We start from the raw sequence: 144,179 nt of genomic DNA, 5'->3' as shown, positions 1-144,179 counted from the left end.
ACACCAAAAGCGCGAAACGAGAATTTAAATTTGATTGTTGTATATAAATGTAAAAGAGAACTGGTATATCAATGTTTTTAAAGAATACTGTAAACAAACTTTAGAAATAAATAGTTCAACTGTAGTTTCACACTCAGCTTCACTATTGAGGGGGCAGTGTAATAGATCTGTTAAGCAAAAAGAAGAATTCTGTTTGGAATAAATATGCAAAATAGCACAAACTATTGATATGTATACATGTGATGGGTGTAAGAGATTATCTCTCACATCATTTTTATTTCTAATACAAAAACTATCAACTATTTTTCTTCTGTTCTGTCTGTTAGAGTTTCGAGAGCAGCATCTTAGCGTAATCTATCAGATGCTGTATTATTTGGTTGATTAACTAAGCCACACAAAAGTATGGCAATATACTGAACCTAATTGTTTCTGTCATAAACAATTTGTAATTGCTTAGTAACATTTTACAGCAATCAGCACAAGGATAACTGACAAAGGATAATGGCTGTTAACTAACATTTTATTGGCGATCCTGTATTATAAGTTGTGTCCTTTCAGATCAGAAATATGTATCTTTTAAATACCGAAGTCTGATGTTTCCTTGTCCAGCGGCTGTAAGTTACAAAATAACATTTTCTTTGTTTAAATACTAGAGCCATTAGTCCTTCGAGACTTTGCAAAAATCTCTAAAAAGAAAGTTAACAGAAAAGTCAAGCAAAGTTACATTAGTATTGAAACCGAAATTCTATTTGAGAGACTGCATCTCAAACCTGTAATCGAATATTTATCTCATTTCACGAATAAGCCAACACTTGGGTCGTATGTTCTGGTGCACTCATTCAGTCTGTATCATCTGCTGTGTTTGTAGTATAGTCTGGTCACCATATCCTGCACACTTTCTTAGAAATGTCAGTCTTCCTGTTCCCTTCAAGACAGTAATGGAATAAAGGATGTACAAGTGCACTTTCGATATCAAAGTGATGTCAATTTAATTATGCCAATTGGGTAATTGTTTAATCAACTGAGCCCCAAACCCTGTTGACATCATGGGTTTTCCCCACCCCCTTCTCCCACCACCAAATCCCTAAACAGTTTTTCCCTCCCCCTCAATTCCCCCTCCCCCACCACTCAGAAAAAAGCCAGGAATTAAAAATTTTAGTGCAAAAATAGAGCAGTTGGACTACCTCCACTAACCTCACTACCCTCAACTCCTTTAATGTCAGATGTCCCCATCGAACGCCCACACTAGAAATGGCGGACAAAATAGCACAGTCAGTGTTGGACTGCTGGACTGAGAGGATCTCGCAACAGTATGCTAACATATCGTCAATCGCATTGTATTAAACAATTTAAGGCATTGGAAACTGTTTAGACAATTTTTGGGTGTATTATTTACTTAAGCAATTTGAAGAAGCCATTATTTATTTAGACAATTTGACACAATACATCTCGAAATTGAATTTTCTTAGTCCAACAGCTGCGGCTGTGCTCATCACCTTTCTGAAAAGCTGGATGTCCGTAGTTTATATTTTCTGCTGGAATCAGTGATGTTAAGGCACTTTTTACTTTCTTCACTCTTTGAAGCACACTAGTGTCGAAGCACAGACATGAAAATCAGAACGATTACGTATCTAAAAGTACATGACATATTTCCAAACCCACAACAAATAGTGAAGAAACACAGATATACAGCAGATCGGATGTCTAAAAGATTCTCTCAGAATTCGAGGCATTGTACTACAGACGAGAAAAAAGGCTGGGATTGTTGGTAAAGTTTCGATGTCCTACAGCTGCTGTTATGGAGATGCTCTAAAGCCACAATGGCGGTTGGAGGACAGCATCCCATCTTCTGAGCCAGAGGAGACTGGTCTGCCTGGAATTGTCTCTGAACATTCGAACAAAGAAGACATCACGTGAATCTCTGATGTTATGTGACCTTCTATAGATATCTTGTTCTGTCCCTGTCTTGTTTGAACCAGTATATGGAGACTCCTATGTCCCCCACAAAGGATGTATTTACACCTTTCCAGACGTATACATTTACAAAGAATGTATTTTCAAATTGTTCATCAAAAAAATCATACTATTTACTTTTCTCGAGATCACCCACATAACAGTATGCTGCCAATCGCTTGCACAGTATAATTCCGAATATACACAGAGGAAATTATATCTCTAGAAAGCCAAAACATTAGCAAGGCCATTATGTGGGGCGTGCTGCAAACCAGCTAATCTAGTCAGTGAAGATTTGTAAGTGAAAACTCAACAATAGAGGAAACTGGTAATTCCACTTGTATTTTTTAACGAATACCGATGTCAGTGATATAACGGATTCCAGACCATCCTTGTACTTTATAAAGTCAACTACTATCTTAATACTCATAATAGTATGTTTTTGTCAAGTTTAGAGAACCAGAAAATGTCTCTTCCACCTGTGTTTCACTATCTCAAAGCAAATAACACATCATAGTCGATGTTCTCTCAGCGAAATAAAGACGGGAAATGTGTAGAATGGCAGTAAAAGCAGTCAACCAGTCAGTTTACATGGGTGTGGTGTGACCAGCGCAAACACTCGCCATATTGAATCTTCTCAAATTTCCACATAAAAATCGGAAAATAGCCGTAACATAAGCGATCACGAAGGCTATCCAGCACATACTGAGTATTAGTTTGCTATTCACCCACACAGAGGGAGACAGGTTTAGATCAACTGCATTCCCCGTTCCATGGCTGATATGTTCGAGAGGCTCGCGCCATAAGCTGGATATGTCTATTTGTTTCGTCATAGCAAACTGGCCACACATTTATCAGTTTAATTACAATTAAATATTAGGATTGCAGCACCAATCTGGTAACATTCGCCAATAAGCGAAGTACTCTTAATACCCGCTCCACCTCCATAGCGCATCGGTAGCGTTACCGCCTACCACGTGAGGGGACCCGGGTTCGATACCCAGCAGCGGACTGCGTGTTGAGTGTCCTTCATCATCACTGACACGCAAGTCACCAAAGTGGTCAACTAGAAGAACTTGCAATATGGTGGCCGACCCCTGGAGGAAATATCCTGGCCAATAAATCCCATACGATCATTTCCTTTTCACCCCCTCCTGACGACTTTGGCTCTGGACATAATAATTTCCCACGTAAATCTATATACTCTTTATGACTGGGCATAATTTTCCACATAAACTCTTTCATACCCTTTACGACTATCGATGCACAGAAATCGCAGTTTTCCACTTTAGATCTACACCTCGCTTACGACCGAACAGTCACACCCCTGTCATTTTCTTTTAGAACACTGACAACAGTAATGTTACATTCCAACAGCATAACATTTCCGATTATCGCTATATGTGCATGTAGCGTCCGAGAAATTATGGAGTGCTTCACTCACACCCACTGGGTATCGTTTCGCATTGCCCAGTGGCAAAACCCTCCTGTCACATCGTCATTCTCACATATTTGTGGAGGAATAAAGGGTGTAATTACAATTAAAATGTCTTCATGTCTTTTATTTATGTTAAATATGTAGTTGCACAATTGCAACCTAGATATCAACGAAATTTATGCTTGATTTTTTAAAAATGAAATAAACTCTCTGTGTCAGTTGGAAGAAAGCTCTGGTATAGAGAGAGACTTGATGGTAGACAGGATTACATGAGTTTTTCCTGTTTTGCCACAATCAACTACATTAAAGTTGCACAGTTTATCCTATCTCGTGCACCAACAACGAAACTGTGCTGAGACTTAATGACACCTTAGTCATCTGTCGAAGTCTGAGACATCAGACAGCTCAATGGTTCTCTTACTGAAATCGATTTCTGCCTCCTTATCATACAAGTAATTCATTCCAATAATCATAAATGCGTTTAAGTTTGGCACAATGAAAAGAGATAGTTATGAATGAAACACACACAACACTCGTATAATTTTCTGCAATATTTACTCTTTGTTACACAAACCAGTTTTAGCCTATTACACCATCATTAGGTACAAATATAAGTGTGTCATGCAGTGAAATTTCGTCGAATCAAAGATTTTAAACTTAGTGCATGTGTACAATATCTCCAGTTCCACAGATGAAAAATGTTAATGTTGGAATTAGGAATAAAATGAGGGGGTTTCTTTCAGTGTAAATGAGATGCAAGATTATTTGAGTAGAGTAAAATATATGACACATTAACTAATGAACCATAGACAAATTACACTATCTGTACATAGAGTAAAATAACTGAACAATAAAGTTTGGTGAAATATTTTAAAGCTGCGGCTGAACACAATACTATTGTCTTTAATAGTTCCTAAATTACAAATAGATGAGATAGAAAAGCAATTTTACTTTGTATAGTCACAGCTGCTTCACTCATATGCTGAATATCAATAATATGTCTTACCTATTTGTAATTTAGGAATTATTAAAGACAAGAGTATTTTGTTCAGATACAGCATTAAAATATGTCATCAAAGTTTATTGTTCAATTATTTTCTTCCATGTGCAACTATTGTAATTTTTCTATAGTTCATTAGTCAATGTGTCACATATTTTATCTTAGTTAAATAATCTTACATCACATTTATGCTGAAATAATTCCTCTTGTTTTATTCCTAATCATAACATTAACATTTTTTATTTCTGGAAATCGAGATACACTCTAGACATGCACTAGTTTAAAATCTTTCTTCCAACAAAATTTCACTGCACACCATTCTTAGCTTTGTACCTGATGATGGCATAACAGGCTAAAAATATTGTAGAATATTACACCAGTCTTGTGTGTGTTTCATGCATGGTTTGTAAAATATTCTACCAAAAACCAGTGGAACAGTCAATAAATGCAAAAGACATAGTTCTATAAAGTGACCTTGACATTCTACTGCTATAAATGTTTGCTGTTTAATGCAGCACTTTTATTCGAAATTGCATCTTTTGTCTTGGCATTACTAAGAAGATATAGTGCACAGTAACTCGCTTCTTTACATATACTGATTTTTTTGTTCCAGAATGACTAAATCCATAGGCACTATGTCTATGATACCTTAACTGCAAACATTGTTTACATTCATTGTTATCATTCATTGCTATCCCATCACATCCACCAGACAATGAAATGCCACCTCCAACTGTGTTAGCTCTAAGAATAATAATACTGAAATGTTCTTGTTCTTCTTTTAACAGTATTGGTACTGAATTTCCAGTCTTACTACAGCTAACAACCTTTAAGGTCGTGTTGCTTTTGCTCAACACAGTTTTGATTACATCTCTGTCTCCACACTCCACAAAGCTATCTTACGGAGTGTGGCAGAGGGTACTTCGTGTTCCAGTGTCACTTCCCCCTTTTCCTGTTCCAGTCACATATGGTTCACAGGAAGATCGATTACTGGTAAGCCTTTGTGTGAGCTCAAATTCCTCTTAGTTTATCAAAATTGTCTTTTTTTGTCTTCATAGTCTTTTCACAATATATATGTAGGAGGAAGCAATATACATGGTGTAACAAAAATGTACAGCACAAATTGCAGGACACATTCTTCACACATAGACGAAGAAATTATATTATAAGAACATGGGTCTGGAACCACTTGTTTCCACGTTACAATTCATGTTAGCTGCCCAGTGTGGAAGTGCGGTTCTAGGCGCTTCAGTCTGGAACCACGTGACCGCTACGGTCGCAGGTTCGAATCCTGGCTCGGGCATGGATGTGTGTGATGTCCTTAGGTTAGTTAGGTTTAAGTAGTTCTAAGTTCTAGGGGACTGATGACCACAGATGTTAAGTCCCATAGTGCTCAGAGCCATTTTGAAAAATTCTTGTTATTCAGTTCATTACTCACAGGAAACACATGTGAACACAACGCACCAGAATATCACATGCAACTTTTCCTCAGAGTAGATGTTCAATATGCCTTCCTTGGGTATTGATACATGTATCAACTCGCCATTGTAGTGAATCTCAGATGCGCTGACATACTCCTTGGAGTACTGCATATGGTTTTACAGCCTTCCATAATAAGGGCATGGAGCTCTGAACATATAGCACTGGGGTTCCATACACGAGAGCTTTCAAATTCCGCTACAAATAAAGGTCCAATGGGTTTAGATCAGGAAACAGTAGCCCTACTGGAAGAGTATTAAATGCTCTTCGAAAGAAACCCCTTCAGCGAAGAAAGCCTCACCAAAGGAAGAGTTATTACCTCCCGGATATCAGCTGTGAGAAGGGAGCAACTGACCAAACTGACGGAGGAAACTATTTTGGCAGAGATAGGCCTGGAAACTCATAAAACGCCTAGCCAATGACCCCACCAAGCCAAATCTACACGCGAACGTCACAGCAGACCAAATTTCACACCAGCTTCTCACACATGGGAATCCACCAAGACACGACAACCTAAAGACAAAAAAGAGGGGCATAGAACGAAGAACTATGCAAGCCATTTACCTTGGCGGAACTGGAGAAGGCGATCAGGAAGCGTAAAACGCGGAGAGCAGCCGGCCTTGATGATATATGCGTCGAGCAAATAAAGCATTTTGGACCTGTAACAAGGAAATGGATAGTCGATATGATGAACAACTGCATGACATCCTGCAAAATTCCAAGAATCTGTAGAAAATCGCGAGTCATTGCCATCCTAAAACCAGGTAAAGAACGTGACAATCCCAAAAACTACTGGCCGATCTCTCTGCCATGCAATATGTACAAGGTTTTGGAAAGGATGATACTCCACAGAATCACGGACACCATCGAGCCCCTCCTGATCCCACAACAAGCAGGCTTCAGACAGGCCAAATGCTGCATGTCACAGGTGCTAAAATTAACGCAACACATAGAGGATGGCTTCGAGAACTGGAAGATCACCGGGGCTGTCTTCCTAGACCTATCAGCAGCCTATGACACAGTCAACCACCGACTGCTCCTGGGGAAAATATACGCAATGAGTAGGGACTACAGACTAACCTTACCGATGGGAAACCTACTCCAGAATCGAAGATTCTTCGTGGATTTCCAGGGACAGAGAAGCCGGTGGAGGATACAGAAAAATGCCTCCCCCAAGGAAACGTACTGGCCCCAACACTTTTTAATACACTCCTGGAAATTGAAATAAGAACACCGTGAATTCATTGTCCCAGGAAGGGGAAATTTTATTGACACATTCCTGGGGTCAGATACATCACATGATCACACTGACAGAACCACAGGCACATAGACACAGGCAACAGAGCATGCACAATGTCGGCACTAGTACAGTGTATATCCACCTTTCGCAGCAATGCAGGGTGCTATTCTCCCATGGAGACGATCGTAGAGATGCTGGATGTAGTCCTGTGGAACGGCTTGCCATGCCATTTCCACCTGGCGCCTCAGTTGGACCAGCGTTCGTGCTGGACGTGCAGACCGCGTGAGACGACGCTTCATCCAGTCCCAAACATGCTCAATGGGGGACAGATCCGGAGATCTTGCTGGCCAGGGTAGTTGACTTACACCTTCTAGAGCACGTTGGGTGGCACGGGATACATGCGGACGTGCATTGTCCTGTTGGAACAGCAAGTTCCCTTGCCGGTCTAGGAATGGTAGAACGATGGGTTCGATGACGGTTTGGATGTACCGTACACTATTCAGTGTCCCCTCGACGATCACCAGTGGTGTACGGCCAGTGTAGGAGATCGCTCCCCACACCATGATGCCGGGTGTTGGCCCTGTGTGCCTCGGTCGTATGCAGTCCTGATTGTGGCGCTCACCTGCACGGCGCCAAACACGCATACGACCATCATTGGCACCAAGGCAGAAGCGACTCTCATCGCTGAAGACGACACGTCTCCATTCGTCCCTCCATTCACGCCTGTCGCGACACCACTGGAGGCGGGCTGCACGATGTTGGGGCGTGAGCGGAAGACGGCCTAACGGTGTGCGGGACCGTAGCCCAGCTTCATGGAGACAGTTGCGAATGGTCCTCGCCGATACCCCAGGAGCAACAGTGTCCCTAATTTGCTGGGAAGTGGCGGTGCGGTCCCCTACGGCACTGCGTAGGATCCTACGGTCTTGGCGTGCATCCGTGCGTCGCTGCGGTCCGGTCCCAGGTCGACGGGCACGTGCACCTTCCGCCGACCACTGGCGACAACATCGATGTACTGTGGAGACCTCACGCCCCACGTGTTGAGCAATTCGGCAGTACGTCCACCCGGCCTCCCGCATTCCCACTATACGCCCTCGCTCAAAGTCCGTCAACTGCACATACGGTTCACGTCCATGCTGTCGCGGCATGCTACCAGTGTTAAAGACTGCGATGGAGCTCCGTATGCCACGGCAAACTGGCTGACACTGACGGCGGCGGTGCACAAATGCTGCGCAGCTAGCGCCATTCGACGGCCAACACCGCGGTTCCTGGTGTGTCCGCTGTGCCGTGCGTGTGATCATTGCTTGTACAGCCCTCTCGCAGTGTCCGGAGCAAGTATGGTGGGTCTGACACACCGGTGTCAATGTGTTCTTTTTTCCATTTCCAGGAGCGTATATGTACTAACGACCAACCCTTCCCCCAAGGCACCGAAAGCTTCACATATGCAGATGGTTGGGCCACTACCGTTCAAGCAGACAGCTTTGAAACTGTTGAACAGAATCTGTCAGAAGCCCTCAAACAGCTTGCCACCTACTATAAGGGGAACCATGTCAAACCCAACCCAGGCAAACCCAAACCTGCGCCTTCCACCTAAAGAACAGACAATCTGCAAGAAGACTACAACTTAACTGGGAAGGAGTGACCCTGGATCATTGCAAAACACCAAAATACTTAGGCGTCACCTTGGATAGAGCACTCACCTATAAAAAGCGCTGCATGAAGACTAAACACAAAGTAGCCGCGAGAAACAACATTGTGCACACACTAACGGGCACTACATGGGGGGCACAGCCTGGAATAGTGAGAACCACAGCTCTTTCTTTGTGCTATTCAACAGTGGAATATGCGTGCCCAGTGTGGTACAATTCTAGCCACGCCAAGCAAGTGGACATACCGCTTAATGAATCCTGCTGCATCATCACAGGCTGTCTGAGACCAACACCGATTGATAAATTGTACTGCCTGGCAGGTGTGGCCCCACCAGATATTAGAAGCAAAGTATCGGCCAGGAAGGAAAAGACAAAGGCGTTGACCTCACCTGTACACCCACTGTGCAAACACCAGCCGGCCTGCCGTCGACCAAAATCTAGAAAAAGCTTCCTGCACACAGCAGAAAACATCGTCGGGACACCACAGCAAGTGAGGCTGGCAATGTGGCGAGAAGAAAACGCGCACCTTGGGGAATGGTAAGTCCCAAACGAAGAACTTCCTCCTGGACATATGGAAGGATGGACGACATGGAAATCTCTTAATAGGCTGTGCTCTGGTGTCACACGATCCAAAGAGAAAATGCGAAATGGGGCCTCTCAAATGAACTGGCGCTGTGTGACTGTGGACACCCTCAAACCACCATCCACCTCAGGCAGTGTGTGCTGTGCCCAAGCACCTGCACCATGAAGGATGCCACCCCGGAAGCGCTGGACGTGGCCAGGTTCTGGTCCAAGACTTCATTGTTATATATGTGTTAATCATTCTGATTTTATGTACGATGCTTCTGACACGATTAAATAAATAAAGGAGAGTGTGGAGGCTGGCAACTGGTCCATCTCTATCTACCCATCTATCACCAAATGTGTTATTTAGGAGACGACAGGCATTAACACTAAAATGAGGCAGTGCTTCATCGTGCACGATGTATGTATTTTATTGCACAGCTTGTGGTACACCTGCTAACGGATCAGACAGAACATTCTCTAACAAATTATGATAACTTTGTCCATTCAGCCTGGGTGGAAGAAGATGAGACCCTACCAAACAATGCCGGCCCTAACATTGACAGAAAATCTTTCTTGATGACTTGCTTCAACAGTTGCGTGGATTGATGATTCAAACGTTCTGTACTTGTGTGTTTCCTCATGATCAATGAGTAGGAGAAAAAGAGTTATTACATGGAAGCAAAGATTTTCCAGATCCTTGTCATATAACATGATTTCTTCGTCTGCATGTGAAGAATGTGTCCTGCAATTTGTGCTGTACGCTCTTGTTACACCCTTTATTGGCTGACTCCTCTAGGAATATACACTCTCAGAACTTTAACAGTAGACCATAACTTGATGCAGAACGCCTCTTTTGCGGCATCTGCCACTGGCGTTGACCTTATCAGTCCTGTCTGGTATAGATCTCACGCTGATGAGCAATGTTCACATATTGGTCAAACGAGTGTTTTGTTGATGGACTACGTATCCTGAGGATTGTTCCAATGAATTTTAGTCTGTCATCTGCCTTACTCGCCATGAATTTTATGTGATCATTCCACTTCAAATCACCCCATACGCATACTTCTAGATATTTTATAGAAGTAACTGCTTCCCGTGATTGTTCTGCAATTTTGTAATCATGCAATAGAAGGTCTTTCCGTCTATGTATTCGCAATACGTTATATTTGATTATGTTCGAGGGTCAATTGTCACTCCCTGCACCAAACGTCGATCGTCTTCAGATCTTCCCGCATTTCGCTACAATATTCTAGCATCGCGACTTCTCTGCATACAGCAGTGTTATCCTCCAAAAGCCTCATGAAACCTCTGATGTTATCTACTAGGTCATTTATATATATTGTGAAAAGTAATGATCCTTTTACACTCCCCTGGAACACGCCCGAAGTAACTTTTATGTCTGAAGACTTCTCTACGTTCATAATGAAGTGCTGTGTTTAGTTTGCTAGAAACTCTTCAGTGCAGCGCACAGTTGGTCTGATATTTCATATGCTCGTATTTTCTTCATTAAGCAGTAGTGCGGAATTGTATGTAATGCCTGCGGAAGTCAAGGAACACGTTATATACCTGGGCGCCTGTATCTACTGCTTTCTGTGTATCGTGGACGAACAGAGCAAGCTGTGTTTTATACGATCGTTGTTTTCGGAACCCATGTTGGTTCCTGCAGAGGATATTTTCGGTCTCCAGAAATTTAATAATGCACGACCATAAAACATGTTCCAAAATTCTGCAACAGACTGACATCATAGATATAAACCTATAGTTGTGTGGTCTGTTCGACGAGCCTTCTTGAAAATGGGAATGGCCCATGCTTTTTTTCTAATGATTAGGAATGATTCGCTCTTGAAGAGACCTACAGTACACTGCTGCTAAAAGAAGGTCATGTTCTTTCGCATACTCTGTGTAGAACCAAACAGGTATCCCAACACGTCCAGAGGTCTTCCTTTGTTGAGCGATTTCAATTGCTTTTCTATCCCTTGGTCACTTATTTAGATTTCTGTCATTTTGTCGTTTGTGCGGCGCTTTAAACGAGGAGCTATAGTGTGATCTTCCTCTGTGAAACAGTTTTGAGAAAGATATTTAGTAGTTCGGTCATTTCTGTGTCATTCTGTCTTTCACCGCCATTATGGTTACAGAGCATCTGGACAGATGGCTTCAGTCCTTTTACTGATTTAACTTAAGATAAGAATTTATGATGATTTTCTGTTAGGTTGGTAGCTAGAGTTTTCCTTTTGTGTTCACTGAACACTTCACACACAGTCCAACTTACACTAATTTTTGCTTCGTTTAGGTTTTGTTTATATGTAGCTACATTAAAATTTACAGTGAAGCTCTCTTTGCTTTTGTAGCAGCTACCTAATACGTTTGCCAGACAACGGTGGGTCTTTTCCATCCCTCACAATTTTGCTTGGAACATACTTGTCTAAGGCATATTGTCCTGTGCTCTTGAACTTTGTCCGTTGATGCTCAGAATTGTCTGTACTGGAGATGAACTTTCACTTCCGCCACCCTTCTGTCGTCATATTGGCTGTTTATAATTTCCTTTCTTTGTCAGAACATTTGGATTTCAGGTTTATTGTTTTCATAAAGCTGTTCCACTTCTATCCACTTTGACATACACTGTAAATTATTAAGATATTAATTAGTTCCTTTACTTTCAAGATGCCTTCTGAATGACTAATCATATTGGTCTGTTTCCACTTCATCAACTTTTTCTACTTTCCTCCCAATTACCCACTACTGGCACTTGTTCTTCGACCCTCTTGGCGGGTCATCCACATGTTGCCAAAGTTCTTTCGACCACACCGCAGAAGTTTCACTGGAAAGACCTTCACATCATAAACACAGTGTGAATCTCTCCCCACGCGATTTCAACTCTTTTGGAGTTCTGAACAAAGACACATGTGGCTGTCAACTTGCTTTACATGAAGAGGTGCATGTCTGAGTACAATCATAGTTCCATAGGCAACTGCAAACGTTTTTTCCCGAAGGCATTGAGCATCTCGTCACACAGAGCCATAAATGTTTTGATAGTTGAGGTGATTACTTCTGAGGTAGTAAACGGCTTACTTACTTTATCCATCTGTCTCGTTTTCATTTGACTGCCCATTATACTATGTGCTCATTGTTGGTGCTTTGGAAGATTCAAATTCAACATTGATATTGCGATCAGAACATGTGTCTGGTTTGTGGATCAAAGCACTCGAAACACAGTAACCTAATTAGTCATTACTACAGTATTACATGAATTAATCAGCGCATTGTTTATGAGTTCGCATGTGCAATTTAGTCAGAAAGTTCTCAATGTACCGGATCCTGGCATGGAGAGCCAAGTATAATGTGTGTGCTATCTTACCAAGGCGATGGTGATGTGATGTATAATGTGACGTTTCATTATAAATGTATCCTACTATGGTAAGCCATGTATAGACTGCCTGTTTCTAACTGTCTAAAATTTAATATTTATACACAATAAATCTGATACATTTGTCCATATTTTTAAATCTGACTACATTCATTAATCTAATCTGACAGCAAGGCAAGTCATTTACAGAGTCTACAATACGCAAACAGCACTGACATTACCAAATTTTCACCTTGAAAAGATATCTTCTTTGCCTCTAGAATTATACTGATACACATGCCATTAGAATTGGTACTTCGTTACGCAATATGTGGCTAACCTGTGATGGAGTGGTTCGATCCTTTCTTGAGGTGCATTTGTAGGCAAATGATTTATTGAAATAAGAGAGACAAGCACTCAATCCTTTTGCATTATCATTTATTATTTTCACTGTCAATTTACAATAATAAATGTTAGCATATATTATTATTACTTACTGCCCCACATGTTTCCTGTATGTTGCACCTTGTCAAGAATAAACTTGTTCAAGTATTTTTACATTCAATATTCAGCACTGCTTTCCACTCTCAGCACTTAGTCTCAACACTGTTAATTATCAGCAATGCTCAATCTAATGTTCAGCACCAGTCTGTCCTCTACTCATATCTGGCCCCAACTCCTACTGCTTAGTGTCACTCTATAGGGTTATATCTTCTTTGCTGATGCCACTGGTTACTTTCTTACATCATAAGACTTCACATGATTTAATTATGAGTACAATAATTACAATAATTCAATAATTTCGTATTCTGAGTGGTACTTCATTCTAATCAAACTGCTCCATGCTACAGAATTTGAATTCAGGGTTCATTTACCTATCACTTTAAATATACAAAGTTTAATTGTTTGTCAATGAATGTAATAGAAGGTGACGCTGGAGGCTTCTGCATATATTGTCACTTTAACTGAACCAGTTCATTAGCTTTCTCCATCATCTTCCTGTTGTTTACATCAGCTCTATATAATACGACATGCACACAGATGCACATAAGCACCAGCTTGAAATCAGTATTCACATGCAAAAACGGTTTGTAGGATTACTATAAACGAAACACTTATACTTACATTGTGTTCCAGTATAAAGTTCTGAAGTCTGCAGCAACAAGTATTTTCCGAGTACTTAATCAGCACTGCTGAAACCTAACAGCTAATTTTGTCGGTCATTCCTTGAATAGGATCTTATGCAAGCTCTTTTTAATTTTATGTAATTGCCTCATTTTTTCTTTAATTTCCTTCCATAATTTAAAGTGGAAGTAATGGAAGTGGCATCAATACCGCCACATCATGGTATCTGCATGTGACATATTCCAAACCTCTTTTCCGCTTTTGAACTGGCACTACTTGGCTAAACTGTGAAATTCTCCAAGCCACCTTTTGTATTACTGATGCGGTTATTTTACGACCTGAAAGAAAAAAAATACTAATCCAACATCAACGATTCTTGAAAACGTACACTGCTTCTATTTAAGGGCACTTGCTGTATCCTAAACTAACAATGTGAAGTACCGCACTTGAGCTGCTATACAAGTTATTTAATTTTCGAACTCGTTTGGTGTGAACAAAATAGAAACACCACTGTTATCACTTCAGAGATTATATCTGAAGTGTGGTACTGAGCCTAAAATATCGAGTGCAAGTTACATATAGAGCGTAAGTTCCTCACAGTTGCACATGGTAAGACTCATTGGTGTGTCAGCACATACTCGTTCCAGAAGGGAACAGCGATTGGATGTAACTGTTTTTGGCACTCATAAGTCTCGAAGCTTTATATGGGGCCAGCCAGAGTGGCCGTGCAGTTCTAGGCGCTACAGTCTGGAACCACGCAACCGCTACATCACAGGTTCCAATCGTGCCTCGGGCATGGATGTGTGTGATGTCCTTAGGTTAGTTAGGTTTAAGTAGTGTTGGGCAATTGGATGTGAACAGTGCATAGCGTTGCGCGGTTGGAGGTTCCAGGGGACTGTTCACCTCAGAAGTTAAGTCCCATAGTGCTCAAAGTGCTCAGCAAGGTTGTGGCTGTCGCTTGTTAAGCCTGAATCAAAGAGATTACAAAGTGGTTAAGACTCCGGACTCCCATCCAGGAGGATCACAGATCAAATCCCTATTTGGTCAGCATGATTTAGCTTTACCATAATTTCCCTAAATCGTTTACTGCATAATCTGGGATGTTTCCTTTAAAGAGGACATGGTAAATGTCCTTCCATCCCAGTCCCATGTTTATGCTCTATCATCAACGAAATTGTTGTAGATGTGATGTTAATATCTAAAATTATATGGAAGGTTTGAACTTTTTATCGCCATTAGGACTGATGCAAATGTAGATGTAGATACAACTTCTGGTATAGTGGAAACATTTTTGATTATAGTCTGTGGCTGATTGGCATTGTTGGAATATTCGCCATTGTAGTGTTGGGCAATTGGATGTGAACAGTGCATAGCGTTGCGCAGTTGGAGGTGAGCCGCCAGCAATGGTGGATGTGGGGAGTGAGATGGCGCAGTTTTGAGAGCGGATGATCTGGATGTGTATCCATCAGCGAGAGTAAATTTGTAATACTGGATGTCATGAACTGATATATATATATATATATATATATATATATATATATATATATATATATATATATAATGACTTTTGAACACTATTAAGGTAAATACATTGTTTGTTCTCTATCAAAATCTTTCATTTGCTAACTATGCCTATCAGTAGTTAGTGACTTCTGTAGTTAGAATCTTTTATTTAGTTGTCAGTATTGGCGCTCGCTGTATTGCTGTAGTTCGAGTAACGAAGACTTTTGTGAGGTAAGTGATTCATGAAAGGTATAGGTTATTGTTAGTCAGGGCCATTCTTTTGTAGGGATTGTTGAAAGTCAGATTGCATTGTGCTAAAGGTAAAGACGAAATGTCTGAGTGCGTTCAGTTTTGCTCAGCTGTTTGAAAAGCAAATAACGTAAGAGGTTTTCCAGCACAGTCATTCATAAATTTTTCTAAGGGGACGTTTCAAGCTTTGGTAGAATAGCATCTCTGATGACAAGGCTGATGACTATGAAAGTAGTAGCTATTAATATTGTTGTTGTCTCTTGCTACAGTATCTATTATCGTCTGTTGTGCTGTTGCTTCTGCTATTGTTGCAATGCTTTCACCGTAAAGAGATAGTTAAACCTGATTACCTGATTAAGCAGTATGACACTTGAATCTGTAACAAAACCCATCACCTATTTTTCTGTTGGGTCCATACCAGCAATTACCAGAAGAAAACAAAATTGATTTCAGTGCTTATTTGTCTAACAATAGCGTAGCGGAAGAAACAACGAATTTATGATCGCTGACTGTCATATTGCGCAGAGCGAGCAGACAAGGAAACCAGCGTCTGACAGGTTCCAAAGCTGCACTGCCCAGTAGTGAGTATTTGGGATTATGGCTTCACGTTATGTGGTAAATAGGGTATCGTCGATAGTCTCGGCTGTCATGACTTGAATAGGCTACGACACAATGCAGAAATCGAACAAACATGTGATGTGATAATTGCTGGAGGCTAGATGCTACAGTGCTGGCACATAATGGTGATATGTTGGTCATTGAGCTTTCCTGATTTTTGTGTTCTTTGTGAATGGTATATATCCCTCCAATGAGCCATGCCATTAATTTCTTGAAGACAGAATAAGATATAAAAGCCAGGCTATAGGGCCGCTGTGTTAGGTAGGGGAATGGGGTTGGCAGGGTTCAGGAGACCAACAATCCACCACCCTTGGCAGCATAGTAGTGGAGCAAGTAGTGGATGCCTGGTAGTCATCTGATGTAGCATTATGAAAACATCATTATACAACGTTCATTCATTGCTCAGCATACTGCAGTAGTCGAATGACGCTCAAATGAGACAATGAGACAATTTCCCTCTAGAAGTAAACTGTAGGTGGTCTGCAAAGAGGTGTGGCCGTCAGCAGCATCACACAGCTGGTGGAGTGATAATGGCAGCGACATAGCAAGGATGCTGACCACAGCAGTCAGTGGCAGCACACAGTCCAGATTAGAGGCAACTTTGCGCACAAGACAGGGCACACTGAAATGTAGTGAATGACACTATGGACCGTTGTGGTTGAGATGTCTCACAGCAGCAGCAGTGTGGGCAGCCAGGAGTTTACCAGCACAAGTGATGACGACTTAGCAGCTGCATGCTCCCGGGTTTAAACCATGGACCACTAGGGCATGAAGCCAGCAGTGGCTGAGGTAGTCCGACGGCTGGGACACCAGTTAAATCGCGCGAAGTCCACCGTATTGGACTCAGCATGAACAGCAGGACTGCAGCTGGCAGCAGCAGAGTCTGGAGGTGGTGCCATGTTGGTCCGTGTAGACTCATAGACATATCGTCCATCGTAGGTCTCCCTTGGTGCTGGTTGTTGATAAATTGCAATGTCTGTGTCTAGAAATGAGGTATGGTCCATCCTTCTTTTTTACTAATGAATCAGTTCCTATCCTGCAAGCTAGGGCTCGGATATGAAGCGGTAAGGTAACCCATGCCATGGCAAGTCTGCCTTTCTGCTCTGTCAATGTTGTCATCTCTGGTACCTCCGCTTGGCCTTAGCATGTGGTAACCTCTCGACGCCTGAGAGACAATAATTGCCATATTAAAAGATAGCCCCTGATGTTCAAAAAAATTTCGGGCTTGCAGCTGGTCATCGTCAACTACATGTCATGGTATTTCGATGGACACCTGCCAGTCGTCCTCAGCTGAGCCATCAGTGACTGACAAAGACGTCCTCCATTCTGCAATATATAGCACACTGTGAGTATTTCACGCAAGCGTCAAAATCATGTTGACAGATGGACCATACAACTCAGCAGAGAGCCCTCACTGGTGGCGATGAGGAACTCAGCTGTCCACTGTGTTGCTGCTCTCCTCTTTATCCACTTCCTGACTCTTTGTTTTAACTGATAATGTCCTGTTTCCCTGAGCACTGTCTTTAGGTGGACGAGATCTTTATGCAAACTATCTGCATCTGAGACTGTGTGATCTCTCTGTACAAGTGATTTAAGCACACTCACAGTTCACGACAGGTGGTGACAACTTGAGGATTATAAATACACTTTGATATGTGTGGGCTTACAACGAAATGAATGCCCCATCATTCTTCTGTCTAACCAAAACATCCAGGAAAGACAGACAACCATATTTCTCTAATTTATTAGTAAACTGAATGTTCTTACAAATAGAGATGAACTGATGTAAAAGCTCCATTAATTTATCTCCTCCATGAGGCCACACTATGGACATATCGTCCACATACCTGCAAAATACTTTTGGTTTAAGGACTGCTAGCTCAAGTGCTCCCTCCTCAAAGTCTTCCATTGAAAGGTTGGCTACCAGGGGAGAGTGGTAGCTATCTATTGTGACACCATCAGTCTGCTCAAAATATTCATGATCGAACATAAAATAGGTTGAGGGAAGAGCATGCCATAATAAAGCGATGATGTGCACCTGAAACATTACCTATTAAAAAAGAGATACTACATCAGAGCTGACTAAACTGTCCAAACCATTTAGATGGAGATCCCCCAGTCTGTTAATAAAATCGGTCGAGTTTCGCATATGATGTAACCATTTGCCCACCAGTGGACTCAGCAAAGAAGCGAGGTGTTTGCAAAAATCGTGTTTGGGGGCACCTCTCTTGGCCTTAAAGGTTCATGAACTTTAAGAAGGCCATGGTGTTGTTACAGCAGTCTTCCCCTCGGGGTATAACTGCTCGACTTTTCACTGTCAACTTCATGGGCAAAAATTAACACCACATTCAATATGTTTAATGAGTAGCGTTAAAGAAGCTCTACGGCGCCTTCTTTTGGGTGCTGCAGGAGAAATAGCAGGGAAACCTGCCGTGCTCCCTTAAAAGCTCATCCACAATGCAGTAACTTAACCTCCAGCACTACGAAATCTTCGAAAAGATCGTGACATAGTAATAGTGAAGGCTGCTAAGGTAATTCAACAGTATTATTACATCCTATCATTACCTCCACGTGCGTATGGTGGTGGTGGTTAGTGTTTAACGTCCCTTCGACAACGAGGTCATTAGAGACGGAGCGCAAGCTCGGGTTAGGGAAGGATTGGGAAGGAAATCGGCCGCGCCCTTTCAAAGGAACCATCCCGGCATTTGCCTGAAACGATTTAGGGAAATCATGGAAAACCTAAAGCAGGTTGGTTGGAGACGAGATTGAACCATCGTCCTCCCGAATGCGAGTCCAGTGTGTTAACCACTGCGCCACCTCGCTCGGTCACGTTTGTATGTTGAGAAAATGTTTGGTCTACTAAGCGATTCTACATATAGGAAGATTGACTATGTTTCTACAGGATGTGTGCAACGGATGTCTTCTGCACTCTCTAATTTTTCCTCAGTAACTCTAGGGACCATCAAGCCATTAAGAATACATGGTTACATACCACCAGGACTGCATGGCCTTCATAATCTTCATAAACAAGATCGACCTCTATGACCAACAGTAAGCAATATTGGTGCCCCCACATACGTTTCAGCCAAACATGTTGTATCTTTGCTCAGACTACTGGTGTGCAAATGCTCACATCGCATACAAAATGTGGCTGATTTTGTCAACAGATTGGGGCTTCTCCATTTAAATAGTTTGGATAGTTTAGTCAGGTTTGATGTAATATCTGTATCTAGAGAGGTCCCTGTTGCAGTTTGTTTGTCACTAATTTGTAAAACGTTTCAGGTGGACATCGCTGCTTTGTTTCAGCACACTCTTCCCTCAACCTATTTTTTGTTTAACCATAAATATTTTGAGCAGACTTTGGCTCCCTGGTACCAGCTTTTCTAATGAAGACTCAGGAAGGAGCACCTGAATCAGCAACCCTTAAGCCAAATGTATTTTAGAGGTATGTGGACGATATATTTATAGTGTGGCCTCATGAAGAAGATAAATTAATGGAGCTTTAACATGTAACGTTTCATTTATGAAGGCTAGTATTTTGACCTCTTAGAATTAGTACAAGGTGAGGTGAATTGGTTGGCGCAGCTGAATGCTAGCAAGCAGCCCCAGAACTCAGAGCATGCTGTGGTCAGATTCATCTTGAATAATAACTTCTTGGCTGCTCTTGTAAGTAATTTATTTTGCAAGCAGTTTCGTTACACCAAAGTCACATCATAAGGCTAGATTTGTTAAATTATAAAAAGCGTTCACTGCCACTGTAGTGCATTACAGTTAGAATCAACAGTCAGAAATAGAGCAAATTACTTACATGTTAAATCATGATATTAAGCTTGTAACCTACACGGGACGGCCTTGTACATGAATAAATGAAGTAATTAGTGATTCATCAGGAAAGCAGAGAGCACGAATCCATGATTCCTCAAAAGTGCTTAAGAATTTTTTAAAAACTGTAAGAATCTTCAATAAATATCAATCCAACCTAATGTGACATAAAACCAATAATGGGTTGGAACACTCTGTCAGAAATTGAAAACGCCTACCATGAATCTGGAAAGGATGACAATAAGCCACACGTAGCCAGTTACCCATTAGATCAATGGTCAAAATCCATCCAGAGTGTCCAGAAATTAATAAAAAATGTAAGAAGTATCAACATAAACCTGGTTGATAATAAAACAATATAAAACCAATAACTGAAAGGGAAATTTGTATGCTGATGAAAATCACCTACTATAAACACAGCAGACTGCAATGCGTGGAGATGCAAGAGAGAGAGAGCACCCAGCTATGGATGGAGCGAGAAGTCATGTCAGTTGTGAAAACTGGAGCTGTAAATGTTCTGTGGGGCAATATGCCACAGTAGTATTCAGGTGTCTTGAATATATTCATAAACAAAAAGTATTAGAGTCTGTCCTGAATGACAAATTAAACGTAATAGAACAACTGCAGTTGACAAAAACATTGAGCAGAAATTAATACAATTTGTCATATGTTAATTAAGCGCCCAATGAAAATAATACTGGCAAAAATAACATATAAATTATTATTTGAGGCATGTAGAGAACACTTTTTCTAATTTAACAGATCTAACATGATAATGTGGCTTCCAGTCTATGACACAGATCAGTAAATAAATTAATTACAAGAGCAGACAAGTGGTTATTACTCAGGATTTCTACTTATGACTGTAGTTGTCCCTCATACAAGATAGTGTGTTCATTATGGTTGTTCCAGTGATGGTACGCATAAGATGGAACGTTGTACCTGCTCTGTCACAGGTCATGCCATTGACTATTATTCACTATTTTGTAATTTCAACCTCATCCTTCTCTTCATCAGAATTATCGTATTCACTCTAGACGTTCTTGGAACTAGCTAAGGTGACATACATTAACAGCCAAATTAAAATTCATAATGATTGTTCTTGGTTAGTTTTGTATGGTAAGCTGTTAAGAAGTGAAACATTTCAAGACATCGACATTTACTTGCTACAAAAATATATGACTACAAACACATGAAACAATTTTTATAAGACAATAAATAGACCCTGTTTACCTTATCCATTGTGTTTTCCACCTACATAGCAGATAACGCCAGAAACAACTGTATTTTTTACATTAGAGCCGAATTTTTCAAAAATAAAGTTTATTCTATGAAAACTACTTCATCAGTATGTTTTGTTATTTATAAACAGGCTAGGCATTGGCTCTGTTCATTTATTAAGAAACCTACTTCATTTTTCGGTTTCTGATATCTCACTTCTCTTGTGGAAGAACATTCAGATATCCAAGTCATGAAACGTTTGCAAAGTGTCGTGAAAACAAAGCGAAATAATAAAATAAAAACTAACAAGATGAAAAAGCATGAAATCCGCTATTTGCCTCTACTGTCAGCATCAGTACTTCCCTCGTGAGAAACACTGACTATGATGTCCAGTTCCTTTGTGTACATTGACACCCTGTGTGAATACTGCCATTTGAAATGCGTTATGGAATGTTTTGACATTCCGCACCATCTCCTCCCATTCAATCAAGTGTGAATCGACCTTTATTTGCATTATGTGATGCTATAACAGTACTTCTTAAATGTTATCATTACAGCAGTCCCTATCATTAACCATCATACCACCCAGTCTGATTCGTCTAAGAACATGATGTACTTTCTGTCTCAAGGACCAATAAAAATACAATACAATATAGTAGCTTACACAGTATATTTAAAATAATATATTATTCACAATGATTTGCAATACATAGCGTCTTACAACACTTAATGTTACCTATTACATAATGATTTCCAATAGGAGGGTTTAAAAATTAAATTTGGTGACAGAATTACCTTTGATTGTTCAGGTGTGGTGTAAGTCCGCTCTCTCTTGATATGCTTTATAAAATTTATCATTAACAAGGGGAAAAAATCTTTAGCTCACTGTTTACTCATGTATTCTGCCATACTATAGAATTCTTTTTTCTATTAAAACGTTTTTAGGGTTACAAGAAAAATCTTGTCATGTCCGTATTGTAAAACGACCTTTGCACAAAAAATTATTGATAATGACATTTTACGAAGTTCAGCTCTCAGCCAGCTACTTTCTTTGTTTAGAGGATCAACATCAACATTTGAAAATAGTACATTTTATCATCCTGCGATGTTTCCATTTCTGTTTTTTGATATTTGGTCTCCCAAGACAGTAATTCCTGATGACATCATTAGCTTTTTTGTCATAATTACGTAGGCCACGAATTCACGTTACCGTTTCCCATTTTTGTCCAATATTTTCTTTCTAGATTTCGTTCCGACACAGATTTATTTAATCAGTGATCCAAATTTCGTACATTCAGTTCCAGTACTCAGGCAGAAACTGCAGATCGGCAGTTATTCCCACCTTTTGTAGCATGTGACTCAGCTCTGCTTTTGTTGCTGGTCACGTAACAGGGAGTGGGAGAAGTGTCGTCGCTGCCAGTGTACTGTCAAAGTATCTTTGCTGTCAATCATGGCGCCGATTGGTGAGAGTGTTGAAGTGAATGGGTTTATCGTCAAAAAGAAGGAAGAAACTGACAGTGAAGAGAACTTATGGTATATAGGTTTCATTAAGTATTTGTACATCCCTACGCTTCAGGTTTTCGCATAAACTGTTGTTGTGTGTATCGCGTGGTGGTGTTCTGCTTCAAGCTGACAATTAACCTTGTTGATTAGTATAACATACACAAATCAATTCCAAATTTCTTCCCAGCAGCACGCAGACGGTTTATACATGTATTTATTTGATGATACTTGAAAAGGAATGTTTGTTCTAAGTGTATGTTACTGTGCTTGTAGGTCTGCGATACTAGCCGAAGTTCAAACGAGAGGAAACACCAAACTCCCCTCCTGTAAATCAGTTTTGGTACTTGGTAAGTTTCATGGCAACGTTTTGGCTTTGTTTATATACTGTGTTTGGCATATACCTTGAACACGTTTGTTAGTTACATAGTGAAGCATTGTGAACCACTGTCAAGAACTACAGAGCCCAATAAGACACCTACATGTTTGACATGTTGGATTTACGGATATTCACATTAGGGATGAGACTCATGTACTGTAACTTCCTACTGTAGATAATGTTTGAAAGAAGTAAACATTGTTGTCAGTGACATGGTTGTGCAGCTCTTAATTGCGTTGGTAAATTACGATGTGTGTTCATTGATGCAATCACATTTCGTTGTAGATGACAGTATTTGATGGGAGGTCTTGATTGATTCATGTGACATGATCTTGGAGTTTGAGGGCATTATGCCAGAACAAGGAAACTTGGATTTGAACAGTTATCCATAAAACTTTATATTTTGAAATATACATTGTATAAAGTAGGGGGCTTTATATTGCCAGAAGTTAACAGGTAGTACCACTATAATATTTCCTGCAGTAGTGTTGTTGCAGGTATTAACTATCAGCTCAAGTTCAGGTAAATAATCTATTAGCTTAAGTTCTTATCTAACCATAGCTTTCAGCATGACTACTTCCAGCACTTTTATTTGTGTATTTAGTGTGTTTCTTTGTTTGTATTATGAGGTTCTATCACGTTTTTTGAATGGATCAAACTTTGATTATCGCAGATAAAAACTGCAGATCTGCTTATGAGGTGTACATAAGTAATAGCACTAAATATATTTGTAATTTGTCAAAGGGACTTGGGACACACACACACACACACACACACACACACACACACACACACACCATATTAAAATAACAAAGTTGTATGGTATCGTATTAAACTTTTAAGGTATTTTGTGTGTGACTATGCTGTTCAGCTATTGTTAATGATCATAACCTTACATAACATAGGCCTATTCATGAGTTTGTCAGTAGTCAGAAATAAGTTATACATCATAGGAATGATTGTTTCTTATGTTTATAATCAAAACGTTAAGAAAATTTAATTGTGAAATGGATGGCAAACAGTGTTATAATTTACAACAACAATGGAAATTAATGGATGGAATAATATGTAAAATAAAGGAAAGGCAAAAACTTGTCTATAGCTGACCGATCTGTGATATACAGAAACACTTGACAGAATACAATATTTACACTATCCTTTGAGCTGTCGCTCCTTCTTTAGCAAAAGTTCACACATACACATTCACCCAAATGCTCATACTGGTGGCCACAGTGAGAGTGACTGTTGATTATTGATAGCAATTGCCTGGTTTGGTGGAGGTGGAGATGGGGTAGAAAAGGATATGTGAGGGGGAGGTGGTAATGGGATGGTGTGAAGCAGGTCTTTCAATAGACGAATCAGCGGCTGCACAACAAGATGAGGAGAGTTCACAGGGCAGAGCATGGAGATTGTGGGGAAGGGGGAGGGTGGAAAGAGATGGGAGGATAGGAGAGAAAGATGGAGATAGGGAGGGAAGAGAGGAAGGGATAGGAGGAGAAATAAGGGATAGGAGGACACAGTACACAATCTGAATGTGGAAGGAGGTATAGGGACAGATTAGAGAAGGGAAAAGGTAAGGTGAAGAAACGGCAAACAGATCAGTTGAGGTTTAGGCTAGGAGGATTGCAAGAGTGCAAGACATGGCTGGAGCAACAATTCCAACCTGCTGAGTTGAGAGAGACTTTGCTTAAATGGAGTATCCAAAAGCAGCTGTTGAAGCCATTTGTGTTTGGTAAGCAACATGTTCAGCAAATAGTCAGGCTTGCATTTTGCCACAGTTTGGTGGTGACCATTCATGAGAATAGATAGTTACGTGTCACACCCACATAGCGCTGCACAGTAATTGCAGCATAGCTTGTGTGTCACATGGCTGCTTTCACATGTGACCCTGCATTTTATAGGGTATAAAATGCATGTGACTATACTGCAGTTGGTGTTGGTCAGGGGGCGTACGAGACACGTCTTGGACCTGGATCAATCATAATAGAATGATCCATGGAGTGCAGAATTGGGAGCAGGATTGGAATAGGGATGAACAAGGATATTCTATATGTTGGGTAAATGGCAGAACAGTACTTTGGGTTATGTGGGGACTTTCGGTAGGATCTCTCTTACCTCACAGCATAAGACATAATCAAAGCCTAAGTGAAGGATATGGCTGAGCTTTTCAAGGCTAGGGTGCTAGTGTGTGATTAAAGTAGTGCTGTTTGGTGGCTGCTTTACTGTTGTCAGAGGAGGAGATTGTATCGGAGACCTGTTTGAATGAGCTGGATAGGATAGTGTTTCCCAGTAAAGGCTCTTGTCAGGTTATCAGTGTATTTCTACAGCTCTTGCTGTGAAGTGATTTTGAGATTAGATATTGAGGTTATGGAGGAAAGAGCAAAGGTTGGTCCTGCCATGCGCTGAAAATGTCATCAATGAATCTGAACCAGACAAGGGTTGTTTAGGTGTTGACTAGATAGGTAGGATTCCTCCTGATGGCCCATAACTAAATTGGTATAGGATGGTGCCACACAAGTATTTGTTTATTGATTTGACATTTGAAAGTGAAATAATTTAGTCAGGATTGGTTGGCTAGGAGTAGTAGGAAAGAGGTGGTGGACTTGGTAGTAGGACACTGGGAAAGCTATTATCTCATAGCCATGTTTGCATATAAGGACATCAGATCCACAGTGGACAACAAGGAATGTGGAAGTAATGGGATAGGAACTGTGGAAAGGCATTGAAGGAAGTTCGTGTTGTCTTGAATGCAGGGTGGGAGATTACGGGCAGTAGTTAGGATATATTGGTCAACAAAGGCAGAGTTTCATTCTGTGAGAGCATTGTGTCCAGCTGCAATAGGGTGACTGGTAGGTAGACCTATGGGGTTGGGCCTGAGGAATAGGTAAAAGGTAGGATTGCATGGGGGGAATTGTTAGTGGGATGAAAGAAATGGATTCAGATCTCTGTTTTGGAATGGACATGAGGCCTTGAGCTGCTGGAGGTCCTGTTGGCTTCTGAGATGGCATGACTGGCTGTAAGGTTTTTATGCAGATGTGTTGGAAAGTTCATGGAGACTCTCAGCCACATTGTTACTACAGCTTGTAGCCATTGTGATTGAGCTTTTATCTGTGGGAACAGTAAAGTTGGGGTTGGTTTTTGGGTTGTGGATAGATCTATGTTCCATAGGACTGATGTGGGACCCAGTGGAGAGGGATTTAGGGAAAGTAAGTGAGGCCAGGTTAGAAGGTAGGAATTCCTGAAAGGTTACCATGTCAAAAATTCTATTCCTTACAGCCTCACCACCCATGGATGCCTTATCAGCAGTGGAAAGCAGGCACTGTCAAAATATACTCTATAACCTTACCAAAACCTTTATTGGGAGACAGTAGCGTATCCAGCTCATCCACAGACAGACTTCTTTTGCCATCTCCTCCTCCTGATGCCAGTAAATCAGTTAATCAGCCACTACCATTGTTTCTCTCATCGCACACTATCACCCTAGCCTTGAAGAGCCCTTTCTCCAGGGCTTTGGATACTCCCTTCCAGCACTAGTTTCTCTGAAAAGCACAGTCAGGAATTCTGCCTCTAGCATAACCTGTGCTCTCACAACAAGTCTCCTGCCCAAACCCTCTGATAGGAGGTTTTCCACTTCCTGTTAATTTTTCCTGTTGTATTCTGTCCCCACCCTCCTTCATCCAGATTGTGTCTGCTTCCCTCCCAGTCTTCCTCCCTAACCTCCCCATGTGGGCATATCTCTCTCTCTCTCTCTCTCTCTCTCTCTCTCTCTCTCTCTCTCTCTCTCTCTCTCTCTTTGTCTCTCTCTCTTTCTCTCTTTCCACTTGTCTTACCCCAGTTTTCACCCTACTCTCTTTGTCTCTTCCCATCCTTTCTTCTTCCCTCTCTCTCTCTCTCTCTCTCTCTCTCTCTCTCTCTCTCTCTCTCTCTCTCTCTCTCTCCTTTCCTCCCATCCCTTCCTTTCCATCTGCAGTAGTCTGTCTCTTATATGCTCTACTCTCTGAACTTCTTTTTTTCTTGTTGTGCAGCCACTGATTCATCTGTCAAGACCTTGCTCTCTCCTTCCTGTTCCTCCCTCCTTGCCTCATGCATCCTTCCCTACCCCTCCACCCCTTTCCTCTATCTGCCCAGGCAACTGGTATTGATGATTGATGGTCAGTCTTGCCTCAGCCAGCATTTAGGTGTTTGATTGTATGTGAATGTGTGTACTTTTGTAATTGAAAGAGAGCAAGCTCTAAAGCTAGTGAAAATACTGTATTCTGTTTAGTGTTTATATGTGCCTCAAATTTTTTAGTTTACTATTTCTGGTGCATTTGTTCACTCTTCAACATTATTGTATCAATTTAAAGAGTGCCACATTCTATCCTAGAGATATGTATACCCATCTCCAACAGCTGTCTCAACCTTAGGCTGCATCAAAATATATCCAGCTAGTCTCAACTCTTCTGTCCACTACCTTGCCCCCACAGCCTAAAGCAAGGGCTCAGAAAAATTATCCTTTTAAGAAGGGCTGGATGATCTGAAGAGGGGTCTGTTTATCAAACAATAATATCACTAAATAGTACCCACAGTGATCATTGTGGAGGTGCCACAGCCAAACTATCTTTACAGTTAATGTCAGCTAGAGGTTGCTGTTAGCTAGACCTACCTAATGCCAAGCCCATCTCCCCAGGTTCTTACCATATGTGGCGTTGAATGTAGTAGTAGACTCTTGTTCATGGGTACCTGATTAAACAGTGCCTTATTACTGGGTGACTAAACCTAGGTGTACGAGATGGCCGGATCCATCTCTCTGAAACTTGAGTCTCTGTGTCTGGTTTTCATGAGTTCAACCCTGCTAGGCCAAAGGATGTATATTAAGAGCTCAGGTGGCAAGCCAGTACTTAGCAAAACATGGAAGATTGATTCGTGGAAGGAATGTATAAAAGGTCTATACAAGGGAAATAAACAAAAAGTCAAGGGAAGAGGAAATAGATGAAGATGAAATGGTAGATATGATACTGTGAGAAGAATTTGAAAGATCCAAAGTAAAGATCCTTGTAATAAACGAAATTCACTTAGATTTATTGAGCTTGTTGGGAGAGCCAGCCATGAGTAAATTATTCCACCTAATGTGAGATATACTAGACTGGTGAAATACTCTTAGAATTTAAGAACAATGTAATAATCACAATTCCATGGTGGGCATGTAAATATTACTGAATCATAAGTGTAAGTAATTGTTACAATGTTCTTTATATACAGAACAGTGGCAAAGGTTGTATAGATTTCCTGGAGTAAAGTCAGTTTGGGTTCCAGAGAAATGTAGGTAAACTTAAGATCAATATTGACCTTACGACTTCTCTTAGAAGGTAGGTGGAAGAAAGATAAAATTATGTATATAAAGCATTTCCAGACTTAGAGAAAGCTTTTGGTGGTGTTGACTAGAATATACCCTTTAAAATTCTGAATGTAGCAGGGATAAAATAAAAGTAATGAAAGGTTATCTAAAACTTCTCAGAACCGAATTGCTGTTACAAGAGGCAAAGGACATGAAAGGGAGCAGTAGGTTAGAAGGGAGTGAGACAAGATTTGTAGTATCCCCTCATGATATTCAAACTGTACACTGAGCAACCAGTAAAGGAAGCAAAGGAAAATTTGGAGAAGGAATTAAAATTCGGAGAGAAGCAAAAATATAAAACTTTGTTTGCCGATGGCATTGTAATTCTGAGAGATGGCAAAGGTGTAGAAAGATAAGTTGACTGGAATAGTTAGTCTTCCCTTTGCAGTAGTATCATCCTCCAATCCTTAAGTCAGGCCAAAATGCAATCTATGCTGGCAGCCATCAACCGATCAGCTTCACCAGTGTGTTCTATGAACTGCTTGAAGGGATAGTTGCCTGCAGATTATGCTTGGCTCTCAAATATTGGGGTCTTGTGTCGCTCTGTCTGTGTAGTTTTTGGGAGCAACAAACCATAATTGACTGTGTGGTTAGGTTGGAAACTGCAATCCAACAGGTTTTTTCTAAGTACCAACACTCATTGCAGTCTTTTTGACCTACATAAGGAGTATAACACTGCTAGGCACTATCACATTTTACTGATCCTCCAGTACTGATGGTTTCAATGCTCTCTACTGACTTTTATTCAGCAGTTTTCATCCTTCCAGTTTTCCAGGTTAGAGTTGGTACTTCATTCAGCTCCCCATGGGTCCAAGAGAACAGTGTACCACAGAGCTATCCTCGCTGAGTGACACACACTCTCTCATCGCCATCAATGGACTAATGACCTTCGTGGGGCGACTGCTCACTGCTGTATATTGATGTTCTTTACATATGATACAGTTCTCACTCAGAAGCCGTGACCAAATGCCAGTTACAAGTGGCAGTCCGAAGGGACATTGTTTGGACCATCTCCCGTGGTTTCCAGTTCTCTCCTGCCACAATGTGGTCGTGCATTTGTCATCTTGTCACACTCCATACTGACTCAGAACTCTACTTGGGCACATAGCACTTGGATGTTGTCACATTCCAATGTTTTTGACCTCCTCTTTTGCTTACTTTGCTGCCCCATATTCATAAGTAAAGGCTAGATGCCTGTGGATGCTTAATGCTCTCTGCTTCCTTGTCTACACTTCTTCAGGGTGTAGATCGTGCTACCCTCCTGTTTTTATGGCATCCTAATTTTGTCCTGACTGGACAATGGTTGCCAAATTTATGGCTCTGTGACCCAGTCAATCATCATAGTGCTTAACCTATCTCTGGCACCTTCTGGACTAGTCCCATAGACAAGTCACCTTGCTGAAGTGGAAATCTTCCCTCTTCAGCTCCAGCAGTACCAGCTGTTGCTCATTTATGCAGTCACCATCCAACAATTCCATCATCATGCAGCTTATTACGTTCTTTTTGCTTTCAAGGGATATTGTTCCCTGACTCCTGCTCTCGGATGGAATTACCATTTGGAAAGCACCTGTCAGCTCTCTGCCAGGACATCCACCTAACCTTAGCATGTACTTCTCTTGTTTTCCTGCACCCCTTGCAGAGAATGAAATGGCTGATCATTTGGCTAAAGAATTGATTATTTGCATCAAATCCGCTTTGACAAACGCAGGTGCCGATTTGCGGGTGCAAATAAGGACTTTGTTCACTTGGAGATGCAGCAACATGTGACAGTCTAAGACTTACTGCATGATGCTCCTCCTTCCTTTCCTCCTGGAAAGAATGTACCCTCCTAGTTGCTTTCACATTGCCCGTTCTAGATTAACTTATAATTTTATTTTATGTTACAAGGCACCCCTGCATTGTGGTTGTCAAGCTGTACATAGTTTGCGCCTGCATCCGGAGACTTATATTTGAGGTCATTTTGGTTTTTCACGTATTCTGGTGTCTTCCTTCCTTTGGTTCCTTTCTTTGTCCTTCTCTTTCTCACTGGCTTCATTGCTTTTTATCTTGCCTCCTTCTCCTCCTCCTTGCCTCCTTCTCCTCCTCCTTGCCTCCTTCTCCTCCTCCTTGCCTCCTTCTCCTCCTCCTTGCCTCCTTCTCCTCCTCCTTGCCTCCTTCTCCTCCTCCTTGCCTCCTTCTCCTCCTCCTTGCCTCCTTCTCCTCCTCCTTGCCTCCTTCTCCTCCTCCTTGCCTCCTTCTCCTCCTCCTTGCCTCCTTCTCCTCCTCCTTGCCTCCTTCTCCTCCTCCTTGCCTCCTTCTCCTCCTCCTTGCCTCCTTCTCCTCCTCCTTGCCTCCTTCTCCTCCTCCTTGCCTCCTTCTCCTCCTCCTTGCCTCCTTCTCCTCCTCCTTGCCTCCTTCTCCTCCTCCTTGCCTCCTTCTCCTCCTCCTTGCCTCCTTCTCCTCCTCCTTGCCTCCTTCTCCTCCTCCTTGCCTCCTTCTCCTCCTCCTTGCCTCCTTCTCCTCCTCCTTGCCTCCTTCTCCTCCTCCTTGCCTCCTTCTCCTCCTCCTTGCCTCCTTCTCCTCCTCCTTGCCTCCTTCTCCTCCTCCTTGCCTCCTTCTCCTCCTCCTTGCCTCCTTCTCCTCCTCCTTGCCTCCTTCTCCTCCTCCTTGCCTCCTTCTCCTCCTCCTTGCCTCCTTCTCCTCCTCCTTGCCTCCTTCTCCTCCTCCTTGCCTCCTTCTCCTCCTCCTTGCCTCCTTCTCCTCCTCCTCGCCTCCTTCTCCTCCTCCTCGCCTCCTTCTCCTCCTCCTCGCCTCCTTCTCCTCCTCCTCGCCTCCTTCTCCTTCTCCTCCTCCTCGCCTCCTTCTCCTCCTCCTCGCCTCCTTCTCCTCCTCCTCGCCTCCTTCTCCTCCTCCTCGCCTCCTTCTCCTCCTCCTCGCCTCCTTCTCCTCCTCCTCGCCTCCTTCTCCTCCTCCTCGCCTCCTTCTCCTCCTCCTCGCCTCCTTCTCCTCCTCCTCGCCTCCTCCTCGCCTCCTCCTCCTCCTCGCCTCCTCGCCTCCTCCTCCTCCCCTCCTCCTTGCCTCCTCCTTGCCTCCTCCTCCTCCACCCTCTGGTCTCTGCCTCAGCGTTTGAGACAGTCTGTCCTTTCTCTCCCCCTCTCCCTTTTTTTTCCCTCTTCTTCTTTCCTCCCTGGGTGTGCCTGAGGGCCGACCCACGCGTTCGCACGCGTAGCCAGTGATGGGGTAACGCGTAATTCCCCACCCTGGGTAGACAAGTAAGGCACGCGCGTACCCCCTGGTAAAGGCCAGGCCCAGGGAGGGTTGATTGCCTGAGCTCACACCTTCTGACCATGCTGCTTGGTCCCTCCGTCCGTTCCTTGGGAGGTGTGACCTAAGGGTGTAAACAATCACCTAAGGCGGGTGCGCCCTCTGAGAGGGTCCCCACAAGGAAGTAGCGAGCCAGACTTGACCAGCCACCAGTGACAAAAGTACTACCGCCTGCCACAAAGTTCTTCGTAGTTTCTAGATCTGAGGACGGAAAGGACTATTCATCTGTCAACCCTTTCATTATCCAGAAGGGCGTAGATGCCATAGCCGGATCTGTCAAGTCTTGCACCAGGATGCGTAACGGTACCTTGTTGTTGGAAACTGAGAGCGCCTTTCAGGCACAAAAACTCCTTCGGTCCACACTCCTGTACACATTCCCTGTCTGGGTGGAGGCTCACCGCACTTTGAATTCGTCGTGTGGTGTGGTATCTACTAGATCACTCATGGATTGACTGACGAGGAGATTCAGTCTTTCCTCGCTGAGCAGGGCATGACGGCTGTCCATAGGGTCGTGAATAAGGTCAACAATGACCTTGTACCGACCCGGACACTTTTCTTGACCTTTGATAGTGTTCAGCTGCCATTGCGCATCTAAGCGGGCTGTGAGGTTATTTCTGTTCGCCCCTATGTCTCGACACCTGCGCGCTGCTACCAGTGTCAGCGTTTTAATCACACTCACCAGTCTTGTTCTAATGCGGCTAAATGTGTCACTTGTGGCAGGGACACCCATGAGGGTGACTGTCTACCTCAGTCTCCTCGTTGCGTGAACTGTCAGGGTGACCATGCAGCGTCCTCTCGCGACTGTCCTATCTACAATGATGAACGCTGTATACAGGAAATTCGGGTCAAAGAGAAAGTGTCCACCTCAGCTGCTCGCAAGCTATTTGCTAATAGGAAGCCCACACCGCTCCGAGCGGGGAAATACAGTACTGTTCTTGCCTCTCCTCGGACTACCGGGGAGGTGGCGACGCAGACATGCGATCTGACCTTCAGCACTATGGTCGTCCGTTCGGCCAGTGCTAAGATCACCTGGTCAATGTCTCCTCTTCCTCCCGTCGCCCCTAAGACACAAGCACCTTCATCAGCTTCTGCAAAAACTAAGACCCAGAAGTCAGATCCAAGGGCCTTCAGGAATGAACCGTCCCTTGCAGACTTCCTACATACCTCGAACTCCCAACCATCAACCAGTACTTCCACTAAACGACCTTCCAAGAAGGCTCATAGGAAGCAAAGTTCTCCTTCTCCACCACGACGCGTTTCTTCTCCTGCGCTACCCAGCGGTTGCAGCCGCAGGCCGTTATCCGTTTCGCCTGGCCGCAGTGCTGTTAGCCGAACATCTGGCCGTTCACTGGCGGAGGAAGCTCCCCGTCCTGACCATCTTAACACGGTGGCCGACGAACCTATTGAACCAATGGACGATGACTCTCCACCTATTGATAGCGGCGGCAGTGCTCGCTCCAAGCCAGGCCCTCAGCGGCCTTCGAGGTGACCCCTTCTTGCTTCTCCTTTTCTTTTTCTTCTCACTATGGCACTTCTTCATTTGAATATTAGCGGCATTCGCTCCAACCGAGAGGACTTAAAGTTGCTACACTTGCACTGTCCGCTTGTAGTAGCTCTCCAGGAAATGAAGCTACACCCATGCGATTGTATTGACTTGGCACACTATACCTCTGTTCGTTTTGACGTACCCCCTGTGGCAGGTATTCTGGCTCATGGAGAGGTTATGTTGCTGGTCCGGGATGATATCTACTACGATCCCATCACATTACGCACCGGCCTGCAGGCAGTTGCCGTCCGCCTTACTCTCCCCGTTTTTACATTTTCCATTTGTACCGTTTACACTCCATCGTCATCTGCCATTACCAGGGCAGACATGATGCAAATTATTGCTCAGCTACCTGCACCATTTTTGTTAACTGGAGACTTCAATGCCCACCATCCCCCCTTTGGGGCTCTCCAGCATCCTGCTCGAGAGGCTCCCTGTTAGCAGACCATTTCAACCACCTCAATCTTGTCTGCCTCAATACTGGTGCCCCTACTTTTCTTTCGGACACAACTCACACCTATTCCCATTTAGATCTCTCTATACGTACTACCCAACTTGCACGTCGGTTTGAGTGGTACGCACTTTCTGATACGTATTCGAGCGACCACTTCCCTTGTGTTATCCATCTCCTGCATCATACCTCCTCTCTGTGCTAAACTAGTTTGAACATCTCCAACTCTACTCTTCTCTTCCAGGGCGACCTTTAAGGATCGAGTCTTCGCAGGCTGCGATAGGCAGGTCGCACACCTCACGGAAGTCATTCTCACTGCTGCTGAATATTCCATCCCTCACACTACTTCTTCTCCATGTCGTGTACCGGTCCCCTGGTGGACCGCAGCATGTAGAGACCCTTTACGTGCTCGTCGATGTGCTTTACACACCTTTACACGCCACCGTCTGATGGCGAATTGTATCAATTATAAACGATTACGTGCGCAGTGTCGTCGTGTTATTGAAGAAAGCAAGAAAGCCAGCTGGGCTGCTTTCACAAGCACCTTCAACAGTTTTACTCATTCTTCTGTTGTCTGGGGTAGCCTGCGCCAGCTATCTGGCACTAAGGTCCACTCACCAGTTTCTGGCTTTACAGTCGCGAATGACATCCTTGTGGCCCCTGAGGATGTCTCCAATGCCTTCGGCCGCTTTTTCGCAGAGGTTTCGAGCTCTGCTCATTACCACCCCGCCTTCCTTCCCCGAAAACAGGCAGAGGAGGCAAGGCCACCTAACTTCCGTTCCTCGAATCGTGAAAGTTATAATGCCCCATTCACCATGCGGGAACTCGAAAATGCACTTACCCGGTCACGGTCTTCCGCTCCAGGGCCTGATTCTATTCATATTCAGATGCTGAAGAACCTTTCTCCTGCGGGTAAACGTTTTCTTCTTCGTACTTATAATCGCATCTGGATTGAGGGTCATGTTCCCACATGCTGACGCGAGTCTATTGTTGTCCCAATTCCTAAGCCGGGGAAGGATAAGCACTTGCCTTCCAGTTATCAACCCATTTCCCTTACCAGCTGTGTCTGTAAGGTGATGGAACGAATGGTTAACTTTTGTTTGGTTTGGCTGCTCGAATCTCGACGCCTACTTACCAATGTACAATGTGGATTTCATTGGCGCCGTTCTGCTGTTGACCATCTGGTTACCTTGTCGACCTTCATTATGAATAACTTCTTGCGGAAGCACCCGACCGCGGCTGTGTTCTTTGATTTGGAGAAGGCTTAAGACACATGTTGGAGGGTGGGCATTCTCCGCACCATGCATACATGGGGCCTTCACGGTCGCCTCCCTCTTTTTATTTGTGCCTTTTTAATGGATCGACTCTTCAGGGTACGTGTGGGTTCTGCCCTGTCCGACGCCTTTCGCCAGGAAATGGGGTGCCACAGGGCTCAGTCTTGAGCGTCGCTCTCTTCGCCATAGGGATCAATCCAATAATGGATTGCCTCCCAGCTGATGTATCAGGCTCCCTTTTTGTGGACGATTTTACCATCTATTGCAGCGCACAGCGTACATGTTTCCTGGAATGCTGTCTTCAGCGTTGTCTTGACCTTCTTTACTCCTGGAGTGTCTCCCATTCGTGGAGACAACAAAATTTTTAGGTCTTACATTTGACAGGAAACTTAGCTGATCTCCACATGTGTCATATTTGGCTGCCGGTTGTACCCGTTCTCTAAATGTCCTTCGTGTTCTCAGCAGTATGTCGTGGGGAGCAGATCGAACCGTCCTACTTCGCCTATATCGGTCGATCGTCCGCTCAAAGCTGGATTATGGGAGCTTCGTATACTCCTCTGCATGGCCAGCCATCTTACGCCGCCTCAACTCTGTACAACATCGGGGTTTATGTCTTGCGATCGGAGCGTTCTATACTAGTCCCGTTGAGAGTCTTCATGCTGAAGCCGGTGAATTGCCACTAACCTATCGGTGCAATGTACTGCTTTGTCGGTATGCCTGTCGGCTATTGTCAATGCCCGACCACCTGTCTTATCGTTCCGTTTTTGACGACTCTCTCGACCGTCAATATGGGTTGTATGTCTCTGCCCTGCTACCCCCTGGAGTTCGCTTTCATCGCTTCCTTCAGCACCTTGATTTTTCACTCCCTGCAACCTTTCGAGTGGGCGAGAGCCAAATGCCACCTTGGCTCCAGGCTCAGGTTCGTGTTCACCTTGACCTCAGCTCGCTCCCAAAGGAGGTTCCCCCTGCTTCGGTATACCGCTCCCGTTTTGTTGATCTTCGTTCGAAGTTCATTAATATGATCTTCATTTATGCAGATGGCTCTAAGACCATTGACGGTGTCGGGTGTTCTTTTATTGTCAGGGCACACAGTTTCAAATACCAGCTCCATGGCCATTGTTCGGTCTTCACAGCTGAGCTATTTGCCCTTTACCAGGCTGTTCTTTACATCTGCCGCCACCGACATTCTGCTTGTGTCATCTGCTCCGATTCCCTGAGCGCTATCCAGAGCCTCAGTGATCCATATCCGGTTCACCCTTTCGTCCCCCCTGCGGGTCCGGGGATTAGAATAGGCCCGAGGTATTCCTGCCTGTCGTAAGAGGCGACTAAAAGGAGTCCATCCCCCTCACGGGGATAGTTAGCGCCTGCGTCCGGAGACGGACGGTTTCACGACCTATAATCGTGGTCTTTTTGGTTTTTCACTTCTCGTTTCTTCCTTCCTTTTGTTGGTTCCTTTCTTTGCTCTTCTCCACTTCACTGTCTTCCTTACTCTTTCCCTTGACTTCTCCTTGCCTTCTCATTGCCTTTTTCTCCTTGCCTTCTCATTGCCTTCTTCTCCTTGCCTTCTCATTGCCTCCTTCTCCTTGCTTTCTCATTGCCTTCTTCTCCTTGCCTTCTCTGGTCTCCGCCTCGGCGTTTGAGACAGTCTGTCCTCTTTCTCCCTCTCTCTTCTTTTTCCTCTTCTTCCTTCCTCCCTGTGCGTGTCTGAAGGCCGACCCACGCGTTCGCACGCGTAGCCGGTGACGGGGTAACGCGTAAGTCCCCGCCCTGGGTAGACATGTAAGGCACGCGCGTACCCCCTGGTAAAGGCCAGGCCCGGGGAGGGGTGATTGCCTGAGCTGATACCTTCTGACCATGCCGATTGGTCCCTCCATCTGTTTCTCGGGAGGTGTGACCTGAGGTGTAAACATTCACCTAAGGCGGGAGTGCCCTCTGAGAGGGTCCCCACAAGGAAGGAGCGCGCCATCGGAGACGCTGGCAATCATGGGGGATTCCTCCGCAATGGATTCTACTCCATCGCTTTCGACTTCGACCCACAAACGGAAACGTGACCAGCCAACGGTGACAAAAGTACTACCGCCTGCCCCACAGTTCCTCGTAGTGTCTCGATCTGAGGACGGAAAGGATTTTTCCTCTGTCAACCCTTTCGTTATTCAGAAGGGCGTAGATGCCATAGCCGGATCTGTCAAATCTTGTACCAGGTTGCGTAACGGTACCTTATTACTAGAAACTGAGAGTGCCTTTCAGGCACAAAAACTGCTTCGGGCCACACTCTTGTACACGTTCCCTGTCCGGGTGGAGGCCCACCGCACTTTGAATTCGTCTCGTGTTGTAGTCTATAGTAGCTCTCTCGACGGATTGACTGACGAGGAGCTTCAATCTTTCCTCGCTGAGCAGGGCGTGACGGCTGTCCATCGGGTCATGAAAAAGGTCAACAATGACCTTGTACCGACCCGGACACTTTTCTTAACCTTCGATAGTGTTAAGCTGCCATCGCGCATCAAGGCGGGCTACGAGGTTATTTCTGTTCGCCCCTATGTCCCGACGCCTACGCGCTGCTACCAGTGTCAGCGTTTCAATCACACTCGACAGTCTTGCTCCAATGCGGCTAAATGTGTCACTTGTGGCAGGGATGCCCATGAGGGTGACTGTCCACCTCCGTCTCCTCGTTGTGTGAACTGTCAGGGTGACCATGCCGCATCCTCCCGCGACTGTCCTGTCTATAAGGAAGAACGCTGTATCCAGGAAATTCGAGTCAAAGAGAAAGTGTCCATCTCGGCTGCTCGCAAGCTATTGGCTAGTAGGAAGCCCACGCTGCTCCCAGCGGGGAAATACAGCACTGTCCTCGCCTCTCCTCGGACTACCCGGGAGGTAGCAACCCAGACATGCGATCTGACCTTCAGCACCACGGTCGTCCGTTCGGCCAGTGCTAAGATCGCGCGGTCGACGTCTCCTCTTCCTCCCATCACCCCACAGACACCAGCCACTTCCTCAGCTTCTGCTCAGTCGAAGACCCCGAAGTCAGATGCACGGGCCTTCAAGAAGGAACCATCCCGTGCAGACTTCCTCCGTCCCTCGACCTCCCAGCCTTCGACCGGTACTTCCACCAAACGTCCTTCTAAAAAGGCGCATAGGAAGCACAGTTCTCCTTCTCCGCCGCGGCGCCTTTCTTCTCCTGCGCCACCCAGCGGTTGCCGCCCCAGGCCGTCATCCGTTTCGCCTGGCCGCACCGCTGGTAGCCGAACATCTGGCCGTTCACCGGCGGAGGAAGCTCCCCCTCCCGGCCATCCTCCTGAGATGGCCGATGACCCTATCGACCCCATGGACGATGACTGTCCGCCTCCTGCTAGCGGCGGCAGTGCTCGCTCGAAGCCAGGCCCTAAGCGGCCTTCGAGGTGACCCCTTCTCTCATCTTCCTTTTCTTACGATGGCACTTATTAACTGGAATATTCGCAGTATTCGCTCCAACCGAGAGGACTTGAAGTTGCTGCTCCGCTTGCATCGTCCGCTCGTCGTAGCCCTCCAGGAAACGAAGCTACGCCCATGCGATCAAATTGCCTTGGCACACTACACCTCTGTGCGTTTTGACCTACCCCCTGTGGTAGGTATCCCAGCTCATGGAGGGGTTATGTTGCTGGTCCGGGATGATGTTTACTACGATCCCATCACGTTGCACACCGGCCTGCAGGCAGTTGCCATCCGCATTACTCTCCCCACTTTTACGTTGTCCTTTTGTACCGTTTACGCTCCATCGTCATCTGCCGTTACCAGGGCAGACATGACGCAACTTATTGCTCAGCTACCTGCACCATTTTTGTTAACTGGAGACTTCAATGCCCACCATCCTCTTTGGGGCTCTCCAGCATCCTGCCCGAGGGGCTCCTTGTTAGCAGACCTTTTCAACCAGCTCAATCTTGTCTGCCTCAATACTGGCGCCCCTACTTTTCTTTCGGACACATCTCATACCTATTCCCATTTAGACCTCTCTATATGTACTCCCCAACTTGCACGCCGGTTTGAGTGGTATGCACTTGCTGATACATATTCGAGCGACCACTTCCCGTGTGTTATCCATCTCCTGCAGCATACTCCCTCTCCGTGCTCCTCTCGTTGGACCATCTCCAAGGCCGACTGGGGGCTCTTCTCTTCCAGGGCGACCTTTCAGGATCAAACCTTCACAAGCTGCGATCGTCAGGTCGCACACCTCACGGAAGTCATTCTCGCAGCTGCTGAATATTCCATCCCTCACCCTACTTCTTCTCCACGTCGCGTACCGGTCCCCTGGTGGACCGCAGCATGTAGAGACGCTTTACGTGCTCGTCGACGTGCTTTACGCACCTTTAAACGCCACCCTACAGTGGCGAATTGTATTAATTATAAACGATTACGTGCTCAGTGTCGTCGTATTATTAAAGAAAGCAAGAAAGCCAGCTGGGCTGCTTTCACAAGCACCTTCAACAGTTCTACTCCTTCTTCTGTTGTCTGGGGTAGCCTGCGCCGGCTATCTGGCACTAAGGTCCACTCACCAGTTTCTGGCTTGAAGGTCGCGAATGAAGTCCTTGTGGCCCCTGAGGCTGTCTCCAATGCCTTCGGCCGCTTTTTTGCCGAGGTTTCGAGCTCCGCTCATTACCACCCTGCCTTCCTCCCCCGCAAACAGGCAGAGGAGGCTAGGCCACCTGACTTCCGCTCCTCGAATTGTGAAAGTTATAATGCCCCATTCACCATGCGGGAACTCGAAACCGCACTTGGCCGGTCACGGTCCTCCGCTCCAGGGCCTGATTCTATTCATATTCAGATGCTGAAGAACCTTTCTCCTGCGGGTAAAGGTTTTCTTCTTCGTACATACAATCGCATCTGGATTGAGGGACATGTTCCCGCATGCTGGCGCGAGTCTATTGTTGTCCCGATTCCTAAGCCGGGGAAGGACAAGCACTTGCCTTCCAGTTATCGACCTATCTCGCTTACCAGCTGTGTCTGTAAAGTTATGGAGCGAATGGTTAACTCTCGATTGGTTTGGCTGCTCGAGTCTCGACGCCTACTTACCAATGTACAATGTGGATTTCGAAGGCGCCGCTCTGCTGTTGACCATCTGGTTACCTTGTCGACCTTCATTATGAATAACTTCTTGCGGAAGCGCCCGACCGCGGCTGTGTTCTTTGATTTGGAGAAGGCTTACGACACCTGTTGGAGGGCGGGCATTCTCCGCACCATGCATACATGGGGCTTTCGCGGTCGCCTCCCTCTTTTTATTCGTTCCTTTTTAATGGATCGACAGTTTCGGGTACGTGTGGGTTCTGTCCTGTCCGACACCTTTCGCCAGGAGAATGGGGTGCCACAGGGCTCAGTTTTGAGCGTCGCTCTCTTCGCCATCGCGATCAATCCAATAATGGATTGCCTCCCAGCTGATGTATCAGGCTCCCTTTTCGTGGACGATTTTACCATCTATTGCAGTGCGCAGTGTACACGTGTCTTGGAGCGCTGTCTTCAGCGTTCTCTTGACCGTCTTTACTCCTGGAGTGTCGCCAATGGCTTCCGTTTTTCTGCCGAGAAGACGGTCTGTATTAACTTCTGGCGCTACAAAGAGTTTCTCCCACCGTCCTTACGACTCGGTCCCGTTGCTCTCCCACTCGTGGAGACAATCAAATTTTTAGGCCTTACCTTTGACAGGAAACTTAGCTGGTCTCCACATGTGTCATATTTGGCCGCCCGTTGTACCCGTTCTTTAAATGTCCTCCGTGTTCTCAGTGGTATGTCGTGGGGAGCGGATCGAACCGTCCTACTTCGTCTATATCGGTCGATCGTCCGCTCCAAGCTGGATTATGGGAGCTTCGTATACTCCTCTGCACGGCCATCCATCTTACGCCGCCTCAACTCCATACAACATCGGGGTTTACAACTTGCGATCGGAGCATTTTATACCAGTTCCGTAGAGAGTCTTCATGCTGACGCTGGCGAATTGCCACTCACCTACCGGCGCGATATACTGCTTTGTCGGTATGCCTGTCGGCTACTGTCGATGCCCGACCATCCGTCTTATCGTTCCTTTTTTGACGACTCTCTTGACCTTCAATACGGGTTGTATGTCTCTGCCTTGCTACCCCCTGGAGTTCGCTTTCGTCGCCTCCTTCAACACCTTCATTTTTCACTCCCTGCAACCTTTCGAGTGGGCGAGAGCCGCACGCCACCTTGGCTCCAGGCTCCGGTCCGCGTTCACCTCGACCTCAGCTCGCTCCCAAAAGAGGTCACCCCCGGTTCGGTCTACCACTCCCGTTTTTTGGAACTTCGTTCGAAGTTCAACAACATGACTTTCATTTATACAGATGGCTCTAAGACCAATGACGGGGTCGGGTGTTCCTTTATTGTCGGGGCACAAAGTTTCCAATACCGGCTCCATGGCCATTGTTCGGTCTTCACAGCTGAGCTCTTTGCCCTCTACCAGGCTGTTCTTTACATCTGCCGCCACCGACATTCTGCTTATGTCATCTGCTCAGATTCCCTGAGCGCCATCCAGAGCCTCAGTGATCCGTACCCGGTTCACCCTTTCGTACACCGGATCCAACGCTCTCTTCAGCAGCTGGTGGACGTCGGTACGCCGGTTAGCTTTATGTGGGTTCCTGGCCATGTCGGTATCCCTGGGAACGAAGCTGCAGATGCCGCGGCCAAGGCTGCGGTCCTCCAGCCTCGGACAGCTTCTTGTTGTGTCCCTTCGTCCGATTTTAGCAGGGTCATTTGTCGGCGCGTTGTGTCGCTGTGGCATGCCGATTGGGCTGCACTTACCGACAACAAGCTTCGGGCCTTAAAACCTCTTCCTGTGGCTTGGACGTCCTCCTCACGCCCTTCTCGGCGGGAGGAGGTCGTTTTAGCAAGGTTAAGAATTGGGCACTGCCGGTTCAGCCATCGCCATCTGCTGACGGCTGCGCCGGCGCCGTTCTGCCCATGTGGGCACTTGCTGACGGTTAGACACATTTTAATGTCCTGTCCAGATCTTAACACACTGCGCCTCGATCTTAACCTGCCTAATACTTTAGATGCCATTTTAGCGGATGACCCACGAGCAGCTGCTCGTGTTCTTTGTTTTATCAATTTGACAAACCTCGCTAAGGACATTTGATGATGTTTTTTAATCCTATGCCTGTCAGTCTGTCTTTTATTGTGTTTTCCCTTTTAGTTGTTGTTGTCAACTTGTGCCTCGCGGTGCATTCTTAGAGTAGTCAGGGCGCTAATGACCATTGAAGTTGTGCGCCCGAAAACCACAAAAAAAAAAAAAAAAAAAAAAAAAAATCACCCTTTCGTGCACCGGATCCAACGCTCTCTTCAGCAGCTGGCGGACGACGGTTCTCCGGTTACCCTTATGTGGGTTCCTGGATATGTCGATATCCCTGGGAATGAAGCTTCAGATGCTGCGGCCAAGGCTGCAGTCCTCCAGCCTCGGACAGCTTCTTGTTGTGTCCCTTCATCAGATTGTAGCAGGGTCATTTGTCAGCACATTTTATCGCTGTGGCATGCCGATTGGGCTACACTTACGGACAACAAGCTTCGGGCCTTGAAATCTCTTCCCACGTCTTGGACGACCTCTTCACACCCTTCTTGGTGGGAGGAGGTCATTTTGGCCCTGTTACGAATTGGACACTGCCGGTTCAGCCATCTGCTGACGGCTGTGCCGGCGCCGTTCTGCCCATGTGGGCTATTGCTGATGGTACGCCACATTTTAACGTCCTGTCCGAATTTTAATACACTGCGCGTCGCTCTTGGCCTCCCATGTACTCTGGATGCCATTTTAGCGGATGACGCAGGAGCAGCTGCTCACGTTCTTCGTTTTATCCACTTGACAAACCTGTCTAAGGACACTGGATTATGCTGTTTTTTTTTTTAATCCTATGCCTGTTAATGTCTTTTATAGTGTTGTCCCTTTTAGTTGCAGTTTTAACCTTGTGCCTCGCGGTGCATTCCTAACTTAGTCTGGGCGCTAATGACCATTGTAGTTGTGCGCCCTAAAATAAAATAAAATAAAAAAAAAAGCTGTACATGCATTAGCTCATATCTTAGTGGAATGCTGTCTCCTCCTGGATTTCCATGCTAAGCATGGCCTTCTGAAGTCCTTGCCTAATATTGGCTGACAGTTTATGGGCAATTGAACTGACTGTCCATTTTTTCTGTGAAAAGGGTGTTTATTCTCAGCTATAACGTTTTACTCTAGCTTTGGGGTTGTTTGGGTGGGGCATCTCCCACTACATGGTGTGAAGTGAGTCAGTTTCTTTCCTCAGTGCATATTTGTCCTGGTTTTGAAAAGATAGTAATTTTCTGGTTTACTAGCAGGTTAAGGAATTGCTGTTTCTAGACAAATATGCCTCAGATAAATATTTGTCTATTTCAACAATCATTACATATGACTTCCTTGGAAAAGAGAACACTCTCCAGACAACTGTTAATATTTTATGCACAACCGCAAAGGAATATAACCTGTTTAAATCTTCAAGGAAAACAGAAGTTATGTCTTTCAGTGGCCAGAAGCCAATTCCCAGCAAAATAATACTAAATTATCAGAAAATTGAAAACATAAGCTCATTCATCTCTGGGAAAGTATCGCGTCATTCATGACGGAAATGGACGTACAAAAAAAAGTAGAAAGATTTAATTACATTGACAGGAAAACGCACAGAACCTTCAGAACTAAAGAAAGAAAGAAAGAAATGTACCCAAATTCTACAAAATGAAGTCAGAATCATCTATGACATTTGGAAATAACTATGGACTGTAAAAAAAGAAAGGAAAAAAAAATGAATAAAGAATACAAGCATCTGCTCATTTAAGTTTTTCACTCCCTGTTCTTTCCTGATGACAACATTCATCTTCCTGTTAGAGAGTATGGCAAAATGCAGACTTCATCATCCAGTTGCTGAATGTGCTGCATGCCACAACCAGATACCTTCAGCAACTGTTACACTATGCGAGCCATTTGGATACTCCCTTCCAGCCCTAGCTTCTCTGAACTGCACAGCTGGGAATTCTCTCTAGGATAACCTGTGCTCTCGCAGTTCTCCAGGCCGAACCCTATGCTAACCTGTTTCTCACCTCCTGTTAATGTTTCTCTGCTGTCTTCTGTCCTCGCCACTCCTACACTCAGATTGTGTACCGCTTCTCCTGCCAGTCTTCCTCCCTCACCTCCTCATGTGGGAGGATGTAACATGCAAATGCGTAATATACGCAGATAAAAGATGATGTACATACTGGTCCACTCCATATACTTCTATGTAAATTATTTCACATCTCTGACATCAATATTAGGGTGGGGGTGCATTTGAAAGTAACTGTTGTATGTTTTTCTTGAATAATGTGAAAAATGCGGTCTTCTGTGAAAAAGTGTCCCAGTACAAAATTAAACTACATTAAATTTCCTATAAAAAAGTTTCTATTCATTTTTTCTCTAGGACTAATAGTGTGCACAGACAGAGCAAGAGAATATTGAAAATCCTGCATGACGTACACTTGGTGTAGGTTAGGTAATTTTTGTATGCCATTTGAGATTGTTTTCTGACTTGACAGATCCCAAGTGTTCTACATCAAATTCCTGCTTTTTGACTTCCTCTACACCATTATCATTTACATCAGTAGAGGGTGCCAAGTGTTTTCTGTGTTAATGCTATGTTCTGAAGAACGTATCTTTTTTTTTCATGACTAAGAAAAATTGCACACATTAGTAAGATGTGCGAATCCGTATATGCACAATCTATAGAACATTTTTTGCAGCTTTGGAGATGTTTCCTTGAGCTTGAGACTTAGGGCATAGAACCTGCCATATAATCTTCACTCTAATGCTCCATTTTTTCGAGTTATTGATAACTCACTCCTTAAAAGGATCTGGCACTCTGAAGCAGTTTAGGAGCGGATCACCTCTCTCTACTCTCAACCCTGCCTTCTTTGCCAGTTGCCTCTTTATTTCCCTCTTTTACTGTGTGTTAATCGCTTTTCAGTCTCCCTCACCTCTTTCGGCCACAAACAGTTTTCCATTGTAGCAGTAACACTGCGTTTCGTAGTGGGTACCCTTTTATGCCACAACTACAACGGATTGGGAGTGGGGTAGCTGTGGGTGGGACAGCTTCCTTAACATTCAGAGGTTGGGGGTCACCTATGTGCTGCTTTATTTATCTCTCTCTCTCTTACTGTTTTTATTATTTATAGTCCAATTGGCGTCCAATACATTTTTGGCATGTCACTTTTACAGATCTAGCAAGGTGACACAGTGGTTAGCACACTGGGCTTGTATTCAGGAGGACAACAGTTCAAATGTGGGTCCGGCCATCTGGGTTTAGGTTACCCATGATATCCCTAAATCACTCCACGCAAATGCCGGGATGGTTCCTTTGAAATGGCATGGACAATTTCCTTCTCGTCAGCTCTGACCTACATAATGGTCTGCTCCATATACTTCTCCGTAAATTATTTCTCATCTCTGACATCAATATTGCTCTCAGTTGCTCTGAATTGCCTCAATTTTACTGTTCCTACACGCTCATTACCATAACAGGTTCCTGGCAGACATCACGAACTCCACATGGTCTACCCCTGGACCGAGGGACTGATAAAGCTCTTTAATCTCCTAATTCTCAACCAACTGGCTCTTTGTGCATACGAGGGAAGATTGGAAAGCAGAGCACAATAATTTTATGCTGCCCTTGTGTTGCAGCTGGAATGTTGAAATTTCATGACGATATAGTTTGTAGTTTGCGCTACAAAGGTTATTTTGTTTTCGTATGCTCTCAATTGCTCTGAATTGCCTCAATTTTACTGTTCCTACACACTCATTATCATAACAGGTTCCTAGCAGACATCACAAACTCCACATGGTCTACAAGTCGAAACAAGGCCCCAGGAGTAGACAACATTCCATTAGAACTACTGATGGCCTCGGGAGAGCCAGTCATGACAAAAAACTACCATCTGGTGAGCACGATGTATGAGACAGGCGAAATACCCTCAGACTTCAAGAAGAATATAATAATTCCAATCCCAAAGAAAGCAGGTGTTGACAGATGTGAAAATTACCGAACTATCAGTTTAATAAGTCACAGCTGCAAAATACTAACGCGAATCCTTTACAGACGAATGGAAAAACTGGTAGAAGCCGACCTTGCGGAAGATCAGTTTGGATTCCGTAGAAATGTTGGAACTCGTGAGGCAATACTGACCTTACGACTTATCTTAGAAGAAAGATTAAGAAAAGGCAAACCTACGTTTCTAGCATTTGTAGACTTAGAGAAAGCTTTTGACAATGTTGACTGGAATACTCTCTTTCAAATTCTGAAGGTGGCAGGGGTAAAATACAGGGAGCGAAAGGCTATTTACAATTTGTACAGAAACCAGATGGCAGTTATAAGAGTCGAGGGACATGAAAGGGAAGCAGTGGTTGGGAAAGGAGTGAGGCAGGGTTGTAGCCTCTCCCCGATGTTATTCAATCTGCATATTGAGCAAGCAGTAAAGGAAACAAAAGAAAAATTTGGAGTAGGTATTAAAATTCATGGAGAAGAAGTAAAAACTTTGAGGTTCGCCGATGACATTGTAATTCTGTCAGAGACAGCAAAGGACTTGGAAGAGCAGTTGAACGGAATGGACAGTGTCTTGAAAGGAGGATATAAGATGAACATCAACAAAAGCAAAACGAGGATAATGGAATGTAGTCAAATTAAATCTGGTGATGCTGAGGGAATTAGATTAGGAAATGAGACACTTAAAGTAGTAAAGGAGTTTTGCTATTTAGGGAGTAAAATAACTGATGATGGTCAAAGTAGAGAGGATATAAAATGTAGGCTGGCAATGAGAAGGAAAGCGTTTCTGAAGAAGAGAAATTTGTTAACATCGAGTATAGATTTAAGTGTCAGGAAGTCGTTTCTGAAAGTATTTGTATGGAGTGTAGCCATGTATGGAAGTGAAACATGGACGATAACTAGTTTGGACAAGAAGAGAATAGAAGCTTTTGAAATGTGGTGCTACAGAAGAATGCTGAAGATAAGGTGGGTAGATCACGTAACGTATTGAATAGGATTGGGGAGAAGAGAAGTTTGTGGCACAACTTGACTAGAAGAAGGGATCGGTTGGTAGGACATGTTTTGAGGCATCAAGGGATCACAAATTTAGCATTGGAGGGCAGTGTGGAGGGTAAAAATCGTAGAGGGAGACCAAGAGATGAATACACTAAGCAGATTCAGAAGGATGTAGGTTGCAGTAGGTACTGGGAGATGAAGAAGCTTGCACAGGATAGAGTAGCATGGAGAGCTGCATCAAACCAGTCTCAGGACTGAAGACCACAACAACAACAACATGCATATCTAGTGAGAGAAGCGTGAACTATGAAACAAAAATGGTGCATATGCTACTGTCTCGTCAACTTGTGAAGAGCAGCAAAGTGTAATTAGATATTTGCGGGCCAAATGGCATAAAAAGAGTGAAATTCACAAGGACATACGTGGCATGTACGAGGGTGGCTGTATGACCATAGCAATGTTTCCAGATGGTGTGCATTCGTCAAAGAGGACATGTGAGCCTTAGTGATTTTGTTGTGACTTGGCAAGACAGCCAAGCCACTATGAGAGGAAGCCGAAAGGCACGCGTTAAGCTCACGCAGGCTGGCGTGAGGTCTGGAACAGTTAAAGAAATAGAGACTAGCAAAAAAGGTACGTAGCTTCTGGAATACTTAACTTTAATCCATAATTGGTGAACATCGGTCTGACGGTTCATGCATCACAAGATAAATAGCAAATGATAATGGCGCTTTGCTAGGTTGTAGCAAATGACGTAGCTGAAGGCTATGCTAACTATCGCCTCGGCAAATGAGAGCGTAATTTGTCAGTGAACCATCGCTAGCAAAGTCGGCTGTACAACTGGGGCGAGTGCTAGGAAGTCTCTCTAGACCTGCCGTGTGGCGGCGCTCGGTCTGCAATCACTGATAGTGGCGACACGCGGGTACGACGTATACTAACGGACCGCGGCTGATTTAAAGGCTACCACCTAGCAAGTGTGGTGTCTGGCGGTGACACCACAGATTTGCCACACTCCAGGTGGCTATAGCAGCTGCAAGCCCACAGAACATTGGAGCCATTGTGGCAACAATTTTGAACAGCCAGCATGTGCAACTGTGAATCTTGTCTCAGCAGTTCAGTATTTCCGATGGTGCAGTGTAAGATATTGTTCATGACATTTTGAAATTTTGTAAAGTTAATGCTCATTGGGTGCCTAAGAACCTGACAGAGAACCACAAGGGCCAGCAAATGATGACAGGCTTGGCTCACTTAATGCATTACACATTAGAAGGGCGTGACTTTCTGAAAGGAATTGTCCTCAGTGATGAGTCGGGGGTATACCAATACACGCCAGTAATGAGCAGGCCTCTATGAATTGGAAGATGCTGGTTCCCCAGTAAAAAAAAAAAAAAAAAAAAAAAAAAAAGCAAAGCGACTCGGTCTGCTTTTGACAGTAGTCTGGACATGCATGGTGTGTTGTTAGTGACAAACACAACAACAGTAATGCTTATGGTGCCAAACTTTATCGTGACAAAGCTCATCCTCATGTTGCTGCTCCTGTTAGTGAGAAAATGGGCAAATTTGAATGGGAGATGCCCAAGCATCCACCATACATCCGGGCTTTGCACTTCAGACTTTCATGTGTTTGGTCCCAAGAAGAAATTTGTGGCCTACAAATGCTTTGCAACAGATGTTGAAGTAAAATCAGCAGTCTGCATATGGATGTACTCCAGCCAAACAGACCTCTACAAACAGGGCATATCGAAACTGGTACCATGGTGGGAGAAATGTGTTGAGAATATTGATGACTATGTAGAAAAGTAGGTGAAAGATGTAAGTTCATTTGTTATTTTTTTGTATTGTCACCTATTAAACTTTATTGGCGTTACTTACCAATATTCCCTTTTTTACTCCCTGTTGTCTTATGGAATTACTCCTGGGGCAGTGCATCAAAAGTAAATAGCATTTGTTAAGCAGAAGCAAGCAGAAAAAATCTTTAATAAAGTAGATAAGTGTACCTCTTTCAGAGGCCTTTTTAAAGGCCTTGGAATTTTCACTCACTTCCCAGTATATACACTGTCGTATCAAAAGTACACAAACGACTCCCCTACGCAGTGAGGAACTGACCGCTGGATGTTGTGAGTGCCGGACCTGCCAGTTTAAAAGGAGGGGGAGTATTGTGTTGTCAGTGGAGAAGCACTAACAGCTGGCTAGCTTGGTGAAGAGAACTGAGTGACTTCGAATGTGGACTACTCATTGGATGTCACCCGAGTAACGAGTCCATTGGGGACTTTTCAATCATTCAGGAACTGCCCGCTCGACTGTCTGTGATACAGTTGTGAAGTGGAAACATTATGGATTAACCACAGCTAAACGAAGACCAGGCAGACCTCATGAACTGATGGACAGACACTGTCAAGCATTGTGGCTGTAAAAAAAATAGCATGAAAGCAGCACAAGGAATCGCTCTTGAGTTCGAAAGTACTACCAGCAGTCCACCTAGCACAGTGGGTGAGTGTAAGGAGTTAAAAGGAATTGGATACAGTTGTCTAACAGCTCATACATTTCTGTAGCGAGTGTTAGTGACATTCGAGGTGGTGTACTGGTGTACAGAGTAATGCCCCGCCCCGGGGTCCACAACTCTTTTGTGGATACTCCCTCTTCTTGGGAGTAATGTATTGAGCCTTCATCTCGAGAAGGGCGTTTATAAACTCCAGGATCCTGTTTCCTTTGTTTTTCTCCATCGTCACGCTTTCTTCCTCTATTGGTCTTTCCCTACGTTCACTCTTCTTGCTTTCATGCCCTTACTTCTATCTCTGCCTCATTCTCCTTGCCCTATTCTCCTTGTCTTCTTTTCCGTGTCCTGCGCTTCGGCGTTTGAGATTCTTTCTTCTATCCATCCTCTCTTTCCTCTCTTCTTTCCTCCCTGTGCGTGTCTGAAGGCCGACCCAAGGGTTTGCACGCGTAGCCGGTGATGGGGTAACACGTAATTCCTCGCCCTGGGTAGACAAGTAAGGCACGTACGTACCCCCTGGTAAAGGCCAGGCCCAGGGAGCTAGGGAGGGGTGATTGCCTGAGCTGTTACCTTCCGAACGTGCCAATTGGTCCCTTCGTCCGTTTCTCGGGAGGTGAGACCTGAGGTGTGAACAATCACCTAAGGTGGGAGTGCCCTCTGAGAGGTCCCCCACAAGGAAGACGCTGGCAATCTTGGGGGATTCATCCGCAATGGATTTCTCTTCTTCCCTGTCTTCTGCCTAAAAAAGAAAGCTAGATGAAACTCCTGTTCCGAAAAGTCTACCACCAGCACCGAAGTTTCTTGTTGTCGCAAGATCTGACGGTCACGATTTCTCAACAGTCTACCCTTTTGTCATTCAGAAGGGTGTAGATGTGGTTGCAGGACCTGTGAAATCTTGTACTCGGTTGTGCAACGGTACCTTGCTGTTGGAGACAGGGAGCGCCTTCCAGGCCCAAAAATTAGTTCGAACCACTCTCTTACACACATTTCCTGTACGGGTGGAGGCCCACCGCACCTTGAATTCATCACATGGCATGGTGTATACCAGGTCACTCAACGGACTAACTGATGAGGAGATTCTGTCTTTCCTCTCTGATCAGGGAGTGACGGCCGTCCATCGCGTCATGAAAAGGGTCGACAAGGACCTCATACCGACCCGAACCATATTCCTGACATTCGACACTGCAATTGCCTTCACGAATTAAAGCAGGCTATGAGATCATTTCTGTTCGGCCGTATGTACCCAGCCCTACAAGGTGTTACCAATGTCAGCGGTTTAACCATACGCGGCAGTCTTGTTCAGCGTTACCTGTGGCAGGGACGCCCATGAGGGTGACTGTCTGCCTCTCAATAGCAGAAAGCCCACTGTGCTTTCAGCAGGTAAATCCAGTACCGTTCTCGCCTCTCCTCGGCCTACCCGGCAGGTAGCTACATAAACATGCATACCCCTGCAGGTCTGGGGTAAGAATAGGCCCGAGGTATTCCTGCCTGTCGTAAGAGGCGACTAAATGGAGGCCCTCCCCCTCAAGGGGGTAGTTTGTGCCTGCATCCGGAGACGGACAGTTCAACGACTTACATTTGTGGTCATTTTGGTTTTTCGCTTATTCTGGTTTCTTCCTTCCTTTGTTTGTTTCCTTTCTTTGTCCTTCTACCTCTCGCTGTCTTCCTTACTTCTTACCTTGCCTCCTTCTCCTTGCGTTCTTGTCCACCCTATGGTCTCCACCTCGACATTTGAGACAGTCTGTCCTTTCTCTCCATCTCTCCCTCTTTTTCCTATTCTTCTTTCCTCCCTGTGCGTGCCTGAAGGCCGACCCACGCGTTCGCACGCGTAGCCAGTGACGGGGTAAAGCGTAATTCCCCCCTGGGTAGACAAGTAGGGCCCATGCGTACCCCCTGATAAAGGTCACGCCCGGGGAGGGGTGATTGCCCGAGCTGACACCTTCTGAGCATGCCGATTGGTTCCTCCGTCCGTTTCTCGGGAGGTGTGACCTGAGGTGTAAACAAACACCTAAGGTGGGAGCGCCCTCTGAGAGGGTCCCCACAAGGAGGGAGCGCACCAGCGGAGAAGCTGGCAATCATGGGGGATTCATCCCCAATGGATTTCTCTTCTTCTCTCTAGACTTCTGCCCAAAAACGAAGACTTGACCAGCAACCAGTGACAAAAGTACTACCGCCTGCCCCAAAGTTCCTCGTAGCTTCTAGATCTGAGGACGGAAAGGATTTTTCATCTGTCAACCCTTTCGTTATTCAGAAGGGCGTAGATGACATAGCCGGACCTGTCAAGTCTTGTACCAGGATGCGTAACGGTACCTTGTTGTTGGAAACTGAGAGCGCCTTTCAGGCGCAAAAACTCCTTCGGTCCACACTCCTGTACACATTCCCTGTCTAGGTGGAGGCTCACCGCACTTTGAATTCGTCGTGTGGTGTGGTATCTACTAGATCACTCACGGATTGACTGACGAGGAGATTCAGTCTTTCCTCATTGAGCAGGGCGTGATGGCTGTCCATAGGGTCATGAAAAAGGTCAACAATGACCTTGTACCAACCTGGACACTTCTCTTGACCTTGAATAGTGTTTAGCTGCCATTGCACATCAAAGTGGGCTATGAGGTTATTTCTGTTCGCCCCTATGTCCCGACACCTGCGCGCTGCTACCAGTGTCAGCGTTTTAATCACACTGGCCAGTCTTGTTCTAATGCGGCTAAATGTCACTTGTGGCAGGGACACCCATGAGGGTGACTGTCACCCTCCGTCTCCTCGTTGCGTGAACTGTCAGGGTGACCATGCAGCGTCCTCTTGAGACTGTCCCATCTACAAGGATGAACGCTGCATACAGGAAATCTGGGTCAAAGAGAAATTGTCCACCTCGGCAGCTCGCAAGCTTTTTGCTAGTAAGATGCCCACGCTGCTCCCAGCAGGGAAATACAGTACCGTCCTCGCCTCTCCTTGGCCTGCCAGGGAGGTATCGATGCAGACATGCGATCTGACCTTTAGCACTACGGTCGTCCGTTCGGCCAGTGCTAAGATCACCTGGTCAACGTCTCCTCTTCCTCCCCTCACCCCTAAGACACAAGCACCTTCATCAGCTTCTGCCAAGACTAAGAGCCAGAAGTCAGATGCATGAGCCTTCAAGAAAGAACCGTCTGTGAAGACATCTTAAGTACCCCGAACTCCCAGCCATCGACCAGTACTTCCACTAAACGACCTTCCAAGAAGGCTCATAGGAGGAAAAGTTCTCCTTCTCTGCCACGGCGCGTTTCTTCTCATGCGCCACCCAGCAGTTGCAGGCGCAGGCCGTTATCCGTTTCGCCTGGCCGCAGTGCTGTTAGCCGAACATCTGGCCGTTCACTGGCGGAGGAAGCTCCCCCTCCCGACCATCTTAACATGGTGGCCGACAAACCTATTGAAAAAATGGACGATGACACTCTGCCTGTTGATAGGGGCAGCAGTGCTCGCTCCAAGCCAGGCCCTCAGCGGCCTTCGAGATGACCCCTTCTTGCTTCTCCTTTTCTTTTTCTTCTCAAGGTGGCACTTCTTCATTTGAATATTAGCGGCATTCGCTCCAACCGAGAGGACTTAAAGTTGCTACACTTGCACTGTCCGCTTGTAATAGCTCTCCAGGAAATGAAGCTACACCCATGCGATCGTATTGACTTGGCACACTATACCTCTGTTCGTTTTGACGTACCCCCTGTGGCAGGTATTCTGGCTCATGGAGAGGTTATGTTGCTGGTCCGGGGTGATATCTACTACGATCCCATCACATTGCACACCGATCTGCAAGCAGTTGCCATCCGAATTACTCTCCCCACTTTCACATTTTCCATTTGTACTGCTTACACTCCATCGTCGTCTGTCGTTACTAGGGCAGACATGATGCAAATTATTGCTCAGCTACCTGCACCATTTTTGTTGACTGGAGACTTCAATGCCCACCATCCCCTTTGGGGCTCTCCAGAATCCTGCCCGAGAGGCTCCCTTTTAGCAGACTTTTTCAACCACCTCAATCTTGTCTGCCTCAATACTGGCGCCCCTACTTTTCTTTCAGACACAACTCACACCTATTCTCATTTAGACATCTCTATATGTACTACCCAACTTGCACGTTGGTTTGAGCGGTACGATCTTTCTGATACGTATTCGAGCGACCACTTCCCTTGTGTTATCCATCTCCTGCGTCATACCCCATTTCCATGTTCAACTAGTTGGAACATCTCCAACACAGAGGGAGCGATCTTCTCTTCCAGGGCAACATTTCAGGAGCAAAACTTCGCAAGCTGCGATAGGAAGGTCGCACACCTCATTAAAGTCATTCTCACTGCTGCTGAATATTCCATCCATCATACTACTACTACTTCTCCACATCCCATATCGGACCCCTGGTGGACCGCAGCATGTAGAGACGCTCTACGTGCTCGTTGATGTGCTTCACGCACCTTTACACGCCACCCTACGATGGCGAATTGTATTAATTATAAAAGTTTTAAGTGCGCAGTCTTGTCGTGTTATTAAAGAAAGCGTGAAAGCCGGCTGGGCTACTTTCACAAGCTCCTTCAACTGTTTTACTACTCCTTCTGTTGTCTGGGGCAGCCTGCGCCGGCTATCTGGCACTAAGGTCCACTCACCAGTTTCTGGCTTGACGGTCGCGAATGACATCCTTGTGGCCCCTGAGGATGTCTCCAATGCCTTCGGCTGATTTTTCGCAGAGGTTTCGAGCTCTGCTCATTACCACCCCGCCTTCCTTCCACGAAAACAGGCAGAGGTGGCGACGCCACCTAACTTCTGCTCCTCAAATCATGAAAGTTATAATGCCCCATTCACCATGCAGGAACTCGAAAATGCGCTTGCCCGGTCACGGTCCTCGGCTCCGGGGCCTGCTTCTATTCATATTCAGATGCCGAAGAACCTTTCTCCTGCGGGTAAAGGTTTTCTTCTTCGTACTTATGATCACATCTGGATTGAGGGTCATGTTCCTACGTGCTGGCGCGAATCTATTGTTGTCCCGATTCCTAAGCCGGGGAAGGTCAAGCACTTGCCTTCCAGTTATCAACCCATTTCCCTTACCAGCTGTGTCTGTAAGGTGATGGAACGAATGGTTAACTCTCGTTTGGTTTGGCTGCTCGAATCTCGGCGACTACTTACCAATGTACAATGTGGATTTCGTAGGTGCCGCTCTGCTGTTGACCATCTGGTTCAATTTGGAGAGGGCTTAAGACACCTGTTGGAGACGTGTGGAGACCAGCAAAGTTTCGTGTCAAATGTAAGAACTAAAAAATTTGTTGTCTCCACGAATGGGAGAGCAACGGGACCGAGATGTGAGGATGGTGGAAGAAACTGTTTGTAATGCCAGAAGTTCATAGAGTCCATTTTCTCACCAGAAAAATGGAAACCGTTAGCCACACTCCAGGAATAAAGACAGTCTAGACAACACTGAAGACAGCACTCGAGGGGTGCCCCAGGGCTCCGTATTGAGTGTGGCCCATTTTGCCATAGCTATCAATCCCATAATGGATTGCCTTTCAGCTGACATTTCAGGCTCCCTTTTTGTGGACGACTTTATGATCTACTGCAGCGCTCTGTTACCTCCTGGAGTTCGCTTTCGTCGCCTGCTGCAGCAACTTGATTTTACCCTCCCTACGACTTTTCGAGTGGGTGAGAGCCCGAAGCCACCTTGGCTCCAGGCTCAGGTTCGTGTTCACCTTGAACTCGGCTTGCTCCCAAAGGAGATGACCGCGATTTTGATATACCGCTCGAGGTTTGTCGAACTTCGTTTGAGGCTCGCTAACAACGTCTTTATTTACACAGATGACTCCAAGACTACTGCTGGCGTCGAATGTGCCTTTGTCGTTGGGGATTATACCTTTCAATACCGGTTCCTTGACCAGTGTTCAAGCTTTACAGCTGAGCTTTTTGCTATCTATCAGGCTGTTCAGTATATCCGCCGCCATCGTCATTTCCCTATGTCATCTGCTCTGATTCTTTGAGCGCCATTCAGAGTCTGTGACCCATATTCGGACCACCCTCTCGTGCAACGAATTTAACGGTCCCTTCAGTCGCTAGCTGCTACCGGCGCTCATGTCTATTTTTTGTTGATTCCTGGCCACATTGGTGTGCCTGGGAATGAAGCTGCTGATGCTGAGGCCAAGGCTGCTGTCCTCCTGCCTCGGACAGCTTCCTTTTGTGTCCCATCCACTGATGTTAGTGGGGTTCTTTGTCGGCGTGTTTCATCATTTTGGCATGAGGCTTGATCCTCTCTCCATGAAAATAAGCTTAGGGCTATCAAACCGATCCCGACTGCTTGGACGAGCTCCTCACACCCTTCCCGGTGAGATGTCATTTTGGCCGGGTTGCAGATTGGGCATTGCCAATTTAGCCACCGCTACCTGTTGTCCGGTGACCCCACCCCGCAGTGCCCCTGTGGTCATCCATTGACGGTGTGTCATATTTTATTGTCCTGTCCCTTTATTCACTCTGGTGTTGTCCTGTGTCTGCCGTCTATCTTACAGGAACTTTTAGCTGATGACACTCGAGCAACTGCTCGTATCCTTTGTTTCATTACATTGACGGACTAGTCCAAAAGGATCTAGGCCCTAACTCTTTTATTTTGTTTATCTGCGTCTTTGTAAGTACTTCCTGGTGTTGCCCCCTTGCGTTTAGAGAGAGTGGCGACTGCCTGGAAAACATGAACTACCATCATGTGTCGTGCCAGCAATGAGGGTTGGTGGAGGTGGTGTTAAAGTATGCTGTGTTTGGGGTGTGGTTAAGAAAATTCTAAATTTGGGAGGATATAAACATATTTTACAGCAGTGTGAACTGCTTGCAGTAGAGCAACATTTTGTAGACAATGATAGTTTGTAAAGAGTTTCTATCTGATTTCTGATGATGCGCCTTAGATTCTCGAGCTTGTAGAAGTTTTTTGTGGATAACACCCAACTTGAAGGACCAGGATTTGATATCAGGTTTATTCCCCTAGGAGGGTTGGTTTCACCGCACCTATAGATACCCTCCTTCCCTTCTCTAGAGGTAATAGGGACTGAATTAAGAGTCCAGGTAAATGAGATCCTCCATGGATGTCTGATGACCTGAAGATGTTGATTAGGGAAAAGAAAAATCCTTACAAAAAATGGTTATCAACTAAATCACTACAGGACAGGCAAAACTACCAGACAACAAATTATGAATTAAGAAACAGAATTAAATTAGAAAAGAACAAGATGTGGAATCAACAATGTATTGAAATGGAGAGTCTAATAGGTGGATCAGAAACAACAGAAATGTGGAGGACAATTACCAATATGAAGAAAACACAAGTAAACAAAGCAGTAGACAACCTAATTCCCTTAAAGGGATGGAAAAAGCACTATGCAGACATTTTAAATGAAGATAGGCCACGTGCATTAATTAAAATGAAGAATGGCTGATCACCTGGTCTAGGAAACATTCCTGTTGAATTATTGAAGGCTGGAGGAAGATATCTGAAGAAACGAATAACGTGCCCGATGAAAAACAGTTGTTAAAGGATTGAAGTTCCCACAGAATGGAAGAAGTCATATATGGTTTCTGGTTTCAAGAAGTGGAATAGAGAAGACACAAACTGCTATAGAGGCATTAGTGTCAACTGTACAATGAGCCACTTATTTGGCAAGATAATGTTTGAAAAAATTAGACAAAATGTTGGCCACCGTATTGTGGAAGACCAGAGCGGGTTTAGGGAGAACAGATCATGTACAGATAACCTATTTGTTGTTGTTGTTGTGGTCTTCAGTCCTGAGACTGGTTTGATGCAGCTCTCCATGCTACTCTATCCTGTGCAAGCTTCTTCATCTCCCAGTACCTACTGCAACCTGCATCCTTCTGAATCTGTTTAGTGTATTCATCTCTTGGTCTCCTTCTATGATTTTTACCCTCCACGCTGCCGTCCAATACTAAATTGGTGATCCCTTGATGCCTCAGAGCATGTCCTACCAACTGATCCCTTCTTCTAGTCAAGTTGTGCCACAAACTTCTCTTCTCCCCAGTCCTATTCAGTACCTCCTCATTAGTTATATAATCTACCCATCTAATCTTCAGCATTCTTCTGTAGCACTAGCAAAACTCCTTTACTACTTTAAGTGTCTCATTTCCTAATCTAATTCCCTCAGCATCACCCGACTTAATTCGACTACATTCCATTATCCTCGTTTTGCTTTTGTTGATGTTCATCTTATACCCTCCTTTCATGACACTGTCCATTCCGTTCAATTGCTCTTCCAAATCCTTTGCTGTGTCTGACAGAATTAAAATTATTTCTTCTCCATAGATTTTAATACCTAGTCCAAATTTTTCTTTTGTTTCCTTTACTGCTTGCTCAATATACAGATTGAATAACGTCAGGGAGAGGCTACTACCCTGTCTCACTCCCTTCCCAACCACTGCTTCCCTTTCATGCCCTTCGACTCATAACTGCCATCTGGTTTCTGTACAAATTGTAAATAGCCTTTCGCTCCCTGTATTTTACCCCTGCCACCTTCAGAATTTGAAAGAGAGTATTCCAGTCAACATTGTCAAAAGCTTTCTCTAAATCTACAAATGCTAGAAACGTAGGTTTGCCTTTCCTTAATCTAGCTTCTAAGATAAGTCTTAAGGTCAGTATTGCCTCACGTGTTCCAATATTTCTACGGAATCCAAACTTATCTTCCCCGAGGTCGGCTTCTACCAGTTTTTCCATTCGTCTGTAAAGAATGCGCGTTAGTATTTTGCATTCGTGACTTATTAAACTGATTGTTCCGTAATTTTCACATCTGTGAGCACCTGCCTTCTTTGGGATTGGAATTATTATATTCTTCTTGAAGTCTGAGGGTATTTCACCTGTCTCATACATCTTGCTCACCAGATGGTAGAGTTTTGTCAGGACTGGCTCTCCCAAGGCCGTCAGTAGTTCTAATGGAATATTGTCCACTCCCGGGGCCTTGTTTCGACTCAGGTCTTTCAGTGCTCTATCAAACTCTTCACGCAGTATCATATCTCGCATTTCATCTTCATCCTCTTCCATTTCCATAACATTGTCCTCAAGTACATCGCCCTTGTATAGACCCTCTATATACTCCTTCTACCTTTCTGCTTTCCCTTCTTTGTTTAGAACTGGGTTTCCATCTGAGCTCTTGATATTCATACAAGTGGTTCTCTTATCTCCAAAGGTCTCTTTAATTTTCCTGTAGGCAGTATCTATCGTACCCCTAGTGAGATAAGCCTCTACATCCTTACATTTGTCCTCTAGCCATCCCTGCTTAGCCATTATGCACTTCCTGTTGATCTCATTTTTGAGATGTTTGTATTCCTTTTTGCCTGCTTCATTTACTGCATTTTTATATTTTCTCCTTTCATCAATTAAATTCAATATTTCTTCAGTTACCCAAGGATTCCTACTAGCCCTAATCTTTTTACCTACTAGATCCTCTGCTGCCTTCACTACTTCATCTCTCAAAGCCACCCGTTCTTCTTCTACTGTATTTCTTTCCCCCATTCCTGTCAATTGTTCCCTTATGCTCTCCCTGAAACTCTGTACAACCTCTGGTTTAGTCAGTTTATTCAGGTCTCATCTCCTTAGAGTCCCACCTTTTTGCAGTTTCTTCAGTTTTAATCTACAGTTCATAACCAATAGATTGTGGTCAGAGCCCACATCTGCCCCTGGAAATGTCTTACAATTTAAAACCTGGTTCCTAAATCTCTGTCTTACCATTATATAATCTATCTGAAACCTGTCAGTATCTCCAGGCTTCTTCCATGTATACAACCTTCTTGTATGATTCTTGAACCAAGTGCTAGCTATGATTAAGTTGTGCTCTGTGCAAAATTCTATCAGGCGGGTTCCTCTTTCATTTCTTAGCCCCCATCCATATTCACCTACTACGTTTCATTCACTTCCTTTTCCTACTGTCGAATTCCAGTCACCCATGACAATTAAATTTTCGTCTCCCTTCACTATCTGAATAATTTTTTTTATTTTATCATACATTTCTCCATTTCTTCGTCACCTGCAGAGCTAGTTGGCATATAAACTTGTACTACTGTAGTAGGCGTGGGCTTCGTTTATCTTGGCCACAATAATGCATTCACTATGCTGTTTGTAGTAGCTTACCCGCACTCCTATTTTTTTTATTCATTATTAATCCTACTCCTGCATTACCCCTATTTGATTTTGTATTTATGACCCTGTATTCACCTGACCAAAAGTCTTATTCCTCCTGCCACCGAACTTCACTAATTTCCACTATATCTAACTTTAACCTATCCATTTCCCGTTTTAAATTTTCTAACCTACCTGCTCGATTAAGGGATCTGACATTCCACGCTCCGATCCGTAAAATGCCAGTTTTCTTTCTCCTGATAACAACGTCCTCTTGAGTAGTCCCCACCCGGAGATCCGAATGAGGGACTATTTTACCTCCAGAATATTTTACCCAAGAGCACGCCATCATCTTTTAACCATACAGTAAAGCTGCATGCCCTCGGGAAACATTACAGGTGTAGTTTCCCCTTGCTTTCAGCTGTTCGCAGTACCAGCACAGCAAGGCTGTTTTGGTTAGTGTTACAAGGCCAGATCAGTCAATCATTCAGACTGTTGCCCCTGCAACTACTGTAAAGGTGGCTGCCGCCCCTCTTCAGGAACCACACGTTGGTCTGGCCTCTCAACAGATACCCCTCCTTTGTGGTTGCACCTACGGTACGGCTATCTGTATCGCTGAGGCACGCAAGCCTCCCCACCAACAGCAAGGGCCATGGTTCTTGGGGGGAAGATAACCTATTTATTTTACACCAACTAATGGAGAAATTTGTAGCATTAGTGAAGGAGCTACACATTGCCTTTGTAGATTTAACAAAAGCTTACAATACAGTCCCTAGACCTAAGCTGTGGGAAGCTATGAAAGATATAGGTATGGACGATCATCTTTTTCAAATTATTATTGAAATGTACAGAGATAATGTGGTACAGATTAAACGAGGTTCCAAGTTATCAGAACTTATTAATGTCACTAAAGGTTTGCAACAAGGTTGCAGTATGTCAGTCGCCATGTTCAGTTTATATGTACGAGGGTCACTCCAAAAGAAATGCACACTATTTTTGTAAAAATACAGTTTTCATTCTGCATGTGTGTAGATACATCCTTCCCACTTGTTTTCAAACTTAGTTCAAGCTGTTCCCGTGAGTGGTGCCGTCACAGCATTTCTTCAAGATGGCTGCTACACTTGAAGTTCGTCAGAAGTAATGTGCTGTCATAGAATTCCTGTGCTGGGAAAACGAGACAGTGCGAAACATCCACAAGAGGTTGAAAAAGATGTATGGAGATGCTGTTGTCGATCGCAGTAGAGTTAGTCGGTGGGCAAGCGGGTTACGTGATGAAAGTGGGCAGGGCAATATTGAGGATTGTCCACACAGCAGCAGGCCTCGTACTGCACACACTCCAGACAATGTGCAGAGAGGTAACGAATTGGTGACTGCTGACAGACGCATCACAGTAAACGAATTGTCATGCTACGTTGGGATAGGGGAAGGAAGCGTCTGCAGGACACTGAAAGTGTTGGCATTAAAAAAGCTTTGTGCCAGGTGGATTCCCAGGATGCTAACAGTGGCTCACAAAGAAACAAGAAAAACGGTATGCAGCGAATGCTTGGAACAGTATGAGAATTGTGAAGATGAATTTCTTGGAAGAATTGTGACAGGTTATGAAACATGGCTTCATCATTTTTCACCAGAGACGAAGAGACAATCAGCGGAGTGGCATCATGCAAATTCACTCAAGGAAAAAAAATTCAAAACCACGCCTGCTGGAAAAGTTATGGCTACGGTGTTTTTTGTTTCCGAAGGACTCTTGCTTGTGGACATCATGCCAAGTGTAACCACCATAAATTCTGATGCAAATGGGACGACACTGAAGAAACTTCAAGCTCGACTGAGTCATGTTCGACCACATCGGCAAAAGCAGGATGTTTAGCTGTTGCACGACAATGCACAGCCACATGTCAGTCAAAAAACCGTGGAGGCGATCACAAAACTTGGATGGACAACACTGAAACACCTGCCTTACAGTCTTGACCTGGCTCCATGTGACTCATCTCGTTGGGAAACTGAAAGCCTCTCTTCGTGGAACAAGGTTTGAGGATGATGACTCACTTGTGCATGCTGCCAAACAGTGGCTCCAACAGGTTGGTTCAGAATTTTACTGTGCGGGTATACAGGCGCTGGTTCCAGGATGGCGTAAGGCAGTTGAGAGGGATGGAAATTATGTGGAGAAATGAAAATATTGTTCCTAAAGGGTGTATCTACACACTGGAAAACATTCATACGTGTAGAATAAAAGATGGATTTAAAAAAAAAAGTGTGCATTTCTTTTGGAGTGGCTCTCCGAAATTGGAAGAACAGCTGCAGAGGAATGGGAATCACTGTCAACGATGTACAGATATTTTCATTAAGTTTTGCTGATGATCAAGCTATTATAGCACAAGATGATTATGACCTTGAGTTCATAATGCAACAATATCAGGAACTGCAAATGAGTCTAACAAAAACAGATAATTCGGTGATGAATAGTGATGCTAAATTTGAAATACACATCAATGACAAAGCAGTTATGAGGCAGGTAGATAAATTTAAATATTTTGCGGCACGTATTGATAAAAATGGATTGGGCCATACAGAATTCCGCAAAGCAGAAAAGTGTTTGGCTGTATGAATTCTTTTTGGTGGGATAAGAATATTTCCAACAGCAATAAGAAAAGAGTAGGTAAGATAATGCAGAATATCAAGAATTGAAAGAAAAACTGATGATGAAGTCAGAGCTAGAATGATGGCAAATAATACAGTGATAGAATTGAAAGAAAATCATTAAAATGGTACTGACATATGATGAGAATTCCAGACCATCGGTGGGCAAAGAAGATTTAGGAATGGAAACCACCCGGCAGATATAATCATGGAAGACCACGACGTTCTTGGACAGACCACATAAACGGAGTAATGGAGCATCATAACATCGACAAGGAAGATGCGCTGGATAAAGAGGCTTGGTGGTGGATAACAGGAATGCAACAAGATGTTGTTATTAATTAATCTTTGTATTGATTAATCCTGTAATAATAATGATGATGATGATGATGATGATGAGTATCAACATGATACTGTACCTTGCCATAAAGCAACATCTATGAGGTGGTGGCTTGATGGCATTAACATTCCTGAAATGAGCTGGTCTAGTCGGAGTCCTGACCTGACACTAATGAACACCTGTGGGATGAGTTAGAATGTCTACTTCGCTTCAAACCCAAATTTCGAATATTACTACATTCTTTGGCTTCGGATCTTGAGGAAGAATGGACTGCATTCCTCCACAGATATTCAGACAACTGAAACTTCCTGGCAGATTAAAACTCTGTGACAGATTGGGACTCGATACTGAGACTTGTGCCTTTCATGTGGAAGTGCTCTACTAACTGAGCTACCTGAGTGCGCCTTACAAGCAGTTATCGCAGGTGTATTTCCACCCTTACCTAATCTCCTACCTTACAAACTTCACAGAAGTCCTTCCTGTGAAACTTGCAGGTCTAGAATTCCTCTCTTTCAGGAGTGCTAGTCCCACAAGTCTCTCCGTGAGAACTTCTGTGGAGTTAGGAAGGTAGGAGATGAGTTACTGGTAGAAGTAGAACTCTGACGAAATGTCATAAGTCATGCTCAGGTAGCTTAGTTGGTAGAGCTGTTGCCCACAAAACGCAAAGCACCTGGGTTCAAGTTCCAATCCGGTACACAGTTTTAATCTGTAATTTAGTTTTATATCAGTGTGCACTCCACTGCAGAGTGAACATTCATTTTGGATTCAGACACCTCTTTGAAAGTGTCTGCGGCAGAATTAAAGCCGTCATAAAGGAGATGGGTGCAACACCCCCTATTAATGTGTACCAGAATACTTCCAATCAGATAGTGTATAATCATTAATGGTTTTTGTTGATGATAACAATGTTTCAGCCGAACTGTGATGTACATAATGACAATACTAGAAACAAAATTAATATCCCTGCATACTTTGCCTTCTCCTCCAGGGTTCAGAAAGGAGTTACATACTCTGGATGGTGAGATGTTCGTTTAACAAGTTCCCATCAAACCTAATGCAAGAAATGGGAATTACAATAAATTAAGATGAAAATAAATTGAAAGCATAGCTCATTAGCAACTATTTCTACTAATAATGTGAAAGGGACGGGAACACTGTTACCTTCCTGGCAAGTAGAACTGTTTGTAATAAAGTTGTATGACAAATAATAATGTGTTATAAATAGGACATAGTATTTGTAGATGTCAAAATGTTTTCTTTGACAAATACCTTTACAATCAAGTGAATATTAAGCTAGCAAGAACAGATAAACAGTAGCTATATAATATATTAGTCAACCACAATATTATAGTACCAGGGAGATAGGACTTATTGTGAGTTTTTATCGTGATATTTCATGAAGAAATGTGAAACACTTGATAATATATGCACAACTGTCTTGATATCATTCTCAGTGTGATGTGTTTTCCTTAGTCACTGCTGAAATTGTTTACTGTAGTGTCATTGCGTGTTTCCTGTAACAGCCATGTGAGGCCAAGTGCAGTGACATGATCAAGTAATACTAGCAAAACCACCAGTGCTTTGCAATTGCTAAATATGTGTGGGAGTCGGATATACTTACTGATCTCCTCCTTAACCTCTCTTCCATCTCCTCTCCCCTCTCTTTGTGTATCATCTCCTCCTCCTCCTCCTCCTCCTCCTCCTCCCTATCATATCTTCTCCCTATCTCTCTCTCCACATAATCCTCACTCCTCTATTGTCCATTTCCTCCTCCCCTCTCTCTATGTTCAGTTCTCCCTCCTCCTTCCATTTCCTTTTCACCCCCTGTGACTGACTTTGAGCCTTGTTCATTATTATAGACAACAAAGCCTTGATTGGGAATTGACATCACTTGAAGTAAATGGGTAAATCGGTTGAAGTCATTGGTATGTGGGGTATGAGAGACCCCTCCTGCTGTCGGATCTGTGAGGATATTAGCTTCAGTGATACTGTTTCTCTTAGTTTAAATCTGCAAGAGGATAAATTACAAATTCAGACAATTCAGATTCCATAGTAGTATTGTTTTTACAAGCACATAAGACATAAATACAGTACTTGAAAGGTCTCCTGTCTCCATATGTGAGGAAATGTATTCACCACATCCGCAACTCAGAAGATTTCCTGCAACGCCTCAAGCAACTGCACATCACAGATTCGGACATCATGGTTAGTTTTGATGTGGTATCGCTGTTCACCAGGGTCCCACTGAAGGCCTCACTAGAACTGATTTCAGAGAAATTTGGCGGTGCTCTGTTGGACCTGTTCAGTCATACACTGACATCCACGTATTTCCTGTACAGAAACCAATATTACGAGCAAACTGAAGGTGTAGCTATGGGCAGCCCACTGTCCCCTGTGGTTGCCAACATGTTTATGGAGAGTTTTGAGGAGAGGGCATTGGAGACAGCCACATTTAAACCCACATGCTTCTTTAGGTATGTGGACGACACCTTCGTGATCTGGCCACATGGGATGGACAGGCTCAATGAGTTTCTTTAACATCTGAAGTCATGCCACCCTAATATCAAGTTCACCATGGAACTGGAGAAGAATGGCCAGCTGCCATTTCTGGATGTACTAGTCCAGAGGAAAGCAGATGGATCAATTGGCCACAGTGTGTACCGAAAACCAACACACACTGATTTATATCTGCAGGCCAGCAGCTGTCACCACCCTATACAGAAGAATGGGGTTCTGAAGACTTTGGTCCACAGAGCACGTGCCGTGTCAGACCAAGAGAGTCTACCTATAGAGATAGAACATCTCAAAACAGTTTTCTCCAAGAATGGATACACGGACAGACAAATTGAGAGGGCACTCCAACCAGCCACCATACCACAGGTTCCTGAAGAAGACCACGATGAAGCAAAGAAGGTGGCATATCTGCCCTATGCTGGCTCTATTTCTGCCAGAATCAGTAGGATCCTCCGTAAACACAATATCAAGTGTGTTTTCTGTCCATCCAACAAGATCGGGGGACTGCTGGGGAGTGTCAAAGACGACCTGGGGTTACGAAAACCAGGGATTTACAATATACCTTGTCAATGTGGCATGTCCTACATTGGCCAGACGACAAGAACTGTGGAGATCAGGTGCAAAGAGCATCAGAGGCACACTAGATTAAGACAGGTGACTAAGTCAGCCATTGCCGAACACTGTCTAGAACTAGATCATGCCATGAAGTATGAGGATACCACGATTCTAGCACAAACACCCAGATTTTGGGACAGTGTTATAAGAGAATCGATAGAAATTAAAATGGCTGACGATCTTATGAACCGTGACACAGGGTACCAGCTAAGCAGAGCCTGGGATCCGGCTCTGGAATTGTTAAATGAGCAACAGGGCCAGCTGCAACACTACACAAACAGAAGAACCCGAGACATGGAGATGGAAAACGAGCCCCTGACGGACTGCCAGGCGCGCCAGACCGAAGACGGAACACCCAGAAGTGGGACTGGTGGGCGCAGACCGCAGAGGGAACATCCAGGGCCCCAGCAGACGAAAAACGGAGCGGCAACGGTCCAACAGGTCGTGGTGAGCGGGCGCAGACCGCAGGGGGAACGCTTGGTACCCCAGACCATAGATGAAACCCCCAGGAGCAGGTTTGGTGGGCGCGGACCGCAGAGGGAACACCTAGAACCGCAGCGGACAGAAAACAGAGCAGCAACGCTCCAGCAGGTCGCAGGGAATGGGCACGGACCACAGAGGAAGCGCCTGCAGCCGTTGGTGGAGGGGGAAGGCCATAGGCATAAATACTGGACCAGGTCCACTCGAGGAGCAGTCTCAGGTCGCACCTGATGAAGGTTACGAGCTACGTGACCGAAATATCGTGCAAGTACGACGCTGATATCCGGCAGAACACCCGACAACCCAAGATGTCAATTTGTCGTGGTTTAGACCCTCTACTACCTGTATCATAGTTACAACTGACTGAGAAAAGTATGCAAAACCCCACATTTTCACATTAAGTTTTGAAATATGGATAATTATATTCCACGATAATTATTATCTATAAAATGACTGTGTAAAAGTAGTCCTTTTTTCACTGAAACTACAAAAGTGAATAAAAACAGCATAAAACAACGTAATACATAATTGAACAGACACAAGTTACAATTTAGGTGTTTGATTTGCTACTCTGGGACCTCTGGGACCTGTTTTTTCAACTGACAGGAGAAATTTTAGAAACCACTTAAACGGTGTGGAAATGTTTTTTGTTTTTCATGCAGTGAAAAAATATGTTCATTCTTGACTGACACTTATTTCTGTCTGGCTAGTGTTCTCAGTGTAAGATTATCCCCAGCCATATAAGTGGCTGCCTATCATAGCTCTTGCCTTAGGCAACCTAAAAGATGTTACAGAGATGCAAAGGCACCCTTAGTTGCACTTCCTTATTGCGACCCCCACCTCTCTCTCTCTCTCTCTCTCTCTCTCTCTCTCACACACACACACACACACACACACACACACACAGAGGCTTAGCACCCCACTGCTTCGCTCATATGACCTGCAGAAATGTTGTTCTTTTTACTTAATTGAATTTTTGTGTTCACAAATTGCAACACCTGCAAAGCTTTTCATGCTAATTACTGCCATGTAAGCATGGTCTTTTCCAAATGTACTTCAGACCAAAAAGCGATTTTGGAAACAGAAGTCCAAAGTTTTGTTAACCATGCCTTTTGTGTTCTTGTGGAGATACTTCCATAGCAACTTTCATCCCTTAACAAATATTTCTTAACATCTAACGGAGAAGTGAAACACCAGTTTTCATAAATTTAGCTTTAACATTTTTTTAGGTAACAAAATATTTTCTTAAAAATTTTCATCCCCTATTGCACTCCCTTAGGGGTTGAATTTCCAGAAACACTGAAATACACATTTTTTATAAAAAAAAATTTTAACTGGGAAGTCAAATACCATTTGTCATAGATGTAGCCTTAAAAATCCTTTAGTAGTTTTTCAGTAATTATTTATTTTCAGAAAAACTTTCACCCCCTTTTTTTTACCCACCTTACTGGTTGAGTTTCTAAAAAATGCTTAAACACTTATTTATTTTCTGATTTAGAAACGGAATTCCAGTAGTTGTAGTTCTAGCTTCAAAATTTCCTTAATAGAGACATTGTATGTATTGTATTGTATGTTAACCGGGGACCTAGAAACCATGGAGAGGCTCCGTCCCCGCCGCAGCCGCAGTGGTCCACAACTCCATGGCGAGTATCGCAGTCCACTTCACCCCTCCACCGCCCCACACCAAACCCAGGGTTATTGTGTGGTTCGGCCCCCGTTGGACTCCCAGGGGAATGTCTCACACCAGACGAGTGTAACCCCCATGTTTGCGTGGTAGAGTAATGGTGGTGTATGTGTAGGTGGAGAACTTGTTTGCGCAGGAATCGCTGACATAGTGTAACTGAGGCAGAATAAGGGGAACCATCCTGCATTCTCCGAGGCAGATGGAAAACCACCTAAAAACCATCCACAGACTGGCCGGTTCACCGGACCTCGACACAAACCCGCTGGGCAGATTCGTGCCAGGGACCAGGCGCTCCTTCCTGCCCGGAAAGTCATGCGTGAGACTGCACGGCCAACCAGGCGGGCTAATAGAGACATACTGTCAAAATGCCTTTCATCCCCTATTTCAGAGCCTTAGGAGTGGAATTTCAAACAATCCCTTCTTAAACAGTGCCTACAGTATAAGATCCACACCCTCTCCAGACTTACAGTTTCTGTCCTTGGCAATTTGGGTTGGGCAGTAATGGGTCAGTGAATTAGTCTGACCCTATTTCAGCCCCATAGGTGTTGAATTTCCAAAAACAGTGAAACGTATTTTTTCATCTCGAGCAGATGCCGAACACCAATTTACAAAGATTTATCTCCCTAGTTCACCTCATTAGGGATCCGATTTCCCAAAACACTGAAACTCATATTTTTAAATTTGTAACTGCAAAGTCAACTGCTAGTGTTCATAGATGTAGAATTAAAAATATTTTAGTAGTTCTTTAATAATGATAAATTTTCAGAAAAAGGTTTCACCTCCTTAGGGTTAAATTTCAAGAAGTACTGAAACATGTATTGCTTTATTTCTGACCGAGAAACCAAATACTAATTTTTGTATGTCTGGCTTTAAAATTGCCTTATAGTACGTATTAAAAAAAAAAAAACTCTTCATCCCGTATTTCACCCCCTTAGGGTTGGAATTTTGAAAAATCTCTTCTTAAACAATGCCTACAGTATAAGATCTATACCTCACCAAATTTTAAGTTTCTATCCATAGCGGTTTGGGCTTGGTGATTGGTCAGCCAGGACATTGCCCTTTTATACATAGATGTATATGTGCATAAGATGTTAATATTGTTGATTCCCTTCAACAAATTAATTTTTGTCACACAAATACTTGAACAATTCAGAGATTTTCGCATTGTCACTTATATGTGACCATCTCTTGTAAGTATGACATAATGCTTGTGTAATTAACTGACAGTAATTATATGTCGGGCCAAGACTTGTACCCAGAATCTTCCCTTTTGCTGGCTATCAAGCATGAATTGAAACCATCCTCATGGCCTCAGTCCTGCCAGTACCTCCCTCCTACTTCTCATACTTTCCAGAAGTTCTCCTGCATATCTTATGACACTAGCACTTCTGAAAGAGAGAATGTCTTACGCAGTGGCTTTGACACAACCTATGGGATTGTTTCCAGAATGAATCTTGTGTTCTTTTATGGAGGATGTGCTGTTTTGAAATTTCCTAGAACCTTACCTTTTGCTGGCAGTTCTCATAGTGACTGAGCTTGCCATCTTTTTCAGCTAGTCTTTTTAACGTTAACTCATTTATCTACATTAGTGGGCACCAGTTAGTTTATATGGTGATGTAAATACTGACCTGTATTTAGTCTGTTGTCTAACAATATACATTTATAATCAAATTGCTTAAACCCCTCTGTATTAATGTTGGAACTGATTTTATGTCACCCCACATTCTATTCAGTTTTTCTTCCACAATGGATTTGCACAAAAATCTAGTCTCCAGTAATCTTGTTAGTGGTCAGGTACTGATATTGAGTGCAGAACTCAGCTGCAAGCCAGCAAAAATATATGCTGAGTTTTGTGTTTTCCTAGTGACACACTATTAATTAATTAATTATTTTTTTCCAGGTGACAATGAATCTGGTAAGACAACACTGATAGCAAAACTTCAAGGAGTTGAGGATCCAAAGAAGGGCTCTGGTTTAGAATATGCTTATATTGATGTGAGAGATGAATACAGAGATGGTAATTATAAAAGTTTATGTATATGCACGAGTTTACCTTTATAACTATATCATGCTAAATTTGGTCAAGATTCAGAATGCAAATGTCCCATCCTTAAGAGGCTCGTACTTCTCCAGTAATTTGCACAAAGCTTCTTATGGGTAGCATGTGTAATGGAGACATGTTGGACAACTCAAGTAAACAAACATGTTCACTGACTGGCTGAGACACATTGTTTCACTTATATCAATAAGACTGCACTGTTTTGATAATGATTCTTAGGGACGATGTTTTTGTAACATTATGGTTATTTTGCACAGCAGAACAAAATGAATTGTTTCAAGCTTTAAATGATTGCAATAACATTAGTTTTATTTGTGTTACAGTTAATATAAGCAAATTTTTATTGATAGCATATTATGTGGAATTCAGGTGGTTGGATTGAAGTAATTCCCCCATTAAAAATACCTTCACAAGCCAATAGTCTTAAGCTGTTGAACGTGTTAAGCATGTAGAGTTCAGTGTGCTGCTGAACGCTATGAAACTGAGACTCGTGCACCTGCTGAACGCTCAGAAACAATGAGACTCGTGCACACAGTACATGGGCCCCAATGTGGTATATGCAATCACAGTGCACGCCAGTTGCAGTTATCAGCTGTACCTGGCTCACAAATCACACTATTTATGAAAGGGGGTAACTTAAAAGTCCTATATGAGCTCTATTAAAATGTACTTTCCTGGCTTGTCGATACTCTCGTCAGCTTACTCTGTCTGTAAATAAAAACAATGTCCATAAAAATGTTATAAGGCGAAAAGGAAAGTACCATGTCTGCTTAATGAGGACATTGGCTTATTCCATTACAAATAGTGCGATGAGAGTTTCAATAATTATCCACGCAGGGTAAACATTATTTCATGATTCTCATTTTTTAATGAAATCCTAAGGTCATTCTTACTTGATCTCTGTTCCTACTCAGTAGAAGAATCTCTACGTGTGAATTACAGAACTTAAAAAAAGGGCAAACTATCTTATTGCAAGTAGTGCAAGGCGTCCTGTCGATCAAGCCAATCGAACAAATTCGCCCCTCAAACATAGCGTCCTAATATTTACTCTTAACATCGAATATTATAATATATACTTAAATAACTAATGAGAAAGTATCAAAACCTAGAAAAAAGTGAAGCTTTGAAGAAAAAAATTTTTGTGTGCAGTGGGACTTGACCCATTAACTTTCCTCCATCTTGCTTCAAAACTGTGATGCTATTCGTTGTGCTACCGTGACATTGGTCAATGTTCAGCTGCACGTTGAGAATATCTGACATGCTAGATATTGCTCTGCATGTTCAGCAAGTCTTCCCAACATGCTATTCCACGCTACGACGTCAGAAACTCGGCACACTCAATGCTCAGCATTCAATAGCATGGTCCATGTGCCGACGGCTTGAGATCAGCTGTGACAGTGTACTGATCTGTAATGGCGATATGGGTCACACTATAAACACATGCATTCTGGACTGTGAGCTGTCCTTGGTCAGCATACTAAATTTATGTTGACAAAATAGGATCAGTTTGACGGATCCATATAATTTAAAAAAGCCTTGGTTGTGAGTTATGACAGGTTGGCAGTCTGCTTGTGGAACAACTGCACCTTGCATTGTAAGCATGAAGCTGGAGGCAACTGAAACCCTGGCTGATAAAGCATCACAGTAACGATGGTGTCTTCCACCAGATTCATCTATGACAACAGTGAAAATTAACATATTCCTAGCAATAAGCATTTGACATACCTCCCCTTTTGATCCTGTCATTCAGTAAACAAACAGTATGTCTAGAGGCCCAGTCCTTTCCAACAGGAGGGATAGGGTCCCAGTGGTATAATATATGAAGCAGCAACCATAAATTACAAGTAGTTAAGCTGAAAAAGGCTGCCTGCAGTAATAGCTGTTTGGCCATCCAGATTTAGGTTTATTATGCTTTTGCTGTGGGATGGTTCCTTTCAAAGGGGCACAGCCAAATTTCATCTCCCTTCTTTACTTCTCAGTGTGTGCAGTGTCTGCTTACTGTTCACACCACCACCTCTACCTCGACACTCTTAACTATATTAAATTTGCCTTATTTTAAAGCATGGCTGTAAACAGCAGCTGTAAAACGATAATCTTGGAAAGGATGAAAAAATCAGCCAGCCATTTGCGCAACACAGGTATATTGGAACCCTTGATGTAGGTTTCAATAAATAATTTTACAGTTTTCATGAGGAGGTGCAACATATTGGTTACATAAGGTTCAAGTTAAAAAATAATGAATGTAGATAAAATAATAGAAGCAAAGGGTACACACATATTTGTTACATCCTGTACTGAAAAGGTCATTAAAATGAAGCTGTTTGGCTCTTGTCAAGTAAAAATTCCCCTCAAAAACAATACAACAACAAATCATGGCCATCAGATGACATCAGTGTGAACTTCATGGATACAACTTCTCAACCGCCGAATGTACAAGGCTCTGAAATTAAGATAACTTCCGTATGGAGGGCACTGAAAATTTTGTTATCAATCTCAGAATTGGTCTAGACAGTATGAAAATGGAAGAACCTCTTAAAAGTTAGGATAGCACATGAATGCAGTAACACCATACAAAAAGAAGTCACTAATAAGGATAATATAGGTACTAAAGAGCAGAAGGTAATTAATAACATTAATTGCAAAATGAAAAACAGTAAAGTATTAATAACAGTCAGATAAAAGGAATTCAGATCCAACCTTTAATCAAAAGAGAATTGTTTAAGTAATACTAAAAAAAAATTATTGGGAAATTTCAAAAGAAATGGGTAGTGAATATTAATCTCAAGCCTTCTCTTTGGAGAAGCCAGTTTAAGATCCACAAGAACAGACATCCAATGTACCAGACTGTGAATAGTAAAGGTAGCACTTGTAACAAGTTAGCTAGGATGATGGATGATGATGATGATGTGTCGAAAGCAACTAAACTACTGCATCAGTCCAGTCCATTAGCTAGGCATTTACACACAAAAGTTAAAGAATCCTTTACTTTTTTCCTTTTTCTTTGCAAGTAGCTTAGATTTGATACACAAATTGGAAATTCTAAAATGCACCTCTCACACTCTGAAAGTAGTTTTTATCTACTAAGCAATTAACCTCGCTGTGTTTATGCTACTATCCCCTGAAAGTCTACAGAAATAAACTAACCAAAACAATTGTAATAATGGCTATGAGCCACTTTTAGACAACCAGGGCCCAGTTACTAAAAGGGCTAAAAAATTGTCAGTGCTTAGTAATAATAAAAGGAAGGAAAAAGGGGAAAACGAAAAGCTTAGCTATTTTGGGTAATATTTCATACAGGTTCAGCCTCCTCTTTAACTAAAATATATGGCTGTAAGGTTACATTTTCTACCAATAGTAGTCCGAAGAAAAAAATCTAGTGCACACGGGGGTAAAGATCCTTTTACCTACTCAAGTGTTTACAAAACGTTGTGCAACAATTGTCAGAGGATGGATAAACTGGAATGGCAGATGTTCAAAGTGAGACATCGAGAGCACTTGCTGGGCAGGGGAGGGACTATTATAAATAATTCTACCCACACAGAGCATTTGTTAAATTCTGAACATTCTCCAAGAAAACTAGAAGAAACTGTAATCTTGCATAAACAAGGGAAAGGTTATAAATTAGATTTGTTGGAGGAAATTTAGCTAAGTTTTATCGTAAATGATCAGCTGCAACTGAATAAGAATTTCCTCAGCAGTTTAAGATGTTAGTCATGGCAGCTTAGCAATTGTTTACTGGCTGCGTGTACATGTCAAGGATGTCGTTTTCCTCAAACACATTCCCTTAAGTTACTTGTCGAGCACTAGATAGTTTACGTCCAGTTGCTATACCAAAACAGAGATATCGTACATTCACAACTATTTTAAGACATCATGTAAAATAAGATGTCTCCAGAGTTTCATTTAGAATCTAAACACTACTAGCTGTACATTTGTATATGAGGTACAATAGTTTATGTTGCTAGAGAAGGAAGTTATTTCCATTGTGCCTGTAATTGTTTTAATGACATTATATTTTCACATAATACTTTCTGTTACATTGAGTTTTAAGACGTGTTATAAATAATTTTTTATCAGCATCATTTAATTTGTAAAATATTTCATGCACTGAATTGCACTGGTTAAGGAAGGCCTATAATTTATGATAATGATGCACTATTGTATTTGTCAATTATTGGCCATAAACTACTCAGCATGAGTATGCGAGCCTAATTGTGCGCTACTTTATTTGTCACACTTATTTGCGCATTTCTTGTGCACTCTATACGAAAGTTACCTTAGCTTCAGGCCTTAGTACATTAGTCAGTTGACAAGTTGCATCAGTGAATTACACACTGATGTCATCTGACAGTCATGACTTATTTTATTATATCTGAGGTGAATTTTTACTTGACAGATGCCAAATGGCTTAATTTTAAAGTACATTTTGAACACAAGATATGACAAGCAAATGTGTACTCATGGCTTCTAGTATTTTATCTGCATTTGTTATTTGGTGTACTTGAACCTTTTATAATCTATGTGTAATTTCTAGAAGTTTCATCTCCTTCTAAAGAAGATAATTTTATAATGGAAGAGATCAGAATGCTTCAGTCCTAAGCCACAACACAAGAAGTAAATTTTACAGGAGACCAAAATAAGGATTTGGACAAATTTAAAAATCAAGTAAATAAATTTTACTGATTCAAAGTATGCTTACATTGAAACTTCCTGGCAGATTAAAACTGTGTGCTGGACCAAGACTCGAACTCGGGACCTTTGCCTTTCGTGGGCAAGTGCTCTACCCAAGCACGACTCACACCCCATCCTCACAGCTTCACTTCTGCGAGGACCTCGTCTCCTACCTTCTTATGCTTACATTACTGCACCATCTTCTGAAACATCAAGAGACCACATCTGCAGTAGATGCACCTAGCTATACTCAGTTGATACATAGTGAAATCTCACTTCTCGAGACAGTGATGCATAGGCTTGTATCATTCTGACCTCTTAAATTGGCAAAACATAGGTCAATAGTTCCAACAAACCTGTCATGCAACTGGTTGACTGATTTCACTCCCCCACCCAGAGCGCCTTATTTTGGTGTTCAAAGAGAGCACTAAGTTACAGGATTAATATGTAGTATTAATCAAAATACAGCAGCTCATTTTTTAAAATTTGTTTGTAATGTCTATTATTGTAATCATCCTTATTGTAAAAATTTGTTTCAGACCACACACGTTTGAGTGTATGGGTCCTGGACGGTGACCCAGCCCACTCTCACCTCCTCCGATTTGCGCTGTCGGAAGAGAGCTTCCCACATACGTTAGTCATGTTTGTTGCTGCCATGACTACCCCTTGGGGTATTCTGGAACAGCTGCAGACATGGGCATCTGTACTGCAGGACCACATTGACAAACTGAAGCTCAAAAGGGATGAACTACAAGAGTACAGGCTTAAATGTATGCTACTGAAACAGTCACTTTTATATTTTAAACATATATTAGAATCTTTGAACAGTTTTTTATTGGAGAATTATGCTTTAATTTTGATAGTTGGTTTGAGTTGGCAATGCTGCAAGCATAAAAGTCGAAGTAAACAATAGTAATAGACTTGTTGATATCTTCATCACATTAATACTATCTTTGGTATCATCATACGGGTTCTTATTGTCTTCCAGTATTTTCTGTAGCTTTTATAGTGAGGCAGCAGGAAGAATTAGCTCTACAGTATATCTGCAGATGTGTCAAAGAGAAATGACGATTGATTATGTATGTACTCAAATTCAAATGAAAATGTTGCGAGCTGTAAAATTTGAATGTGACAGTTTCTGTTTGTACCATTACTTTCCTCTATTCAGTTACAGGTAGCTAGGAGCTACAGAAAATGTATTGGGGGGGGGGGGGGGGGGGACAGAAATATGTAAACACAAAAAACAAAATGCAAATGCATTACTGTGCCTAATGAGGTGTGAGAGAACTGTTGGCATTCAAAAGAGCTTCCAGTCATCTCAGAATGGATAAATACAGATCCTGTATGGTTTTCAAGGGAATCTTATAACATTCTTCCTGCAAAATAATGGCAAGCGCAGTTAACAATAATGGATGTGGACAGCAGTCATGTACCCTTCTGTCAAAAGTAGACCACAGAGGCTCAGTAATGTGATGTGGTGACTGTGGCTGGTGAAATGCAAAAACTCATCCTCGAGCGCTTAAAACAAGTCCTCTATGATGCATGCTGTGTGAACAGGGGCCCTGTCCTCTTGGAACACAGCATCACCATCGCGTGGACATGATTAGCCAAAATTGTCATGTAATCCTTGACAGTAATGCAGCCTGAGTAACCATGGAGCCTCTGAAATATCATGATATGGTTGCCCAATTCATCACTAAACCCCCACCATGTCTCACTTATGTGATGTAAAATTGGCCAAGAGTTGGAAACAGTGTGAAACCAGACTCGTCCAACCAAATGACATCTTCCATTGCTGCTTAGTCTGGTTGTGTGGCACATTTTCCTGTTAAGGGCATTTGCGTCACTGATGTGTGGTTTCGGAATTCCATCGTGCTCTACAATTCTCAGCTTATGGAGCTCCCTAGATGTTTTCTTGGTGCTGATAGGGTTTGCAAGTGCAACATTCAGTTCTGCAGTGACTTTTATACACATCATCATCTTATTTTTCGTCGCAATCCTCTTCAGTGACCGCCTGTCACCAGCACTCAGCAGGCACTTTCGTCCACATTGAGGCTTAGTGGATGATGTTTTTCTGTTTTCCTAGTATGTGGTATAAATTTTCAATATGGTGTCTCTTGAAAAGCAAAACACTTGGGCTGCCTTGGTTATGGAAGCACCCTCAATACGAGCATAAACAATTTGCTCATGTTCAAATTAATTTAACTCCAACATAATGGACTTGCAACCACACAGAACATTGTTCTGACCATGACGTGACACTTGCAATGTATTGAGGACAATGTACGGGTACGATTTGTTATCAAATACAACAAAAAGAGCTGCAGGCTTAGCATTTCTGTGTATGTACAACCATGCATTTCTTGCAGTGTTTCTGTATTTTTTTCACCATCCCTTGTATGTTGTGCTCTAAAGTTGTAATTAATCTAATAATAATTCCTGCTAGGATAACTGCAGAAAAGTGTTAATAAACAGTTCTTTTGCTTTTGACTAGATGCTTTTAAGAAAGAAATGTGTCCAAAGAAGTTGCTTCAGTCGTGCAAGAATTGACACTCAAGCCTTCACAGTGACACCGTATTGAATGGCAAGCACCAGGATGGAAGCCACATGACATTCATTTATTTACTGCATAACTTCCCAGTTAACTCAGCTGAATGCTTATGAATATTGATAAAGATGAATGATTAATCATATTTAGTTCTCTGCTGTACATCATTACTTTTGTAATCTACACGTGAAATTTCAAAAGGTTAAAGAATCAGTAATGTTATGAGAAGGAAATTTACTACTCACCATATAGGGGAGATGCTGAGTCATCACAGATAGCCACAATGAAAAGAGTCTCACAATCATAGCTTTCAGCCATTAAAGCTTTCGTCAACAATAGACAGACATATGCATGCGCACACCCACCCACACACACACACACACACACACACACACACACACATGCACGCATGCACGCAAATGCAAATGCAACTCCCACACACGACTGCAGTCTCAGGCAACTGAAACCACATTCCTGCCTGGATTTTCCATTGTTTAATCAGTAATGTTAATCACTTGTTGCAAGTGTAACTTGAATGGCCTCTAATGTATTGCCATTGAAAATTCTCTTTAATAAACATCAGGACTACTGATGAATATTTTGGAAGGTGTGTTTGGATGGTAAGCGTTTTCATTTCCTTAGTGATGAATCTTAATTTATTACTCAGTCTGGTGGATATTTATTAAAAATAACATTGCTGCCTGATACATGTTAAGTCTATGTTATATGTACCATCACATAATCACAAAGAAAGCTGTATTTCACAAAGTTTGAAACAAGTGTTTTCCACTTAGCATTACAAACAGCTTGAAAACTTAGATGCAGAAAATGGGAGTAGTTTTCTGTGTGAGAATTGCTAACAAAAATTGTAGGAATTGTTAGAAGAAACTTGTTTCCTTTGGAACAAAAATCTTACTAAAGACTAGAATTCTTTCCAGCTTTGCTACAAACATTTCGTCTATATCTACATCTACATTGATATTCCGCAATCCATCTTATGATGGGTGGCGGAGGGTTCCCTGTACCAATATTAGTCATTTTCTTTCCTGTTCCACTTGCAAATAGAACGAGAGAAAAAGGACTGTCTATATGCCTCCATATGAGCCCTGATTCCTTGTATTTTGTATTTGTGGTCCGTACGCGCAATGTATTTTGATGACTGTAGAATCATTCTGCAGTCAGCTTCAGATGCTGGTTGGCTAAATTTTCTCAATTGTGTTTCTTGAAAATATCATCATCTTCACTCCAGGGATTCCCATTTGAATTCCTGAAACATTTCCATAACATTTGTGTGTTGTTCAAACCTATCAGTAACAAATCTAGCACCCTGTTTATGAATTGCTTCAATGTCTTCCTTTAATTCTACCTGGTATGGATTCCAAATGCTTGAGCAGTACTCAAGAAAAGGTCGCACTACCATCCTACAAGCAGTCTCCTTTCCCAGAATTCTGCCGATACACTGAAGTCGACCATTCACCTTTCTTACTACAATCTTCACATGTCTGTTCCATCTCTTGTCACTTTGCAACATTATACTCACAAGGGGAGGCCACGACGTACTCTATGAGGACAACAAAATGTGTAAGCAGTAGGGCGTACTTCTCAAGCGTTGCTGAGAAAATCGCAAGATAATTTCGGTCGTCGAATATATATTTGTGCGTGGCCATTTTAACCATGTAGCAGCTGCAGCCATGTGGTGACGGCACGGTAGCGCACTGTGTTCGATCAGAGCATTAGCTTCCCTTTCTAGTAAAAAAAACTGAGCGAACGGGTGAATGAACAAACTGAACGGGTGTCATCGGATGTCTGCCCTGAACAAATTCATTGAGCAATATAGAACAAAATGCTTTTTTTTTTTTTTTTTTTAAAAAGTTGTTGGCGTTCGAAGCTGCTGGATCGAGTTCCGTTTGCCAGGTTGAACTTATATTAAATTTACAATGTTATTTGGCAGTCAACTAATTTTTATTATCACAAATAATATAATATTCATAACTATCGACTAAAGTGCGCGTCATATATCTTGGCGGCCGAGTTTAGGTTCGTTCTGCGCATCTGATGTCACAAAACACAGTCAGCCAATGAACAGAGAACGACGTTGCCAGATCTCGACTGCAGTGCAGAGCACGGACGAGTGACTTCAGTTTTAGAAACGTTCCGTCATAAATAAAGTAATAGAACAAAAGCAATGTCTTGATAGCAGACTTTCTTTTATAGAAAGTTTGGAAAAAGCATTCTTTATACCAATTGCTTCATATTCTACTAATTAAACCAAACAAGCAATAAGACTCCTAATTCAGGCGATAATAGCAAGGAAAGGTGTTTGTTTCAATCTCACGAACTGCTTTTTCGCAATAAAGAACAGCGGTAATTGTTTATTTCCTATTGTACTTCGACGAAGCGTGAGTAATTCATAATCATACCAATAGTGTTTATAAGTAGTTGCGTGCAGTGTTAGACTCCTTATGGACTTATACTACGCAATGAGCTGAGGTAGCGGAACGGTTAAGGTGTTGGGCTGCCAAGTGAAAGGTTATGGGTTCAAACCTCATGCAGTGCGTAAAATTTTCTTTATTTAAAAACAATATTGGAGTGCCTTACTTCACGAATTTTATTCGTTTGAATGACATTTCTAGTGCTTTGCCTCTTCATTAACTTTTTCGCTGCTGCAGACACGTGCTCCTCGCATTCCGCGCTGTGCGCGATTTTGTCATCACTGCACTTCTCGCCTGTGCAGACCCATGGTGTTCCCACTGCTTTGACACACTTATAATTTGATTTCACAAAAACTATTTGGCCAAAAAATTTGATTTTTACACGTCTTCTTGACTGATACCTTCCCCCATAAATGACTTAATTTTGTTTTGATGTGCAGCATTAAATGTAGTAAACCATTGCACGAAATTTTGAAGAGTTTGCAGAGGTAAAAGTCCATAGCGTATACTTTCCGTATGGTCGATTTTAGTTGCCACAATGTTGAGAATGAAATGTGGACAAGATACCTAAATTTCATATAATATTTACTGTATAACAATATCTTATTTAATTTAAGTACCACATAGGTGTCGTATGTAATATTGAGAAATATTCCGTCTTTCGCGACTGTAATAAAAGTTTTATTTACACACGGCGCGTTTGGCTTTATTTTAAAGCACTTCCATCGGTGAAAGGTATGGCACATACACAATGGTATTCATGTTCCATTTCTTGTTTCTGTTCCACAGTCGCAGTTTTACCAATGGTATTGAAATATATCCCTCTTCTGCAACTGTAATAAGCGACTTATTTAGACCAGACGCGTTTCTCTCTTTTGGAGCATCATAAGAGGACTGTATTTTGTGTCCTCCATTGCCAAGTCACCTTTCGTAGTTTTGTGCTGCGGTAGCACAATATTCAACGTTTGTGTTGGCTCATCAGTGTTTTAGCAAATAAATGCTGTTTGTGTGTGCCACACACAAAATTATATTTGACATAGCTCTGAGCACATCACTGACAGACGGTATATTCAAGTCCTAATGTTTTTGTAAGTCCACAGTTTTGTTTAATGTATTTTGTCTACTTCCTTTTGATTGATTGAAGTGCTTTAAAATAAAGCCAAACGTGCCCAGTGTAAGTAAAACTTTTGTTACAGTCGCGAAAGGTGGAATATTTCTCAATATTACATACAACACTTATGTCGTACTTAAATTAAATTAAATATATAGGTATCTTGTCCACATTTCATTCTCAACATTGTGGCAACTAAAATCGACCATCCGGAAAGTATACTCTATGGACTTTACCTCAGCAAACTCTTCAAAATTTCGTGCAATGGTTTACTATATTTAATGCTGCATAATATTTGCGTTGAACATCGAAACAAAATTAAGTCATTTATGGGGGGAAGGTATCAGTCAAGAAGATAGGTAAAAATCTAATTTTTGAGCCAAATAGTTTTTGTGGAATCGAATGAGTGTCAAAGCAGTCGGAACACAATGTGTCTGCACAGGCGAGCAGTGCAGTGACAAAATCGCCCACAGCGCGGAATGCAGGGAGCACGTCTTTGTAGCAGCGAAAGGGTTAATGCGGCCGTGGTGGCTTTACTTCATGAACTGCGCGCTCCCCCCTAAATGTAAGCTTGCGAACTATGCTATACTATGGCGCTGCTTCTCTTGGCGCGTGCGTCGTGTGCAACTGGCAACGCAGCAATCTCCCGCGTCTAGGCGGGCATGCGCGAGCCGCCAAGATAAAAGAATTGAACTATAGTAAACTACCAAACGCATAAAGTGATACTGAAAATGTATGCTTGTCCGTGTCTTCAAAGCTGTTTGTATTTAATTGAAAGAGAACGAGAAATTGCTTCTCAGAAGACGCTATTAAAACACATGCGATACTGCATAACCAATTATCAGTGCCAATTTTTAGGGAAATACTGCATTATACATGGTTTGCTTCCAAACTTTTGTCTGAAAGAGAGGTTTTTGAAAGTGTTAACAAGGTTTGTTTTTCCACAGAAACCGTCAAAAGACCTTGCGTATGCAGGAACATAGCATTTATCCAATGCAGCGTGTGCACCCTGTCAAATGCTTTCCGGAAATCTAGAAATATGGAATCTGCCTGTTGCCCTTCATCCATGGTTTGCAGTGTTCGTTGTGAGAGGAAGACAAGCAGAGTTTCATACTAGTGATGCTTTCAAAACCTTGCTGGTTTGTTGTCATAAGTTTCTCTGTCTCAAAAAGTTTATTATATTTGAACTGAGAATATGTTCATGAATTCTGCAGCAGTCTGATATTGGGGGCATTGGTCTGTAATTTTGTGGGTCGGCTGTTTCTGCCTCTGATAGTTCTATGACAAGAGTCTTTAAATGTATGGACTGCTCATGTATTAAAATCGAATGTTGGTGGACATAGTTTTGATGTCTTAACATCGTATCACATAACCTATGCTGGAAAGATTTAGTAGGTATTGGTAAGGTTTATTAAACATGTTATTAAACATCTTATTGTATTGCATTCTCTCATCTGTTCAGCTGATTATGTATGTTGGAGTCTAAATAATTGGTAAATTATTATAGTAGAAAAAATTGTCCTTTATGATTATGGTGATTATATGTAGCCAATCAGTTCAGTTCCACCAGTTATTATTGTCTGATTAATACACTACTGGCCATTAAAATTGCTACACCAAGAAGAAATGCAGATGATAAATGGGTATTCATTGGACAAGTATATTATACTAGGACTCACATATGATTACATTTTCACGCAATTTGGGTGCATAGATCCTGAGAAATGAGTACCCAGAACAACCACCTCTATCCATAATAACGGCTTTGATACGCCTGGGCAAACAGAGCGTGGATGACGTGTACAGGTACAGCTGCCCATGCAGCTTCAACACATTAACACAGTTCATCAAGAGTAGTGACTGGCATATTGTGACGAGCCAGTTGCTCGGCCACCATTGACCAGACGTTTTCAATTGGTGAGAGATCTGGAGAATGTGCTGGCCAGGGCAGCAGTCGAACATTTGCTGTATCCAGAAAGGCCGTACAGGACCTGCAACATGTGGTTGTGCATTATCCTGCTGAAATGTAGGGTTTCGCAGGGATCGAATGAAGGGTAGAGCCACGGATCGTAACACACATGAAATGTAACATCCACAATTCCAAGTGCCATCAGTGCGAACAAGGGGTGACCGAGACGTGTAACTAATGGCACCACATACCATCACACTGGGTGATACGTTAGTGTGGTGATGACGAATACACTCTTCCAATGTGCGTTCACCATAATGTCGCCAAACACGGATGCGACCATCGTGATGCTCTAAACAGAACCTGGATTCATCCGAAAAAATGACGTTTTGCCATTCGTGCAGCCAGGTTCGTCGTTGAGTACACCATCACAGGCGCTCCTGTCTGTGATGCAGCGTCAAGGGTAACCGAAGCCATGGTCTCCGAACTGATAGTCCATGCTGCAGCAAACGTTGTCGAACTGTTTGTGCAGATGGTTGTTGTCTTGCAAACGACCCCATCTGTTGACTCAGGGATCGAGACGTGGCTGCACGATCCGTTACAGCCATGTGGATAAGATGCCTGTCATCTTGACTGGTAGTGATATGAGGCCATTGGGATCCAGCACGGTGTTCCGTATTACCCTCCTGAATGCACCGATTCCATATTCTGCTAACAGTCATTGGATCTCGACCAATGCGAGCAGCAATGTCGTGATACGATAAACCACAGTCGCAATAGGCTACAATCCGACCTTTATCAAAGTCTGAAACGTGATGGTACACATTTCTCCTCCTCACACGAGGCATCACAACAACATTTCACCAGGCAACGCCGGTCAACTGCTGTTTGTGTATGAGAAATCGGTTGGAAACATTCCTCATGTCAGCACGTTGTAGGTGTCGCCACCGGCGCCAACCTTGTGTGAATGCTCTGAAAAGCTAATCATTTGCATATCACAGCATCTTCTTCCTGTCAGTTAAATTTTGTGTCTGTAGCACGTCATCTTCGTGGTGTAGCAATTTTAATAGCCAGTAGTGTATTACGTATTTTATGCTTCACACTTTGGACCCAATTGCTCTGATTAGATCTCTCAACATTACTCCCTGACTGTCCACAGCTTCCATTGTGACAGAATAGAGCATCATTTCACTAGCAGTATCAAGTAGGATTATGTATAATACATGAGTGCTCCGTTACTGACATTGTGTGTGATAGCCAATTTGTGTATTTCTGTTGCTCGTATTGGTGCAGTTATGTTGTATTGAAAAATGAAATTAGAAAGGCAGACCCAAAGCTCAGGGTCCAGACACAACAAAAAAGCTGAACAAGGAATTTTGCTTGAGGGTCAGTCACATTTGTGTGTAACGTGCAAGAATACTTTGACAGGTAAATGGAAAGTGGAAGGAACCCTTCTTACCATTCTCCAAAGTAATCATACCATCAACAGTGGAATGGCCATGTGTTTTATTAGCAAGGAAAATCGTGAAGGAAGGCAATGAAGCAGGGCACTTGTCGTGATGCATCAGATAAGAAATGTTTGAAAGTGCATAACAAAACTGGGACTTATCATACTAGGCATGAGTCATAGAAAGCATCTTGCTTTAATAATTTACTTGACACTTTGAATGAGTGTAAACTTTTTAAAGAGTAATGCATCATTGCAGCTTGTTCTCAAGTCTGTTTTAAATACAAAATTATTGCAGGCGATTGATGAAGCAAGCAGGTGATGGTGATGCAGATTTTGCAAGTGATGGCAGACAGTAACTCAAAACATAGTTTGAATTGGTGAAATGTGTTTATTGACAGTCATACCATTACAGAAGGTTGGATAGATGACAAAGGAGATGCGACCTTCTCTCCCCCCCCCCCCCCCCCTTTCCTTTTGCAAAGTGGTAGAGTATTCTCTGTCTGACACATCAAAGGGACATCGGAATATTGTGAGGAAATATATCATGGCACATTCTTAACCCTCCTACTACAGAGATTTTTTTCATCCCTCTGAACACCACTGGGGTATATAGACCCCAGTTAACACTGGATATGAAACCAAACAAAACATCATTGGATACAACTGACTCAGAGAGAATAAATCACATTTTGGAAAAAAAAGCTTTTAAAAAAAGGGAGCTAGGATTTTATAATGTTATGTTGACCCCTGTGGTACTAGGAAGGGTGGAACAACAGCTGATCTGAGAAACACTAACAGTGGTACAAAAATAAACAGAAAATAATGTTTTCATTGTTGCAGGTGTTACATAGAACAGCCGTTCAACAGATCATTTATCATTCTATTTTCATAAATGTTACATTCAAGAAACACACAATTTAAAGTGGGATCATATTGAACCCAGCAGTACTCAGTGCAAAAACCATGAATAAATTTTAAATTGAGGTTATAAATATAAAAATGAACAAAACATAATTGGATTCAATTGATTCAGAGTGAGAAAGTAATATTTTGAAGACAAGGAAGGTATATACACTATGTGATCAGAAGTATCTGGACAGCCCCAAAAACATACGTTTTTCATATTAGGTGCATTGTGCTGCAACCTACTGCCAGGTACTCCCTATCAGCGATCTCAGTCATTAAGCTACGTGACAGAGCAAGTGGGACACTCAGCAGAACTCCGAACGTGATCAGGTGATTGGGTGTCACTTGCGTCGTATGTCGGTATGCGAGATTTCTGCACTCCTAAACATCCATAGGTCCACTGTTTACGATGTGATAGTGAAGTGGAAATGCGAAGGGACATGTACAGCTCAAAAGCGTACAGCCCCCCATTTGTCGAATGACTGAGACCACCGACAGTTGAAGAGCTTTGTAATGTGTAATATGCAGACATCTATCCAGACCATCACCCAGGAATTGCATACTGCATCAGGATCCACTGCAAGTACTGTGACTGTTAGGTGGGAGGTAAGAAAACTTGGATTTTATGGTCGAACAGCTGCTCATAAGCCACACTTCACACCAGTGAATGCCAAATGATGTCTTGCTTGGTATCGGGAGTGTAAACATTGGATGATTGAACAGTGGAAAACATTGTGTGGAATGACTAATCACAGTACACAGTGTGGCGATCTGATGGCAGGGTGTGGGTACGGCGAATGCCCAGTGAAAGTCCTCTGCCAGCATGTGTAGTGCCAACAGTAAAATTCGGAGGTGGTGGTGTTATGATGGAGAGGCTAGCACCTTTTGTTGCTTTGCATGGCACTATCACAGCATAGGCTTACATTGATGTTTTAAGCACCTTCTTGCTTCCCACTGTTGAAGAGCAATTCGGGGATGGTGATTGCATCTTTTAACACGATCGAGCACCTGTTCATAATGCACGGCCTGTGGCGGAGTGGTTGCACAACAGTAACATCCATGTAATGGCCTGGCCTGCACGAAGTCTGGACCTGAACCCTATAGAACACCTTTGGGATGTTTTGGAATGCCGACTTTGTGCCAGACCTCACCGACCTGCATCAGTATCTCTCCTCAGTGCAACACTCTGTGAAGAGTGGGCTGCCATTTCCCAAGAAACCTTCCAGCATCTGATTGAACATATGCCTGTGAGAGTGGAAGCTGTCATCAGGGCTAAGTGTGGAGCAACACCATATTGAATTACAGCATTACTGATGGAGGGCGCCATGAACTTGTAAGTCATTTTCAGCCAAGTGTCCAGATACTTTTGAGCACATAGTGTCTATCCAGTGTGCTTATGGGGCCGTATTGACCCCAGTGGCACTTGGAGGGTTAAATTGGTTTGAAAATTCTTTGCCTCCAGGTTTAGAAAATCTTTTAGTAATTGTTCTTAATAATGCTTCATATCACCCTGTTACGAAGAATAAGGTTATAGTACTGTAGCAGTGGCTGGACATTGCTGACACCAGTTTTCTCTAATGTGCAGCACAGTTTGAGGTTCGGGTTATGTTAGGGCAAGTGTTCAAATTAATTGCTACAAAACACATTGTGTGCTGTTATTCTTTAATTGGCAATGTAAAATCAACTGCCAACCCACTGCACCTGCGTTGCCCATAGCTGCACAGCCGCTGACAGCTGATGTGTCATTGCCATAGTGCCATGTGACAAATGTCAAATAACAAGTAGATTTAATTAGAGTGTAGATAGTGATGATCAGTTCTATGGTGAAAGGAACTTTGACTGACCCTAATAACTGTCTGGGTTACTAGTAATTCGCAAACCACATTTGACTGCTACAAACTCTTCCTCTTATGGGATTGTGCATTCAGAATGATTTATCACCTGACTGCTTGTTACCAGCTTTTTTTCCCATGAAAAGGTATTAAGTACAAATGCTGTATAATTATATTCTGGTTATCGTTAACTTCGTGTCTAACAGAAGGCACACAGCATGCAATTCCTGAATATGAGCATGAAAATGTCTGAATAATTAAAAATGTATTAAGATACGAAATTTGCTGTATTGTTTCAGACAGATCTGTGGTTCATTGTAACTCTGTCCTTCAATATGTAATTTCAGATGTGAAGAAGTGGCAGGATTATGTGGAACCTGGTGATGAACTCGAACAAGGGTCCCCAATGAAACGAACTTCTCGAAATCTGGAGGAAGACGCAAATGATATATTACCCTTGGGTGAAGGAGTCCTCACCCGGAATCTTGGTTTAGATGTTGTAGTTGTTATTACAAAGGTAAAAGAATGCATTTCTTCCTGCTTAATATTTTTAATTGAAGCCTGTATTTTTATAGCAATTGGAACTTTCCATTTTCCTGCAGACGGATTATATGACTACACTAGAAAAAGATTTTGATTACCGGGATGAGCACTTTGATTTTATGCAGCAGTGGATCCGACGATTTTGTCTACAGCATGGTGCAGCTCTATTTTACACATCAGCTAAAGAAGATAAAAATTGTGATTTGCTTTATAAATATCTCACACACAGAATATATGGATTTCCATTTCGCACTCCAGCTCTTGTTGTGGAGAAAGATGCAGTATTAATGTAAGTACCAATGAAACCATTTATATGAGGGTGTGTTGAAAAGTAATGCCTCCAAATTTTTTATGTGAAAACTCTTAAGGCTTTTCAAATAAAACAATGTTGTTAACGTTTTACATCTTTGTTCTTCATATCTACATATTTATTTCTCAACATAGCTACCCTGGCGACAGATGCATTTCTCCCATTGAGAGACCAGTTTGTTGATACTGTCACTGTAGAATGTTTGACTTTGTTGATGGAGCCACTACTTCACCTCTGCTTTCAGCACATCATCACTATCAAAGTGAAGTCCTTGAAGGTGGTCTTATAAGTTTTGGAAACCGATGTAAATCAGATGGGGGCCAAGTTGGGGCTTTAAGGATGATCAGTGACAATGAACTTGGGCACCACATTATTGACGATGTCACAGTACTTGTATGCGGTTTTACATTCTCACGCTGAAGGTGGTGGTGTTCCATGTGTGTTTGGACAAACTCTTTGAATCTGTGTGATCATTTTTCTCACCCACTGACATACACCATCATGTTACATATTGCAACTTGGAGCCCTCCAGTAGCAGAGGGTTGCGCTTTGTGTCAACGAAGCAGGAAATTAACCAAGTAATATGCACGACATGTAATACCTCAACCATTATTGAAAACAAAATAAAATATGTGGAAGCATTACTTTTAATCACGCCCTCCTATGTTATTGTCAGTCCTTATTGAAGCTGAATGCCATGTTTTCATTCTGAATTATATATAGGCACAAAACAAATACTGCTGTTTATATTGTTACTTTGAAAACATTTATGTGCAGCATTTGTGGAATATTATTAGATTTTAATGCGTGCATGTACAGAATAATTGTGGACATCTACTCAAAGATATAATACACCTCAAATACGTTTTGATTAGTAATATTAGGCAGGGATTGAAAAGAACGTAAAAGTTTCGAGCAAGCAGTAATAGTAGAGAATGTTGAACTAAGTAAAACTATTCGTAAATATCTTTGAGTGTGTGTGAGAACTTACAATGAAAATTATATAAGAGAAACAATGGAAAAGAAGAAAAAGCAGCAATTAGTATAGGGTAGACATAACATTTCATTGTGCAAGGATAATTACAGTCATTGAAAGCTTCAGGGAGATCCTCGGTATATTTCCAGAGGGACTGCTCGTCACTGCAGATGCAATGACCACAGTTGGCTAGGCTGTACAGAAGGGTCTTCTTGGTATGGAATAGGTGGCAGCTGTCAAAGTGGAGGTATTGCTGGTGGTTAGTAGGTTTGGTATGGACAGAGGTACTGATGTAGCCATTTCGACTTGGAGATCAACATCTAAGAAGGTGGCTTCTTGGGTTGAGTAGGACCAGGTGAAGCAAATGGGGGAGAAGTTGTTCAGGTTCTGGAGGAATGTGAATAGGGTGTCCTCACCTTCAATCCAGATCGCAAAGATGTAATCAATGAATCTGAGCCAGGTGAGGGGTTTAGGATTCTAGGTTTTTAGGAAAGATTCCTCTATATGGCCCATTAATAGGTTGGCACAGGATGGTACCATGTGGGTACCCATAGCCGTACCCAGATCTGTTCATAGGTGATGCCTTCAAAGGAGAAGTAATTGTCAGTGAGGATATAGTTGGTCATGGCGACTAGGAAGGAGGGTATTGGTTTCGAATCCATCGGCCGTTGGGAAAGGTGGTGGTCAATAGCAGTAAGGCCATGGGCATTAGGAATATTAGGGTACAGGGACGTGGCATGAATAGTGACGAGCAGGGCACCGTGTGGTAAAGTGACAGGAAAAGTGGAGTGTCAATGGAGGAAACGGTTGGTATCTTTTATTTAGGAGAGGAGGGTAGGTTCCTAACCACCCAGGACACTACTTGTGGTTGTTGCATCTGCAGTGACAAGCAGTCCCTCTAGAAACATACCGAGGGTCTCACTGAAGCTTTCATTGACCTTAATTATCTTCCCAACCTTGTACAAAAACAAATTTCGTGTGCCTTATCTTTCCAGTCTACCACAACCTTCCGAAGTTCCACATCTGGCCTCAGAGGAGCATTCCCCTCGTAACTCAGTACCACCCAGGACTGGAGCAACTGAATTACATTCTCCGCCAGGGTTTCGATTACCTCTCGCTATACCCTAAAGTGAGAAATGACCTGCTTACTATCCTTGTCACCCCTCCCACAGTAATATTCTGCCGTCGACAGAACCTACACAATATACTCATCCATTCTTACAGTCCCCTGCTCCCAATCCCCTACCTCGTGTCTCATGACACTGTAATAGACCTAGATGCAAGACCTGTCCCACACATCCTCCCACCACCATCTACTCCAGTCCAGTCACTAACATCGCCTATCTCATCAAAGGCAGGGCTACCTGTGAAACCAGTCATGTGGTCTACAAGCTAAGCTGCAACGACTGTGCTTTTCACGTACAACTCTCTCGCGGATTGTAAAATTGTTGCTCTTTGGTTTATTTATTCTCTTTGTAACAACACATTTACGAAAAGAGTTACGTGAAATACTTTTAGCAATGCTGTGCTTTGCTTTTCTTTATCATCATTACCTTTTAGCGGAATAAAATGTATATATGGAAGTCTTATTGTTCTGTATCTGGCCTACAATTTAAGGAACGATTTTTCGTAACTGCAACTCATGCTAAGAATCAATATATCTTCCCTACTTCATAGTGATTAAAAGTTGAAATTACTTTGTTATGAACACTGATGTTACAGTTCGTGTGATCGTTCAAAAACACAAATTCGCAGTGGATTTTATTTCTCGTTAAAATGCTATTTCATACCACGACTAGCCCAAGAACATGAGACTCTCATTAAAAAATACGTTGTCACTATAAAGTTTGCCAGATCAGAACGGAGCACAGCAAAATTCCTATCAGATTCTGAAGGTACATTAAATTATTTGCACTGTAAATTATATCCTATCAGCAGCCCGCGTCAATCTGCAACACATCATAAAATCTGCTGATCTTCACTGCCAGTCTGGGAGCTAAAAGAAATAATTTTATTTTACTATTATTTTACCGCTTCCTTGCGGTATGCTCGACTATATTGTAAGTCGTTTAAATACGCCGCGGCAGCGGCTCTTCGTTCTCCACGCAGCTCAGCACCACAGATAATATTTATATAACTGAGAAATGTCTCAACAGGATGGGATAATATGCAAGCAAGCTTAACAATAAATAATACAAGTTTTCATTTAAACAACTCTATTAAAACCTTTAAATATCTCAGTGATTACAGACCTTTGTGAATTCACACGTAATGGCGTACATTGCTTAGTCTCGACAAATGAATGCTACATTGACGTTCTCTACGACAACAACAGGAGATCTTACTCGCACAACTTCCAAATTAAGACGACAAAGACATTCATATTCAACACGTATTATATACTAGTTCCTTTTTTAATCTCTGTTTAACATTTATCTTCTGTGTCGGTTTTATTACTCGCCGACGCAGACGTTTTCAGAAATAAATAATAAAAAAAAATACATAATTTTATACAATGACACAATATGATACACCTAATTCTCTAATTACTACATAATATATTGTTTTTGTTTCTCTAGACGTTACATGCTGCATTCTATGTAGGCATGACAACCAACAAGATGTCTGTCTGCATGAATGGCCACAAACAGACTGTTGCCAAGAAACAAGTGGACCATCCTGTTGTTGAACACACTGCCAAACATGATATCCTTCATTTCAATGACTGCTTCACAGCTTGTGCCATATAGATCCTTACCACCAACACCAGCTTTTCTGAATTGCTCAGGTGGGAACTTTCCCAGCAATACATCCTGTTCCTGTAACACTCCTGGCCTCCAACTTAGTCACTGTCCTCACTCATCCAGCCCCTGCCCTGTTCTCATTATACTACTACACAGCCATCATTCCACCACCACACCTAGTCTTTTTATTTCTCTCCGTTTCCGATATCCCCCATGCCTCCCCTGTCCCTTTTCTAACCTGCAGCACTTCACTGTCTGCCACCTCCACCATACTATCCCTCCCCCTTTCTGCCTGGCCGCCTCCTTACCCCCACCCAGTCGCCACTCCCATCATGCTCTGATGCTGCTGCTGGCAGTGTGGTTTCAGTTGCTGAGACTGCAGTTGTGTGTGTGTGTGTGTGTGTGTGTGTGTGTGTGTGTGTCACTTACTTACCCTGTCATCGGTGGCATCGCTATTTTAATCCTCATCCTAATAACACAGCTGTGAAATTTATATCTTTGTTGTCATAAATATTTGTTCCTTCTGAATATGTCATGACTTCTGAGGTTGTTTTCTTGTGGGACCTGAGAACACAGCTGTTTTTATCTGAATACATATTGGATTTCGCTTCTATACTGACTTGAAGTAGATTAAAACTGAAGAAACTGCAAAAAGGTGGGAATTTAAGGAGATGGGACCTGGATAAACTGAAAGAACCAGAGGTTGTAGAGAGTTTCAGGGAGAGAATAAGGGAATAATTGACAAGAATGGGGGAAAGAAAGAATGGGGGAAAGAAATACAGTAGAAGAAGAATGGGTAGCTTTGAGAGATGAAATAGTGAAGGCAGCAGAGGATCAAGTAGGAGAAAGACGAGGGCTAGTAGAAATCCTTGTGTAACAGAAGAAATATTGAATTTAATTGATGAAAGGAGAAAATATAAAAATGCAGTAAATGAAGCAGGCAGAAAGGAATACAAACGTCTCAAAAATGAGATCGACAGGAAGTGAAAAATGGCTAAGCCGGGATGGCTAGAGGACAAATGTAAGGATGTCGAGGCTTAACTCACTAGGGGTCAGATAGATACTGCCTACAGGAAAATTAAAGAAACCTTTGGAGAAAAGAGAACCACTTGTATGAATATCAAGAGCTCAGATGGAAACCCAGTTCTAAGCAAAGAAGGGAAAGCAGAAAGGTGGAAGGAGTATATAGAGGGTCTATACAAGGGCGATGTACTTGAGGACAATATTATGGAAATGGAAGAGAATATAGATGAAGATGAAATGGGAGATGCGATACTGCGTGAAGAGTTTGACAGAGCACTGAAAGACCTGAGTCGAAACAAGGCCCCGGGAGTGGACAACATTCCGTTAGAACTACTGACGGCCTTGGGAGAGCCAGTCCTGACAAAACTCTACCATCTGGTGAGCAAGATGTATGAGACAAGCGAAATACCCTCAGACTTAAGAGGAATATAATAATTCCAATCCCAAAGAAAGCAGGTGTTGACAGGTGTGAAAATTACCGAACTATCAGTTTAATAAGTCACAGCTGCAAAATACTAACGCGAATTCTTTACAGATGAATGGAAAAATTAGTAGAAGCCAACCTCGGGGAAGATCAGTTTGGATTCCGTAGAAATATCGGAACACGTGAGGCAATACTGACCTTACGACTTATCTTAGAAGCTAGATTAAGGAAAGGCAAACCTATGTTTCTAGCATTTGTAGATTTAGAGAAAGCTTTTGACAATGTTGACTGGAATACTCTCAAATTCTGAAGGTGGCAGGGGTAAAACACACGGAGCGAAAGGCTATTTACAATTTGTACAGAAACCAGATGGCAGTTATAAGAGTCGAGGGGCATGAAAGGGAAGCAGTGGTTGGGAAGGGAGTGAGACAGGGTTGTAGCCTCTCCCTGATGTTATTCAATCTGTATATTGAGCAAGCAGTAAAGGAAACAAAAGAAAAAATTGGACTAGGTATTAAAATCCATGGAGAAGAAATAAAAACATTGAGGTTCGCCGATGACTTTGTAATTCTGTCAGAGACAGCAAAGGACTTGGAAGAGCAGTTGAACGCAATGGACAGTGCCTTGAAAGGTGGATATAAGACGAACATCAACAAAAGCAAAATGAGGATAATGGAATGTAGTTGAGTTAACTCTGGTGATGCTGATGGAATTAGAATAGGAAATGAGACCCTTCAAGTAGTAAAGGAGTTTTGCTATTTGGGGAGCAAAATAACTGATGATGGTCAAAGTAGAGAGGATATAAAATGTAGACTGGCAATGCCAAGAAAAGCATTTCTGAAGAAGAGAAATTTGTTAACATCGACCATAGATTTAAGTGCCAGGAAGTCGTTTCTGAAAGTATTTGTATGGAGAGTAGCCATGTATGGAAGTGAAACATGGATGATAAATATTTTGGACAAGAAGAGAATAGAATCTTTCGAAATGTGGTGCTACAGAAGAACGCTGAAGATTAGATGGGTAGATCACATAACTAATGAGGAAGTGTTGAATAGGATTGGGGAGAAGAGAAGTTTGTGGCACAACTTGACTAGAAGAAGGGATTGGTTGATAGGACATGTTCTGAGGCATTAAGGGATCACCAGTTTAGTATTGGAGGGCAGTGTGGAGGGTAAAAATCGTAGAGGGAGACCAAGAGATGAATACACTAATAGATTCAGAAGGATGTAGGTTGCAGTAGGTACTGGGAGATGAAGCAGCTTGCACAGGATAGAGTAGCATGGAGAGCTGCATCAAACCAGTCTCAGGACTGAAGACCACAACAACACTGACTTGAAAATGTTAAGTCTCTAGCTTCGAAGCACATCATCTGCCTGCCGCTCTCATTGGCTGCATAGAATCAGCAGCCGACACACTCCATCGTACATCACGGTGAATATTGACAACATTGCAGACACAGAAGTACGCCATTGGCCCCTATCTAAAAACAGAGATGATGTGACTTACCAAATGAAAGTGCTGGCAGGTCGACAGACACACAAACAAACACAAACATACACACAAAATTCAAGCTTTCGCAACAAACTGTTACCTCATCAGGAAAGAGATCTCTGCCCAAACTCTTTGTCTTCAAATATGTCTGCTTGTGTCTGTATATGTGTGGATGGATATGTGTGTGTGTGTGTGTGTGTGTGTGTGTGTGTGTGCGTGCGCGAGTGTATACCCGTCCTTTTTTCCCCCTAAGGTAAGTCTTTCCGCTCCCGGGATTGGAATGACTCCTTACCCTCCCCCTTAAAACCCACATCCTTTCGTCTTTCCCTCTCCTTTTCCCTTTCCCTCTCCTTCCCTCTTTCCTGTTGAGGCAACAGTTTGTTGCGAAAGCTTGAATTTTGTGTGTATGTTTGTGTTTGTTTGTTTGTGTGTCTGTCGACCTGCCAGCACTTTCATTTGGTAAGTCACATCATCTCTGTTTTTAGATATACTTTTATTGTCTCCTGTAGAAATGCATACTGTTGCTCAGTATTTATCCAATTTTAAAGTCAGTTCAATTCAAACTACAAATGGATTCAGGCGAACTTCAGTTTATACATGGTAGATGTTCCTAAAATGCCAAAGTACCTGGAATAGATTCCCAGGGTTGGCAACGTGAATTAGTTTGCTACCCATGAACTACTTCTCTCCCTGCAGTCAACTTGTTCTCAGCCAAGCTATCACTGTAACGCCTTCAACCTTTCCGTAGTATTGTGAAAAATCTTCTAGTGTGCAAGTTGTATGTAACAACAGCAACTAATACATAAATAAAAGATCAGTCACTATTCAGTCCATTTCTCAACCTCGCTCATTGTACCATTTACTGATCCCTATTCATACTATCTCCCCCATGAACCATGGACCTTGCCGTTGGTGGGGAGGCTTGCGTGCCTCAGCGATACAGATAGCCGTACCGTAGGTGCAACCACAACGGAGGGGTATCTGTTGAGAGGCCAGACAAACGTGTGGTTCCTGAAGAGGGGCAGCAGCCTTTTCAGTAGTTGCAAGGGCAACAGTCTGGATGATTGACTGATCTGGCCTTGTAACAATAACCAAAACGGCCTTGCTGTGCTGGTACTGCGAACGGCTGAAAGCAAGGGGAAACTACAGCCGTAATTTTTCCCGAGGGCATGCAGCTTTACTGTATGATTACATGATGATGGCGTCCTCTTGGGTAAAATATTCCGGAGGTAAAATAGTCCCCCATTCGGATCTCCGGGCGGGGACTACTCAAGAGGATGTCGTTATCAGGAGAAAGAAAACTGGCGTTCTACGGATCGGAGCGTGGAATGCCTGATCCCTTAATCGGGCAGGTAGGTTAGAAAATTTAAAAAGGGAAATGCATAGGTTGAAGTTAGATATAGTGGGAATTAGTGAAGTTCGGTGGCAGGAGGAACAAGACTTCTGGTCAGGTGACTACAGGGTTATAAACACAAAATCAAATAGGGGTAATGCAGGAGTAGGTTTAATAATGAATAGGAAAATAGAAATGCGGGTAAGCTACTACAAACAGCATAGTGAACGCATTATTGTGGCCAAGATAGATACGAAGCCCACGCCTACTACAGTAGTACAAGTTTATATGCCAACTAGCTCTGCAGATGACGAAGAAATTGAAGAAATGTATGATGAAATAAAAGAAATTATTCAGATAGTGAAGGGAGACGAAAATTTAATAGTCATGGGTGACTGGAATTCGAGTGTAGGAAAAGGGAGAGAAGGAAACATAGTAGGTGAATATGGATTGGGGGACAGAAATGAAAGAGGAAGCCACCTGGTAGAATTTTGCACAGAGCACAACATAATCATAACTAACACTTGGTTTAAGAATCATGAAAGAAGGTTGTATACATGGAAAAACCCTGGAGATACTAAAAGGTTTCAGATAGATTATATAATGGTAAGACAGAGATTTAGGAACCAGGTTTTAAATTGTAAGACATTTCCAGGGGCAGATGTGGACTCTGACCACAATCTATTGGTTATGACCTGTAGATTAAAACTGAAGAAACTGCAAAAAGGTGAGAATTTAAGGAGATGGGACCTGGATAAACTAAAAGAACCAGAGGTTGTACAGAGATTCAGGGAGAGCATAAGGGAGCAATTGACAGGAATGGGGGAAATAAATACAGTAGAAGAAGAATGGGTAGCTTTGAGGGATGAAGTAGTGAAGGCAGCAGAGGATCAAGTAGGTAAAAAGACGAGGGCTAGTAGAAATCCTTGGGTAACAGAAGAAATATTGAATTTAATTGATGAAAGGAGAAAATATAAAAATGCAGTAAGTGAAACAGGCAAAAAGGAATACAAACGTCTCAAAAATGAGATCGACAGGAAGTGCAAAATGGCTAAGCAGGGATGGCTAGAGGACAAATGTAAGGATGTAGAGGCCTATCTCACTAGGGGTAAGATAGATACCGCCTACAGGAAAATTAAAGAGACCTTTGGAGAAAAGAGAGCCACTTGTATGAATATTAAGAGCTCAGATGGAAACCCAGTTTTAAGCAAAGAAGGGAAAGCAGAAAGGTGGAAGGAGTATATAGAGGGTCTATACAAGGGCGATGTACTTGAGGACAATATTATGGAAATGGAAGAGGATGTAGATGAAGATGAAATGGGAGATATGATACTGCGTGAAGAGTTTGACAGAGCACTGAAAGACCTGAGTCGAAACAAGGCCCCCGGAGTAGACAATATTCCATTGGAACTACTGACGGCCGTGGGAGAGCCAGTCCTGACAAAACTCTACCATCTGGTGAGCAAGATGTATGAGACAGGCGAAATACCCTCAGACTTCAAGAAGAATATAATAATTCCAATCCCAAAGAAAGCAGGTGTTGACAGATGTGAAAATTACCGAACTATCAGTTTAATAAGTCACAGCTGCAAAATACTAACACGAATTCTTTACAGACGAATGGAAAAACTAGTAGAAGCCAACCTCGGGGAAGATCAGTTTGGATTCCGTAGAAACACTGGAACACGTGAGGCAATACTGACCTTACGACTTATCTTAGAAGAAAGATTAAGGAAAGGCAAACCTACGTTTCTAGTATTTGTAGACTTAGAGAAAGCTTTTGACAATGTTGACTGGAATACTCTCTTTCACATTCTAAAGGTGGCAGGGGTAAAATACAGGGAGCGAAAGGCTATTTACAATTTGTACAGAAACCAGATGGCAGTTATAAGAGTCGAGGGACATGAAAGGGAAGCAGTGGTTGGGAAGGGAGTGAGACAGGGTTGTAGCCTCTCCCCGATATTGTTCAATCTGTATATTGAGCAAGCAGTAAAGGAAACAAAAGAAAAATTCGGAGTAGATATTAAAATTCATGGAGAAGAAATAAAAACTTTGAGGTTCGCCGATGACATTGTAATTCTGTCAGAGACAGCAAAGGACTTGCAAGAGCAGTTGAATGGAATGGACAGTGTCTTGAAAGGAGGATATAAGATGAACATCAACAAAAGCAAAACAAGGATAATGGAATGTAGTCTAATTAAGTCGGGTGATGCTGAGGGAATTAGATTAGGAAATGAGGCACTTAAAGTAGTAAAGGAGTTTTGCTATTTGGGGAGCAAAATAACTGATGATGGTCGAAGTAGAGAGGATATAAAATGTAGGCTGGCAATGGCAAGGAAAGCGTTTCTGAAGAAGAGAAATTTGTTAACATCAAGTATTGATTTAAGTGTGAGGAAGTCATTTCTGAAAGTATTCGTATGGAGTGTAGCCATGTATGGAAGTGAAACATGGACGATAAATAGTTTGGACAAGAAGAGAATAGAAGCTTTCGAAATGTGGTGCTACAGAAGAATGCTGAAGATTAGATGGGTAGATCACATAACTAATGAGGAAGTTTTGAATAGGATTGGAGAGAAGAGAAGTTTGTGGCACAACTTGACCAGAAGAAGGGATCGGTTGGTAGGACATGTTCTGAGGCATCAAGGGATCACCAATTTAGTATTGGAGGGCAGGTGGAGGGTAAAAATCGTAGGGGGAGACCAAGAGATGAATACACTAAGCAGATTCAGAAGGATGTAGGTTGCAGTAGATACTGGGAGATGAAAAAGCTTGCACAGGATAGAGTAGCATGGAGAGCTGCATCAAACCAGTCTCAGGACTGAAGACCACAACAACAACAACAATTCATACTATTTCCATGACTGGTTGTGCCGCTGTAATTTATTCTTGTAGCAGCTATATTTTAATGATTTATTTCATTTGTCAGTATTTCATTCTGGATTAATTTTCCTTCTTGTTCCATCTGAATGTCACCACCATGTTCTAAAGTTTATTAAAAGCTGGTAATGTTTTTGCCGGTATTCTAATATGCAAGCAGTGACTGAATTTCACATTTGCAACCCTTTTCGTCAAATCATTGCAATCTCTCATAATCATATGAAATATTTATTTTAATTCAGAATCAAGTAATGTTTTTTGAGGGACAACATTCTGCTTTTGAATATTACCTTCATTTAAAAAGCAACATTATTGTGTAAATGGTTTCCACACATGTATGAGAACTTTTATTGCAAACCTGTTCAAATACAACAAGAGTTTGTAAGATGACAGAATTTAGTGATTTCCTCCTGTATGAGGGTGTGGGTTGGTATTCCATATGCAGATGATATGGTGTTATTGGCAGAGAGTGAAAAAACTATAAATTGAATATTAAAAGAATTAAATAAGACCTGTGAGGAATTCGGAATGAAAATTCATAAGAAAAAGATGAAATGTATAGTGATAAGTGCAATAAATGTAAGAATGGCTATAAAGTTAGGACAGGAAGATATAGAACAAGTGCCTTCAAATATCTGGGAAGCATAATTACTTAAGGCATGAAGTGTTATAAAGCGGTGGAAACATGGACAGCCATTTGCAAGAAGGCATTTAATAAGAGGAGGTAATTCTATGTGGGTGCGTGGACAAGGATCTGAGGAGGAGATTGGTGAAGTTCTTTATACACTGGTCAGCCAGAATATTACCAACAACTATCTAACAGGCACTTTGTTCACCTTTGGCATGAATGACAGCGGCGATGTGTCATGGCATAGAAGCAATCGAGCTTTGGTAGGTCGCTGGATGGAGCTGAATACACAAGTCACCTAATTCTTGTAAATTCTGGAGAGGGGGCGATGAGCTCTGATGCCATGTTCAGTCACATCCCAGGTGTGTTAGATTGGGTTCAAATCTGGCAAGTTGGGGGGCCAGCACATCACTTGGAACTTGTCACTGTGTCCCTTGAACCACTTCCATGTTACACTCCTGGCCTTGTGACATGGCACATTATCTTGCTGAAAAATGCTACTGCCATCAGGAAGCGTGATCGTCATAAAAGGATGTTCGTGGTCTTCAATCAGTGTAAGATACTCCATGGCCAACATGGTGCCTTGCATGAGCTCCACTGGACCTATGGATGCCCACATGAATACTCCCCAGAGCATGTTGGAGTCATCAGCTTGTTCCCGTCCCTGGTGTCAAGGAGCTATTCCCCTAGAAGGTGACAGATTTGCACCCTCCCTTCAGCATGATGGAGGAGGTATTGGGTTCATCAGACCATGCAATACTCTTGCCACTGTGCCAGTGTCCAGTGGCGATGGCTGTGTGCCCATTTCAGTCGTAGTCGCCAGTGTTGTTGGGTTAACATTGGCACATACATGGGTCGTCTGCTGCGGAGGCCCATCATTAGGAGTGTTCGGTGCACTGTCTATTCAGACACACATGTACTCTGCCCACCGCTGAAGTATGATGTTAATTCTGCCACAGTTTGCCACATGTCCGATTTTACCAGTCTGCCCAGACTGTGACGTCAGACGTGTGTAATGAGGAGTGGCCGCCCTACCCCACGATGTTTGGACATAGTTTCAACTTGGTTTCGCCATGTGTTGAAGACACTCACTAAAACACTCCTCAAATACATGACAAATCGTGCAGTTTTCAAAATGCTGTGCTGAGCCTCAGGGCCATCACAATCTGCCCTCAGTCAAACTCAAATAGACAGCACGGCTCCCCACTCCACACACACACACACACACACACACACACACACACACACACACACACAGAGAGAGAGCATGCTCACTGATACTATATGCCTCATGCATGTGTCTGACTGGTAGTCATTCTTCGCCATGTGATTCTGCCTGGTCCGTGTATGGTGTGTGGAATTATATGGAGCTGAGACATGGACACCGAGGAAAGAGGAAGAAAGAATAGAAGCATTTGAGATGTGGATTTGGATGTCAGAAGGGATAAAATGGGTAGAGAGGAGAAAGAGAGAGAGCAATTTTGAAGATAATCAGAAAGGGGAAACACAATTGTCTTGGGCATTAGATGAGAAGAGAGTTTTTACTGATTGGTCCTGTGGATGGACCAGTGAATGACAGAAGAAGATGCAGCAGATACCAGATGTTGTGGGAGTATAAGGTTAGGTAGCAAATGACAGGAGTACATGGAGAGTTACATATGAATTAATAAAATCAAAAACACCTTATGTCCAGTACCACAAATGTTTCAAAAGAAGCAAAAGTGTGATTATCAAAAGAACCAATAATTGAAAGTTGCTGAGAAATATCCCACATTTTCTACTGGTATGTTATTCTAGACCCAAAAGGTATATATATTTGGGGAAAATGTCCTTCCCCTTTTGGTTAGTTTATTTTGTGTTTTTTGTCTTGTTTCCATTATAATATTACAGTTACGTTTTGTGTGAATGGCTTTCCTTATATTTCTAGGTGGTTCTACATAAGTCATATTAGAAATTCCTTAGCAATGCAGAAGTAATAGTTAAACAATGTAATAATGTGATGAAAACTGAGTATAATATCAGTTGCACAACAGTCATATAACATTTATGTATATTATTGGCTGTCAGTCCATTAAGTAGACACAAAATATTTGTGTTTCAATCATAATTTGCCATTTTCATTTTGCAAAAAATGTGGACATTAGAGATTTCTGATTTTCTCAGTTCATATGAAGACCTGCCCTAGGGCATTATACTACTGATGATGATTTGTGAACTCCAGAAGGCCCTCAGATTGGTGATTAAAGGGAATTGCAGAATGAATAGAAGACTAACTTTAAAGCTTTCCAGTAGCTACCAACTATAGATAGCAAACAACACAGTTTTCATGTACCTAACATGTCAGAAATAAGGCTGTTTCCAAACTCACTCTTTATAGTTCACCAATGGACAACTCCTTGTGTCACTTCTGGTTTCATAGTTTCAAGCATTTGAAAGAATATTGTCTGCTTTAATGTTGGGGACAAACTTAAAACAATGAATAACAAGCAGAAAGTCTTCTTGGAGTGTGCAAACATAAGTTAATGAAAATGACATTCTGGAAGTAAAGCCAGGTAAGATTTTATCGAGGCATTTGTAGTATGAAGAAAGGGTTGGCAAATAATTGTCCTTCACAAGGAAGAGGAGAAAGACAGAAACTAGATACATTCAAAGGTCTCAAAGTATGAAGAACAGGTAGAAATATAACAAGTAGACAGGTTCCTGTGAAGACACTGTCCTTGGTCAGTGGGAAGATAGGAATCTGTCAGACATGAGTTCTCTGCTGCACCAAGGGGTGACTTTGATGTTTCTGGGGCTACATTTCTCATACTCACGATAAGTGATTATACTTTTTAGCTCTGATACATTTTGAAGCTACTATTGCTCTTATTAATCAAGCAGCTATATAGTAACAAGGTTAAAGATAGAATTATACTGCTCAGATCAGCTGTAGAACCACCTGCTGTTTCATTTGTTTACGTTTAAAATGGTTATCTGATTAACATTGCCTTTGCAGTGTACCACTTGTGATACATTAGGCAAATTAATACATAATGTTGATACTACATTAAATGCTACGAGCACAGGATATTTAATCTGTGGATGCTAAGATGCAGTGTGGAGCAGGTATCTTCTCACTGCATTTGTCTTAAAATCCTGCAGTTTAGCTTTCCTGTGTACACATCTGATCGTCTTGTATAAGAGAAAGAGTTTTTTGTTAATTTGTTATGAGGTAATGAGCATAATTGTATAAAAACTTGTAGGAGGTATTTGGTATTACCTCCAATAAAATGAATATTCATACACATTTAGGTTACTTCTGTTGTTTTGTGTCTTAGGGCCCGTAGCTTATTTGCAACATTGAAGCAGTAACTATGGAACTATTCAAAAGAACAGTAACAGAACTGTCGGGAGTTGGACTATTCATTGTAGCTGTGGATTGTGACATGAGAGCCAGAAATTTGAGAGTGTGGGAACAACTAGGGTTGCACACAGATAAAATGCATGTCCCAAACTCTGCAGAACATGACAGGATAGTTCGGAAATTCTGTAATGTACTAATTTTGAGAATTGCATAAGAAACCATTTACTACATGCAGGACTTATTTTGTCAAATTTCATAACTGTGACAAAGAAGTTAATAAAAGATCTGCTGGAGCATGATAAGAGTGGTCTTCCAGCTGTGTTTCTTATTGCAGAGGAACAGTTGAATATTACTAGATGCACACCCCAAAGTGTGAGAGTGACATCGCAGTTATTTTCGGATTGCAGTACACAAGCTGTGTAACATATGCTGAAGAAAATGTGAAGTTAATTTTGTGTAACCAGTAAGCAATATGCTTAACTGGAGATAGTATGAAGATGAAGATGAGAAGACTTTCCTGAGAAACCACATATGATCTGAACCTGAAAAACAAAGAGAACGTTGTAAAGTTTGTTTGGCTGTGATTGTATGAAAAAGAGCAGATCTAGCATTTTGGAAAGTATTCTTGAAGTCCGTGAACTGTCATTGTCACATCAGCAGTATAAGAAATGCAGGAGAGTCCCATAAATTGACTGCTAGATTGAACCAAGACTGTCTACAGAATAACTTACTAATATTTCTGAATTCATTATAGATTCAGTACTGATTACAGGGTCAGATTCACTTTTTTTGGAGATAATGAAAATAATTGTTATGCCATTTTTTGACACACATCTGATGTTGAAGCAATGCCCTCTTACTGTGATGATCGTAAGCATGTGCTTATGGAACCTCAGTAATATACTATTAATAATTACAAAACAGGTCACTTGTAATGTTAACAAAGCATAGTTTCATAACAAAATGAGATTTACTTAAAATCTTTGCTTATGTTTCTTTAAGACAATTAACAAATTGATTCATCCCATTATCTCCTACATTGCTAGAATTTACAACAGCATTGGGAATTTGTCTCAGTTAAATATTTTTTGTGAAGGTGCAGTGTTTGGTTTCTGTATCCAGAGGCAGACCAAACAGGTCCTTTTTCAAAGATCCCACTTGTAATTCTTAGTGAGGAAATGTGATGTACACGTCTTTTGCATTACAAACATTAATTTTATCCATTCATTTGCACTGAGATTCTGACATGTGCTTAACCATAACTTTTTCGTGAACCATGAAACGTAACATCCCAAGTGTATTGAGCAATGGCACAACTACACTTGTTCTTATTTATTTCATAAGCAAATCATTTTGACTAGAAAAATAGCAATGACAACACAAACTACAGCACTACCCACACACAAAACTAATACTACTTAGAGACTATAGCTAATGACAATGTCCAATCTGCCACTCTCTCTGCTGAGAGTTCACAGCAGACAGCCCTGGCTAATGCAGTTTCAGGGGGTGCTGGAATATATCACCCTGTGAGGTTCCTACCTTCCTTGTACAGCAAGATGCTCACAAAATTTATCAACACCACCATCAGAAAACTATATTTTAATAAGGTCAAGGAATGGGTTGGATCTGGATGTGGATACAGCACAAAAAAAAATCATGAATGAAATTGTGGAATAGAGCAAGCAGTATCAATAGTCCGTCTGAGATTCACAGAAAGCTTTTGACTCAGATTCACAAAATGTGTACAAACAGCTTTTGAAATTGGAGGTATTGATTTAACCTATTTTAATATAGTGAAGATGTCTATACCAATTCAAAAGTTTCAATTTACTTCATTCAAGATAGAGGAGGAGCCAGGTAAAGAAATGACATATTACCGAAACTATTATTTGCTTAAAAGGAATTCTCAGAACTTTAAATTGGGAAAACAAAGAAGAAAACATGTAATGGATTAAGTCTGAACCACATTTGTTTCATTGTTGACATTGTAGCGTCCACATAAACTTAAGCAAGTGGGAGAATTTAATAGGCAAAATTTGGAGCAGACCTGGAAATCAAGTATAATAAGACTAAAATAATGTACAGTGACCATATTGAATAGAAAATTGTACAAATTAATCATGAAGTGATTGAACCAGTTTAGGTTTGTATTGACAATGGTTTAAGACAGTGGCAGATTGATAACAAAATAAGTAGTTGGTAAACTAGATAGGAATTTGCACACACATTTATTCAGGTATAAATTGCAGCAAAATGCTTTACAATCTTTCAGTATGATTTATGTAGCTAGCTTCTAATCATTACAATCCCAGCGATTAGCTGCTTGTAGTCCAGAAAATTTATTCCTGTGATTGCTCACCACTTGGTGATACCCCGCAGGGGAAGGATAATGGGCTGTGTCAAAAGATTACAAAGAGACAAGTTGTAGGTTCCACCAAAGTAAAATGCTACTATGCAACAGGAGGTATTCAGTATCTAAAACATATACGGTTTTTTTGATAAATAGAAAAAATACCATTGCAAGTAAAATGGATAGCACAAGTTATGATGCAACACTTTGGAATCATGTTTCTGCAATAATAAGTAAGTTTCCTTCACACACTCAAACTGTTATAAACTAGAAGATTGTGCTAGACATAATTAGTTTCTTCCTTGCTTACAAACAGCACTATTATTTGTAGTTTGATGGCAGTTGCTGTATAATTATTAATTTCAAATTTTTGTTTTCCACATAGACCTTCAGGTTGGGACAACATGAAAAAAATAAGTATTCTTTACGAAAACATGCAGAGCATGAAACCTGATGATTATTACCGAGATGTTATTGTGCAACCAGTTATTAGAAAGGTATGTTTTATTTGAAGAAAAATAACTCTTCTTGATATCTCTTAGCCAGAAAATCGTAAGCTTGCTTTGTGTATCTCACTGAGAATTAGGCATTCAAAGCTTAAGAATACTTCTTGTCCACATTCATTTTTTATTTTATTATACAGATGGAATAATACTTAAAAATTCTCATTCTCTATACTGTTTTGGTATTTTGACTTAAGATGTTAGCTTACTGTTCCTTAAATTTTTGAAGCCTGTCCAAAGAGAATGCGAAATGCAAGCAGAAGATGAACAGTATTTCTTATCCAAGCAACTCCAGCTTCTGCAGCAAGGTGGACCTGCAAATGCAAGGCAAGAGTCTCCGCTTAGGACTGCAGTGCAGAAAACTGGAGACAGAAGAGTTACAGGATCACCTGGTATTCAGGGGCAGTTAGGTTCACCAAAGAAGGTAAATATCTATTTGTAAAATTGTTCATATAAAAAAGTGTACTCTCAAAGTGGCAGCAAGGGAACACACACACACACACACACACACACACACACACACACACACAAAATGATTAAAGTTTTACAAGCTTTTGGGGCCAATGGCTCCTTCGTCTGATGGAAGAGTTGAAGGGGAAGGAGGAGGGGGGGAAGGGGGTGAAGGAAAAGGATTGGAGACTTTTAGGGTAAGGGGTACAGTTTGATGCCATCTCCGCCTATACCAATACCCCCCCCCCCCATACATGGTCTGTCTGCTGCTGAACATTTCCTTAGTCAATGTCCATCTGTCTCCTAGCCTATGATGTCCTTCTTGCTCACCTTAATCAACTTTATACTTACCAACAATTACTTCACCTTTGAAGGTCAGACATACTAACAGATCAGGGGTATGGTCATGGGAACCAGGATGGCTCCTTCCTATGTCAGCCTTTTCACGGGTCACTTGGAGGAGGTGGGGATCCATAATTCTTCAGCCTCTGGTTTGGTTTAGATACATTGATGACATCTTTGCCGTATGGACTCATGGTGAGGCTGGCCCGCTAAAATTCCTGGAATCTCTAAATACCTTCTCCCAATTAAATTTCACATGGTCCTATTCCAAATCCCATGCCACTTTCCTTGCTTTTGATCTCGTCCACACTGAAGGCCAGCTACACATTTGTCCCCATCAAATCCATTAACAAACAACAGTACTTAAATTTTGACAGTTGCCATCATTTCCATGTCAAACAGTCTCCCATACAGCCTTGGCATTTGAGGCAAACATCTCTGTTCAGATGCAGACTCTTCACAAAATTACACCACTCTCACGTCAGCCTTCACTGGACATTGTCCCAACAGCCTAATTCAAAAACAGATTTCCTGAGCCATCACATCCAATCCTGGTACTATTGATCCCTCAAAAAAAAAAAAAAAAGCTTCGGAGCACACCACTTGTCCCTCTGTATTATCCTGGTCTTGACTGTGTCAATCAGCTACTTTGACAAGGCCATGACTTCCTAAAATCATGCTCTGAAATGAGATCCATTCTGTTTGAGATTTTGCCCATCACACCTAGAATAGCTTTTCGTTGCTGCCCAATCTCTGCAATATCAGACCTTATGTTCCTTCTGCACCCGTCTCCCTACCCTGTAGCTCCTACCCCTGTAACCATCCCCAGTGCAAGATTTGCACTATACACCCTCCTACCACCACCTATTACAGCCCTGTAAGTGGCAAAACATATACTTTCAAAGGGAGAGTAACCTGTGAAACTACACATCATATACCAGCTATTATGCAAAAGCTGTTCAGCCTTTTATATCGGTGTGACTAACAGCCAGTTATCAGTCAGGATGAACGGGCATAGGCAAAGGGTGTATACAGGCAACACACAATATCTTGTTGCAGAAAATGCTGTACAGCATGACAGTCATGATCTTGGTGCCTGTTTCACCACACACGTCATCTCCCTATGTAGGTCGGTGTCAACAAAATATTTTCGCATTCAGAGAAGAAAGTTGGTGATTGGAATTCACTCCATTTTAGGTTCCTGCATCTTTCATTTTCTAACTTGCCTATGTTTCACCATCCCCCGGCCCACTTCTATTACATACAATGCACTTAGCTTTTTACTCTTATTAACTTGTGCTCAATGTTTTACTGGTAATCTCTGTCTTACATGTTACACTGTCTTCCACCTTTAAGCTCTGGGTTTTCAGATCTCATCCTGCCAACAATCAGTCTTTCCTTCTCATCCCATCCGGCAAGACTCCCTTGGCCCGAGATACTGGGTGACTTTTCTAAACTGTACCCCTTTCCCTAAACCTATCCAGTCCTTTCCTTTCACCCCTCTTCCTTCCCCTTCAACTCTTCCAATGGCTCTGAAAGCTTGTAAAAGTTAAATCCTTTTGTGTGTGTGTTCCCCTGCTGCTGCTTGGTGAGTAGATTTTTTTAATCTATCCATTTACATTATACTATCAATAATTGGTTATTTTCATATATAAAAACAAAGATGAGGTGACTTACCGAACGAAAGTGCTGGCAGGTCGATAGACACACAAACAAACACAAACATACACACAAAATTCAAGCTTTCGCAACAAACTGTTGCCTCATCAGGAAAGAGGGAAGGAGAGGGGAAGACGAAAGGAAGTGGGTTTTAAGGGAGAGGGTAAGGAGTCATTCCAATCCCGGGAGCGGAAAGACTTACCTTAGGGGGAAAAAAGGACAGGTATACTCTCGCACACACGCACATATCCATCCACACATACAGACACAAGCAGACATATTTAAAGACCCTAAGGTAAGTCTTTCCGCTCCCGGGATTGGAATGACTCCTTACCCTCTCCCTTAAAACCCACTTCCTTTCGTCTTGCCCTCTCCTTCCCTCTTTCCTGATGAGGCAACAGTTTGTTGCGAAAGCTTGAATTTTGTGTGTATGTTTGTGTTTGTTTGTGTGTCTATCGACCTGCCAGCACTTTTGTTCGGTAAGTCACCTCATCTTTGTTTTTATATATAATTTTTCCCACGTGGAATGTTTCCTTCTATTATATTGGTTATTTTCATTGTTACATAAAATTGTTCAGATTTATTAATGTGAAGTATGAGAACTATTTATGATAAGAGTTGATGTTCTTATACCTAGGGAAATTTAATGTAGGCCTACAAATATAGGCCTACAATACATGCACTTAAAGCTGAAAATTGTATTAACATCTGGAACCACACTGTCTCTTATACTAGTAGTGTTGAACTTTGTTTTAAAAAACATTCTTTTCTCTTACATACAAGGGGGGACCTAAAAGTAACCGGAATCGTAATGCTGCACATCGTGTACTTGTAGTAGCAGGTTGCGTGACCAGCGGGTTGTAGTAGGAGCTCTGCTGAGTTATTCTGCCACACGGCATCACCCAACAGTGAGAAGTGTGGTTTATTTGGCAGTTCTTTGAGTGTGCATACAGTGCAGATGTGACCATGCTCTTAGTAAAATGCAAGTGTATGAATGGTTTTCTCGGTTTAAAAAGGGAGAAATGGTGGTTGAAAATGAGCCCTGTTCCGGTCGACCTTCAACTGCTCGAAGCGAAGACAACATCGACAAAATCCGTGATCTCATCAGTGAAGATCGACACAGGACAATCAACCAACTCGAGAACTTGTCTGGGTTGTCCTGGAGCTCAATTCAGTGCATCTTGACCATCGATTTGGGGATGTGAAAAGTGGCAGCGGAATTCGTGCTGAAGCTTCTTACCAGAGATCAAAGGGATCGTCACGGTTCAAGCCTGTCTCGAAATGAAGGACGTATTCAAAGATGATCCACATTTTTTCGAAAAAATCATTACAGGTGGATGAGTCATGGTGCTATGGGTACGATCCAGAAAGTAAGCAACAGTCATCACAATGGAAGTCATCTGGCTCATCTCGACCAAAAAAAGCTTGACAAGTGAAATTGAATGTGAAAACAATGTTGATCCTGGTTGTTTTTTTTTTTTTTTTTTCTTCTTCTTCTTCTTCTCTCTCTCTCCTTTTTTTTTTTTTTACATGAAAGGGATTGTACACTCTGAATTTGTCCCTGATAACCAGTCAGTAAACCAAAAATTCTATTTCGAGGTTATGAAACAGCTTCGCAAAAGTTTGTTGCGGAAACGTCCGGCTTTGTGGGATTCTGGCATGTGGTTCCTGCATCACGACAATGCTCTCGTGCACACGGCTCTCAGCGTTCGCCAGTTTTTGGCCTCAACGAACATGACTGCCTTGACCCACATGCTCTATTCACTGGATTTAGCACCCTTGGACTTCCTGTTCCCGAGGATGAAAAGACTCTTGAGAGGGAAGTGTTTTGTGGATGTGGAAGACGTAAAACTCAATGTCATGAAAGTGCTGGCAGGTATCAAAGAGGATGAATTTAAAAGGTGCTTCGAACACTGGAATGAGCATTTGGACAAGTGTATTAATGCTAATGGAGAGTACTTTGAAGGAGATTAAGGTTGTATTTGAAAACAATAAAGTATATGCTTTCTAGAAAGAAATTGCGGTTATTTTTGGGTCCCCCCTCGTATCTGAGCAATTCATGTAGTCACAATCATCAAAATCTATTTTTTTTTCCTACAAATTTGAATTTCAGTGTATAAAAGGCCAATTTCATGATAACTATACTGTTACCCAAACCTTCAAATCTCACTTGGCAAATTAGAGAGCTGTTGTATATTTAGCTTCTTCTTTCTGAAAGTCTGATGCGCAGTGTAATATGCTACAGAAAAAGTAATCATTTGATCACTACTTACAGTACACATGAACATCAGAATGAAAACCGTTGTAACTTGGTTTCGCTTGTGATTGAAAAGAGAAAATCAAGGAATATGTAAAGAATGAAGACGGGTAGAGTAAAGAAGAGTTTGCACACACAGATTGTGTAGGTAACGAGTCCAAAATAAATGGTTCTCAGCAGTAGAGTTTCTTTAGTGACCTTATCATTGATGGGAATGAAACCATGATCGTCCTTCCATCCTTCCTACATGACAGATACAACTGCGTAGTATTTGCAGGAGGTACAGGTGATTGTCATTTCAAAGATGTGAATTAAAAGCTGGAAGAAAGTGCAGACCCAATTACAGTGGACTAAACACCCCCACCCCCCAACCATAGGTCTCGTGCAACTTTTGGAAGTACATGTGCGATGAGCGTACGGTCCCAAGGCATTGCAGTACTCCCTCCTTTCTTGTGCTGTTATCCCACTCTTTCTTATCTGACTTGGTCTGTAGTACAGCTTCACTGCTGACATCTTCGCTTATTACTGAACACTGATTATGATTGCTTATTCTGCTTAGTCATACTTTCTGCCCCTTGTTCATTTCAGTGAATTCAGATTTGGTCTCCACTTATGGGTCTGTCTTCCATTCTCTCAAAATTTTACAGTAGTTTGGGCTGTGCAGGGAAAGGCACCCAATGTGGCACATTTTGCACTCACTGGTCAGTATTCTCTGAAGTACCTCTTGTGTGAGTGGACCAGATTAGGTGCCCAAGCATAACACAGTAGCCAGTCCATTGTGGGGATGGGAGATGTCACACCCGTACATCCGTAGCCTCTGGCGACATATGGCTGACACTCTTGGCGTCAGAGCTGAAAACTGAAAGCCTTTTACCACATACTTCACCTTGGTGATAGATGACAGTCCTTATGACAATCTTTCCTACCTCACAGCTTAATGTGTGGGAAGCACTACTTGCTCCTAAAACAGTAGAACATATTTCGGCCTCACTTTTGGTAAAATTGATGATATTGCTGGTAACATGCAATCTAAAATGCTGAACATTATTTACAGTTTATATCCTGCAGTATTTTGAGCTACATTGTTAAGTCTGTTATTCGTTTGTGTGTGTGTGTGTGTGTGTGTGTGTGTGTGTGTGTGTGTGTGGTGTTGCTGTTGTTGTTGTTAATCCATATTCAAATTTCTTATCTTCAGATTGACAGCACAAAACCAAGTGTGACAGGCAGTGGGGAAGGAGTTTTAGCTAACTTCTTCAATTCACTGCTGTACAAGAAGACAGGTGGTGGGCCACAGACACCAAAAACACCAGGTATTTATCCCATTCTCCTCCCCCCCCCCCTCTCTCTCTCTCTCTCTCTCTCTCTCTGAAAGCCCTGCTCTGCCTCCCTTATTGCTTTTGGATCTGGAAGGTCAAATTTTTTTAAGTAAACTTATCTTAATGCACGTATTGCATCATATGGCTCATGAGTGAGTGTAGTCTTGATTTGTGTCTTTGTATAATTGATAACATTCAATTAAACCTTACAGTTCGTTTGTTACATTACAGCATATGACCAACTATTTTTATAGGGACCAATTTTTAATGTCTGTGTGTTAGTTTTTTCACAAATCCTCGTTGTTAAGTTGTCTGTGTAGTTCTGTTGTTTAATTAGTTATAAGAATTTTATTTGGCAGTTAAAAAATGTAAATTTCACATTTAGCAACACATTGTTTACAGAGTAGTTGTATAATGAAAAGAATGCTGGGTTTTGGCAAGAACACACAGAAATTTGGCAAGAACACACAGAAAATGTTGTGGGGAAGGCGAACCAAAGAATGTGTTCTATTGGTGGAACACGTAGAAGATGCAACCAGTCTACTAAAACTGCCGACACTAAGCTTGTCCATCCATCCTCTTTTGAGTACTGGTGTGTAGTGTGTGAGCCTTACCAAATAAGATTAATGGAGTACATTGAGGAATTCAAAGAGCAGCAGCACATTTTGTATTATCGAGAAATAGGGGAGAGAGTGACACTGACATGATCCAGGAATTGGGGTGCACATTATTAAAACAAAGGCATTTTTCGGTGCGGCAGAATCTTCTCATGAAATTTCAGTCACCAAGTTTCTCCTCTGAATGTGAAAATATTTCGTTGGCACTGACACGTAGGAAGAAATGATCATCATAATTAAATATGGTAAATCGGAGACTGCATGGAAAGATCTAGGAGTTAGTTTTTTCTGCACATTGTTTGAGATCAGAATAATAGAGAATTATTGTGATGGTGTTTGATGGACCCTCTGCCAGGCATTTAAATGTGATTTTCAGTGTGTCCGTGTAGATGTGGATGTAGATATAGGGTGAGCACCTCTGCAAGGACAGTGGCTAGTAAATTTCTGTGATCTTTAAAGTGAAGTATAGAAAAGATGATTATACATTATACATATAGTAAATATGTAGATTCTTATGGAAAATATTGCCTTTTTTACTGTAAAGTTCTTACTGTGCCAGTTACTGTAATAGAGGCTGTTTCAGTTCATGTTCCCACTTGGGGGCAGCTGGGTGCCCACAGGTACAGGTGGGGCAGTGGTGGGGAAAAGGCCAGTGGGCACGTTTGGTGATGCGTTCAGAGCTTGTGCAGAATGTATGGCTGGTGGGTAGCCTACACTAGCTGCACCTGCCAGCAAATGAGCTGAGGTGTGCACAGCAGTGCCCACACCCTCTGGGGCAGCACTGGAACAGCCTACTCTAATACATATTACTAGAGAACTGATCATTGAATACGTAATGGTTTCTTTAGTGGTTGTTGTAATACTGGTTACCATTCTAGCTGTTTGTAAGTTTATTGGATTCTCTCTTCTTTTTTCCCCCTCTCTTCTGAATGTGGCAACTAAGATTTGTATTTTTCCTTTGTGGTAAAAGTGGGAGACATGTTGCCAAAGATTTCTTTACGGTTTCACAAACCAATTTCTAATGGATCAAATGAAGTCTGTAAGACTGTTAGATTCCTGAAGAGGGGCAGCAGCCTTTTCAGTAGTTCCAGGGGCAACGGTCTGGATGTTTGACTGATCTGACCCTGTAACATAAACCAAAATGGCCTTGCTGTGCTGGTACTGCAAAAGTCCGCAAGCCGTGGGGTACTGTGAAAGTCTGATAGCTGTGGAAAACTACAGCCATAATTTTTCTTGAGGGCATGCAACTTTACTGTATGGTTAATGATGATGGTGTCCTCTTACGTAAAATATTCTGGAGGTAAAATAGCCCACCCATTCGGATCTCCGGGCAGGGAATAGTCAGGAGGACATTGATATCAGAAGAAATAAAACTGGCATTCTACAGTTCGGAGAGTGGAATGTGAGATTCCTTAACTGGGCAGGTAGGTTAAAAAATTTAAAAAGTGAAATGGATGGGTTATAGTTTGACATAGTGGAAATTAGTGAAGTCTGGTGGTAGAAGGAACAAGACTTCTGGTGAGGTGAGTACAGGGTTATAAATACAAAATCAAATACAGGTAATGCAGGATTAGGTTTAATAATGAATGAAAAATTAGGAGCATGGGTAAGCTACTACGAACAGCATAGTGAATACATTGTTTTGCCAAGATAGATACGAAGCCCATACCTACGACAGTAGTACAAGCTTATATGGCAACTAGCTCCACAGATGATCAAGAAATTGAAGAAATTTATGATGAGATAAAAGAAATTATTCAGATAGTAAAGGGAGAAGAAAATTTAATAGTCATGGGGGACTGGAATTCGATAGTAGGAAAAGGAAGAGAAGGAAAAGTAGTAGGTAATATGGAATGAGAGTAAGAAATGAAAGAGGAAGCCACTCGGTAAAATTTTGCACAGGGCGTAACTTAATTGTAGCTAATACTGGGTTTAAAAATCGTGAAAGAAGGTTGTATACGTGGAAGAGGCCCGGAGACACTGGAAGGTAATGATAAACAGAGATTTAGGAACTAGGTTTTAAATTGTAAGACATTTCCAGGGGCAGATATGGACTCTGACCAAAGCTATTGGCTATGAATTGTAGATTAAAACTGAAGAAACTGCAAAAATGGACGAATTTAAGGAGATGGGACCTGGATAAACTGAAAGAACCTGAGGTTGTAGAAAGTTTCAGAGAGAGCACTACGGAATGATTGACAAGAATGGGGGAAAGAAATACAGTAGAAGGAGGATGGGAAAAAAAGGTAATCGGGAAGTGCAAAATCGCTAAGGGCTAGAGGACAAATGTCAGGATGTGGATGCATATATCACTAAAGGTAAGATAGATACTGCTTACAGGAAAATTAGAGAGACCTTTGGAGAAAAGAGAACCGCTTACATGAATATCAAGAGCTCAAATGGAAAACCAATTGTAAGCAAAGAAGGGAAATCAGAAAGGTGGAAGGAGTATATGGAGGGTCTGTACAAGGGTGATCAACTTGAGGACAATATTATGGAAATAGAAGAGGACGTAGATGAAGATGAAATGGGATATATGATACTGCATGACAAATTTTACAGAGTACTGAAAGACCTAAGTCGAAACAAGGCCCTGGGAGTAGACAACATTCCATTAGAACTGCTGTTAGCCTTGACAGAGCTAGCCCTAACAAAACTCTACCATCTGGTGAGCAAGATGTATGAGACAAGTGAAATACCCTCAGACTTCAAGAAGAAGATAATGATTAGAATTCCAAAGAAAGCAGGTGTTGACAGGTGTGAAAATTACCGAACTATCAGTTTGATAAGTCACGGCTGTAAAATATTAACACTAATTCCTTACAGACGAATGGAAAAACTGGTAGAAGCTGACCATGGGGAAGATCAGTTTGGATTTCGTAGAAATGTTGGAACTTGTTTGGCAATACTGACCCTACAACTTAGAAGATAGATTAAGGAAAGGCAAACCTGTGTTTCTAGCATTTGTAAACTTAGAGAAAGTTTTTGACAGTGTTGACTGGAATACTCTCTTTCAAATTCTGAAGATGGCTGGGGTCAAATACAGGGAGCAAAAGGCTATTTACAATTTGTACAGAAATCAGTAGCAGCTATAAGAGTCGAGGGGTATGAAAGGGAAGCAGTGGTCGGGAAGGGAGTGAGACAGGGTTGTAGCCTATCCCCAATGTTATTCAATCTATATATTGAGCAAGCAGTGAAGAAAACAAAAGAAAAATTTGGAGTAGGAATTAAAATCCATGAAGAAATAAAAACTTTGAGGTTTACCAGTGCCATTGTAATTCTGTCAGTCACACCAAGGACCTGGAAGAGCAGTTGTAGGGAATGGACAGTGTCTTGAAATGAGGCTATAAGACGAACATCAACAAAAGCAAAACAAGGATAATGGAATGTAGGTGAATTAAATCAGGTGATGCTGAGGGAATTAGATTAGGAAATGATACACTTAAAGTAGTAAAGGAGTTTTGCTTTTTGGGGAGCAAAATAACTGATGATGGTCAAAGTAGAGAGAATATAAAATGTAGACTGGCAATGGCAAGGAAAGCGTTTCCGAGGACGAGAAATTTGTTGACATCGAGTATAGATTTAAGTGTCAGGAAGTCTTTTCCGAAAGTATTTGTATGGAGTGTAGCCATGTATGGAAGCCTTCGAAATGTGGTGCTGCAGAATGCTGAAGATCAGATGGATGGCTAGATCACATAACTAATGAGGAGGTGCTGAATCATACTGGGGAGAAGAGGCATTTGTGGCACAACTTGACTAGAGAAAGGGATCGGTTGGTAGGACATGTTCTGAGGCATCAAGGGACAACCAATTTAGTATTGGAGGGCAGCGTGGGGGGTAAAAATTGTAGAGGGAGACCGAAAGATGAATACACTAAGAGATTCAGAAGGATGTAAGTTGCAGTAGTTACTTGGAGATGAAGAAGCTTGCACAGGCCGGCCACTGTGGCCGAGCGGTTCTAGGCGCTTCAGTCCAGAACTGTGCTGCTGCTGCTGCTGCTACAGTCGCAGGTTCGAATCCTGCCATGGGCGTGGATGTGTGTGATGTCCTTAGGTTAGTTAGGTTTAAGCAGTCTAGGGGACTGATGATCTCAGATGTTAAGTCCCATAGTGCTCAGAGCCAAGCTTGCACATGATAGAGTAGAATGGAGAGATGCGTCAAACCAGTCTCAGAACTGAAAATCACAACAGCTACTTCAAGACTGTTTACTAACTTGTCTCACTTCATGCTATCTTTTCAGGTAAATAAAGAACACTAGTGGAATGCAGTCTCACTTATTATACAGTAACTTACTAATGACCTCAGGTGGTATATTGGTTAAGACATTGGAATGATACTTAGAAACTGGTCTCGAATGTGTGAACTATTGCAATTGACCCCCTTCTCCCTTTGTGTCACTTCATGCAAATTCCAGAATGGTTCCCTTAGTAAGACCACAGTACACATACTTAGATATGTTTATCCAAATGAGAGAATGGCCTTCATTTAATGACCTTTAGGTTGGCCCAATGTTCAACTTCAAACAATCCTCCTCCTCCTCTAAAAATGTGCAGCAATCTATGCTTCTCTCCTTTTCCCTTCTGCCCCACCCACTCAGCCTCCCGTTGCTGCACTTACCATCCCACTATACACTGGAGTGACAAGTCGTGGGGTATCTCCTAATGTTATCGGACATCATTTTGCCCTGTATAGTGCAGTAATTCGACATGGCATGGACTCAACAAGTTGTTGGAAGTTCCCTGCAGAAATATTGAGCCATACTGTCTCTATAGCCATCCATAATTGCAAAAGTGATGCCGGTGACAATTTTGTGCCTGAACTGACTTCTTGATTATGTTCCATAAATGTTCGATGGGATTCATGTTGGGTGACTGTTAGCCAAATTATTCTCTCAAATTGTCCAGAATGTTCTTCAAACCAGTCGCAAACAATTGTAGTCTGGTGACTCCCGCATTGTCATCCGTAAAAATTCCATTGTTTGAGAACAAGAAGTCCACAAACAGCTGAAAATGGTCTCAAAGTAGTTTATTTGCACCAGAGGTCCCAGTCCATCCCGTGTAAACACAGCCCACACCATTATGGGGCCACCACCCACTTGCACAGTGCCTTCTTGAAAACTTGGGTCCATGGCTTCCTGGGGTCTGTGCCATACTTGAACCCTACCACCATCTCTAACTGACTGAATTGGTACTCATGTGACCAGGTCACAGTTTTCCAGTGGCCTAGGGTCCAACATGGTCAGGAGCTCAGGAGAGCCACTCATGTTGGTCACCTGCTGCCATAGTCTGTTAATGCCAGATTTTGCCACACTATCTTAAAGGATACATTCGTAAAACGCCCCACATTGATTTCTGTGGTTATTTCACGCACTGTTACTTGTCTGTTTGCTCTGACAACTCTGTGTAAAGGCTGCTGCTCTTGGTCTTTAAGTGAAGGCTGTGATGAGAGGTAATACCAGAAATTTGGAATCTCTGCCAGCTCTTGACACTGTGGATCTTGGAATATTGAATTCCTTAACGATTTCTGAAATGGAATGTCCCATGTGTCTAGCTCCAACTGCTCTTCTGTGTTCCAAGTCTGTCAAGTTCTATTGTGCAGCCATAATCTTGTCGGAAACCTTTTCACATGAACTACCTGAGCACAAATGACAGCTATGCCAATGAACTGTCCTTTTACGCCTTGTGTAGGCAATACTACCACCATCTATGTATGTGCATATTGCTATCACAACTTTTGTCACCTGAGTGTATTGTCCCTGCCACATCCCTTCACACCCCCACAGGCAGCACTACGATGTCTTCCCCCACACCTGTCCTAATATCCCTCCCCTCTCCTACACCTCTGATGTGATCACCTTGCCATTGGAACTGCTATCCTCCTTAGTATGGGCCCTTTCTGCTGCCAGCCAATGCAGTAGTGGGCCAAAGACATTACAGCAGGTATTCAGAATTGTCAAAGGGCCCTTAAACGTCTCAAGTGACATCCCTCAGAAGATGCTCGTCACTTTTAAGCAGCTATATAATTAAATGCAGTAAGGAGGAGTGCTGGAAGCACTGTATCTCCTCTTCGAGAATGCCTCTTCAACCCAAGTACGATTCAGCCTTGTCAGTCTGCCAGTCCGCTAAATATCAACAACTGTACCAAGTCTCCTCCTCCATGGTGGTATATCTGCTGATGTGTTGGTTCTTGCAGAAAGCCTCATGATCTACTTTGCGACAGAATCAGCATCCTCTTCTTACCTGGCTACTTACTGAATGCTTAAAAGACAAATTCAGGGCATGCCCCTATCGTCAAATTATGTAACAAACCTTTCACTAATGGGTAACTGCTTCAGGCTCTTGTTGTATCATGATACAGCCTCAGGCTGTGATTAAATTCATAACCACATGACTCAACACCTGAATGTTATTGAGACACTCCTTGTCAGGACCTTCAGCTGTATTTGACCTGAAAGTATTTTCCCTTTTGTGATGGTGAGGTAATATGATCATCCCACTCCTTGCTTTCTTGTTTTAATCTCTTCTACCTGTTTCTTGCGTGTCTCTATGATTTTCTTGTCCTCTTTCGTTCCTTGTAGTGTTTGTTGCCTTTCTGTCGTTTTGTGGTTTTCCGTCCTCCCCATTTTGTGTTATAAGCCTCATTAGTTTTATTCTCACCCTTGTGGCATTATTTTAATCGGAACAAGGGACCGATGACCTAGCAGTTTGGTCCCTTCTCCTCCTCTTTTAAACCAACCGCCTAACCACTCCTTAAACTAGGTAAAAACCGATCATCTATCTACAGATACTGACCAGTTAGCCTTACCAACGTGCTCTGCTAACTGCTTGAAAGGATTGCTGAGATTGTTAGGCTGTCACATGCAGCTAGTATTTAGCTGACAAATATGGGGTGGCCATGTTAGTTTTTTATCAAAGAAGAATCCTGAAAAGCTGGCAATTGTGCTGGCTTCTCAGATAACAGGGTTTATAGTTCCACTATCAGCGTGACTTTCAGGAGGAATGATAGACAACCAATTATCTGGTTATGTTGGAAACAGCGGTCCAACATGCCTTTTTCTAAATGCCAACATCTCATCCCAGACTTTTTGATCTGCATAACATGTACCACACTGTTTGGTGTCATCAAATTTTACTTACCCTGTGTGGCTGTGGCTTTGAAGGATTCCTTTATATTCTTCACTTTGTATCCAAGTGGTTGTTTTCGGTTAGAGGTGGTATGTCTCTCAGCTAACAAGAAGTCTAAGAGAATGGCATCCCACAGGGCTCAGTGATGACTGTATAACAGTCTTCCTCATCTCTGTCTGCCCAGCGACATCCCCCTCCCCCAAAAAATGACAACTTTTGCATTTTTAATTTGTTATAGTCTGTCTCTATTCTTGGTTGAGTGCCAGCTCCAAGGAGCCATTCAAGGGAATACTGCTTGAACCCTTTCCCATGGCTTCCAGTTCTTTCCCACCAAAATGAAAGTCAGACATTTCTGTCATCATGGTATGGTCCGTCATGGCCCAGGATTGTAATTGGGTATCCAGTGCTTGGACATTGTTGCACAGCCCTGATTTTTAGGATTCATTTTTGATATAAAAGCTAACATGGCTACCCCATATTTGTCAGCTAAATACTAGCTGCATGTGCTAGCCCAACACACTCAGCTTTCTTGCCTATACCTATTAGTGTATTAGTGTGTGCATCACACTATTCTACTCCAAATTTACCAGGCCCAGGTCTTGTACCAGGTGGACTATGCTTGCCGGGTTTATGGCTCAGCAGCACCTTCAGCTTTGAAATTATTGGACCCAGTCCATCTTCCTGGAGTAAGAGTGGCCACTGGTCCATTCTGGACTAGTCTTGTAGACCGTCTCCTTGCAAATGTGGGTATCTTCCCCCTTCATTTCCAACAGTGCCAACTCTTGCTCACTTACGCAACCACTATTCGACAGTTTCCTAATCATCCAATTTCTTTTTGCATACGAGAAGAACCAGTCCTCTGACATCTGCCCACAGATGGGGGTTACCAGTTGGAGTGCACCTCGCGACTCTGCCACGACCTCTGCCTTTCTGTTGTGACTCACCGATCTTTCAAAGTGCCGCCGCGCAGTTATGCGCGTCCTCACATGCGGCGCTGTCTGCCAGCCATGCAGCAGCAGTGCCACGTAAGCGGCCAGCCAGCGGCTGCTAGACTCGGACTCAGTTATGATTTGACTGTTAAAAGTGACACACGTCTTACTCTGTTTACTTGATCTGTGACTTCATGTATTGCGTCGTCCTTGAAATATATTTGTTCAACTTGAAGTTATAACAATTGGCGACGAGGTAGTGAATTTTTCTTTTTCATTGTTGACCCACGTGTTTCCATGGCTACTTTAGAGCAACTATTGCAAGGTCTCATAGAACAGCATACGCTTCTCACAAATGCTATTCGTGATTTCGTCATGGCATCCAATGCGGGGCGTATCTCGTCGTTCTCTCTACCTCCTTTACCTCCTTACGACGAGACGGCGGAAGACTGGTCTGATTACGAAAAACGTCTTCGACAGCACTTCTTGGCATTTCATGTCGCAGACGACCAAACATGTAAGTCTTTGTTCCTTTCATGGATTTCACCTCAAATGTATCAGTTGTTGTCGCAATTGGCTCCTTTGAAAGATCCTGTGTCTTTGTCCTTTGCTGAAATGTGCTCACTTCTGTCCGTTTATTTTCAAAAGCATACGCATGTGGTAGCCTCTTGTGTTGCATTTTATCGTTGTCAAAAACAACGAATCAATCCTATCGCACTTGGGCTGCTGCACTTCAAGGCCTCCGTAGAAAGTGTCAATTTGTTACTGAAGTTCACAAAGAATCCTACGCCGATTCCATGGTACGGGATGCTATTATCCGGTCGGCGCCCGACAAGAAACTTAGGCAATGTGCCCTTCAGTTGGCGAATCCGACTCTCGAAGTCCTATCCATCGCTCAGTCTTTTGAAATTTCTCGTGCCGCTGGAGCTCAAATAGAGGCATGGGGTGACGTCGGGGAAATAAAACCTCTGTGCACTGTTGACAATGCGTGTGGCGTGTCCCCACCGGCCGACGTGGCTGCAGTACGCTCCCAAGCGCAGCCTTGGCCTAACCGTTAACAAACCTCTAAGAAACTGCAGCAAAACCCACGGCAACTTCCTTCATGTCTGCGTTGTTTTACGAAACATTCACGAGAGGATTGTCCACAACGTTGGGCCGTGTGTCACAAATGCAAAAAAAAGGGTCATATGTTATCCGTTTGCAAATCCAACCGCATACATGATGTTCATGAACATTGCGCTGATTCTGATTCTGTGTTTTCTGTCAATTGTACTTCATCCCTTTCAGGGAAGTTATTCCTCACTGTCCAAACACTTGGTCGAGATGTCCTCTCTCTGTGAACTCGTATGTCAGTGGCACACCCAAGTGGAATTCATTCAGAATTTTTGATTGGTGTACCACAGATATATCAAGTGAATCTTGCAAGGTAATTTTCTCATTCCTGGAAGTAACTAAACTATCACAGTGCCACTAGGTATGTTCCACTACGTTTTCATGACCCTATCATAGTCATGGCAGTATGATTATATTTTGAGAGGCAGTGTCTTTCTTGAGCTAACAATTTAGGAGTGCATCTGGACATCAGTGATGCAGTGGTTTAATTGCTTTTCCTACGGTGTCATGCGGAGTATTCTATTATTTACAGTGAGGGAGAAGAATGGAAAGTTCCACATACCACTACAGTACTATGAAAGAAATTAACGTAATTCACTGAGCTACAGATCTATTTCATTGACAACAGCATGTAGCAGGACATGTGAACAAACAATTCGTTCCAACATTATGAAATACACCAAAATATATTGCCTGTTGACATCAAACCGGCATGGGTTTGTAGAGCATCACTCTTTTGTGACACAGCTGGAACTTTATTTGCATGATGTACTGTGTACAGGGGCTCTCAAACTGGCTCCGTATTTGTAGATTTCCAAAAAGGATTTTGATATAATTACTCATAAGCAGCTTTGCTATGGACATCCCATCAGTTTCTGCACACTATGATCTTTCATACATGAAATAGAATCCAGTCGCTCAACTGAGACAATAGTCTGCAGGATAGCAATGTGGTTGGAAACCACTTTTGAGGAATGATAATATTAGCCTCTTTGCGACCCTATAAATATGGAATCAATTTGAGAGCCCCTGTACACAGTACATTATGCAAATAAAGTAATTGCCAGCTGTGTCTTACAAGAATGATGCTTTCCAAATCCATGCTGGTTTGCTGTCAATAGGTTTGGGGGTATTTCATAACATTGGAACAAATTACTTGTACACACGTCCTGCTACGTGTCGGTCAATTAAATGGATCTGTAACTCAGTGAAAGCCAGTGCATCATTGATGCACAAGGTGCACTCCTTAATTGTTAGCTCACTCAATAAAGAGACTGCCTCTAGAAATATAATCATCCTGCTACGACTGTGATAGGGTCATGAAAACATAGTGGAACATGCCTAGTGTCACTGTGGTAAGTTTTGTTACTTTCTGGAATGACAGAATTACCTTGCAAGATTCGCTTGACATATCCGTGGTACACCAGTCAAAAGATTCTGAATAAATTCTACTTAGGTGTGTCATTGACTTATCAAATATGTGTTTACAGACAGGGCAGATTACTTTCATGCAGCAAATACAACTAATCTCGTTGTCTACATTGTGAATTATCTGTAACAGGCATCACAAGGGCAATGAGGAGGCAATGAATGTTGCAGTTCGCCACTTGCTCCATGAAACTGTAAAGAGTAAGAGGCAGTAGCTCTCAGTTCCAAACTGGCATGACAAAAACATTTTACCTCCTTTGTGAGAAAGCTACAAACAGCTATATTGAACTCAGAATGACATCTTCAGAAATTTTGTGGACTTAAGTCGTCTTGCTATGTTCAATAACCAGTAGATCTAGAGGTCAGAAACATAAAATACTGTGGAAATGCTACTAAAAATACACAAATCTGTTAATGAAATCGTATCACTGAATATTCTGTTAAACTGTTTCATTCAGCAACTACCCTCACAGTTACTGTCATATTTACATTGTAGCCTTGTAAAGCTACTTGTGTATGAAGGAAGACTTTGTTTAATTAAGATAGCCATTTGCAGTAAGGTATTATGATGAGACACCATTGCATTAGTATAGTACATATTAATAGCATTTCCCATTAGGTTGTAGAACAAAATGGACACAGATATCAGAGAAATTGTCAACAACATATTCCACCTCATTATCAAAAACCATCTGATAGTAAGCATGTAGTTTTTCGATCCCATTCATGTAGTGACTTGCTGTTTCCGAGGTAAGCCATCTTTAAAGTGCAGTTGCCAAAACAAAAGAAACAAAAACAAGAAAAAGAAAACAAAACAAAGTTTCTTGGGGGTTGATCAATTAGAGGTGAGAAAGGTAAACACATGCTGGTGCCATATTTGAAGACGTGCGGTAGGCGTGTTTGCCAATCAAGCTCCTTAGTGCTGTCTTCCAGCTGGCATTTGTTGCTCTGTGACTGCAAGGCGTCTCTTCTGTTGGCAACAAATATCAGCTGCGAAGGACACATCCTTTTGAAGCAGTTCATAATGCAAAACACTTTTGTGCCACAAGATATATCTCAATAACAATACATTTTGTGGCCATATACAGGCTATTGTTTGAGATAGTGTTTGTTATGGCTTATACAATATTTTCTCCTTATGGAGTTAGCATTGTTGTGGTCTTCAGTACTGAGACTGGTTTGATGCAGCTCTCCATGCTATTCTATCCTGTGCAAGCTTCTTCATCTCCCAGTAGTTACTGCAACCTACATCCTTCTGAATCTGCTTAGTGTATTCATCTCTTGGTCTCCCCCTATGATTTTTACCCTCCACGCTGCCCTCCAATACTAAATTGGTGATCCCTTGATGCCTCAGAACATGTCCTACCAACCGATCCCTTCTTCTGGTCAAGTTGTGCCACAAACTCCTCTTCTCCCCAATCCTATTCAATACTTCCTCATTAGTTATGTGATCTACCCATCTAATCTTCAGCATTCTTCTGTAGCACCACATTTCGAAAGCTTCTATTCTCTTCTTGTCTAAACTATTTACCGTCCATGTTTCACTTCCATACATGGCTACACTCCATACAAATACTTTCAGAAATGACTTCCTCACACTTAAATCTATACTCGAAGTTAACAAATTTCTCTTCTTCAGAAACGCTTTCCTTGCCATTGCCAGTCTACATTTTACATCCTCTCTACTTCGACCATCATCAGTTATTTTGCTCCCCAAATAGCAAAACTCCTTTACTACTTTAAGTGTCTCATTTCCTAATCTAATACCCTCAACATCACCCGACTTAATTCGACTACATTCCATTATCCTCGTTTTGCCTTTGTTGATGTTCATCTTATATCCTCCCTTCAAGACACCATCCATTCCGTTCAACTGCTCTTCCAAGTCCTTTGCTGTCTCTGACAGAATTACAATGTCATCGGCGAACCTCAAAGTTTTTATTTCTTCTCCATGGATTTTAATACCTACTCCGAATTTTTCTTTTGTTTCCTTTACTGCTTGCTCAATATACAGATTGAATAACATCGGGGAGAGGCTACAACCCTGTCTTGCTCCCTTCCCAACCACTGCTTCCCTATCATGTCCCTCGACTCTTATAACTGCCACCTGGTTTCTGTACAAATTGTAAATAGCCTTTCGCTCCCTGTATTTTACCCCTGCCACCTTCAGAATTTGAAAGAGAGTATTCCAGTCAACATTGTCAAAAGCTTTCTCTAAGTCTACAAATGCTAGAAATGTAGGTTTGCCTTTCCTTAATCTTTCTTCTAAGATAAGTCTTAAGGTCAGTATTGCCTCACGTGTTCCAGTATTTCTACGGAATCCAAACTGATCTTCCCCGAGGTTGGCTTCTACTAGTTTTTCCATTCGTCTGTAAAGAATTCGTGTTAGTATTTTGCAGCTGTGGCTTATTAAACTGATGGTTCGGTAATTCTCACATCTGTCAACACCTGCTTTCTTTGGGATTGGAATTATTATATTCTTCTTGAAGTCTGAGGGTATTTCGCCTGTTTCATACATCTTGCTCACCAGATGGTAGAGTTTTGTCAGGACTGGCTCTCCCAAGGCCGTCAGTAGTTCCAATGGAATGTTGTCTACTCCGGGGGCCTTGTTTCGACTCAGGTCTTTCAGTGCTCTGTCAAACTCTTCACGCAGTATCATATCTCCCATTTCATCTTCATCTACATCCTCTTCCATTTCCATAATATTGTCCTCAAGTACATCGCCCTTGTATAGACCCTCTATATACTCCTTCCACCTTTCTGCTTTCCCTTCTTTGCTTAGAACTGGGTTTCCATCAGAGCTCTTGATGTTCATACAAGTGGTTCTCTTATCTCCAAAGGTCTCTTTAATTTTCCTGTAGGCAGTATCTATCTTACCCTTAGTGAGATAAGCCTCTACATCCTTACATTTGTCCTCTAGCCATCCCTGCTTAGCCATTTTGCACTTCCTGTCGATCTCATTTTTGAGACGTTTGTATTCCTTTTTGCCTGCTTCATTTACTGCATTTTTATATTTTCTCCTTTCATCAATTAAATTCAATATTTCTTCTGTTACCCAAGGATTTCTACTAGCCCTCGTGTTTTTACCTACTTGATCCTCTGCTGCCTTCACTACTTCATCCCTCTTCTTCTACTGTATTTCTTTCCCCCATTCCTGTGAATTGTTCCCTTATGCTCTCCCTGAAACTCTGTACAACCTCTGGTTCTTTCAGTTTATCCAGGTCCCATCTCCTTAAATTACCACCTTTTTGCAGTTTCTTCAGTTTTAATCTACAGGTCATAACCAATAGATTGTGGTCAGAGTCCGCATCTGCCCCTGGAAATGTCTTACAATTTAAAACCTGGTTCCTAAATCTCTGTCTTACCATTATATAATCTATCTGAAACCTTTTAGTATCTCCAGGGTTCTTCCATGTATACAACCTTCTATCATGATTCTTAAACCAAGTGTTAGCTATGATTAAGTTGTGCTCTGTGCAAAATTCTACCAGGCGGCTTCCTCTTTCATTTCTTAGCCCCAATCCATATTCACCTACTACATTTCCTTCTCTCCCTTTTCCTACACTCGAATTCCAGTCACCCATGACTATTAAATTTTCATCTCCCTTCACTATCTGAATAATTTCTTTTATTTCATCATACATTTCTTCAATTTCTTCGTCATCTGCAGAGCTAGTTGGCATATAAACTTGTACTACTGTAGTAGGTGTGGGCTTCGTGTCTATCTTGGCCACAATAATGCGTTCACTATGCTGTTTGTAGTAGCTTACCCGCATTCCTATTTTCCTATTCATTATTAAACCTACTCCTGCATTACCCCTATTTGACTTTGTGTTTATAACCCTGTAGTCACCTGACCAGAAGTCTTGTTCCTCCTGCCACCGAACTTCACTAATTCCCACTATATCTAACTTTAACCTATCCATTTCCCTTTTCAAATTTTCTAACCTACCTGCCCGATTAAGGGATCGGGCATTCCACGCTCCGATCCGTAGAACGCCAGTTTTCTTCCTCCTGATAACGACATCCTCTTGAGTAGTCCCCGCCCGGAGATCCGAATGGGGGACTATTTTACCTCCGGAATATTTTACCCAAGAGGACGCCATCATCATGTAATCATACAGTAAAGCTGCATGCCCTCGGGAAAAATTACGGCCGTAGTTTCCCCTTGCTTTCAGCCGTTCGCAGTATCAGCACAGCAAGGCCGTTTTGGTTATTGTTACAAGGCCAGATCAGTCAATCATCCAGACTGTTGCCCTTGCAACTACTGAAAAGGCTGCTGCCCCTCTTCAGGAACCACACGTTTGTCTGGCCTCTCAACAGATACCCCTCCGTTGTGGTTGTACCTACGATACGGCTATCTGTATCGCTGAGGCACACAAGCCTCCCCACCAACGGCAAGGTCCATGGTTCATGGGGAGGGGAGTTAGCATGTGACTGTATGTACCACATGGAGTTAGCATGTGGTACTTAAAATTGCCATCAGGCTGCACTGATTTATGTTTACAGTGACCTCCTTAAATCATATTATAGTAAACGCCATTATATCTATCCTTCGAAAAACACAGATGACTTCCTTCCCCTTCCTTCTCAGTTCGAGATTCTGCTTTGCATCTAATCTCATTTTCAATGAGACATTGCACTGTAATCCTTCTCCGTTTCTTTCAACCTCAATATGACTACTGAAGGCAAGTAGCACGCTGCAGTTACAGGAGCAGTGGTTTCAAATGGAGCCACCACAACATTCACGGAAATAAATGCATTATTTGGGTTATTACTGCAGTACATATAGTATTAATGTAAACAGAACAGTATTCTAAATTTAATACATCCATAAAAGTTACCTAATACAGAAGAATACAGTCACAATTTGAGAACAAAGACGTTTGCGCACAGCGTACAAAAATTGCTATCCAACTCGCCTCACTTCTTGCTAATATTTACAGATTTTGAAGTAGTTCCAGTGACAGCCGCTAGAGGGCAGCACCAACTAGGCTGCTGAATGGTGTCCCCAAATGTAGCCACTGCGCTTTTGCCACAAAATGAGATAATTGTAGGTGGTTTCAAATGGAACCACTTCCCCTGAAAGGGTTAAACATGTCCGTTCACTACTGACTGGAACAGAGTTGGGATAGTTTTGGCTGTCAGAGGTGGAAGTCACTGCTTTGCAGAAAGACACTCTAGTAAGCTTGCTTACCCTAGTAATATTCTTTTAGTTCATGAACTAATTGTCATATAAGGCTATAGGACCTTCATGTGTTGCCCTCATGTGTTGTTTTAAGTTACCTTGAGATTTTGAATATATTGGCACTGGACTGAAATTAGAGCTCAAATTCCAATTTTTCTCTGGATTTGAACCATTTGAGATGATACTTTCCCATCGCTTCATTGTTTCCTCATAGTGCTAACTCCTCAAAGTGAGAATGAACAATGTGATCCTAACTACTAGTGAAAGAGAATTTGATAGTTGACACCTCTTCGTATAGGGTCAACTATTGCAATATGTGCAGGGTTGGAGTCCCAGGCAGTGCATAGCTACTCATTGTGTTACCTCTAGCTGAGCATGTGCACATCTCGATACTGGTGAAGAAACAATAAATATTTCATGTGTATATGTGGCTAATAGACAATAGTGAATGATGCTGAACTCGAATCCTTGCAAAGCAGAAATCATTTGTATCATTGTTTAAGGTTCCAGTAACACCCTAACAGTACGTTTATCACTGCACAGGGAATACCATGAAACTTTATTAACCCTGAGAAGTAACCACAAAAGGTATATGTGTCAGATATTAAGTACATTGTGAGACCTTAACTTTTCCCAGCGAATCTAATGTTCAAATAACTTACGGGTTTGCTGCCGGGTGACGTCGTTGGACACCACCGATATTTCGACAGGAGCACACCCTGCCATTCTCAAGGCACAAATGCAAGGAAGAAAATGTGCAAGCAAATTTAATACCTCGGTTCATAGAGGAGAAACAAGGAAGATACCACACACAGAACAAGTGTCAACACAACCAAAGATAACCAACGTCAGAAATATCGATGGTTACTATTAATCAACAGGTGAGGTAGCACTAATTTTGTCCCTCTGTTTTTTGAGGAGAGACAGAGCCGGATTCCAAGCAGCATTTAAACAAAATCCACCATCTCTGTTAATAAGGTTGCTTGACAGTCTGATTTCAACAGCTTCCTTAATAACACTATCCCAACAGCTTGACGTGCAAGCCAGAATCTCCGTGTTGTTGTATTCCATAGGATGACCGGTGTCAAGGCAATGTTCTGCAATAGCGGATTAGCTCGGCTGTTGTAAGCGTGTGTGACGCTCATGTTCAATACACCGGTCTTCCACAGTCCTGATTGTCTGACCAATATATGACATGCCACAACTGCAAGGAATACGATAGACCCCAGCCTTACGCAAACCAAGATCATCTTTTATGGACACCAACAGGGCCTTAATCTTGGAAGGTGGTCAAAAAACACATTTCACATCATATTTCCGTAAAATACGGCCAATCCTGTTGGAAATGCTTCCTGCGTAAGGCAAAAAGGCTGTAGACATAAGTGCCACTTCGTTGCTATCGTCACTCACCTGTTGCACAGAAGGCTGATGGCGCAACGCACGTTTGATCTGCCTCTCACTATAACCATTCTGACGAAAGGTGACTTCGAGATGTGCTAGCTCAGCCGCCAAACTTTCATGGTCTGAGATAACGTGGGCACTGTGAACCAAGGTGCGAAGTACTCTTTTACGCTGAGCTGGATGGTGACAATTATCAGCTCGCAGATACAAGTCGTCATTAGTTCTATCGAACAGGCTGTTTATAAACTACCTTCCGAGGCTGCGGAAGAGGTTAGGAAGGAAGCTTGTCGTGTGTTGACTGGGGCCCGTCCACCCAAGTGTAACATTAAAGCAGCTGAGGCAGCTGCTTTACGTTCACTTAGAATGGATCCTGGTATTGTTATTTTATCTGCGGACAAGGGTAACGCCACCGTTTTGTCGAACAAGCATGATTACATTCAAAAGATGCAGTATCTACTTTCTGATTCGGCGTATCGCAAAATCGGTGCTGACCCTACTAAGAGTGTTGAGAGAAAGACAAATAGCCTCCTGAAGAAAAGTTCTTTGTCACAGGAGACTATCAAGAGTCTTAATTCTTACTGTGCTGTACCACCTAGATTATATGGCCTCCCTATGGTCCATAAAGAGGCTGTCCCTTCGGGGCCTATTGTTTCTAATATTGGTGCTCCAACATATCGTGTAGCTAAACATCTTGCTAGTTTGTTGAGCCCACTAGTAGGTAGGTGTGAACACCACATTAAGAACTCTGCAGATTTCTTATGTCGATTGCAGGGATTGCGTTTGAATGACTCTGATATTTTAGTCAGTTTTGATGTGGTTTCACTTTTCACTCGCGTTCCTCTCTCTGATTCGTTGCGGCTAATTGAGGTTAAGTTTGGTGTCGAATTAACAAATTTGTTTCGACATGTGCTGACTTCCACTTACTTTTTATTCAGTGGTCAGTACTACGAACAGACTGATGGAGTTGCAATGGGAAGCCCGTTGTCACCTATTGTGGCCAATTTGTTTATCGAGGACTTTGAGGAACGTGTATTGGAGTCAGCGACCTTGAAACCTGTGTGTTTTTTCAGATATGTAGATGATACTTTTGTTGTGTGGCCTCATGGTAGTGAGAATTTAAACTGGTTTTTGGAACATCTGAATTCAATCCACCCGAATATTCAGTTCACTATGGAGGTGGAAAAGAATGGATGCCTTCCCTTCCATGATGTGTTGGTCAAAAGGAAGACTGATGGTACGTTGGGACATTCTGTTTATAGGAAGCCCACCCACACTAACTTGTATCTGCGAGCTGATAGTTGTCACCATCCAGCTCAGCGTGAAGGAGTACTTCGCACTTTGGTTCACAGGGCCCACGTTATCTCAGACCCTGAAAGTTTGGTGGCTGAGCTAGCACATCTCGAAGTCACCTTTCGTCAGAATGGTTATAGTGAGAGGAAGATCAAACGTGCGTTGCGCCATCAGCCTTCTGTGCAACGGGTGAGTGACGATAGCAACGAAGTGGCACTTATGTCTACAGCCTTTTTGCCTTACGCAGGAAGCATTTCCAACAGGATTGGCCGTATTTTACGGAAATATGATGTGAAATGTGTTTTTCGACCACCTTCCAAGATTAAGGCCCTGTTGGCATCCGTAAAAGATGATCTTGGTTTGCGTAAGGCTGGGGTCTATCGTATTCCTTGCAGTTGTGGCATGTCATATATTGGTCAGACAATCAGGACTGTGGAAGACCGGTGTATTGAACATGAGCATCACACAAGCTTACAACAGCCGAGCAAATCCGCTATTGCAGAACATTGCCTTGACACCGGTCATCCTATGGAATACAACAACACGGAGATTCTGGCTTGCACGTCAAGCTGTTGGGATAGTGTTATTAAGGAAGCTGTTGAAATCAGACTGTCAAGAAACCTTATTAACAGAGATGGTGGATTTTGTTTAAATGCTGCTTGGAATCCGGCTCTGTCTCTCCTCAAAAAACAGGGGGACAAAATTAGTGCTACCTCACCTGTTGATTAATAGTAACCATCGATATTTCTGACGTTGGTTATCTTTGGTTGTGTTGACACTTGTTCTGTGTGTGGTATCTTCCTTGTTTCTCCTCTATGAACCGAGGTATTAAATTTGCTTGCACATTTTCTTCCTTGCATTTGTGCCTTGAGAATGGCAGGGTGTGCTCCTGTCGAAATATCGGCAGTGTCCGACGACGTCACCCGGCAGCAAACCCGTAAGTTATTTGAACATTAGATTCGCCGGGAAAAGTTAAGGTCTCACAATGTACTTAATATCTGACACATATATCTTTTGTGGTTACTTCTCAGGGTTAATAAAGTTTCATGGTGTTCCCTGTGCAGTGATAAACGTACCGTTATTTATTTACATGTTTGGACATTTGTCCTTGTAAATTAGTACTGATGAAAACTTAAGTATTTTACATCTCTTTATGCCTAGTCGAGTGTCGATCAGACATGCAAGTTTCGTTTGGTTAACAGTGGGTTCAAATTCAGATCAGAAGAAAAGCTCATGTCATTTAATGGGTGTGATGGGACTTGTGCAGCTTCACTTATTGTAATTTAAAAGTGTTGAGGATTGTCTAATCTCTAATATCGTATTTTATGATATTTGTTGTATGACTGTATTGGTTTACATCGAGACTGTGACTGCCATAATGAGTATTGTTCCCTGGTAGACTCTTCTGGTACCCATTGTGTGTGTCGTCAAATGACTGTACTGGGGAGGGTTTAGAGGACCTGCAACAAAGCTATGCTATGTTTATTGTGTACGGTCAGGTGCAGCCTACACATTGGAATTCAGGGGTGGCCCGCTTTTTGTTCTGTTAAGTGTAAACACTCCCAAGGACTAAGTTTTCTATGAAAATGAATAGGTCTTTAGGTTTACAAAGTATAATAATTCCTAAGTGCTTACACTAAACGTAAGACACTCTCAATAATCTGGCACTTCCACTAATCCGGCACCCATATGTTCAAGGTATGGCCGGATTAGCAAGATTATCGTGTAGGCTCAATAACCAAAAAGGCAGTGAAGATAAAAATTAATGTAAACCATTTCTTTTTGTTTATTTTATTTGTCCTTGTATTATCAAAATATAGACAGACAATAAATGGCTTAAGTGTAGAATAGGTGTAATGTTAACTTTTTAAGCAAATACCTTACGTCAATAAAAGTTTGTAATTTTTATAGTCAGAATTCATTAAAAAATAAATTTTTCTCAAGGAGCCTCTTAAAGAACAATGGGGGGAGAGGGGGTTGCCTTATATTCAGGATTGACTTACACTCTGGTAAATGCGATACTCAATCCAGGGTGAATGGTGGATAGTGGTGGATTTGTGTACCTCTTGGTGGAAAAATTCCTTCGCAACCGTATGAATTTTGATGGCTTCTCTAACCTAATGTGGAGTGTCATCTGTTGAGCCTACAGCCGGTTTTCCTGCCAAGTCTGGAAAATCACGGAGGATTGGTATTTTCATCATTGGAAGTTCCTGCCTTAGGCAGATAATGAAGCATCTCGGCGAAATAGCAGGTGTATTTGCCAGGAAGACAGTAGGCAGTCTATATTTTTCTCAAGTCTTTTCGCTGTACAGGAGAAACAAACTTTGCTGATTGCTCTTGAGCATATTGAGTACGAAGAGCTACAAATCATGGCTCGTATTGGCACTTCTGATCTATACTTGAATTCCAAAGTCATTATATGTTGTTTTAAACAGGTGGTTGAATTGAAGAAGATAGAAGACAGGGTGGAGGCATGGCTAACTATTTGCAGCATTGGACCCAGAATTCACTGTGAGTGCGCAGCAGGTTTAACCCGGACAGTCTCTGGTGCAGAATCCTTGGCATTTGGTATCGAATGGGGAATTTTATGGACCTGCTCAGTAGCCCAAATGTGCCCTACATAAAGCTTGTGGCTACTGCAGTTGTCAAATACGTGTTACTCAGTTGTCCAATTTTAGGTTGGAGGCACATTAATTACAGAGTAAAACTTATGTCCTTGCAGATCAGAAAGTGAGAATTTCAGTGTCCAATTAGTAAATTGCAAATGCATCCATGGTAATATTTTATAATTAGTTTCCATTTTTATAAATAACACTGTCCATGTAGTGGCACCAAAAGAAAGTTGACTGAAACCATAAGTCAATAGCAGAAAACAATTTAGATTGCAATTTACACTGTAAGGATAAAATATTTAGTGCTGTAAAGCACTTGATAACATCTACTGGGATCATTACAAATTCCCAATGTAACCTATAACCCAGATGAAGGTAAGCATCAAAAGTGAGCGAAACATCGTAATCAGATGCCCCTATAGGTTACCTGCCTCAGAATGTGTAGTGACAGAACACTTCACATAAAACTTGTGAATATTGCAGACACGTTTCCTTATTGTGCCGTTAGATAACCAACTCATGAGGGTGACAATGTAGGTCTCATTGTAATTAACAAACCCAGACTTTTCAGAATGTTTGGCATAGGTGAGGGAGTCAGTTACTGTGTGTTTTAGTGTGACTGACAACACATTAAAAGGAATGTCAAGAAAGGTAGAGAGATCTTTTTGCTTAGCAAGTGTGACAATAAAGAAATTGCAAGAATATTTGAGCAGTCAACATGATCACATTTGACTTTGGGAATACATTTGTCTTTGGGAATACATTTGTCTTTGGGAATGCATTTGTCTTTGGGAATGCATTTGTCTTTGGGAATGCATTTGTCTTTGGGAATGCATTTGTCTTTGGGAATGCATTTGTCTTTGGGAATGCATTTGTCTTTGGGAATGCATTTGTCTTTGGGAATGCATTTGTCTTTGGGAATACATTTGTCTTTGGGAATACATTTGTCTTTGGGAATACATTTGTCTTTGGGAATACATTTGTCTTTGGGAATACATTTGTCTTTGGATATGGATGGAAAAAATGAAAAAGCATTGTACAATGTTCCTTTGTAAGTGCCAAGCAGGGTTGTGAGGGATGAGAGATAAACACTATCGTTCAATAACTTACTCCCTTTGTGTTGTTGGTCGCTGGTGTAGCTAAAGGTACCAAGCTACTTGATAAGTGCAAGGCATTCCTGTCTCCACGAATGCTCACTGGCCAATGTTACATGATTATAGGCTTTTATCACAGACATCAGTTGCTTGTAGAAGTATGAAACATGCTTTATTCTTAAATATTATGTTCAGTTTGGAGAACAAAAATCTAATCTGTAGCAATCAAGATGGATTCTGCAGAGGCATGATGAAACCCAGCTTGCTGATTTCATCCATGCAAACAGGTATACCATAGAAAGTGGCACCAAGAATTTTGTATGTTCCTTGTCTTCCGCTAGCAGGTGCAGTTTAAGGCCCAAGTGACGCAAGCTGCCACTTAGGTTGCCAAACTGAGAGGGGAACCCCAAATGTGAGGTTTCTATACAGGACATAACACAATTAGTGGTGTCTGTCTGGGGAACCAAGCTGAGAGGGGCACCAGGGGTGACCAAGTGCAAGATTTGTACATAGTGTGTATCACAGTTAGTAACAAAAACTAACACGAGTGAAAGTGTATGTGAGGAGATGGGGCAGGTGCAAAAGTGGAAGAATGTTCTCAAACTGGCCCTGTCCACAAGGCATCTGATAGTTTCCCATGGTTCCTAGTGAGAAACATAGTAATGTGTGGTAAGTATCAGACCAGAATTATGTTTGGGTTGAGAACTTTTCCAATAGGCAGAACTTATTGGGGTAAATTAGATATAAAAGTAACTTTGTGAGTACTTTTAGTGGGTGTATCAGGGTCTGTTAATGTTCACATTGCATATAAATGACCTGTGGGAAAATGCCAGAGGCAATGCGGGCTGTTTGTGAATATGGTTTTGTGTATAGGAAAGTTGCCATGGAATGTGAAAATTCGGGAAGACCTACAGAGAACAACATTGGGTGCAGCAACTAGCAGTTTACCCTTAAAATCTATTAATGTAACATGGTTGTTAAAGAAACAGCACCTCATAACTACTATATAAATGCAATAGTGCACTCAGCCACATCACATAGTTGTTGCTTGTTAAATATTTATATATTGGAAGGTAGTCAGTCACGGATTCTGTTGTTGGAAACGGACAGCACATGGTCCCCACTCATCTTTACAGGACTGCTTTAATGTGATAGTCCAATGCAACTCCAATGGACATTACTGCTGTGTACCAGAACTGCAGCAGTTAATGTCCTCTTGTTCTCTGGTCTGTGTTGCTCTCTGAGATAGTTACTGAATGAAGCCATTCAACATACGGTTGCCAAATGTAGAATGACTTCAGTCAGTCATTACACTAATGCTGGAGGCAAAGTCCTTATCAGCATTCTTTGTGATAACAATTATATGCTGGTGATAATGTCACTTTGTTTCTTCCATCCAACAGATCACTTGTCACATTCGGCTTTCTGATGGGTGAGCCAGAATTTGTATATCTCTGCCACCACCTTTGTCCCCCTCTCCGTCAGATTGTAATGACGAGGTTGTCAGAGATGTCTGATGTCCTACTCCTTGAGAACATATGCCAGGTGAGAGCAAGCTCCATAGTCTACTAGGGTGCCAAAGATAAAAAACTATTACAGTTCTCCTTACTGGTGATATATCTAATGATACCTCAACTCTTGCTGAGCATCTCATGACATATGTTGTGACAGTGTTTTATACTCTTCTTACTCGGCTATGTTTCTGGGAATAAAAGAAGAGTTGAAAACCTCCTCCTTTCCTGTACCCCCTGTAACATGAAATTATATAATGGACCTTTTATTGACAGGGAACTGCTTCAGGTTCACAATTCATCACATAGTAAGTCCCCAGGCTCTTTTGATTCATTATCAGAAGAGCCATCATCTGAATCTGACTCACTCATGCACTCATATTTGGCTAGAAAGTGCTTTCCCTTTTGCAATGGAGGGAGTATTATGTACCACTCCTTAAACCAGGCGGATGTCTAGCAGCTACTCAGTGACTGTCATCAATGTGCTTTGCATACCACTTGAAATGTTGGTAGCCCAAAAATTGTGCTTTGTTCTTGAATTAGGAGATCTCTTGTCTACCTCTGTGTGGTTTCCAGCAGGATTTTCCTAAACACCACATTTCATTACATCATTTGACGCCATCATGTTTCACATACTCTTTGTGACTGATGCTTTTGAGGATCCCTACCAATTTTTACTTGTCACTGTCAGTTTTTATCCCTCAGATTGTTTCAGATCACAATGTGGTACATTGCACAGCTGCCCCTGAGTCCAAGAGTGTCAAGGGACCGAGTTGCACCCACTCTCCTACTAACCTGGTGGCTATTTATGTCACCTTATTTTATTGTTACAGATTTCATATACTCCTGACCAGAAGGAATTGCTTATACTGTTATGGCCAAGTGAGGCCCCCCCCCCCCCCCCCCCCCCTCCCAGCTGCTCTGTGGCCTGTGGGCCGAACTGACCATTATACTTTTATCTCCCATGCAGTTTTTTTTTCATTGCTGTCGTCACTATTGCATTCCGTCTCACAGTTTTACCTCTTACGTGTACTATATCAATTTGATAAAATTTCTGGCTGATGTCATTAACTTCAGGCGAGCTATCCTCTCTGCTAAGCAATTTAGTGCGAATTGCGTAGTAGTCATGTAGATGGCCCATACTGGTCAGTCCTATAACCCTCACCTAACCAATCCTGACTGTTGTTGAGTACTATTCTTCAGTGTGAGACCCTAACAGAAGAGAGAGTAAATAAAAAGAAGTGTGGCATATTTCATCACAGGTTCATTTGGTGTGCTTGAATGTATTAGAGATCCTCTTCAGATTCCAGTGGCAGATGTTATAGTATGCACCAAGGAGAGGCTTACCTTTTGAATTCAGTGTACATTCAAGGAAGTGTCGGGCAACCTATTGCTTCCTTCCTCATGAATCTTGCGAAATGACTGATAGGAAAAATAATATCTAGATCCCATGCACCACTGTCGAATGGATCACGAAAAGGGAGAAATGATGATGGTTGAGCAAAACCTCCACTACATCTGTAAGGTTCCTTGTAGAAGTAGATGCAGATTTAGGTAGATAATGTGAACAGTTCCTTTCAACTGACCTCATTTGGCAGTGCCCTGGCCAAAAGAGTGATATGAAATTTCCCAAAAGCATTATTTGACAAACTTACTTCAGGCAATGGTCAGTATCACAGTAGGCACTACAAAGAATAATAAAAATGAATAAAACAAAAGTATTCTGCAACTACAAGAAGTTAAAACCAGTGTAGTTACAGCATACAATAAATCTTCCAACAGCAGTATATGTAATCCAGAATTGCGGTGGTGGTGGTGGTTAAGGTTTGACAACAGAGGGTGACTGCTATGGCCTGGAGGCCCAAGAGATTTGCTGAAAGCATAGTGAGCTTACTGTACCATCTTACCCCACTACTTTTTTCAGAGTTATTAGTCCTAAAGTAATTTGGTACAGGATAGAGTTTGCATGATCAGTCTTGATTGTATCAGATGAAACTTCCATGTTTCAAATTAATGATAAAGAATTTCACTATAAATGAGATGTATTACTAAAATTCCTTAATGTAAATTTGTAGTTATGCAGAGTTATTCCTCAAATGTACTATATTGAAATGAAGTGGCAGAATTAATTAGAATTTTATCAAATTTTGACATCATTTCATTCATATTTCGAACAGTTTTTGTGAATTGCTTTGAATAATTTCAGCCAAAAATAACAAAGTTACGTTATGATGTCTGCTGAAGGTTGTGAGTATAGTTCTCCAGTTGTGTGCAGTGTAGCCATTCTGATTTTCCAGAATGAGATTTTCACTCTGCAGTTCCTTGTCTCCCACCTTCCAGATGTCACAGAAGCCCTCCTGTGAACCTTGCAGAACTAGCATTCCTGGAAGAAAGGATATTACGGAGATATGGCTTAGCCACAGCCTGGGGGATGTTTCCAGAATGAGATTTTCACTCTGTGTGCCGGACCGAGACTCGAACTCGGGACCTAGGCTATGGCTAAGCCATGTCTCCGCAATATCCTTTCTTCCAGGAGTGCTAGTTCTGCAAAGTTTGCAGGAGAGCTGTAAAGTTTGGAAGGTAGGAGATGAGGTACTGACGGAATTAAAGCTCAAAGTTTGCAGGAGAGCTTCTGTGAAGTTGGGAAGATAGGAGATGAGGTACTGACGGAATTAAAGCTGTGAGGACGGGGCGGGAGTCATGCTTGGGTAACTCAGTTGGTAGAGCACTCGCCCGCGAAAGGCAAAGGTCCCAAGTTAGTCTTGGTCCGGCACACAGTTTTAATCTGCCAGGAAGTTTCATATTTAAGAGCTAATTGCCAAATAGTGGAATTAAAACTTTCATCCGCGATTTGTGTATGGCCACCTAAACATCTCTCCAGTAATTCGTCCCTTGATAAATCTTCATATATTGGAAGAATTTCCATCTGTACTCAATATGTAATTGGTTCTGTGCTCACAAGCTATAAAAGGTTTTTTAAAAAAAAGTAGCCTAGCAGAGCAATGTGATGCACTGCCTCTTACCGGCGAGGGTAGGATCCACAAGCCCAACCACTGCACGTGTGGCAAGGTACGTCATCTGGTGATGTCACATGTTCAACACTTGTCATCCAGTTTTGGGGTATTTCCCAACATTTGCAGCCTGATGTATCTTATACTAAATTACTTGTCTCTGCATCATCTATGTCGCTTTGGGGTTTTAGACATTAATAAGAATCATCCTGTATTTAACAAGTTATTCATTTTTTTCAGTGTAGCAAATATGGAAATAAATTGAGAATGGCATAAAACAACTTGAAATAAACCCTCCTGCCACCCTCTCTTTTCTTTGCTGCTAGAAGTTAGCTGTTTTAAAACATTGATAACATGACTGTGTCATAAATAGATCGAAAGACATTTCTGTTTTCCCACAGATACTGACAATCAGCAAGTTACACAGCTTCAGCAAGCAAACATGTAAGTGAAAGTAAAGTTTCATCTCCCATTTGGCTTGCTTATATTAGTATTTTGGTACTGTATGAAAGACTGACGTTAACCTTGTGATTTTGGTAAAGACATTCGTGCCAGATTTTTTTTTTTTCTTTTTAACTGTCGTAAGGCTATCATGTAGAAGAGAGGTGAAAATATTCTATGGAGCTAGCTTCCAAAGTTGTACCAGAATTGGCAACTGTTATAAGTATTGAAGGACTTGATCGTTTTGTTCATGGTTTCATTGGGTCCCAGTATTCTTTTCATATATGAAAATATTATTGCAGTATAATTCCTGACACGTTTTCAGTTCAGTGTCAGTGTAGGTTTGGCTTTGAAAGATATGATGAATTAAAACTGTTAGTTTGTTGAGTCAGAAACTGCAAAATATGATGGTAGAACACTATAGTAAATTTTACCTTGTTGATAAGCTGTGTACTGAATTGGGATTTGTTCCTGGATCGTGGTCTTTTGAGTGTAGTTCTCTTACTCCACTTGTGCCATTCATGTATTCCTGCTGGCCCATCTCAAAGCTTTATTCTATCAGCAACTTTTCCTGCTTCACCAGAAGTTCACCTGCATGTCTTTATAGATTTGCACCCTCTAAGGAAAGGCTATGACAGTGACTGGCACACCCACGTCTGAAGGGTTTGTGCCATAAAATGTAGAGTACACTGCAACATTATGAAAATGAACCTTCTTCATTTAGCTATAAGAGAAATTTAGGATTATTTTGAGGGGTGTTCAGTAAGTAATGCAGCACATCTTTTTCTGAAAGCAGGTTGCTTTTATCAGGATTCCAGTACACCCTATTATTCCCCAGTCTTTTGGATACGAAACCCTCTTTTTCAACATAATCTCCATTTGGTGCGATGGCCTTACACACCCTTATTGGCAGCACTTGTATGCCCACATGGTACCACTGTACTGGTCGACATCGGAGCCAACGTCTTGCTGTATCAATAACCTTCTGATCATCCGTGTATCGCTTCCTGTGGAGTGCATTCTCCATTGGGTCAAACAGATGGATGTCGGAAGGTGAGAGTTCTAGGCTGTAGGGCGGATGAAGGTGAACTGTCCAGTGAACGTTTGTGAGCTTCTCTCAGGTGTGCAGACTTGCTTGAGGCATTGAATTGTCATGAGCCTCGTAACACACAAGCAATTCTTCACAGATAGTCTAATCTTGCTCTTTATTGTCTTCTGTTAGGCAGCGAGGAACCCAGTGGGCTGCACCTTTTGAGTACCCCAACTGGTGGAGTAGTGTGTCAATGCTACCAACAGAGATGTTTAGTTGAGCAGTGAAGTGTTTCATTGTGAACCGCTGATCACCTCAAATGAGTGTGTCCGCATGTTCCTACATTGCAAGAGTCACAGCCGTGTGTGGCCGGCTGGCACGCAGGAGATTGGACAGGTTTGCATGACCTTGTGATGACAACAGATGCCTCACCCAATAACTCACTATGTCTTTGTTCATTGCCAGGTCACAGTATATATTCTGCTAGTGCCTATGAATATCTGTGATGTTCTGGTTTTCTGCCAAAAGAAATTCAATGATAGCACTCTGCTTGGATTGCACATCCATTACAGGTGCTATTTTGTAGGCTGCATGTCATGCTGCCGCCTATCAAAACTTCATGAAACTGTTATGGCTGAAGCAAGAACATTCCACAATGTCCCTCTAACGAACTGACTGAGGAAAAAAATGTTGCATTATTTATTGAATGCCTCTTGTAGCATATGTAATAAAGTTGTCATGCCAGTATTTATTTTTGTGTTCTGGTTCTGCATTATAACTGATTGCACTGACCATTTTCTCCCATAGATCTTCCAAGTGAAAGACCTCATACATCTGTAGATAAAGCAGTGATGCGATCAGATGCAGCAGCTGAATTGGATCGGTTAACTCGCAGCAAGAAGTTAGCATCACCAGACCAAAATTCTACAGACTGTTGAGACAAGTACTAGCATCAGATGATGGATCTTAATCTACACAGTGAAACAGGGCTTATGCACAGAGTCATGATGAAGAATGTGATCATTTAACTGCTATATTGAAATATTTCTTCGTAATTGAAGAGATAACTCATTTGCTATAAGTAGTTTGTTACTGATTATGTTCTTCGGTTCACTGTGATACTCGATCGTAGCCTGTGATAAGACATGAAGGAATGTAAAGTGGTTTTTATGATGGAATTGCCTAAGTTGCAACCATCATATTGAGCTGTATGACAGGAAGCGCAGTTTATTTTGTTTTGATTATTGCACTTGAGCAGCTTTAAAAGGTTCGTAACATTCTCTTTGTGAACATTAATTTATTTTTTGTATAATGTCGCTGTGCTTGTCATGAAACACTACCAGTTTACTAATTCAACTATGTAAATAGCAATCCATTTGAAAATTATGAAAATGATACGTACATATATATATATATATATATTTATTAATGGAAGTGAATCTTCCCAAACAAGACAGCAAATATTTAAAACTAAGTGACTGTGTGTGTGTGTGTGTGTGTGTGTGTGTGTGTGTGTGTGTGTGTGTGTATGTTTAGGGGGAGAGACAGAGTGCATAAAGAGTGAGGCAGGGAGGTTGTGCAAACATGCCATTACAGTGATGTATAGTTTGGTAATTTGTATATTTATTCAATAACATCCCTTTAAGCCATTCCCTAAACCAAATTGTACATTGCTCTACTGTTAGAACATCAAAAAGTGCAATCCTGTTCAGTATAAAATTACTATTGAGAAACTGACTCTACAGAATGTTTGATGGTCTCTTTCGTATGTTCAAAAGGACCTTCAAAATGTAAAAGTGAAGGATCTGATAACATCAGGTGCCATCCAAAGTATGATGATAAATTGCATGTCAGGGTACAAATTTTCTCATATGTGGAGAATAGCAGCAACCCAACATCTGTTTAATCTTGCATTCGGTTATGAAACTTAGAATATTTGTTGCAACAATTTTGCGTTGTTTACGCTCCTTGAAATTTATGCAAGTTAATGCATTCCAAAAGATTGTTTGTCCTGTGCTGCCTATGTAACTGGTGCCTGATGTCTCTTTGATATATCAGTTTGTAATGGATGTGCAATACTGTCTTCGTTTGTAATTAAATTCTTAAAAATGCAAATAAAAATTGAGGGCACTGTGAGGCAGCTTCGTTAAGTAAATGTAATGTAATAATCTGTACAACGTATAAAATCTTGCTTCATTAATTTTGTGTATGAACTGCAGTGGACTTCATTGGACTGCATTAAGATGTGGTTTCTGCAATAAATACTCTCTTTGAGATTATTAGACACAGTTTCATCAGTATTTTTAATCTTTTTTATCTTCTGAGCGTACGCACAAGTCTTGTTTCTTCTTTTTGATTAATTTGTGTTTATTAGAATAGATTCACGTGGTTTCCACAGTGTTGATTTGTTTGTTTGACAGCTGACAGGTTTTCTTATTACCTTTTTGTACAACTATCAACTCGATATCAGTAAAAAGGAAATGTATAATTTCTACCATTAAACTGATATTACGAATGCCACCATTCCGTATGATGAGATGATGATGATGATGATGATGATAGTAATATGCCTGTGTTTCTAAGCAAAATCTTTAAAATCCCTTTATTTGTTGATTTGTCTAGTATGCACCAATCTTTGTGAAGTACTGACCCACTGCAGTTTGTACAATTTTTGAAAAAGTCTAACACAGTCATATTTTCCTAGATGTTTGTACAGTGTAGCAACAGTTTAACTGCAGAGCATTGTCTTTAATATGTTCTTATGGGAATGGAATATTTTAATTGCACATTTAATTTTAAACAATAAATATATCAGTAGTACTTACATCTGATAAAGGATCTTGTAACATCCAGTTTTTTGAACAGAAATCAGCCCTTGTTGGCCTAAGAGTGTGAAACTCTACAGTCAGTTTAACTATGAATATGCTTCCTGTATTTGGATATCTGTACAAGTCAGCACACATGCAAAGACTGTTTTGCACATAGCATTAGTAATTTTTATATTTATGTAATATCTGTCAAGGATTTGGCTTTAAATGTCATTTCATAAAAACATACTATAAAGTAAAAAGAAAAAATAGCAAAGGAGGGGAGACAACAGGCCGAATATTTGCAAGTGCGTAAAAAGATGCACAGATGTATACATTTGGAAGTTCAGGATTTACAGTCTAAAAATTGGAAAGTGATGTAGCACTGACAAAATAAAAGCTTTGTAATACAAAATGTGTATTTAACATTGATAATAGTTGTCGAATTTGGAATAAGTACTGTGTGTTGCATGCACAGCCGCATGTTTGCTTCGGTAAGAATAACAGTAATTTGCAACTAGTTTCGTAAAGCTCATGAAATTGCCATCATGTTTATGCCAGTTAGTATTTTAGGAAATTTTGAAGTTGTAGGTCTATCAAGTTCTTAATGTTATAAGGTAATTGCAGGAACACAACTCATCAAAGAGGTGTACTTGGAGAGGGTGGAAAATATGAACATGTGGATTGTCACGCCTACTGAAATAGTACCACATAAGAAACAAAGTATAGTATCTATGGTAATGAAAATTTTGGGCAGAATAACCATGCACAGATTAGTAATGTGGGGTGGTGTGTGTGTGTAGGTAGGTAGGTAGGTGGGTGGGGGGGGGGAGAGAGAGAGAGAGAGAGAGAGAGAGAGAGAGAGAGAGAGAGAGAGAGAGAGAGAGAGAGAGAGAGAGAGTACTCTAGGTTGGAAAAACATTCATCCAAAAGCTGACAGATTTCAGTCTTGTTTATATGCTTGTCGACGACGCTTAGCCTCTAATATTCGGAGGGTGGTTACCTTTACTCCTAAATTATTTATAGAGTATAATATTTCTGACTCATAGGGTCTGAAAAGTCTCATAGAATCAATTCTGTAGAAAAATTTTGGGAGGAGTGGAGCTAGTGTAAATCCACAATGCCAAACTCCGTTGAGAGGTGTAAGATAGTACC

The 144,179-nt window shown here is 42.1% G+C and overlaps 1 protein-coding gene across 2 annotated transcripts; it reads left to right on the top strand.

Moving 5' to 3' along the window:
• The first annotated feature begins 22,607 nt into the window (after nt 1–22,607).
• Nucleotides 22,608–143,439, top strand: LOC124798389 (cytoplasmic dynein 1 light intermediate chain 2). Of its 2 annotated transcripts, XM_047261765.1 has the most exons (11): nt 22,608–22,737; nt 22,981–23,054; nt 69,839–69,955; nt 75,208–75,438; nt 87,204–87,373; nt 87,459–87,688; nt 105,287–105,398; nt 105,634–105,828; nt 111,308–111,422; nt 139,148–139,190; nt 141,025–143,439. In XM_047261765.1, the coding sequence occupies exons 1-11, from the start codon at nt 22,655–22,657 to the stop codon at nt 141,035–141,037; spliced, it is 1,383 nt and encodes a 460-aa protein (XP_047117721.1). In that variant the 5' UTR covers nt 22,608–22,654; the 3' UTR covers nt 141,038–143,439. The 2 variants fall into 2 exon arrangements, with proteins under 2 accessions (XP_047117721.1, XP_047117720.1); XM_047261764.1 differs by lacking the exon at nt 139,148–139,190.
• Nucleotides 143,440–144,179: the final 740 nt, after the last annotated feature.

This window comes from Schistocerca piceifrons, chromosome 5, assembly GCF_021461385.2.
Source record: "Schistocerca piceifrons isolate TAMUIC-IGC-003096 chromosome 5, iqSchPice1.1, whole genome shotgun sequence".
Taxonomy (NCBI): domain Eukaryota; kingdom Metazoa; phylum Arthropoda; class Insecta; order Orthoptera; family Acrididae; genus Schistocerca; species Schistocerca piceifrons.
This window is presented reverse-complemented; position numbering and strand designations above follow the sequence as displayed.

Bases quoted from the DNA above. Each gene is read 5' to 3' on its own strand.
- LOC124798389 (XM_047261764.1), top strand. From the start codon at position 22,655: ATGGCGCCGATTGGTGAGAGTGTTGAAGTGAATGGGTTTATCGTCAAA. The intron at 87,374-87,458 runs GTAAAAGAATGC...ATTTTCCTGCAG, and splicing joins TTGTAGTTGTTATTACAAAG to ACGGATTATATGACTACACT. The intron at 105,399-105,633 runs GTATGTTTTATT...AAATTTTTGAAG, and splicing joins TGCAACCAGTTATTAGAAAG to CCTGTCCAAAGAGAATGCGA.